At 35.3% G+C, this 144,179-nt stretch overlaps 2 protein-coding genes across 5 annotated transcripts; both read left to right on the top strand.

Annotated features, from left to right (window-relative positions):
* Nucleotides 1-37,515: 37,515 nt before the first annotated feature.
* TMEM196 (transmembrane protein 196) lies at nt 37,516-88,639 on the top strand. 4 transcript variants are annotated; one of them, XM_050785397.1, is made up of 5 exons: nt 37,516-38,460; nt 78,140-78,196; nt 82,153-82,407; nt 83,575-83,648; nt 85,824-88,639. In XM_050785397.1, exons 1-5 carry the CDS (start codon nt 38,314-38,316, stop codon nt 85,828-85,830), a joined length of 540 nt encoding a protein of 179 aa, XP_050641354.1. In that variant the 5' UTR covers nt 37,516-38,313; the 3' UTR covers nt 85,831-88,639. The 4 variants fall into 4 exon arrangements, with proteins under 4 accessions (XP_050641354.1, XP_050641353.1, XP_050641356.1 ...); XM_050785396.1 differs by having other exon boundaries at nt 37,516-38,478; XM_050785399.1 differs by lacking the exon at nt 83,575-83,648 and having other exon boundaries at nt 38,305-38,460.
* Nucleotides 88,640-98,684: 10,045 nt separating this feature from the next.
* On the top strand, nt 98,685-112,087 carry POLR1F (RNA polymerase I subunit F). Its single transcript, XM_050785395.1, has 4 exons — nt 98,685-99,003; nt 103,927-104,068; nt 106,979-107,187; nt 108,795-112,087. Exons 1-4 carry the CDS (start codon nt 98,750-98,752, stop codon nt 109,204-109,206), a joined length of 1,017 nt encoding a protein of 338 aa, XP_050641352.1. The 5' UTR covers nt 98,685-98,749; the 3' UTR covers nt 109,207-112,087.
* The last annotated feature ends 32,092 nt before the right edge of the window (nt 112,088-144,179 follow it).

Genomic DNA, 144,179 nt, shown 5'->3' with positions numbered 1-144,179 from the left:
AGAGGTAGTTTCTACCACTAAGATACTCTTCATTAAAATGAAAAGAAAATTAAATAACTACCTTATGAATTTGATCAGTGTAGGCATAGAATATTCTAACTGAATAACACCTTCAATGGCAGGGCAGAAACCTTGTCCTTAATGTGTGTTTATTACCAACATTTACCTGGAAAAAAATAGAATGTATATAAATGAGTATATTTTCCAGTTTTTCTCTCTCATTCTCTAAATGATGGTGTTCTCAATCAGGGGAAAAACTAGGTCTGGGGAAATATAAGAATCCTAAAAGTAAATATAGCCTGTTCTTTATGTTCAATAAAGTACATTCAAATTAAACAATTATAATTTTGGGAAAAAAAAACTGTCGCTTTTTTAAATGCAGTAATGCTCAATAAAACATACCCTATCCCCTTTACAGGAGGATACATCAAAATCTCCTGGGGGAGAAGCATAATATTTTTAGATTATAATAATATGCAGACAAGGGTTTAAAAACATCTAAAATGTTTTACTGTAAAATGGGGCTATTTCTAAATGGCACTTCTTTTTGTAATTAGATATATTACATTTTATGTGTTTTACAAGGACCTTCAAACTCTTCAAAGAACTATGGCCTAAATATTACCATAAACATTGCTCAAACCATTCAAAAATTTTCATCTTCAAAAATCTAATGAAACTGACAAGCAGGATAAGAATGTACACCACTTTCGTTTACATTCCTATACCTATAGCCTATATTTGTATAACTGTGCAAAGCCATTGGATCTAGCCGCACAGCCTACTATATATTAAGCCAATCGTGTTTTAAAGTAGTGGTTTATTAAGAAACTAAAAACCCCATAAAAATGCAAACTCCTGGGCCTCAACCCGAGAAATTCAGATTCATCTAGTTATTTTAGAAAATTCTGAGGTAATTTATGGGAAACCATGCATTTTGATAAACATTACATTAACGAATGGAAATCTGCTTCCATGAAGGAAAGCTAGAAGAGCATCCCAGAGGCTCTGAGGACATTTTTAAATAAAATCTAAAGTAGCTTTGGGCTATGACACCAACAGTTTAATAAGTGCATAGTCTTCCCAGTTAATAAACTTCAAGGTAAAGTTTTCTTGAATTCTTGAATTGTAAATTCATCTTTCTATGAAACCCACTGTGCCATCACTTATGGTATAGTCTAGGGCATACTATTTCTGGCCTCTTTCTTCACTGACAGAAACCTTCTGGACAGCGATATATTATCCCATGCATAGACTACTGTCTTCTGTGCATGGGATGATATTCCTGGTCTCCTGTGATTTTTGCTACCTGCCCTCTTCCTGCATTCTTGCATTCTTCCCCAGCTCCACATTATTTGGAGTTTCCCAGATAGCACATTTTGACTGCCTACCATCCATTGAATAACAAGCTGGGGAGCTGCTCAATAGCAGTCCCTAAGTGCCTGCCACCTTCCTGAGTAGAACACATTGCCTGGAGCAAAAGAAAAAAAAAAAGAATAGTTCCAGTAATTCTGTCAGTTAATCATTTGCATTAGGTGTAGACAAACTTTTGACACTTAAGATTGTAAAATATTAAACATGTTGTAGCTTTCTCTGGAAGCCTCTAGGATGATTAACATGAAATTCTACTGGAAGTCCAAGGGAGAAATTTTGAGTTTCTGAGAGTCGTGTTGTTTCTGCTTGTTTCCTTTTGCCAACTGGGAATGATTATCCCCATCTGGATTATTCTTGTTTCTCTCCAAAGGCCAAATGTCTTTGGGTTCCTTAGTTTGAGTGTAAAGGATGGGGGAGAAGGCAGGAGACAAAGGAATGCAGATTCTTCACTCCATACTGTTATCAGACATTCTCATTTATCTTTAAGATTAAAAACTGTGTAGTACTCAGTCTAAAATATAAACAGTCCTGCATTCAAATTGGAAAAAAAGTTTATAGTTATTAATATACATTTTTTGACAAGTGCAACTTATCACTTAAATTACATTATTACTGAATTCAACAAAGTTGTAATCTTAAATAGATTTTTAATACTTCTCCCAAGAATATTAAGTCTATGTCCATTAATAATATGTGTGTATTTTGTTTACAAAGAAAATGAACATGGATCTTTATTTCCAGATGTGTTTAGAATACCAACATTGGTATATTAACGAAAGGTTATATCAGCTTATCCCTTTCCTTAGTTTAAAAATAAAGCTTTTATTTTTAAAACATTTTATTTCACAGAGTTTTTCAGTTATCTACACATTTGAATTATTTCTAGCATTCTTTCTTCTAATTACCATACTCCTGAAAACAATTTTGATAATATTTATAGTTTTTATGCACTACTTCCAGAGCATTGATTCCTAACTAGGGTAATTCATATGCAAAAACCACTTGGGTTTAGATTAAAGTAAATCAGACACATACAGCACGCTGTTTGTTCTGAAACATTTTAAAATAAATTACTATGTGAACAACTTAACACATTCTAAGAATATCAGCTAAATTTAAATTCTAGAACAACAGTTATTTGAAATTTAAAAATTTATGTGTCACCACAGGCATCCCACAGCAACTCAAATGCAACATGTCCCAAACCAGTCATTCCTGTGATCCCATTTTCAGTGAAAAAACCATGGACTATAACCGTGCATTATATTTCATTCCTTTTGCTCCTTCACCCATCACAATATCAATTTCCAAAATCCATGAATTCTAACTACTAAACATCATGAGCATCCATTCCCCTTTTTCATTCTCAAAGACGCACTCCTATTCCAGGCAGTCATTTTTTTTCTCCACAGGGTTTCCACAGTATTTTCTTAGCCGAGCTCCCTCTATCTGGTTTTCTCCCTCAAAATTATCCTACAATTCCACCAATCTCTCTGAAGCCGTAGTACCATCCTGTCATTTCTGCTCCTCAGCCACTTTCACCACCTTAGCATAGGGTCTTAAGGAGTAAGGCTCTTCAGAATCTCATTTTGCTTATTTCCGTACCCTTGAGAGTCATCACTTCCTATTACCTTCTCTAGTACCCATCTACACAGCACTTCTTTTGCATCTTCAAAATATCCTATTCTACCTTGCCTCAGGGTTGTGCACATACTGTTTATGCTTCTGAAACAACTCCACCTACCCTCAAGCAACTTCATTCCTTTATTTGACTAGCTTTTCATTTAGGGGTTAGACATTATTTGTTCTAGAAGTTTCCTTTCTCTATGTTTTAACAGCATCTGTGTATCTACTGTTGTGACTCTTCTCATGCTCTATTTGTCATAGACTATAACCTATGGGCAAGGAACAATATTAATGTTGTTCATTATGGTATACCCAGGCACAGTGCCTCACATATAATATATATTTAAAATATACCTTTTGAGTTGACTAGTTCATTTTAAGTATCCATTTTCAGTGTATAAAAGCTGCATCTTCTCGATTGATAATGATGCTCAGGTTTATGCACAACATATAAATAGCAACATCAAGATAAATAGCTCTAGACTCAGTACCTTATGTGATGGTCATGATTCCCAGAAGAAATAGTCAAAATACTTAACAACTGGTATGACATGGCAGCAGCCAATCAGGACAGACCACCTAGCAGTCAGGCTCAGCCATAAACAAATAGAATTGCTGCACTGATGCATACCCACTAAAATATACCTCTTGTCAATATCTCACTGAAATTGATAAATGGCATTGCCATCTAAACAAATTCTCGATTGACTGCATCTCTCATCTTTTATGTACTGAATTGTCATAACAAATCCTGACTCTTGAAGGAGTCATTCAATGAGTGGTAGAAAGAACTGGGACTTTGGAGAGGTCTAGGCTTGACATTTCTTCCTTAGGGCTGTGGGTCCTCAGGCATCACTTACCCCTCAGAGTCTGGAAACAGGGATCATAACACCTACTTTTCAGAGGTTAATGAGGAGTATATCAGTGTGTGTCTAGGTCCTCACTGTGGTTGACACAAAGCAGGAGTGATCTTGGGTGCTATTCTTCACTCCTCATGGCACCTGCATAGATTATTTTCTTTGTTTCTCTAACCTCTACTTCTCCAATAGACTGTTCCAAAAAGGAAATAAAGAGATATGCAATATATTTTTCCTAGTAATTTTTTTATTCACCCTATTCTAATTCTGGTTTTCTTTTCTTCTATAAACTTTGCATTTGTTGCTGATTTTCATCATGCTACTATCTAAAGCCTCAAGAAACAGTCTGGCCAAAAAGTCTTTAGGGCCTTTTGTCTTATAAAATTCAACCTGCAGTGGAATTCCATTGAAAGATATTTTCTTGTTATAGTGCCCAGCCTGTAAGGGAATATTCCCAAAGGATCTATCTTTGTTTCATACTCTTACTCACACTCATGATTTCAAGTGATATCTCCGAGTCTACGTCTATACCACGTGCTCTTCATCTGACATCTATACTTGTTTTTCACTTGACTGATTATCACAGCCCTAATGTTTCAAAATAATTATTTCTCCTCCCATTCTACATTTCCAAAGCTCTATATCATCTCACTCCACCAAATCCTTTAACACCTACATAAGTCAATGAAATCAGAAATCTGGGACCCACCTGAGGTTGCTCTCTCATCACCTCTAACTCAGACAATACCTGTCCTTTTTGCCTTTAATTAATTTACTTACACACTCATCCATTCAGTTATTAAATGAAAATTCACTGAATGGCTATTATGTTTCAGGTACACTGAGGAAAATAGGAGACAAAGACAGACTTGGCTCCTGCTCTCAACGAGGAAAAGGGAGGAATCAAAACATGACTGGATTTTTGGATTTTCTTCTTACTTCAAATGATTCAAATGATTTTTGTGAAGCTCAAACTGAACAAATAGGTAAAAATACTTTGTAAATTGTGCAATACTCTATTCTGCCTTGTACTATAGTTAATTTTATGTACGCCTATCTTTTTTTCTCCAGATAAGTGAGGGGGCCACATGCCATTCATCTCGGCAGAGTGTCTTGCACCTAGACTATAATTAATGAATGTTCATTGAGTTAAAAGAGTGAGATGAAGCGAATGCTGAGATGACAAAAGACTGGATATGATAAATAATCTCCATTGAGAAATATATTCACAACTTTCCATTTCAGGCTTTTAAAAGTAAACTGTAAGTTATTAATCATTCTTCCAGCTACATTTTTAAGCATCCGTGAATGGAGTGAACCAAGGACTTAACGACACAGTACTTCACTGAGGAATAGTCAGGGTCACTGAATTGAGATATGCCTTGAATCACCACCTGGTTTGAGAGATTTGGGGAAAAAAATTAAATGCTTCCTCCCAAAATCTAAGTTCCCTAAGTGCTTCCCCTTTGATTAGATCCTCTCCCCTATGAATTGTCCTAGATTTATTCATAAAAGACACCTAATTATTAAGTGGCTGCGAGCAAGGCCATGGCTTCTGCAGACACCACAGTTTTGGCCTCCTAGAAACATGGCTTCCCAGACAGTGGAAAGAAGCTACTCTGTTAATGGTCTCAACACAGCAGGATAGTGATTTGTCTTAAACCAAGGATAAGTCTTAAACCTGCAAGGAAGAATATTTAATAGAATTTTTAAAAATCCCCTTCCCCATATTTGCACCTGATGCAATATGTTATTATCTTTATAAATATTAGAGTAGACAAAGTTAAAAGAAAGTCAAGGGAAAATATAATGTGTGTGCTCCATTTCAAATTCCTTTGATTTATAAGCTGTTTTGTAACCTGCTTATTTCTTTCTGGACTGGTATAAAAATAGCATGTTCAGTGTGTTCTCCCTCTTAAGAATACTAGAGGAGTTCAATGGGAGGCAAGGGAATAGAATAAGTAATGAAAAGTTTACCATGCAAATTTCAGCTCAACAAATAATGCAATACTTCTTCTTTAGACTAATACACATTTTATGAGAGCTATTTTTAAATGTATGCCTTCTCTGTTGACTTTGTGCTTAAGGGAGTCTACAGAAAACATTTGTATTGATATTTCTAAAATGAACTTACTCATTTGGTAGAGTATATGAAGTATCACTACTTTGATTAGATATTAGTTGACTACTCTTTCTTCTACTATACTTATGTGACTACTCTTTCTTCTACTAAGGATACTCTATTTATAATTGCTAATTAAGGAGAGGTTAAGGCACATCCACAATTCCTCCAAAGGAAGAACAGCTTATGTAAGACTCATTTAAAACAGCATGTGTATTTACACTGTGACTAGAAATCAAACTTCTCCACTGAGGCAGACTCTTGCCTGGCCAGCATCAGTAATCTCCTATCCCATTTCTAGTAAGAGAACTTCAGTTTTCCGGGTGGGCTAGGTGGCTCATGCCTGTAATCCCAGCACTTTGGGAGGCTGAGGTGGGCGGGTCACCCGAGGTCAGGAGTTCGAGACAAGCCTGGTCAACATGGCAAAATCCCATATCTATTAAAAAAAATACAAAAATGAGACGGGCGTGGTGATGCACCTTGGGAGGCTGAGGCAGGAGGTTCACTTGAACCCAGGAGGCAGAAGCTGCAATGAGCTGAGATCATGCCCCTGCACTCCAGCCTGGGTGACAGAGTGAGACTCTATCAAAAAAAAAAAAGAACTTCAGTTTTCCTTTAGAGAACTAACTTTCTACTCTCATTCAGTCAGAGCAACTGTGATGGGTTCCAAATGAGCACAGGATGCAACTTGAGCTCAAGAATCCCACTCTAGAATTTCACTGCTTGAATAAAGCATTTCTTTCTTCTGATGTTGCTAAACTTTTAGAAAATAATTCTGAATTTTTCAGGACCCTTGCATAGAATGAGCCAATCTGAGAAAACCAATGCAGAAGAATACGGAATCCAAATATAGAGAAACGTTTTCCTGAAGTCATTGCTGAGTTCTTAGATCTACCTTTGATTAGAGCTCGCAGCATACCTGCTTCCTTAGTTAAATAAAGCCAACATAGATGCTTTGTTTAAGCTAGCTTGACTTTTGAGTTGGCTTTTCATCACTTACAACTAAAAAAAAAAAAAAAAAAATTCTTACACATTTTCTTTCTGCAGAACTACTAGGTTTTAAGGGGTTTTCTGCTCAACCATCCTAAAATATAACAAGAACTTTTTCCATAACTGAGCTATAGTTGGTTGAGTCCTGACTATCACTTAATATGCAAGTGAAAACTGAACCACAGTATTAGATGGTTGATACAGCCTTAAATGCCTAGTACAGTTTTCATTAGAGCTTTCTGAGTAGCAGGTGTACAAATGCTTACCTTTCCCTTATAGCACACTTTTATAGGTTTTCTAGAAGTCTTGCTGGATATTCTCAACTATAATTCCCATACTGGGACACTGTTCTGGCTCTCCTCTGTCTACTGGTAGTACACTCCTCTACTGAACATCTCTCTGTGGTCACTTTAATATTCTAGAAGCTCTCTTGGGAAGAATCCTTTTTAATAATGCACCCTGAATTGACTTTTGTATATTTCTCAAGATGCATTTAGTTCTCTATGCATATCCAATAGACTAACCACCATTTATGTAAAATAACTTCCTTTACTCGTTGTACTTTGTCATAAATCAAATGATACGTGTTTTCTCTCTTCATGATGGTTTTCCCTCTTTTCTGTAAGGAAACAGAGGGACAAATCATTTCAGTCCTTAGGGATGAGCTGACTCAAAACTGATTTACAATCACTGTAAGTCTTAGTCACCCCTGATTTACTCCACTATTAGAGAGTAATACTTCAGGATTCTCAGCTGAGAGATAGGGGCATATCCTTAGCACCCTAAAATAAACAAAACTAGGCTGGGCTCAGTGGCTCAAGCCTGTAATCCCAGCACTTTGGGAGGCCGAGACAGGCGGATCACGAGGTCAGGAGATTGAGACCATCCTAGCTAACACGGTGAAACCCCGTCTCTACTAAAAAAATACAAAAAACTAGCCAGGTGAGGTGGCGGGCGCCTGTAGTCCCAGCTACTCGGGAGGCTGAGGCAGGAGAATGGCGTAAACCCAGGAGGCAGAGCTTGCAGTGAGCTGAGATCCGGCCACTGCACTCCAGCCTGGGTGACAGAGCGAGACTCCGTCTCAAAATAAATAAATAAATAAATAAATAATAAACAAAACTAGCTCTTCTTTCTAGTTTCCTTCTGGTAGGATTCTTAGCTGCTTACCCTGCAGAACTTAGTCAACAGAAGCACCCAGGGTAAAACTGATGTGGCATATGACTGTCATTTGCCTGTGCCTCTCTCTTCTCAGAAATCTTGCAACTTCAAGTTGTGAGTGCTGTTGCAGCCTTATATCCAACTTTTTGGCTCCTCGGTCATGTAAGATTTCTTAAAATGTGTTCGCTTCTCATAACAAGTCTCTTTTCAAGCCTTGAATTGCAAAATGCCCCAAGAAGAAAAGCAACATATAGAAAAAACTATTAGATCACATGTCAATGCAATTAAAAATAGGAAAACAATAGAGCTATGAATAAAATAAAAAACTGGTTCTTTGGGGAGATCAGTAAAATTGACAAATCTCTAGGCAAGCTAAACAAGAAATAAGAAGGGAGAAGTACAATGTACCAATATCAGAAATAAAGTGAGGCCATCACTGTTGATCCCATAATACAAACAACTCTATGCTCACAGATTTTAAAACTTAGATAAAACTAACACATTTCTTGAAAGACACAAACCACCAAAACCTCAAACAGGGAGTAATAAATCATCCGAATAGGCCTACATCTATTAAATGGATTGAATCAATAATTAATAATGCTCCAAAAAAGAAATAATTAGGCCCAGATGGCTTCTCTGAATTTTATCAAGCGTTTACAGAAAAATATGATACTTGTTCTTCACAATTTATGCCAGAAAATAGAAACAGAAGAATGCTTGCTAACTTAATGAGGTCAGCATTACCGTGATACCAAAACTGAAGAAAGACCAATATCTCTCATGAACATAGATACAAAAACCCTCCTCAAAACATTAGCAAATTAAATCTAAAAAGGTATAAAAATATTTTACACCATGACCAAGTAGGATTTATTATCAGCGTACAAAGCTGATTCAATGTTGGAAAATTAGTGATGCAGAAAAAGCATTTGACAATACCTGATGTCGATTTCATTCAAGAAAAAAACTGAGCAAACCAAGAATATAGTGGTGTTTCAACTTCACAAAGAACATATACAAAATGCTGACAGCTAATATAATACGTAATGGTGAGTGATTGAATGCTTTCACCCTAAGATTAGAACAAGGCAAGTTTGTCTTTACTCACCCCTCCTATTCAACATCATACCAGAAGTCCTAGCTAGTGTCATGAGACAAAAATAAATAAATACAAGGTATACAGATTGGGATGGAATAAATAAAACTCTTTCTGTTCACAGATCGTTTGGTTCTATAGGTAGAAAAATCTCAAGAATTAATAAAAATCTCTTGAATTAATACACTATAATAGCAACATCGCAAGATACAAGGTAATGTTTCAAGAGTATTTTGCTTTACTATAAGCCAACAACGAACAATTAGTATTGGAAGTTTTCAAAATATACATCAGTTAAAAGAGCATCCTCAGAAATGCAACAGTGAAGTATAAATCTAATAACATATATATGATGTCTAAAAGTAAAGAGATATTCCATGACCACGGAATGAAAGATCCAACTGATTTGAAATATTACATCCATACAAAAATCTGAACACAAATGTTTATAATAGCTGTTTATAATTAGCAAAAAATAGAAACAACCTTCAAGAGATGAATGAATAAACAAACTGCAGTATACTCATACAATAGAGTATTATTTAGGGATTATCTTAGTTTATTTGGATGCCATAACAAAATACCTTGAACAGGGTAATTTACAAATGGCAGAAATTTATTCTTCACAGCTCTGGAGGCTGGGAAATCTAAGACCAAGGCACTAGCTGATCCAGTGTCTGGTAAAATCTCACTGTCTGCTCCATAGAAAGCACTTTGCTGCCATGTCCTCACATGGCAGAAGGGACAAGGCATCTCTCTTCAACCTCTTTTATATGGGCACTTATCCCATTTATGAGGGTCACCTCCTTAAGACCCCACCTTTAATATTATTGCATTGGGTGTTAGGTTTTATTTGAATTTGGGGAGGACATCAACATTCAGACTAATAGCAGTTGTAAAAACAAAAGAGCTATCAAGCTACAAAAAGATATGGATAATTTTTACATGCATATTGCTGAGTGAAAGAACCAAGTCTGAAAGCCTACGTAGTATACGATTACAATTACATGACATTCTGGATAAAGTAAATAGTTCAGTGGAAGATATGGGTTCCAGGGAAAGGTTGGATAGGTGAATCATGAGGCTTTTTTGGAAGCAGTGAACCTCTTCTTTATGCTATCTGATCGTTCGTACATGGCATTATAAACATGTCAAAACCCATAGAACTTTCTATTTATTTATTTATTTATTTATTTATTTATTTATTTATTTATTTATTTTGAGACGGAGTCTCGTGCTGTTGCCCAGGCTGGAGTGCAGCGGCGCGATCTCGGCTCACTGCAAGCTCCGCCTCCCAGGTTCCCGCCATTCTCCTGCCTCAGCCTCCCAAGTAGCTGGGACGACAGGCCTCCGCCACCACGCCTGGCTAATTTTTTGTATTTTTAGTAGAGACGGGGTTTCACCATGTTAGCCAGGATAATCTCAATCTCCTGACCTTGTGATCTGCCTGCCTCAGCCTCCCAATGTGCTGGGATTACAGGCGTGAGCCACCACGCCCAGCCAGAACTCTCTAGGGTAGAGAGTTAACCTTAATGTTTGCAAATGTTATAAAAATAATTTAGGAGGCTGAGAATCCCAGGAAGTAATGTAGATTGTCACAAGACAATCTAACTGTATTACTAGTGTTGGAAACAATCTCACAGAACTGAATGGAGTAAAAGGTTAGTGCTAACCCAAATAATTTTAGAAGTGAGTGGAGTCTGTAAGACTAAAGGCAAAAGGAACTGCACTTAAGCCCTATACCTTAGGTGATAAAGTTCAGGGGTACTGGTTAGCAATTCCAATACTGCTATACCTGTATATACTGAAACTGAACAATTAAGTAAATGTATGGTGGATGGTGGGAGTCATGTCCTTTATTGTTATATGGGAATGTACTAGAAGTATAGGGAGGAGGCTAAGATGATCCATGTGGGAATGGATTAGAGTTACACACCAGTATGACTTTAGGTTTAGCTTAATATAGATACTGAAGGTTACATATAGATATATTTGTAGATATATGTTTATACACAGGTTGGTATACATGCATATGTTATCCTTTCTGTCAGCTGAGAGGGTCCACAAGTAATGATAACCCATAGCAACTAGCACACAACTCAAACAGAATTTGCTTTCTAATACCATACTCCAAAAAGAAAAAACAAAAAAACACAAGACTTCTTGGATAAATCACTGATTCTAAGACTAAAGACAGAGTTTAATGGCCAAAGCTAAAAGAGGCTAAGAAACAAAATATTTTAGGTAGTATTATACTATAACCCAAACTAAAAATAAATATCCATACATTTATACTGATATAAATGAATGATTAAATAAATATAAATAAGAACAAGTAAATCTCTGTGCAAAAGAATTTTCAAAAATTTATGTAGACACTCCACCCACAAAGAAGGAGAGTGTAACTATATTATAACTGAGATATCTGTGTATCTCTGGTGTATATATATACCCAGAGACACACAGTCCTTGGCTCAGTGCCTGGATCATAACAATTACCAAAAAAAAAAAGGAATACTTGTGATGATAAGTGACATATTTGAAATATAATCCTTAATATTAATTATTTAATAATAATAGATATAGAGGCACTTGTAGAACCACTTGGAAATGTGTTTGATTGTATCTACCAAAGCGAAATATTTGTATAATCTGTACCTCAGCAATCTTATTCCCAGGTATATATATTCCCAGGTAAATCTAAATATAGATGTAAAACCTTCCGAATGTGCATATTTTATCAAATGGCATGTATTAGAATGTTTATAATAATATTATTTACAATAGGCCAAAACTAATGCCCATCAACAATAGAATGTATGAATAAATTGTGGTATATTCACAATCTATGGAATAACATAAAACGATGAGGCTGACAATCTACAACTACATGGGTCAATACAAACAAATTTCACTAACATAAGTTAAAGAGGCCAAATGTAGGGGGAAATATACTATATAATTCCAATGATATAAAATGCAAAAACGGGCAGGAATGCATGTTGTTAGAACTCAGTATTCTAGTTATTATTGAAGGCTGATGGGATTGGTAGTGACTAGAAGTAGCCATAGGGGAGTTCTGGGTTTCTTGGTCTGGATGCCGATCACATAGATGTGTTCAATTTGTAAAACCCTATCAATATGCAAATTTAATAGCATTTTTATATATGGGTTTTTTTAAAGATAAAAACATAGAGAGGCACTATGTGGTAATATAAAGAACATTGCATGTATGGAAGATATCAGTAAGATATCTTACTGCAAGAGCCTAAGCAACTTCAATTCTGAAACTGAGTTTCTATATTTACAGTATGTCACAGGGTTATTGTAAGGATTAAATAAAACCATAGTATGAAAAATAAATCAGTATTAACCATGACTGTCTACATAATGGCTTTCAGACTGCTGAACTGTATCACTGATGTGGGGAAATGAGTGGTATATTATTCATTGTCAACTACATTCCAATTTTTTTAATCCAAAGAATGATTATGTCAAGCTAAGTCATCCATGCGGTCCTGTACTTATGAACTCATGCCACATGGTATGACTGCCAAGTGAATGTAAGGTGAAATAAGATAAAAATTGCTTCCTTATAGTGTCAAAGGATTCTGATGCTATTTGGGGCACTGTGTCATGGTGAGAGGATTATTATGACTTTCAGGATGACTGTGTTAAGATTGCACCTGGAGAACTTAAAAAAAAAAAAAATGGCAGCTCAGAAGCCTCCAGCAGTACATCAAGTGGTAGTAGGCTTAGGATGCAGTACAAAGAAAGATAACCTGTGAAGTTCCATACCTGTAAGAAATAAAGAAAATGATTGGTTAAAAATGCATATAGTTATGCTTTGTCAATGAGAATGAGTGTAATAGCCCATAAATATCAGAAAAGTGTAAATTCTAAAATAAGAGAATAAATAATTACAAATTGAATAAGATATACCTGAGTAGCAGAATGCATGTTTGAAAAGATCAATGTAGGTTAAATACCAGAAAGAAAAGCCTGAGACTAACAACTGTTCAATTATGGAATATTCATTTAAGGAAGACAGTGTGAGTTCTATTTCTCAAGACAATGCAAACAAAAGTAGGCTAAGCAGCTGGGGGTGAGTTACGGGTAGTAATACCTTGTAAATGAGATGTGGGTTTGGTTTATCAACTAAAATTCTGAAATTTGTCTCATTTAAACATATACTAAAAGATTCTTAATTTCAGATAATTTAAGGGTTGGTTTTGGTTTTTGTGTTTGGTTTTAGCCTGTCTTGTTAACAAATGTTGGTATCTGAGTAGGTGGATAAGAAAGATAAAAGATCTGTTTTATGGAAGATGTTAATGTATCCCTGTAGTGTTATTAAAACTAATGCTACTTTAAAGTGGTTTTTTTTTTTTTTTTTTTTTTGGTAAAAAGCAGGGGTTTTTTTTCCAACTTTTAAAACAGTACAGGACACTTCATATATAGACAATAAATATTTTTGGATAAATGATAAAAAGATTGAACTTAGAGAAAAACACACTTCTAAATTAGTCTCATTATTCAATATAAAGTGAACAAATTATTATGCCATGCCAAATCCAACTTTCAGCGTCATATTGAATCCTAGCTTTTGTTAAGGTATTTAAATGCTATGGAATAAGTTCAATGTTTATATATTTTGAAATCAGTTATTTTTGGTTTTTTGTTCCTTAAAACTCTTTGAAACTTTTTAAAAAATATTAGTACAGTATTAGGCTGAGGGAGGAGAATGGCGTGAACCCAGGAGGCGGAGCTTGCAGTGAGCCGAGATTGCGCCACTGAACTCCAGCCTGGGTGACAGAGCGAGACTCCGTCTCAAAAAAAAAAAAAAAAAAAAACTAGTACAGTATTAAATATTCTATGTGGAAATTAAATTACAATAATAATTTCAAATTCTACCAACCTTACCTACTTAATATTTTGTAAATGTAATTGACAATAAAGAATAGTAAAAAAAAAGATATTAGTTAAAATAGACAGGTTGCCATTTTGTTGGAATACCACTTTCCACACAGAGGAACTCTGTTTTGCCAGGTTCTTCTTCAATCTCCCTCTGTAAGTGAATGTTATACATGTAATGCAAAGCATGATGGTAAGGATGAAGCAGATTTCATCAAAAACATGTTAAACCCTAGGGGATAATTACATTCTCATGAAAGCAGCATTTGTTTACTATTTTGCTGTCTTCTGGTTTATAAATTATCTATTATATATTATTGGTATAAACATTCTCCCTAAAATTTATATGTTAAGAAGCAACACATTGTTTTTTAATTCAAATACTTCAACCTAAATCATTATTTCCAGGATTTACAAGCAAAATCATTATAGTGGGAGGCAGAGGGAGACATTTTTTTTCTTCCCAAAATTGTTATGGCTAAGACTCCACAAACACAAACACAGGCAACAAAAATAAAAAGAGGCAAATGGAACTATATTAAACTAAAAGATCTCTGCATAGCAAAAAAATAAAAATAAAAAGAAGGAAGAAAGAAAATCAATAGAGTGAAGAGACAACCTGTAGAATGGGAAGAGATATTTGGAAATTATTCAACCCAACAAGGGACTAATATCCAGAATACACAAATAATTCAAACAACTCAAGAACAACAACAAAACCCTCAGTAATCCAATTTAAAACTGGGCAAAAGAATTTTAAAGAAAAAATACAAATGGCCAACAATTACATGAAAAATATACTCAGTATTACTAGTCAACAGGAGATGACAATCAAAGCCAAAATGAGACATCATTTCATCCCAGCTAGAATGGCTATTAGCAAAAGGGAGAAAACATAAGAAATGCTGGTGGACATGCAGAGAAAAGGGAACTTTTATACACTGTTGGTGGGAATGTAAATTATTACGGCCACTACAGACAATAGTATGGAGGTTTCTTGAAAAACTGAACATAGAACTGCTATATGATTCAGCAATCCCACTACTGTATATTTATCCATAGGAAAGGAAATCAGTGTATTAAAGGGATGCCTGCACCCTCATGCTTATTGTACCACTATTCACAATAGCTGATATGTGGAATCAATGTAACTGTTCATCAACAGACAAATGGATAAGGAAATTGTGGCAGCTATATACAAGTGAATACTGTTAGCCACAAAAAGAATAAAATCATGTCACTTACAGCAACATGGATGAAACTGGAGGATGTTAAGTGAAATAAGTCAGGCACAGAAAGACAAATATTACAAGATTTTACTTATACTTGGGAGCTAAAAACAATTTTGAGCACAAGAAAGTAGACAGTAGAATTGTGGGTACTGGTCACTGGGAAAGATGTAAAGATAGGAGAATGGGGAGAGAATGGTTAGTCCATACAAAATTACAGCTAGAGATGAGGAACAACTTCTGGTGTTCTGCAACACTCTAGAGTGAATATAGTTAACTATAATTTATCATATATTTTCCAAAAGCTGGAAAAGAGGATTCCAGACAGTCACAATACAAAGAAATTATAAATGTATGAGGTGATGGATATGCTAATTTCTCGATTTGATCACTGCACATTGTATACACATATTGAAATATCACTATGTATCCCATAAATTTGTACAATTATTATGTGTCAACTAAAAATAAAAGAATTGTATAAGAGTTTAGGAGAGCATTCACAATGCAAAAAGTTAGAAAATGAGGTTTTTCTTGGCTCATCCTGTTCTCCTTTGAGAAGGTCATCGTCCTAATAAGCCCTCCTCAACCAGAGTTCCGTAAAAGTTAAGGCCTAAGGCCTAAGGAATTCATTGTATATAATGAGTTAACTTTTCTCCTATGTTTCTAAATGGTGTTTTCTATAAACCATCCCTGGGAGAACTGACAAAATACTCAATTCCTATGGGGCTTAATTCTGATGCCAAGCAATGGTAGAGAAAGGATCCTCTAAATCCATGTGGCTTATTTTAAGCCTATTCCCTGACTGCTCACAGCATCAATTCATCTCTCAGCCATTGAAACCTTTTGATACTTCCAAGGACCTGTACCAGCAATCGTATATAACAGTTCCATCAGGTGGAACTGAGGGTTTTGTTGTTGTTAAGTTGTTTGAATTCTTTGTATATTCTGGATATTAGTCCTTTGTTGGATTGAATAATTGCCACCTCCCTGGGCCCTGCCTAGTTTGTTCAGAGTTTTAATTATGAATGAATATTGAACTTTGTCAAAGGTTTTTTCTGCAAAGATAAAGATGATTGTGGGGTTTCTTTTTCCCCTTTCATTTTGTTAATGTGGTGTGTAAAACAAATTAAAATGGAAACCAGACCTTGAAAAATCGCTGATAAGACAAAGCCAGTTAAGCATTGAAATTAACCTTAACCTTGTTTAAATTGCAAACAAAAGTAGAACAACTTGGACCACTATATTAGTCAGGGTTCCCCGGAAGGACAGAACTAATAGGGTAGATGTATCTATGTAGGAGAGTTTATTAAGGAATATTGACTCACTGGATCACAAAGTGATGTCCCTTAAAAGGCCATCTGCAAGCTGAGGAGCAAGGAAGCCAGTCCAAATCCCAAAATTTCAAAAACAGGGAAGCGGACGATGCAGTGTTCAGTCTGTGGTTGAAGGCCTGAGAGCCCCTGGAAAACCACTGATGTAAGTCCAAGAGTCCAAAAGCTGAAGAATTGGAGTTCGAAGTTTGAGGGCAGGAAGCATATAGCATGGAAGAAAGATGGAGGCCAGAAGACTCAGCAAGTCTCCTCTTTATGCCTTCTTCTGCCTGGTTTATTCTAGCTATGCTGGCAGCTGATTAGATGGTGCCCACCCACACTGAGGGTGGGTCTGCCTCTCCCAGTCCACTAAATCAAATGTTAATCTCCTTTGGCAACACCCTCACAGATACATCTAGGAACATACTTTGCATCCTTCAGTCCAATAAAGTTGACAATATTAACCATAACAACCACTTTTCATAATTGTTTGTATCAGAGAAAAAGAAAACTCTTCCAGCTCAGCCAATCCGAAGCAGCCAACTAAATTTACAGTTATGTAACTAGGCACTTTCTAGTGGGAAAGACAAAATAGGGAAACTGCATAACTGTAACCAATCAAATATTATCTTTGTTTTACTTCCGCATTCATCCCATAAAAGCCTGACTTCCTTTAGTTTTGTGTTTTCTGATTCAGAAATCATTGTTTGCTCAAATAAACTCTTTAAAATGTTTATTGTGCCTCAATTTTTCTTTTAACAAATGTTTTCACATTGATTGATTTGTGTATGTTGAACCATTCTTGTATCCCAGAGATAAATCCAACTGGTCATGGTTTATAAATCTTCAAATGCGCTGTAAAGTTGGTTTGCTAGTATTTGATTTAGCATTTTTGCATCTATGTTCATCAAGGATATTGGCTTGCAGTTTTTCTTGTGGTATATTTATCTAGTTTTGATATCAGGGTAATAGTATCAAAACTAAGGAAATTCGTTTTGAAGTGTTCCCTTCTCTTCTACCTTTTGGAAGAGTTTAGGAAGTATTGGCATAAATTATTTGACTGTTTGGTAGAATTCACCTGTAGAGCTATCTCCTAGGCTTTTCTTTGTTGGCAGGTTTTGGATTACTGATTCAATCTCCTTTTTTCTTGTTGTACAATTCAGGCTATTTATCCTTCATTCCCCTTTTGTAGGTAATATGTTTATAAGTATTTATCTACTCCTTCTTGCTTTCCAATTTGTTGGCATATAATTGAGTATAATAGTCCCTTGCGGTCCTTTTTAGTTCTGAGACAGCCATTGTAATACCAACTCTCATTTCTGATTTTATTTTTAGTTTTCCCTCCCTTTTCCTTTGTCAAGATAACTAGTCTAGTTGATTTTGTTTATTTGTTTCCAAAACTGACTCTTAGTTTTATTTATGTTTTCTAATGTTTTCTAGTCTCTATGATTTATTACTGCTAAAGAATAAAGTCGGTATTATTTCCTCTCTTCTGCTACTTTTTGATTAGTTTGTTCATTTTTCTAGTTTTTTGAGGGGTAAAGTTAGGTTATTTGAGCTCTTTCTCCTTTTTTAATGTGGATATTTATTGCTCTAAGCTTCCATTTTAGTAGTACTTTTACTGCATCTCATAGGTTTTGGTATGGAGTGTTTTCATTTTTGTTGGTCTCAAGGTATTTTTTAAGTTCTCTTTTGATTTTCCATTTGACCCAGTGGTTCTTCAAGAGTGTGTTGTTTCGAGTCCATGTATTTGTGATTTTTCTCACTTTCTTACTGTTACTGATTTCTAATTTCATTCCGTTTTGGTCAGAAAAAAATATTTGAATATATAGTGTCATTGTGATACAGAAGTTAAGGAGAAATTACTTAGGCAGATAGTGAGGGTAAGAAGTCCTTGGTAAGGTTTTCCTTTTAGTAAAAAGCAGCCCCAAAGTATTTTCCTTTCTAACAAAGAGCAGCCTTTAAAATCGTGCTGCAGACATAGATGCTGGCAGTTGGGCCAATCACGTTCAAGATGGCAACTCTATCTTCCCTTCTCTTTGTCAGACACACGTGCAGTAAGGGGCAGACAAGATGGTACTAGCCAAGGGGAAAGTTCATTTGCATAATAAGATTAAGGTGATGTGGCCAGTCTTTCCCCTGTGCTATGTAAAGAAGCAATCTGTGAGCCCTATGTAAATCAGACATCACCTCCTCAAGTCTGACTCTAAAATCTGGCACATTCACCTCCAGCTGGTGTTTTCCTTTGTAAGTCCCCTCTCTCTCACTAGAGAGAGAGCTGTTTTCTTTCTCTTTCTTTTTCTTTCTTTTGCCTATTAAACCTCCACTCCTAAACTCCTCGTGTGTCTATGTCCTAAATTTCCCAGGTGAGAGACGCCAAAACCCGGGTATTTGTCCCAGATAATGTAGATGCTTCAGTTGGTTAAGACTTTTTTGGAACTAACATGTGACCTATCCTGGATAATGTCCCATGTGCACTTGAGAAAAATGTGTATTCTTTGTTATTGGGTGGAAAGTTCTGTATATGTCTGCTAGCTTCATTTGGTGTGTAGTGTTGTTCAGGCCTGCTATTTTCTTGCTGATTTTGTGTCTGGATTATCTGTTAATCATAGAAAGTGAGTTACTAAAGTCCCCTATCATTATTGTATTGTTATCTATTTCTTTCTTCAGTTCTGTCGATGTTTGCTTTAGGTGTTTAGGTGTTTTTATATTAGTGCAAATATAATTACAATCTTCTGCTTTCCTATTGAATTGGCTTTTGTATCATTATAGAGTAAAATACCTTGTTTCTTGTGACCAAAAAGAAAAAAAAAAAAAGAAGAAGCTTTCCTCAGGTTTTGGCTTCACAACCTCCTAGATTCTGCAGCCTGATACCTAGATCCCAAATCTTCCACAAAGGCACTTTTATCTTAGGATGGCCATCAGATCATACTTTAAAAGTACACATGTGAGATGAGGACCTCTTATTCCACCATCTTGTTGACATCACTCTTCCTACAAATGTAATTTTTAAATTTCTTATGATAATGTGAATGCTCTTCAAATTCAAGCTGATTTTTTGGTATCACATGTTTCCCAATAACGATCTCTAGTTGAAAAACTGCTTGCAACTGGCTTGCATAACACTAAAAGGGCACAAAAGTCACATAAAGAATGTTCCAGTAAATGGGAAGACAGAGGTTCAGCACTACCCCTAAGACACACCCTCCAGATAATTTTACCTGGCCACCTCCTCCTTTTGTACATTTGACTCTATCACCTATGGTGCTTCAGTGATTCTTAGGCCCCTCAGCATTCTTCCACAGGCCACTTTTCTCCGTGAAGTATGTTTGTAGCTGGTTACTTAAGTAGATTCCCAAAAGCAAAGCACTTTCTTGGCAATGCTCAGTACCACAGAGGATAGCAGTAAGTACTGGGTAATACTGAATACTCTGCTCCTGTGGTGACTGTAGATTGCAACCCACAGTGGGAAGTATCCATCAGTAGGTATGGGAAAGGTGATAAGGTGATGAAGGAGGGTACACTCCACCCCACAAACCACTCTAAAGACAGAAGATAAATATTTGCTGGCACACGTGTAACACATTTACCATGCTGCAAAGCAATTAATTACACATTAGTACAAACCTTTGCCTTAGGCTATAACAAGAGCCACTTTTCCTAATTATCTCCTGTTCAGTTCTTTAACATGGTTTCAGTTTTTTCAATCCAACACTATATAATAAGATTGCACTTGAATACTATATATCTTTTAAAAAATTCAGATTCTCCATTGTATAATATTGTCAAAATGCACTTCTCACCACTTCCAATACTATATTTGTAGTCCAAGACGTGCTTTATAATTGTAGTAGACTCCTATTGCATCTAAACTCACTCCATCTCGCTACAGTTATATCTAGAGCCAGCAGATTAGCAGAGTGATCTAATTAAAAATGTAAATCAGATAGTACTACTACTCTTCTCAAAAACCTCTAATCTACCTACTCAGAATTAACTAAAACATTATCATGGTCAAATGGCCTTAAATAATCTAATCTCTGGCTATTTATTCAATCTCATTTTCAACTACTTTCCCCCAAACTCATAAAGTTTTACCCATTATAGAAATACTCAATACTCCTTTCTGTCCTTTGCCTGCCATCTTTTTTCCTCAGTTCTTCCTATGGTTCACACACTCACTTCATTGAATTATCTCTGATCATGTGTCAACTATTTGATGTTCTATGTAAAATAATCACCCGTCACTTCTTTATTCTCATACTTTGACTTAATTTACTTTGCTATCTGAAATTATATCATAAATTATTTCTTTACTTGTTTCATGAACCACCCACAGAATGAAAACTGCCTCGGAAAGATATTCTATCTTATGTGTTATCCTCCATTGCTAGAATAGTATCTGCTACATAGTAAGCACTCCATAAATACTACATGTTGCTTATATGCAATATTATTTCATGAATAGGCCTTATCCAGCACTTCTCAGAATATGTTTTTAGGGTCTGAGCCCACTATATCACCCCATTAAGATCTGATGTGTAGGTGTGCCTTTACTAACTAGAATAACTGAAAAGAAAAAATATTTTAATCAAACTTATTTTTGCATTATATAGTAGCTATCTCCTAACCTAGGCTTCTCCAAATAAAGTCTGATCTGCTTATTTAAGTTTTCTACCATTATAGACAATAAACCATCAAGTCCATCAATAAAACTACAGCTTTTAATCACCATTAACTATGTAGAAAGCTCTTGACTAAAAAGCATTCCTAAGTTATCAAGGAAATGCAAAAGTTTTATTTTTTGGGATTTTGCTGATTGACTATTTAGAAAGTTAAATAAAATAATTACTTTTATCATGTATCAATTACCTGAAAAAAAGTCAAGAGTACTTCTGGGTTTTTAATTTACTCCCAGTAGTTGGCACATGTGCTAAGAGAATACAGTATTGGCTGAGGATAAAAAGCTTTCATTGAAATCTGCAGAAACTTCATGAGTATTTAACCCTATGGCATATGATCTAATACAGTTACAGCCTATCAGTGGAGGAATGAGCTTTAAACATTATTGGATTTTTCCATATTCTTTATCCTTCCTTAATGGCAAAAGAATACATATTTTTTAAAGCTTAAAGATTTCTAATAAAGAAAATTAAAAAAAAAACTTTTCATTTATTTCCCTGGTTTCTTAAACTAGGGAAATTAAACACAATATTACCTTAATTTCCATTCAGCTCTGAGTTATATTTCATGTCTTCTGCTAGCTTTGGGGTTGGTTTGTTCTTGTTTCTCTAGTTCCTTTACTTGCAACATTAGGTTTTTAATTTGAGATCTTTCGAACTTTTTGATGTGGGCATTTAGCACTGAAAATTTTCCTATTTACACTGCTTTAGCTGTGTCCCAAAGATTCTAGTATGTTATATCCTGTTCTCATTAGTTTCAAACAATTTCTTAATTTCTGTCTCAGTTTCAGTGCTTACTCAAAAATCATTTAGAAGCAGGTTGTTTAATTTTGATGTAATTATATAGTTTCGAGTAATTTTCTTAGTATTGATTTCTATTTCTACTGGACTGTGATCTGCGAGTGTGGTTGGTATGATTTTAGTGTTGTTTAATTTGCTGAGGGTGGTTTTATATTTTATGTGGTAGATCTTAGAGTATGTGTCATGTGCAGTTAAGAGGAATATGTATTCAAAATTTTGGGTAGAGTGTTCTGTAGATGTCTATTAGGTCCATTTAATCAAGTGTCAAGTTCAGGTCCTGAATATCTTTGTCAGTTTTCTGTCTCAGTGAAATCTGTACTATAGTCAGTAGGATGTTGAGTTCTCCCACTACAATTTTATGGTTATCTAAGTCTCTTCATAGGTTTCTAAGAACTTGCTTTATGAATCTGGGTTCTCCTATATTGGGTATATAGTATTTAGGATAGTTAGGTTTTCTTGTTGCATTGAACCATTTGCCATTATGTAATGCATTTCTTTTGTCTTTTTTGACCATTGCTGGTTTAAAGTCTATTTTGTCTAAAATTAGAAGAGCAACCCCTGAATTTTCTGTTTTTTTATTTACATGGTAGATTTTTCTCTATCCTTTCACTTTGAGCTTATGGTGTAATTGCATGTCAGATGAGTCTCTTGAAGACAGCAAACAGTTGGGTCTTTCTTCTTTTTTCAACTTGCCACTCTGTGCCTTTTCATTGGGGCATTTAGCTTATTTACATTTAAGGTTAATATTGATGTATGTAGATTTAACCTTGTCATCATGTTATTAGCTGGTTATTATGCAGACTTGTTTGTGTGATTGCTGTATAGTGTCAATGGTCTATGTACTTGTGTGTTTTTGTTTTTTTGTAGTGGCCAGTAACAATCTTTCCTTTCCTGGTGGTAAAGGATTCCCTTAGAATTTGCTTTTCTGGAAAGAACCTTATTTCTCCTTCGATTATGAAGCTTAGTTTAGATATGAAATTCTTGGTTGGGATTTATTTCTTTAAGAATGCCCAATATAAGCCTACAATCTCTTCTGGTTTGTATGGTTTCTACTGAGAGATCTACTGTCAGCTTGATGAGGTTCCCTTTGTAGGTAACCTGTCCCTCTTCTCTAGCTGCCTTTAACATTTTTCTTTCACTTTAAACTCGGAGAATCTGATGGCTATGTGTCTTGGGGATGATTGTCTTGTATAGTATCTCACAGAGGTTCTCTGCATTTCCTGAATCTGAATGTTGGCCTCTCTGTTGAGGCTAGGGAAATTTTCATGTACAATATCCTGAAATATGTTTTCCAAGTGACTTGCTTTCTCTCTTTCTCTTTCAGGGATGCCAATTTGTTGTAGATTTGATCTCTGTACATAATGCCATGGTTTTCAGAGGTTTTGTTCATTCTTATTTAGTATTTTTTTTGTTTTCTGACTGAGTTATTTCAGAGAACTGGTCTTTGAGCTCTGAGATTCTTTCCTCAACTTGGTTAGTTCTCCTGTTAATACTTACAGTTGTATCTGAAATTCTTAAAATGAGTTTTCCAGCTTCTTCAGATCAGTTTGGCTCTTTCTTAAAATGGCCATTTCATTTTTCACCTCCTGTATTATTTTATTCCTTAGAATGTTTGGATTGGGTTTATACTCTCTCCTGAATCTTTAAGATTTTCCTTCCTATCCATATTCTTAATCCTATATCATTTCAGCCATTGTAGCCTAGTTAGGAACCATTGCTGGGGAACTGGGGTAGTTGTTTGGAGGTAAGAAGGCACTCTAGCTTTTTGAGTTGCCAGGGCTCTTTTGCTGGTTCTTTCTCATCTGTGTGGGATGATATTCCTTCAATCTTTGAACTGAAGAAAATTCAGAATCAAAAGATCAATGAAGCTATGAGTTTGTTTTTTGAAAGAACAAGTAAGATAGATAGACTGTGAGTTAGATTAATGAAAAAAGAGGGAAAATCCAAATAAACACAATTAGAAATAACAAAGGGATGTTACCACTAACCTTACTGAAATATTTTAAAAAATCAGAGACTACTATAAACATGTATATGTACACAAGCTATAAAACCTAGAAGAAATTGATAAATTCCTGGAAACATGCAACTTCCCAAGATTGAGTCATGAAGAATTTGAATCCCTGAGCAGACTAATACGAGTTTTCAAACTGAATCAGCAATAAAAAGCTTACCAACAGAAAAGGCACTGAACCAGATGGAATGACAGCTGAATTTTACCAAATGCATAAAGAACTGGAAACTACTGAAACTATAACAAAAAATTGAGGAGGAGGGACTCCTCCCCAACTCATTCTACGAGGCCTAAATCATTCTGATATCAAAATCTGGCAGAAACACAACAAAAAAAGAAAATTTCAGACCAATATCCTTGATGAACATCAATGCAAAAATCCTTAACAATATACTAGAAAACCAAATCCAGCAGCACACTAAAAAACAAGTTCACCTTGATCAAGTGGACTTTATCCCTTAGATGTAAGGTTGGGTAAACATATGTAAATCAATAAGTGTGATTCACCAAATAGAAGTAAAAACAAAGAGCACACGATCATCTCAATAGAAGAAGAAAAGGCTTTTAATAATTAGGTCCCTTCATGTTAAAAATTCATAACAAACGAGGCATTCAGGGAATCTACCACAAAATAATAAGAGCCATCTATGAAATACCCATGGTCAACATCATCCTGAGTGGGCAAAAGCTAGAAGCATTCCCCTTGAAAACCAGAACAAGACAAAGATTTCCTCTCTTACCACTCCCATTCAACATACTGGAAGTCTTAGCCAGAGCAATCAGACCAGAGGAAGAAATAAAGGACATTCAGCTAGGAAGAGAGGATATCAAACTATCTTTTTGCAGATTATATGATTCCACACCTAGAAATCTCCATAGTCTCTGCCCAAAAGTTCCTTGATCTGATAAACAACTTCAGCAAAGCCTCAGGATACAAAATCAATGCACAAAAATCAGTAGCATTCCTATACAACAAGAATGTCCAAGCTGAGAGGCCAATCAAGAATGCAATCCCATTAAAACCAGAACTACAAAATTCTGCTCAAAGAAATCAGAGATGACAAACAAATAAACAAAAACATTCCATGTTCATAGAAATAATAAATATTGTTAAAATGGCCATACTACTCAAATCAATTTACAGATTTAATGCTATTTCTATTAAACTACCAATGGCATTCTTTATAGAATTAGAAAAAAATTATTTCATATGGAACCAAAAATGAGCCCAAATAGCTAAGACAATCCTAAGCAAAAATAACAAAGCTAAAAGCATCATGTAACTCAACTTCAAACTGTAAGTTTTCAATAACCAAAACAGCATGATATTAAACAGGACATAAACTAATGGAACAGAATAGAGAGTCCAGAAATAATGCCACATGCCTACAACCATCTAATGTTTGACAAAGTTAACAAAATCAAGCAATGGGGAAAGAACTCCCTATTCAATAAATGATGCTGTGATAACTGGCTAGACATATGCAGATTGAAACTGGACCGCTCCTTACCTCATAAAATTAACACAAGATGGTTAGAAACTTAAATATAAACTTCAAACTATTAAAATCCTGGAGATACTATTCTGGACATAGAACCTAGCAAAAATTTCATGATGAAGACATCAAAAGCAATTTCAACAAAAACAAAAATTGACAAGTGAGACCTAATTAACAAAAGAGCTTCTGCACACCTAAAGAAACTATAAACAGAGTAAACAGACAACCTGTAGAATGAGAGAAAATATTTGCAAAGCATGCATCTGACAAAGGTCTTATATCCAGAATCTATAAGGAACACATACAAATGAAGAAGCAAAAAACAAACAATCACATTAAAAGTTGAGCCGAGTATATGAACAGATACTTTTCAAAAGAAGAGACATAAGCAGCCAACAAGCATATGACAAAAATACTCAACATACAAATCATTAGATAAATGCATATCAAAACTACAATAAGATACTATCTCACACCAGTCAGAATGGCTATTACTAAAAAGTCAAAATATAACTGATGCTGATAAGGTTGTGAAGAAAAGAATGTTTATACACTGCTGGTGGAAATGAAAATAGTTCAGCCATTGTGGAATTCAGTTTGGAGATTTTTCAAAGAACTTAAAACAGACATACTGTTTGATCCAGCAATCCCATTATTGGGTATATGCCCAAAGGAATATAAATTATTCTACCATAAATACACCAGCATGCATATCTTTATCACAACACTATTAATAATCTTAAAAATATGGAACTACCTGTGTGCCTATCAGTGATGGACCAGATAAAGCAAATGTGGTACATACACACCATGGCACACTACACAGCCTTGAAAAACAGTGAGATCACATCCTTTACATCAACATAGATGGAGCTAGGAGCCATTATCCTAAGTGAACTAACACAGGAACACAAAACCAAATATTGTATGTTCTCACTTATAAATGGAAGACAAAAATTGAGTACACATGGAAACAAAGAAGGGAACAACAGACACCAGCACCTACTTGAGGGTGGATGGTGGGAGGAGGGAGAGAATAAAAAAACTACCTATTGGGCACTATGCTTATTACCTGGGTGATGAAATAATCTATACACCAAATTCTCATGACATGCAATTTGCCTGTATAACAAACCTGCACATGTACCCCTGAACCTATAATAAAAGTTAATAAATAAATAAATAAAAATAAAATAAAAAACTAATAAAAATTTTTAAAATAAAAATAAAAAACTTTAATTTTCAAGCATTATCATTAACTTAAATTTTAATTACATTTTAATATAATGAAGTTCTCATGAGATATTGAGATTCATAGACATTTTCCCACCAACATTAAATGACTCCAGATTGCTGTGCTTTTTAGTTTCTGTTTCAGTTATATGACATATTTTAATTAAAAATTACAAGTTTTTTGTTCACAAGTTGAAAAGTACAGAATGTATAAAAGAGAGAAGGAAATTAAAATCACCATCTAATGCAATAATGAGTGTGTAACTTCTTACAGTGTTCGTTATATTCATACTGTTAAAGAATATGAAGATTAATTTGTTTATATGCATAAATAAAATGTGTATGGCTTTAAAAATATTTTTGAATTGTTATAGCTAGATAATATGATTTTAAAATGTAAATTTTAATGACTCAATTATTGTATTTTATAGTTTTACCATTCTTTATCTCACCATTAGACTTTAATTGGAAAATTAAACTGATTTTTATTTTTTTAAATAACACTGTTACACACATTTGTATATTTAAACTCTGAATCATAAATGAAAAAGTATATTAGAGTAAAAATGAGAAAAAATACTGAGTCAAAGTGTATACACATTTTTAATACTCTTGATGAAGATTGCTAAATATATATTTTAAATATTGTTCTCATTTACATTTCCAATAGTATTTATGGGAACAACCATTTTACTTTGTCACAACACTGATTATTCTTTTAAAATACATATTTTGGTCCAATAAAAATTGTGACATTACACTTTTTGTTTACTACAGAGTCTTATCATTTTCTAACATGTTCATTGGCCATTTTTAATATTTTCTTTGAGTATGAAAATTTCCTGTTCATTACATTTTTCATCAGGTTGTTTTCTTTTGGGTTTGAAAGAGCTATTTGCAGGAGAAGAATAAGATTTTGTCATAAATGTTTCAAATTTTTCAGGTTATAATTTGCCTTTTCATTTTGTCTTTAAATGAATCAGTGAAAAAGACAAGGAGGGGAATCATGCTGATTTGAAGTTCTGTAGTTTATATAAGTAGTTTATAAAATTGGAATGGATAAAGTATTTTAAAAATAACACATCTCTCACTTATTTTTTGTCAATTTCCTTTTTCCTTTTATTTTTCCATATATTTATACAATAAATGTTTATTAAGTATTTGTTCAGTGAGTCCATAAGTTAGTGTCATCTTAAACTTCTAAACAACATGGGAAAGAAGCTTTCACATGATAGAGCAAGATATGTATCATCTAAATCTCTGCAATATGTGAGATGTATCCCTGGCCAGATATTTTAGTTGTAAGATAACCGATTGAACAGGAGGAGGATTGAAACCAAAATTCTGATAACTACAAATTCTCTGTGTACCAACGAAATGAATAAAATCTATTAAATCTTGTTCCTGCCCTAAGATAAGCATACAGTTTGAAGGAGATATGAAAAGATGAAAGGTCAGGAATATGACCTGCACTCAATGGTAAACCCTAGAGTGGCAGAAATCTAGAAATATGAAGACAGAAAGCAAGAGACATAAATAAGCAGTGCCTTGTTAAAAATACCAGAAACAATAAAAATGACATTTTTGGAAACCTTCAGAACAAGAGGAATGAATCCAGAATAGGCCCACTGCTTGGGGGCATATGACATAATTCTGGAAGGAATAGCTAATGCAGGGGATGACAGAAAGAGCACTCAAAAAGATCTCAACAGGAAAGAATGAAGGACCAAAGCTAATAAGAGCAAATTAGATAGTGATAAATGAATCAACCTGCCCTTAGGTAAAAAGAAGGTTAACTGTACAAGTATAAGATTGGGAAAACAGGGCAGTCTACAGAAAAAATACTCTAGGGTTTTTATTGATTGAAAACTCAGTATGGAGCACTGGTTCAGAGTGTGGCCAAAAATGACCACAATAGATAAATAGATATAGATAACCACAATCACTATAGAAAACATTTACAGAAATGTAGAATTACAAAGTTAATTATCCTCCATTACTTGGTCCTTATTAGACACACATCTTGTACTCTATACAGTTATTGGTGTTTTTACTTTAGAGACACAGGTGCAAGATTCACTAGTGTTAATAAGCTGAACTATTTGATGCTGTCTCTTGAAGGAATTTGGAAATTTCTCGTATAAATGTCAGACTCAATACAAGGCATAAAATGTTTAAATATTTGATCACTATCATAACGAAAACAGTTTTTAGTTATTCTGTGTTATAGCAGATGAAAGAACTGACAGCAATGGATAAAATTCACAAAAATATAGATGTTGATTTAATATTTAGCCTTTTTAAAATGTAATGTGTTTCTAGTCATTGGAACAGGTGAAGAGGTCAGAATCTGGTAGAAAGGATTTAAATACTATATAGGATATAATCTAACAAGAAAGATTTTTTTTTTTTTTTTTTGAGATGGAGTCTCACTCTGTCGCCCAGGCTGGAGTGCAGTGGCTGGATCTCAGCTCACTGCAAGCTCCGCCTCCCGGGTTTACGCCATTCTCCTGCCTCAGCCTCCCGAGTAGCTGGGACTACAGGCGCCCGCCACCACGCCCTGCTAGTTTTTTTGTATTTTTTTTAGTAGAGATGGGGTTTCACCATGTTAGCCAGGATGGTCTCAATCTCCTGACCTTGTGATCTGCGCGTTTCAGCCTCCCAAAGTTCTGGGATTACAGGCTTGAGCCACCGAGCCTGGCCAAAGATTTTCTTACTTTTCAACTCTACCAGTCTATGTTAACCTATCTTTCATTTTTGTTTATATAATCTAATAGCTTGGACTCAACAATTTCTTATTCTTTGAAATAAATATGTAAATGTTGCTCAGTTAATAAATACATAATAAGCTGATTGTTAAATATCTTAACACTTATTTTTAAAGTGATTAAGGAAGCATCAGAAGGCATAAATAAGTCTGAAACCTGTCTTTTTCTGGTGGCAAGAATTTGGACAGAACACTTCATTTCACTGAATCTCAACAGTCAGGCATTTCATTCTCACTAAGGTAAAAAGGGCAGGTATTAGTATAGCTGTTAAACAGATTAGGACAGTTGATTGATAGTGTTTGTTCATATCTTCTATTTCTTCGCTGATTTTTTCCTACTTGTTCTATCAATTGAGTGTTAAAATCTCCAAATATGACTATGAGATTTTCCATTTCTTTTTGTAATTCCATCCATTTTTGCCTCATATGCTTGAAATTCTGTATGGTAAGTTTCCATATTTATGGTTGCTCATGTATTTGTATCAATTTATCTATTCTACAGAAAATTACACAAAAGTAAGTGGCTTGGAATAACAACATTTACAGTTGTGCCGTCTCTGAAGATCAGGAATCTAGGTGTAGCTTAGGTAGGTCCTTTATTGCAATCAAAGTGTTGGCTAGGTCTGTAGTCATTTCAAGGCTTGACTGCTTAAGGATCTGCTTCAAGGATCACTCATATGACTAATAGCAGGATTCATTCTCTCATTGGTTGTTGGATTGAGGGCATTAATTTCTCACTGCCTGTGGGTCTGAGGTTGCCTCAACCTCTTGTTTTGTAGGTCTTTACAATGTAACAGCATGCTGTCTTAAAACATACAAGCAGAGAAGGAAATAGATATAGATGGATATATAGAAAATAGATATATAGATAGATAAATGATAGAGAAGTAGATAGATAGATAGATATAGATATAGATTGATAGGTGATAGAATGCATATCTATATACCTTGCAAACCCCACAAGAAAATGTCATAACTTTTGCTTTAAACAGTTTCATGGTTTATAAATAAATAAAGAGGAAAGACAAAAAGAAGAAATAATATATTGAATTAACCCAGATATTAACCATTTCTAGTGTTCTCTATTCCTTTCTTAAAATACATGTATTTTTTTTCTCATTTTCTTGTAGTTCAGGTCGGATATACATTAATTCTTAGTCTTGTCTGTCTTAACATGTCTTTGTTTTGCCTTTATTTTTGAAGGATATTTTAGCATTATGTAGAATTTTAGGATTTTTGTTTCTTTAAGCACTTAAAATACAGCATTCCACTGTTTTCTTTTTTCCATAGATCCTGGTAAAAAGTCATTGATTTCTATACATAACATGACATTTTTCTTTGTTTTCAAGAGATGTTCTTTATCTTTGGGTTTTAATAACTCAACTTTGCTTTGTTGTACTTCATTGTTTGTTTATGTTAACTCTGCTTTGTGTTCATTTAGCATCCCAAATTTTCTCAAATTTTATTTTTCTGTTCAATTTTTTATCCCCTTCTTCTTTTACCCCAATTATACTTATATTTGACCATCTGATGTTATTTAACAGGTCTGTAAGGCTTCATTTTCTTTTTAAAGTTTTATTTTATTCATAAATGATATATAATAATTGTTCATATTTATGAAATACAGTGTGATGTTTTAATACATGTATTTATTATATAATGATCAAGTCAGCTAACTAGGACATTCATCACTATAAACATTTATCATTTCTTTCTGCTGATAACATTCAAAATCCTCTCTTCTAGCGATCTGGAAATGTAAAATTCATTATAATTAGCTACAGTCACTCTATTCGTTTTTAAAATGTCTTGTTTATTATAGATGTTAATTTTTACTGATGTTTTATTTTCAAATTAACTTACTCTTTCTTTTAAACTTACTTTTTCTTTGCCATGTCCATTTAGGTATGAAACCCTTCCAGTATTTTTTGTTCTTTGATTTTTTTTTTTAATATCCAAACATATTTTTAACCTCTGGAATTTCCATTTGGCTATTTTTATTGCTTTTATTACCTGCTAACATTTCCCAGTTCCCTACTGAAATATTAACTGGTTGAAAAGTATTCTGTTTTAATTCATTAAGGATAGTTATAATTACTCTCTTAAAATCTTTGTTAGTTCCAACATGTGGTTTATTTTGTGGTCAGAATCAATATTTTCTCTCAAGAATACTGTCTATTTTCTTGGTTCATCATTGAACAATGTTTTATTATGCCTAGAATATTATAAATGTTAAGTTGTGAAGATTATTGATTCTCTCATTTTTCTCTAGTAAACATAATTTATTTTGTTTTAGCTACTAATTTTCTTGGTTGTGCTGGAACTGCAAATTCTGTTTCTTACATAGAAATTCTGGTCTGTTTACATCTTTGAGCCAGTTACATACATGTGTAGTGCAGGGGTCTACCAAAGATTGGAGATCTATTCTGTGGTTTCTTCCTTTACAAGTGTTACCTATTCTCAGAGGCATTGACAGTTTTCCAGATTCAATGTCCTGGTTATCTCAGCCAGAAAGACTCTGTGCCATGGCCCTGCCATGGCTGGATGCATTATACAGCCTGCATCTAGGCCTAGACTGAAGACCACAGAGTTGGGGAGTTACTTGTATAGCTCCCCCTTTACTATCACTGCCTTCTAATTAGAATGATAAAACTACTTGTTTCATTGTAACTATTTATATGGTCGGTGTTGATCCTATCATCTTGATATTTGTTTTTTATTTGTCTCAACTATTCTTTGTTCTTTTTTCATCCCTTCTTTAAACCAATGTAGTAATGTCTAGTATTCATCTCCATTGTTAGCTAATTTTCTGTTTCTTTTTATCATCATTGCTTAGTAGTTGCTCTAGCTTAAGACTGATAATTGCATCTTTAACTTACCATAACTAATTTGAAATAAAGTCATAATATAATGTAAGAATCTTATAACAGTCTAACTCTTTCTTGTTCTTTCTATTGACTGTGCTATTGCTGTCATAAATTATAAATGTGTTATAAACTCCAAAATATGTTATTATATTCTCTTTTTGTAGTCAATTATTTATTAAATAATGAAGATGAAAACATTGTTTACAATTACCCATATATGTACCTTTATGATATTCAGCATTCTTTTGTCTAAGTTTTCTTCTGGTATATTTTTAATTCTGCTTGAAGAATATTTACTTTAACACTCTTTTTTAAATTATTTATTTATTTTTTATTTTTAGAGGGAGTCTCGCTCTGTCACCCAGGCTGGAGTACAGTGGCATGATCTCAGCTAACTACAACCTCTGCCTCCCTGCCTCAGCCTGCCAAGTAGCTGGGATTACAGGTGCCCACCACTACGCCCAGCTAATTTTTGTACTTTTTGTAGAGAAAGGATTTCACCATGTTGGCCAGGCTGGTTTCGAACTCCTGACCTCAGGTGATGCACTCACCTTGGCCTCTCAAAGTGCTGGAATTACAGGAATGAGGCACCACACCCAGCCTACTTCAACAACTTTTATGGTGAATATCTTGTGTTAGAAAATTCTCTCAGCTTTTTTTAGTCTGAAGAAGTCTGTTTCCCTTTTATTTTTAAGTTATTTTTGCTAGGTGTATAATTCTAGCTTAATAGATTTTTGGGTTTTTTTGGTTTTACAAAATATTTCATTACTTTAAAATGTTATTCACTTGTTCTCTGGCTTGAATAATTTTAGATTAGAAGTCTAGAATTGTTGTCTTTGTTCCTATCCACCTAGTGTTTCCTTTTTCTTTTGGCTGCTTTTAAGTTTTAATCCTTATCATTAATTTCCAGCTATTTAATTGTGATATGCCTTGGTGGGGTTATCCTATCTGAAATAATTTGTGTATATCCTACTTGTAGTGTATTGAGCTTATTGGGTTTGTAGTTTTCACCAAATTTGGAAAATAATTGACCATTATTATCACTTCAAATACTTTCATATAGCCCTGTAGAATTGCACCCTACAATTGTGTGGCTTGGAATTTAGCAACAGGCTCGAGGAATCCTTATGGAGATTTATGGATCTCTCTATGAAATACCCTCATCTCCCTGAAAATATTGGCTACCTCAATGTCTTAGTCAGTTGGAGCTGCTATAACAACATGCCATTGACTGGGTGACTTAACAACAAAAACCTACTTTTCACAGTCCTGGAAACTGAGAAATTCAAGATCAAGGTGCCAGCAGATTTGGTATCTGGTGAGGGCCCACTTGCTGGTCTGCTGTCTTCTCATTGTATCCTCACATGGTAGAGAGTGAAAACTAGACTCTTTCTCCTCTTCTAAGAAAACTAATTCTGTCGTGGAAGCTCCACCCTCATGAGCTCATCAAACCTAACTACCTCCCAAAGGCCCCACCTCCTAACACCATCACATTGGGGTTTAGGGTTTCAACATCTGAGTGTGAGGAAGGAAGGGAAACAAACATGCAATCCACAACACTCAGCCCCTGATAACTCTGCCATTTGTCTCTGAAATTCTGTAAGACCACCATTCTCTGCCTGGTACCCTTCTTCTTGGATCATTATATGTTAAGGGCCTGTAATAAGAAAACAAGCACAGCAAACTTTGCTACTCTCTTACCAAGGATCACAGTTCTGTGCTGCCTACTGTGCACTATCTGAACACTATTATATTTTGTATGCAGTTGAAGAGTAAGTCCAGTCCAGCTTTCTTTATAATGGCCAGGAGTGGAAATACCCATACATTTCATTAAACATTAGAATTTACTATAAACTATCTGTTTGTTTACATGTTTACAGGTTATTAACAATCAGAAACTATTTTGAACATAAATGAGAAAATGTGCTAAATATAGTATTAAATATGATACTTTCTTTGATTAATTTCCACAAGCACTGAAATTACTATTGGATACTGACTTCTGAGCTGCATTATTACTAAAAGCTAAGAAAAGGCAGAAGATAAATTCAGGTTTTATTATATCTGTTTCTTGACTGTTAAATTAAAAAAAATACTCCAAATGTGGGCTATTTTTCTTTTCTGGCAAAACTACTTCATCAAATCCTAGGTAGATCCAATATTTTTTAACTACACTGACAAGAGATTAAATATTAGATGAACTTCTAGCTAAATGATTGAAATCATTTTATGATTTTTTTCTAATTTTTTGTACTGCATTGGCAATTCAGCCCAGTGCCCACGATCATCATATAAATTTTGCTTATAATAGCTTAGATACATTAAATCAGACCTTAAAATTAATCATTTCACATTTTTAGCTTTTTCAGTAACTCTATATTAATGTGGCAGTATTGATAATTTTGTCAACTTACTTTATTATATTAACACAGGAGGCATCAGTGTACTGTCTACCCATTCCTGGATTTTCCTTCATCCAGATATTAAAATTTCCATAATCTAATTTAGGTAAATGGGTGAATGAGAGAACCTCAGAATCTTTGAATATTTATTGGAAGTGCTTCTTAGGTCCTTAAAGATAGCCACTATAAAGATGTTTTCTTTTATTAAGGCATTTAATAAGAATTATTTTGAGGCTACTCACATTCACTTGTATCATGCATAAGCCAGCAGATGGCAAACTTGAGATTTTTTGTGCTATTGCTCTTGTCAAAGTTGTGGAAATATTGAATTATCTATCAATGGATCTCATGAATAGCTCTTTTGGTGTACTACGGTGTTAGAAAAATCAAATTCAGAAATTGTGGAGCTACTGGTGTTTGGATAGTGCTGTGCTTTATATGATTTTTTCTTGATTTATAGTTTTATCCTACAATTATTTGTCTAGCAAATAATTTGGAGAGATAATTATGATAAGAATCATAAATAGTTTGTCAGTTTGAACTCTTTTTTCTTGATTTCTATATATAGGAGGAAATTTTAGGTGTATTTGGGTTTATCTTAGGAGGATCATTATGTCATTTTTAAAAGGCACAAAAAATATCCTTTGTGTCCCAATAAAGATAACATAGTTTTTTTGAAAATTTTAACGTTGATGCTCATGTTTTAAAACACAAAACAGCAGTTTCCTCTCTAGAAAATAATTGTTTTTATTTTTAAAAATATTTGTTTTATTGTGAATTATTGGTAGTTACTTATGTGAAGATGAGCTGCATTTCTTCCACATACAATTTAATTTTCAAAAGTTTTGGATTTCTAACCAATGACCCAGAATCAATCAAGATTGGTTTTAATCAGGCATATCATAACCAATCTTATATTCCAAGCCATCATATTCAGAGATAAAATGTTAACCATAATATATGTTTTGTTTGTTTCTTTTTCTCTGTGAAATTCAACTATTGCTAATGCCATCCCTATGTTCTCTACAAAAGTTTATTTCCCTTCCTAAATGTCTCCACTAATCAATTCATTTTAATATTACGATTTGTTGTTCTCTTCCTAACAGAGAAGTGTTTTTTTTCCTAAAGAAGTGACTAAAGACAAAGCAAAAATTCAACAACGTATATGCTGTATTATTTGTGCATATCAATTGGATAATTTAGATGACTTCTGTAATATTTAAATAAACTTTACATCATTACAACCATACACTAATGAGGTACTTTAGCATGTCTTTCAGGATTTAAAAGTATAGAAATGAATCCACTAATTATCATTCAGTACCAATGTTTATTTGTACTCCAAATATCACAGTAACTGAAGCTCTTTAAGGCTTAATAAATTGTAACTCATCTTCCTTGCATTTGTTTTTATTTTTAAGAGAAGAGGACCCAATTTTTAAATTATAGAATATAAACATATGAAAAAAAATTATAGTGTAGAATTGAGTTTAAACTCTAAAAGAAGCCCTTAATCAAATTTAAGAAAACTAAAACTGGCATTTATGTTACAGAACTTATGCTATAAGTCGCTGAACTTTTATGTTACCATCATGGGAGCTTTAAGAAGCCTCAAACCACAGAGGCGCCTGCACTGCACTGATCTGCATGTGTATAGAAGTCAAGATGTCCTAGTCTCCTGTTAATGTACCCTAACCTCATCTTCCTTTGTTCTATTTTCCTTCAGTCCATCTGCAACTAGAGAACCCAGTTTTTGAGAAAGATGACCCACACCCAGAACCCTCTCTTTATCCCACTTCCTAGATTTCCTTGAGATTTTTCATAAAACTAGAGTAATGAAAATGGGGTCTAAATACAGCGATCCCTAGACATCTAGACTCTCACAGGCATCAAAAGACAATGCAAAAATACCCCAGGCCAAGCTGGACTGGCCCCTGCCCTAAAGATTTTGATGAAAACAGACCGTCAAAAATAGTTGTGCATTAAGCCAGACGTGTTTTGTTTTGTTTTTGTTTTTGTTTTAATAATGCCTGTTCTAATGCATACACGTCTCTTGAATTTGGATGAGAATATATGATCCCAGCTCAGTTGGATCTAGCTATGCATCCTAGAACGTGTGGTCACGCTCCTAGAGGAAAGCAAGGGTCTGCGGCTGGAAAGGAACAAAATCACCCTGGAGATGCGGCCCCAGTCAACTGCTTCTTCGCCCTCCGACACGGAAGGCGACAGGCTATAATAGCCAGGAGTGGACATTCCTTGTAAGCAGGCTTGAATCTAGCTCTCCTAGACAGGGGAGTTCCTTGATGAAGGGCCTTGAGAGTCCCAGTGACATTAGGAATCTGGCTTTTTCCACCCCTCTCCGTCTTTCTTTGCTCACTGCTCCCCCTACCCCGCGTACAAGCCAAAGAAAGTTTTTCTCAGAATGAGCCTGCGTTGACGTAGGCATCGCCTCCCCTCTCCGCTGGATAGAAGCCCAGAAAGGAGCCACGGAGAGAAGCGGAGGTAGGGGTCGCCTGGATTCCTGTTGCTGCGGTCCGGGGGCGGGGCGGATCAAAGGCCAGCCAAGAGTATTGGTCCTGGATCTACAAATACATCAGGCTTTTTCCTCCTCCGTCAACCTCCTAAATCCCAATGAGGTCATAGCAATGAGAGAGAATCAGCTGGAGAGAGAGGGGGAGGAAGAGGACGACGACGAGGGAGAAGAAACCCAGACGGAAAGAGGCCATCAGACAAGGTCGCTTTTTCTGGTGACATAGCAACTGCAAGGAGTGTGGTGCTGAATATCATCCGCCCGCTCTGCCTGGGGATCCAGAGACTTGCAGAAGCACTTTGCATTGCCACGAAAACAAAGGCGAGACGAAAGGGAGAGGGAGAGAGAAGCTCGGAGCAGTTCTCTTTGGGTCTCCGGGAAGCAAAGCTCCTCTCCTCGGCAATGAAACAGAAGGGACCGTGTGAAAGGGTCTGGTAGGCTGAGGAGGGGGCGGGTTTCCCTGCGGAGATTTGGGACGCGACAGAACTCTGGACAGCGCCTGGGGAGCAGGGCTCGGAGCTCCCTGGGTTACTCCAGGTTTCCGGCTCCTTAAAAGCCCTGGTACTGGTGTGCAATCTTCGCACCACCGAACCGAACCCAGGAAGATCCTTCTACGATCCCTATCTGAACGTGCCAGGGGGTGGAGCAGCTCCTTTGCCTCTGGTTCAGCCAGGGAAGGTCTTCGTTTCTGGAAATCCAGCCCTTGTGGATAATGCCTCGCTCTTGAAGAAAAGTTTTGGGATCTGGTAGGGGGTGGAGGGGTAAGGAGGATAGTGGAAGAAAAAAAGATAGATGGTTGGTTTCTCTCCCTGATCTGGAAGGAAGATGACCGAGGAAGGATGTGCACCAGCGGTCAGATTATCGGGAGCCTCTTGGTGCTTTCCGTGCTGGAGATAGGGCTGGGGGTGTCCAGTGTGGCCGTGGGGGCAGTCAGCTTCAGCCTGGCCCTCCGAGAGCACAAGCCGCAGCTCGGAGACTCGTCCCCGGTATGGAGCGGGGTGTGTGTACGTTGAGCCATTTCACTCTCTCTTTACCTCCTTACGGTGATGGTCAGGGTGCGCGCATTAGTCACTCCCTCCCTGGGAAACAAAATCGTAAATCTCTGGCTTGCATGTAGGTTCATGCTGACAGGCTATGCTTCTTTACATTGTCCTTTATTCATTTTTATTTATTTTTTTCCTTACTTGGGCTAAAGACTAAATTAAATGGCTTTGTTTAAAGGTGGGGGTGGGGGATTAGTTTCCACTGGCTGATTCTGCAAAGGGCTGCTCTGCCCAGTGGTGCTGTTCGGGAGGCGGGGGGAAGGGGGGTGTCACACCTGTCAAGGGCAGGCTCACTTAATCTTTTCTTCCTTCTACAAGGAAAATCAAAATAAGAGTGTTCCATCATTTTTCTGTATCAGGGAACAAGCAGAAATAGTTATGCATTTATCACTGGGCAATAATGCCCAAGGTACACCAAAGGCAATACCAATAACAAAAAGAGAAATGTGGTGTGAGTGTGAAAGGAAGTTTGTGGGTGCATTTCATTCCAGAAAACATTGCTCTTAATTTTCCTGTGCTACATTTCTGATATTTCACCTCTGAAAACTCTTTTGTAAGTTCTAGACAGTAAGTTAGAAAAACAACTGGTAAGATGTGTAACAACATTCTAATTGGAGAATAATTCTGCTTACAGAGTACCAAACTGCTCAAAGAAACTGTCATAGTTATCTCTAGGTCAGATGTTGGATTCAACAAGCTTCTTTTTTATTAGGGTGAATCTTCAAGAAAGCCTTAGAAACCTATTTCTTCCACCAATAATCAATAAAATAACTCAGCACCATTCCTAATGTGAATCTAATTGTGAAAACCAGTTTTTTCCTTCCTTCAAGCTACATGGCTTTCATATTTACTACCAAGACTATAAAGATGAATCAGAGCACTGTCTTAAAATACTACTCCATAGTGGAGGAAACAAAATGGTACATCAGTAACTTTGCCAGCAATGAGAAATTAGAGTGTGATTTCAGAGAGATACAGAGGCAAAAAAGGGGGAGAAAGATTGGGGTGGTCAATGAAATATCCACAAAAGAAGTATTATTTTATTCTTGATCTTGGAAGTTTATCAGGACTTAGAATTGATGTACTGCAGTGTTAACTAATGCTTCACAGTGTAAGATCTGAGGCCATACTACCTGGTTGCAAATCCCAGATCTACCACTTACTTAGCTGGGTGACTAGCCAAAGTTTCCTTATCTATAAAATGGGGTCGTTAAAAGGAACACATTAAATACAGTTGGCCCTCCCTATTCATAGGGGATTGGTTCCAGAGCCCTGTTGGTTACCAAAATCTGAGGATGCTGATGTCCCTTATGTAAAATAGTGCAGTATTTGCATATAACCTAGGCACATCTTCCGATACACCTTACATCATCTCTAGATTACTTACAATACCTAAAACAATGTAAATGCTATGTAAATAGTTGTTATACTATATTTCCTTTGTATTATTGTTATTGTTGTATTTTTTTTTCCAAATATTTTCTATCAGAGGTTGGTTTGTATTCATGGATGCAGGACCTGGGAATACAAAGGGCTGACTGTAATGTTCTTAGTAAAGTGAATGGAATGTAGTAAGCACTGAGTAAATATGAGCAGCTAATACTGAATGCACAGACTGGCAGTGGAGGGCGTGAGAAAAGACAGTCTTTCAGGAAGCATAGATGAAGGCAAAAAACTGGGACAGGTTGGGTTGTGGTCCAGGAAGAGTAGGCTCTTCTATTTTTCTGGGGCTTAGGTGTGTAAGAAGAAGATAAGAATAGAAAAAATGATTGGGGCCAGACCATAGGAGACTGTGTACCAGTTGGAGGCAACAGATTCACTTCCTCATATTTCGAGTAATAATAACACCCATTCTTACTTCCCCTTCCCAAAGCGATACTGAGGAAATGCAGAAGAAAGCTAGACAGAAAATTATTCATCTCTTTGCTAAATTATGAATTAAAAATCTGGATTATTTATGAATGCCAAATAAGATTTTGCAATAATTAACCTGTCACAATACACATAGTCTACAATCAAACTACATTTTAATTACTGTTGTAAAACTCCTTTCAACACATTAATATCATTACTATAAGGTTTCTGAATTAAATTTAAAAGGCAGTGGAAATAAAAGCTGCACTATAAAAGGATTATTTTTATACAGAGAGACCCTAAAATTGTAAGCTTTTTATCTAGGACAAGTGCACTAAGGCTTTAAGCCACTGCTGCATTTTGATTATTTGGCCCCGAACACAGAAATCAAAAAAAAAAAAAAAAAAAAAAAAGAGGTAGCTTAAAAGTAAAGATAAGGGCTTAAAATGTATGAGATGGATGCTTACACAGATTATTTCAAGGCACTATTTCATCTGATTAATCAGGCAGGGATGCTTCCTGTGATAAATTTTTAAAATATGGGCAATTAGAAGGAAAAATCAGTTGACTATAATTTCATAAAGAACGAAAGCTATAGGTGTCATTATAGCATTTTTGTTTCTTCTTGATTCTTTGTTATAGCTGATATGGTCATCTACAATGAAAGCATAAAATCAGAGGCATAAGTGTTAGATAACAATTACTAAACATTGAGTAATATGCTTTGGAAAAGATATAGTCATGTGAATTACAACTGATGTAAAAGATTTATAGACAGGAAGTTAAATGCACAGAGTTCTGTTTCCAAGTTGCTGTGTGAAAGTCACTCTTCTCAGCCTCCAGTGCATCATCTATAATGGGAATGGACTGGGTTTAGCAGCACACAGATTTATAAATCCCTGAGAATTGTATTGCTGTAGGTTGAGATTTGGAAATCTAGAGATTTAAATGGTGGTATCCAGAACAAAATATGATGCTAAGTTGCATTTTATATATATTATGCTAAAATTCCATCTGTCTATTAACATATCTGATATCTTATAAAACTTAATTTATTAAACAAACTTTTCTAAGCCTAGTTCTCCCATGTGTAAACCACAAGGTAGTATTTTTAAATATTTAAAAGTTTTCTTATCTAAATCATTTAATATTTATAGGTTTTATTGCTTATTTTACTGGAGCATATTTGATTTATACATTATATCTTTATCTGCTTAAAAAATCTGATGTTTTGCTTCAGCAAAATTTACAGCATAAACAATGCACATACCTTTTCTGTAGACTCTTGGTTTACCATGGCAACAACTCAGCCAATTGTAGGATTTTGTTGAAATTCACCTCTGTACATTCTGATCTATATTATAGTAATCCAAATGAGGTGCTGTATATAAATTATAGCTGCTCCAAAGTATTATTTTTAATATTTAAGCTTTTAAAATTTATTTAATAAAAAAGAAATAAAGTGAAAGAAACCTCTCAGTTACTGCAAATGTACACAATTTGAAGCTAGTGTGTCTCTAACCAGGTAACATATCATTTTTTCTTCCAGATCAAGTACTTAACAAAAGAGATTCATATCCTTTGGCATAAGATGAAAATGCTGCTCCTATGGCCCACCAAAAATTACAAACATATTTTTATGCCCCATTTTAACATTAACTTAAATTATACAAGTAATTTATAAATACATTCAAAATGTTTTTCAAAGTTATAACTAAAGTCCTCTTCCCTACTCCCTTATCAAAATTAGACACCATTATATTCTTATAGTTTCACAGACATTTCTCCATGAAGAAAAAATAGTTTTGATCTGGGCATATAAACCAATTTTCATCAAATTTTTGCATATAATAAAGCCCATTAACAGATTCTGTAGAGGCCAGGTAAAGAATCTCTTTCTTATATGATTCATACTCTCATTCTCAAATGCTGCTGATTGTCCACTGGGCATAAGCAGTTGGATGATTGACAATCAGATAAGTTAGGCAAGCCAAACTACTGGGAAATATGGTTATTATTTAGGGGGCCATACCGTGCATCAAAAGAGATGTAAATATGTGTTCACTTCTGGTGTTGATAATGGTATAATAGAAAATATGGTGAGTTTTGTCACATTTTTATTTATTTGACGAATTTCTCATAGTCTAGATTCTGTTCACATGTAAATGGCACATACTGGAATTTCTATCCAAAGTCCATGACAAAATCTACTTTGAGATTTTTGTTCTTATTCAAGGGTATAACTGGTCTTGAAGTCTTTGTCCTAGAAACATTAAGAGATAACTAATAATATTTGCATCAGTCACCTACTAATTGACAGTTTGCTTGATAGAAACATCTGAACAAAGTCAAACCTTTTAATTTGGACATTTTTGCCTAAAATATCTTAGTTGGGTCTCTGTGTTGACTTAATTATGAGCCGGATTATCCAATGTGTACTTTGAATAGAACCAAACTATCTAACTTTTTTGTATATTCATTTGGTCTTCACGCAACAATTAATCATACTGGTAGATTAATACAATCTGAAATGTCTCTCTTTGGCTTCAATAAAAGCTATAATAGATTTTCGTGTGTGTGTGTGTGTGTGTGTGTGTGTGCAAGTGCAAATTTAAACAGAGTTCAAAATAAAAATATATATAATATATGAGATACATATATGATACATATGTATAATCCTATATATGATATATATATAATCCTATGTATATCTCATATATATATATATATGATCCTGTTCACGTAAATGGAATTTCTGTACCTAAATAACTAGGTCCAGCATTGGTCTAAATATTTAAATTTGTCTTAGTAATCTAGAGAAATTTTCTTGTGGCCACTCTACAGATAGATGTTTCAACATGCAAAATGGACAGTGGCTTGATAATTAGACTCTCATTGAGCATATTTCTAGAAAAGAGAAAGAGAGAAGAAGCTGTGTGACAACTTTCCTCTGTAATGTACAAAGCCATGCAGTCCTTTAACTGCAGATCTAATCTATACATACTTCATTAAAATTAGATGACAATCAGATTAGATTCATACATCTCAGTATAACTGTGTCAGTGGAAACGTTTTATTTCTTCACCAAATCAGTCTCGTTATTCCTAAAAGGAGGAAAATATTAGCTCCTATTTCATGGAGTTCTTGTGAATCTCAAAAAACAATGTTTCTAAAGCTGCTAGTTCTGGGCCTGGCATAGAGTTAGGAATCAGTGAGAATCAGCTGCTGCTTTCTCTCCGCTGGCTGGTGCTGCTCCTTGCCTGCCTGGGACCTAGAGTCCACTAATGGTGCTCTGGCTCTCAATATTTCTCCCACACCTTTCATCAACCCTAGTTCGACCCATTCTTTTTGTTTTCGTTGTTCCTGTACAGTATGTATCTAGTTAGGTTTTGATTTAATTAGGATAATTACATTAGCAACTATGAAAATGTACCAAAATATCTATATTAGAAAACTCTTGTAATATTTAGTTTAAAACCAAATGAGAAAACATAAAACCCTTCTTTCTTTGTTTTTCTTTTGGAGTGAGAGAGGGTGGTAGAAACTCTATCATAAAGATATTTGGTAATCAGATTAATAAGACAATTATATAAATTAGACAAATTGAATAGTGTGAATATGGTGACCATTATTTATGCCATAAAACAAAGTATTCAAAAAGCAGTTAGAACTATGTAAATACTTTTTGAAAAGTCAAAGTACAAATTAACACATCTAATAGATACTTAATATCTTAGATATTTAGTAAATAAAGATACTTAACATCTTAGAAACTTGAACTGCCTGAAGAGTAGCTCTACAAGCCATGTTTATTACATGATGTATTATTCACAGACACCTCAATTAAATACCTAGATTTCAACAATGACTATTATAACCTTAACTGGTGCCCATGATTTATTAGTACCAATAGTAAAACTCCCAAGAAGCAATTCTAAGTTCCATTAGTTTGCAATCTATTGTTAAATATTGAATAAAACTATGTGGTCAAGGCAAAAAGAAAATATTAATGGTTAAATAAATAGATCAGCTTGGGAGATAGAGTGCCCTGATCTATTTATCCTGTAGAAATAATGCTAGACATGATTTATTAATAGTTAACTAATGTCCAGATGCTTCCATATGTACTATTATTTCTAATTTTAACAACTTTGTGAAAATGTGGTATTTTATAAAGTTTAAGTAGAAAAAGGAACTTACCTAGGGTCCATTGTTATTTAGTCAGCTGAGTCAGTACTTTAAGTCAGAGCAATATTGTTTCAAAGTCTGTACTTTTTCTATTGTGTTGTGTGGAACTTTGGAAATTTTCATGAAAAAGTCTTTCACTGAGGCCCGACCTCATTATTTGCTCCCCATCCTTGAATATATGTACCAGGCAGGATACCTTAAAGGCTAAGTCCCAATCATTCCTTTTATCTATTTTCCAGAAGAGACTAGCAAGTCAATCAATCAACAAGTACAACCCCCACGTTACCAGAATTTTGCATCTAAGATATTGGACCTAAATTGTTCCTGCCATCAAGGCTTAAGACTTAGTGTTAAATTATGAATTTCAAACTATCCTTAAATATTATAAGGGCTAGTCAGTATAGCACATGACAACAAATTTAAACAGAGTTCAAAATAAAAGGTATAAGCAAGAGATCACTTACTCTTCATCTAAGCCTTGGAGACAGAATAGGTTTCCAGTGGGCAGAGGAGGAAAGGTGTGCAAAGCAAAACTATTAACATTCGTACAGTCATGGAGAAGAGGTAAAGGCAATAAAATGGAGTTTTTGTGGGGCACTGAGGATATCAGCCTTGTTAGGGCAAGATATGTTCATGTAAAAACTGTGAAATGAAGATCTGCCTCTTCTAAATAAGATGGTACCAGTCTTGAAAAGGTACTGAAAGAATGGCAAGACTAGTCTGCTCTTGATACCCTACTAGGCTTGGAGAGCTCTATTGGGTAGAACTTGACAATCATGAGGTCAAGGCAGTTAAGCCCAGGCAATGCTGCTCAATTTCCAGGCAAAATGCCAGCTGGGTTCTGAGATGTACATCCTGGATCAAAAGAAAGACTTGAGGAAATCCTTGAAATTGAGAAAATGTAAATTTACCATCGCAAATCTAACCACATTTTCAAATGTCATTCCTGTTGATGGTAGATTTTTAAACTTGTAAATTTCTTATGTTCAGTGAATCTCACAGCCGGCTGGCATATAAAAACAGAAATTTGTGCATTTAAGTGGAGATATCAGCATAATACAAAGAAATAAGAATAGGTTTGGGAGCTATTAAGATCTGGGTTCATATTCTACCTCTAGCACTTTTTTATTGTTTAGGCTTGAGTGAGTTACATTATCTCACAGAACAATCAGTTAATTCATCTGCAAAATAGAAATACCACCACTTATCTCATGGAGTTGTTCTAAAAATTAAATGTGATAGTTATATTAAAGTATTCAATATACGCATTAGATATTTACTAACCATGTCTGATCCACAACAATGGGATGCATGTTTTGGTCTCTTTTCTGGAAAATCTATAATCTGCGTGTGGTTTCTATTTGTCATTTATAGACATATTTTATTTTTATACATTTATGAAGAGGATCTTCTTGTAAGACCATTGATTAAATTGACCTTGGACTCTAGGCTTGCTAACATTTAGGTCATATACCCTGTCTTAGAAACTGTTTACTCTACATAACTGATTTTGTTCCCTAGTAATAGTTGTGATTTGGTGTGCATGTTCCAGAGTTCCAGGAATAATTGTTTTAGGTCAATGTTGGAATAACAAAGTATGATTTTTGTTTATTCTACTAAACAGAGACGTATGTTTGATTTTCTTGTTATATTTGGCAGGGTTTTTTGAATTCTTAGTTGCCTTCTTTTTTAATTTGTACCCTGCCAATTATTTTTCCATATGGATCATTATGTTAATAACAGCAATGGCAGCTTATATTTATAATAAACCATATTGCCTAAGAAATCCAACTGCTCTCATTACACCATTTATCCCAGCAGATAAATTTATTCACTTAAGGGATGAGAGACTAAAGGATTTAGGATTTAGTGATTTAAGATCCGAAAGTGAAACCAGTAACAGAACTAGGATAAAAATCAAAATCACCTAAAGAGAGAAATATGTGTAGGAGTCTGTGTGTGCACACCCAGGCACAGAGAAGGTAAAAAGATAAGCAATTCCTAAGAAAAAGTTGGTAATTGTCATTAATATACAATTTAAGCTGCATTTTTAGGCTGCTATTACCCTGACGTGGGGCCAAGTTCCCAATGCCATGACCTTCTGTGCAGCTATGTTTGTTTCCATAACTGGCTAGCTTTCAGAAACCACCACGCATGTTGGATGAACATTCATCTGTTGTGTTGGCAATTCTTGGGAAGAGCATAACTTCCATTATTTAATCCCCTAGGGTCATTGGCTATTTTCAAATATGTAAGAACAGGTCACAAATCAGACTCAAAGCTAGCACAACTCCAGGGAGTAATTTTTTTTCTTTCTCCTTCACTAAATTCATCATCTACATTTTAAATCCTATTACAGTTTCCACATGTTTCAAGTTGTGAGCTTTTTACTTGAATGTTGTCCTAGGCTATACCCAAGTACATTTTAGTCATATTTGATATAAAAGAATCTTAAACATAAAATATAAGCAAAATCATGTAAATTGGAGTAACCTACATTAATATAAAACTACTTTAAGTGACATAAATACACTTATTAAATTATTATGAACTATATAATACAGAGGTTCTGCACAAATATATAAAAAGTTTAAGTTACTGCAGTAACTAGAAAATTATTGATAACATTATCCATACATTGATGCTTAATATTAATCACATTCCTTTTTACTACCCTCTAGAAGTAATCACTATTATAAAGGTTTATATGAATTTAATTTTAAAATTTATTTATTATATTTGACTAAGATAATAAAAAGTTTAACTCCAAAGAGAAACTCTTCTGAATTTTTTTTACTACTATCTATGAGATGGGTTTTCTTTTGTTTTAAGAGCCTATGTGAATAATGACTATAACTAAGATTTATTTAGAAAAAATGACATTTAAATATACTGCAAATTCAAAGTTCCCCTTATATAAAATTCACAAGTTTGGTTATGATTTTTCTGTCACTTTTGAAGCAGAAACAGCTCTAACACCTAAAAGCCTTATTTATTTAGCATGCTCAAAATATTCAAGAGATCATTTTTTAAAAAAGAAAAAACTATCACAAAACAGAATTGGAACAGAACACAATGCATAATGCATTAAAAACAAGAAAGATTCATTACATGAACACTGAGGGGGAGATGTGAAGAAATTGCATTCTGAGAATTAAGGCTGATTTGTTCGGTGCACTGAAAGATTTGGGTCCTGGGCCAGTTTGAAGTTTCTGAGATTTTTTTGGACTTGGATTTATTTAGAAGTGTGTGCATGCTTGTTAGCTACATGCTATGTCTGGTGATTTCTTCTGAAATTTATTCTTAAGTTCATCTTTCCTTCAGTTACTTCAGTCTCTGAAAAGGTTTCTGTCACTATCTGATGTGCATCTTCATTTAACACCATGAAACTATTCTTTCCATCTCTCTCTTGAGTGCTTCTGGTTTAATTTCTGTTTGCTGTGGTTGTATCTTATCTCACCTGGTCCGCTAAGCCACCAAGATGGCTGGTGTTAATGGAGGAACGCCTTATCACATAAACTTGTCTGTTGTACATTTTATCATCTTGGGATTTTATTTTTCTATGAAGTTGATCATATGTGTGAGAGGTTATGTCTCTTTTGATAAAAGATGTACATTACCCTTTTCCAGTTAAACTGATGGTGAAATTTTCTGTAGTGGAAGAAACATGGTATATGGAACTATATTCCTTACATTATTTCAGTCCTTCATTATAGTTTAAAAAATAAGAAATTAGTTTGAGTTTAAGGAAAAAAGAACATTGCATAATTAGCAGGGTTTTCCATGGACTAAGAAAAGAAAGAAATATAAATAGGAAGATGGAAAGTGGCTTGAAGATGTACACTACGCTAAAATTGCAGAAGAACTGGGAGAGGGGAAAGCTGAAAGCCAAGACCACCGAGAAGATCTGTAAATCTAATAAAGGCAAGGAAGGTCCAGGGACCTGGATTGTGAGCCCAGGGAGTGGGACCCGCAGGGATTAGGCTTATGAAGATGGGGCCAAGTCAGCGTTGAGGTCAATGGCAATAACACTTGATAGGCCTTAATTCTGTAGTCCACACTGGGTTGGGATGAGACAAAAAGGGAAAAGACAGCGTGGTGTGGAAGAAAGCTCTGCGGGACTCCAGGAGCGCAAGCTTCTGTTGTCACTCTCATGAGCCACCTGCTTACTTTCCTTGGTTCTCTTTCTTGTTAGATTTAGTGAACAAATATTGATTCCATGGCTACTGTGTTCTATATTGTGATTTTGGTCCTGAGAGTCTAGCAGTAAATAAAATAACCACAATCTCTGATCTTCTGATGCTTAATTCAAAAAGAAATATAGACAATGACTAAATAATACACTAATTAAAATTAAAGACTGTGCTATGTTAAACAGGAAAATAGGCTGGGTGCCGTGGCTCACGCCTATAATCCCAGCATTTTGGGAGGCCGAGGCAGGCAGATCGCTTGAGGTTGGGGGTTTGAGACCAGCCTGGCCAACATGATGAAACCTCATCTCTACTAAAAATACAAAAATTAGCTGGGCATGATGGCACATGTCTGTAATCCCAGCTACTTGGGAGACTGAGGCAGGAGAATCACTTGAACCCAGGAGGCAGAGGTTGCAGTGAGCCGAGAACATGCCACTGCCCTCCAGCCTGGGCAATAGAGCGAGACTCCATCTCAAAAAAAAAAAAAAAAAAAGGAAAATATATAGGCTTATGAAGAATATAAAATAACTTTATTAACATTGGGGAAATCAGGAAAGCATCTCTAAGAAAGCAATATTTTCTCAAGAATGATGAGGCATTAACCAGACATACAGAGGGAAGAGCATTGTTTCATGCAGAGGAATAGCATGAGTAAAGATGCTGAGATAGGAAAGCTTTGGTGTGTTCAAGAAACTGAATGAAGTCCAGGGTGACTGAAGTATGACCTGAGGAGGAGGAGGTAGAAGGCATTGGGTGAGATAACGAGGTAAACAGGGGTAAAAATTAGAACTTTATATACATGCTACAACATTTAGATTTTTCTCTAATTATAAAAGGATCTATTGAAAGCATTTGAGCAGGAAATGGACAAGATTATAAACGTCATTCTGGTTTTCAGTTTAGAAAATGTATTGATGTCACACAGGAAGTCACAGGTGTAGTTAGGAGGCTATTAAGATGTATGATACAATGGTTACTGCAGTGAAAGTGGAGGTGGTAAAACACAAAACACAGATATTTACTTGATAAGACTTTGTGTTTTGTGTTCAATTTTATGCCATTATAGAAGGGATGTATTAAGAACAACTACCAGATTTTGAGATCAAGCAAATGATAGAATCGAGTTTCTGTTTACTTTTTTGAGAAGTAGATTATTAGAAAAGAGAAAAACTCTGTGTGCATGTGTGTGTGTGCGTGCATGTGTGTGCGTGCATGTGTGTGTGTCCGGTGTAGGATGGGAGATCAAGAATCTGTTTGTGACCTGTGAAAGTAGAGATGCTTGTGAGATATCAAAATGGAGAGATGCTGTGGACTGTTAGATAAATAGGTCTAGAGTTCAGAAGAAAAGGCTGTGCTAGAAATATCAGTGTGGGAGTAATTAGTAAATACAAAATATTTTTAAGGTCATATGTTTGGTTGAAACCACCCAAATAAAGCTTTTAGTTACTACAATATTTAGAGGCTGGATAGAAATGAGGAACCAGAAAAAAGGTACTGAGAAGTTTGGCCAGAGAGATATGCTGAGGACCAGAAGAGTGGTGTAAGCAAAGACCAAAGGAGAGATTTCCTTGTAAGATGAAGGCTGAAAGGTGGTGGTTACTGTTTGCTTTTGCAAGAGTAGCTGAAGTATGGTAACAGGAATATAAGTCAGGCTAAAGTGTGCTGAAAATATAATGGGAAATAAGAATCTAGAAATTGTAAACAAGAGGCTTAGTGGCGAAGGGAGATGGGTTCTGTATAGAGATAGAGCAATAGACTTTGGAGTCAAGGAAATTTTCTATTTTTAGGGGAGATTTTGGAACATGTTTACGTGCCAATGTGAATAACGGGGTACAAAGAGATAAATATGTAAAGAGAAAATGTCTTTAAGAGCTAAAGGGGGAGTTTTTTTGTTAAGTGTCGTCTTTGTCTATTGTATAAACAGAGAGAGCAAGTCAAGTATGAGTGAAGATGCACATTAAATGGCCAATGCAGAGAGGAATCTTGGACAGCTTCTGCCTTTTTGTGTAGGCTGAGACTCTAGGAGTCAATAGCTGAGGGTAAACAAGACATAGAATTCTGGGTATGTGGGCACTGAAAGCATCATTAAAATGTTTTCTCTTCCTATTGGTTGAGAATTATAATTGAGTCATGCAATGAACTAGAGATTTAGAAATAACTTATTCTAAATTCATCATTTCACAAATAAGTAAACTTAAGTCCAGAGAATCAGGCTAGCTGTAGAACTAGGACCAGAGTCCAAATCACCTATTTTTTTATTCAAACATTATTTCTACAGATGACTCAAAATATTAACTATCCTTGAAATAATCTTTCAACCAAAAGGAAAATGCAGTTATCTGGCCACTACCCAAAACTGAACAGAAATGATCCCAAATTATTGGCAGTGCTAAATCATAATGGAAATATAATTATCATGTTAACAGATTTCAGGGGTTTCTACCTGTTCAGAAGTTTCAAAGAAATGGCTTTCTATACCAATTTTGGCATGTTTTCCATGGTGCTTTTCCAGACCAACTGAGAAATGGAAGCTAATTTTTAGAAGTTAATATTTTCCAAACCCACAAGAGTTATTGATCAATTTGGATAAGTAAGTGAATTGCCTTCAAGAAGGTATTTTAAAAACAGAGTCCAAAGCTCATTTATCAAGCAGTGAACATTCAAAACTTTGGACTGGAAATGTCAAAGTCATTTGGCTATTAATGTTTGCTATCTGAGCATTTTCTTTTTAATTCAAACAAATAGGAATCAAAATTTATAAATTTACTACACCATTTGCCTGGAGTTCTTAGTAAAACAACATGCATATATATAAAAAGAGCTTCATCCAACACTATATTAAAAGATAAATGCCTTTTAATCATGGTATATGTTTAAAAAGGTAACCTTTTTAATGCTTTTATTTTTAACCGTGGATACAGTGAAGCATATTTATTAGTGATAGGGTGGGCTGTTTTCTAATGCAAAAGTAAGAAACTAAAATATCGTTATAAAAGACAAGCAATATTAATTAATTTTATATGCCAATCACTTATAATTAAAGTAAAATATTTTCTCAAAGGATCAGTTATTTTGGAGAAAAAAAAGGAGTAACTTTAACTCATAATTTTGCTAATGTCTTTTCAACTCCAGCCAAGCTATCTCACTAAACCTCTTAGACCCTCAGACCTTCAGACTAGTCTTTTAGAGAAAGACATGAGGGTTTATAAAATACTAAGACGAAGGCATTGGCCAGACGTTGTGGTTCATACTTGTAATTCCAGCACTTTGGGAGGCCAAGGCGGGTGGATCAATTGAGGTCAGGAGTTCAAGACTAGCCTGGCCAAAATGGTGAAACCCCATCTCAACTAAAAATACAAAAAGAAAAAAAAAATAGCTGGGCATGGTGACGCGCACCTATAGTCCCAGCTGCCTGGGTGGCTGAGGTGAGAGAATTGCTTGAACCTCGGAGGTGGAGGTTGCAGTGAGCCAAGATTGTGTCACTGTACTCCAGCCTGGGTGACAAAGTGAGACTTCATCTCAAAAAAAAAAAAAAGAATAAAAGTATTCACTGCAATATAAGATGCAAGTTTTGGAGGTATTACGCTATAGGTTATCAGAAAACTTATGCAGGTAAAAAGTAAACTGCCTTAGAGCTAATTTAGGAAAACATTGTATTTTCTGAGTGACAAGATATTTGGGAAGAAACTTGTCTTTTCTTGACTTGTAGCCATAGTGCATCATCTAGACTTGCACGGTCAAATGTAGTAGCCACTAGCCACATGTGGCTATTGAGCACCTGAAATGTGGCTAGTCTGAATTAAGATGTGCTGCACACTATTCACAATAGCAAAGCCCTGGAATTAACCTAATTGCCCATCAATGATGGACTGGATAAAGAAAATGTGATACATATATACCTGGGATACTATGCAGATGTAAAAAGGAACAAGATCATGTCTTTTGCAGGACATGGATGGAGCTGGAGGCCATTATCCTCAGCAAACTAACACAGGAAGAGAAAACCAAATACCACATGTTCTCACTTAAAAGTGAGCTCATGTCTTTTAATAAGAGCTCGCTTTTAAAGTGAACTACTAAGACATTAGCTCGCTTGGAAAAGAGCTAAATGATAAGAACATATGGACTCATAGAGGGAAACAACACACACTGGGGCCTTTCAGAGGGTGGAAGGTGGGAGGAGGGAGAGGATCAGGAAAAATAACTCACCAGTCTAGGCTTAAGACTTGGTTGAGGAAAATAATTTGAACCACAAGCAACCATGACACAAGTTTACTCATATAACGAACCTGCAGATGTACCCCTGCACATGTAACTTTTAAAATAAAAGTTTAGAAAACAAAGATGGGCTGCAGGTAAAAAATACACACTAGATTTCAAAGACTGAGTATGGAAAAGAGAATGTAAAATGTCTCAAGTCGTTTTATGTTGATTTCATGGAAAAATGATACTTTTTATAGCTTAAATAAACTATATTATTGAAATTAATTCCCCCTTTTGATCTTTTAATGTAACTACTAAAAAGTATAGTTATATATGTCATTTGCATTGTGGCTTACATTAGATCGCTATTGCATAGCTTTTGTATGAATACATTTTTTTGATCAAAAGAAATGAGTCAAGAAACTTCATTTTTTAAAATATATATAGAGAGGCTCACTCTGTCTTCCAGGCTGGAGTCTGGAGTGCAGTGGCACAATCTTGGCTCACTGCAACCTCTGCCCACCAGGTTCAAGCGATTCTTGTACCTCAGCCTCCTGAGTAGCTGGGATTACAGGCATATGTCAGCATGCCTGGTTAATTTTTATATTTTTAGTGGAGACAGGGTTTTGCCATGTTGGCCAGGCTGGTCTCAAACTACTGGCCACAAGTGATCTGCCTGCCTCAGCTTCCCAAAGTGCTGGAATATAGGCATGAGCCACCACGCCTGACCTTATGTTTTGTTTTGCTAAGACATTAACTAGAGATGAGGAAAGTCTTTAAGACAATTTGTGTTATTTTTTTGGCATAGTCATAAACTGGAAGGCAGAGTTGGCTTATTTGCCTTGTAGAGACACCAGAAACAGGTGTTACAGTACAGCATTTCCCAAAATAAACCGCTAAATTACTTGTACCCATGACACAGAACTTTCAATTTTATTTTTTTACGAGTAAAACCGAAATCTCTCTGTTACTTTTTATTCGTGGGATTTCAAGTATAGTATAATCTGGCAAGTACCAAAAGTGTTCCAGGCAAGGGAAGACTATTTCCCACTTCTCCCACTGAACTGAAATTCATTCACTCATCGATTTATTCATCATCGAATATTCACTGAAATTTTTGTATGCGCAGGTCTCATGTTAGTGATAAAGGTTGAATATATATTTTAATAGCATTCGACCAGAAGGAGTTTAAAACCTTTTGCAATGACAGATATATAATTAATAATTACCAGAAAGTATGATCAGTGCATCAGTGTTAAAATATGCTTTAAAACAATATTTTGTTAGATTTTAACTAAGAATAAGTAGAAAGGTTAAAGAAAGCATCACAAATAAAGTTAATAATTGTACTGAACCTTGATGTTCAAAAAGAAATTTTTCCCATGGAAGGAGGAAAATAAATATTTATTAACACCTGCCATGTACTATAACCCAAGATTGAGCACTTTCACATGAATTGTCCCTTTAAGACCATAATTACATGATATTAACATTAGTCTCCTTATTCTTATAAAAAGAATGGAGAGAATCATTTCATTATAAATAATATGTGCTGTATCAGCTGTGATTTTCATCACGGTAGACACCGAAGAAATGCCTGCTAAAAATGAGTGGGAAAAAAATAGGGTTACATAGATTAGTGATCAGAAAATGTCAGAGCTGGAGGAGATTCACAATTCTATCTGATCCAAGTCCCTCTTTTTAAAGATGAAGCCCAGAGAATTAATTGACTTGCTTAAGGTAAATAAATAACAAAGGAGGACAGAATTGCCACCTAGAGGTTCTGTTCTGAATTGCAGAACTTTCTTTTTTTCTTTTTTCTTTTTTTTTTAATCGTTCGTGGCCACAAGTAGTTAGTTGACAAGCTTTTAGCCCATAACGACAGAGGACAATTTCATCAAAACCTGCACTCTGATAACAACACACTTCAAACCATGCTCATGATTTATTGCAAGCTTTCAGCTTACTTGTAAGATTCCTGTCTGTATTCTACTGATTAGAGCTGTAATTATATTAACATTTAATCATATTCTCTCTTTGGAAATTCTGATGATTTTTTTCACCTGCTGTCCTTAATATTTTTTTTAACAGGACTGATATTATCACGGTACTTTTGGTAATACAAAGCTTCAATATATACTGGACCCTAGAGCTCTCTAGTGAATCAATTTGACACATAATTATGGGGCTAACATTAAATTAAGCACTTGGCTGAGAATTTGAAGATAAATAATACAATGGACTCTGGATCCAAGGGCTTTAGAGTTGTTAGCAGAAATATACTTGCAAACAATAATAGATAGCGAGCATTTGAATTCTTCCAAGTGACTTTTACCTACAATTTCATTTAACATTTACAGCTATTCTATGAGGCGTACACTGTTATGCATCTCAGTAAAGAGGAAACTGTGGAAAAATAAGTAACTTTCTGAAAGCCACACAGCCAGAAAATGGTAGAGCCATGATGCAAACTCAGTCACTATGACTTCAGAGTAGTCATTCTTTATCACTAGGCTACACTACCTCCTACTCAATCCACATAAATATAGTTCAATACACAATTAAGTGTATGCAAATCCTGTGGATGCACAAGGAAGGTGAAGAGGGTCACAGATGACTTCAAGAAAGATGTGCCTTCGGTGGCAAACCTGGAAAAACGAAGTAGGGAGAGCTTGAAAAGAGAGGAGGAGAGATATTCCAAACTCGTGGAGGCAAGGCCTATGAGAGCTTAAGAACGGCAAAGAGACTGTTGGTTTCCAAGCACAGAAAGAAGGGAGATTGAAGAGGTAGGCTTGGTCCAACTATGAGGAACCTGAGTATTAGACTATAGGATTTGAAGCCTGCTTCTTTAGAAATGGACAGGTACAAAAAGTGTTTTAAAAGGTTTTGAGGATAAGGGTGACTAGAATCAATTTATTTTAAGAATAATCACCTAGGGAGTAGTGTGAAGAATTAGAGGCAGGGGGATTACGTATGCTTTTAATATTAAAATTAAGACTCTGAATGAAGGGAACACCAGGAGCAATGGAATTATGTGGAAAACTATGGAGGCAGATTCGGCAAGACTTCATGGGAGTCAGGCTTTTAAAAACATGGGTTGAAAAGATTGGCAATTAAGTCTGACTTTCTGCCTGGGTTAAAGAGAATGAATGTGTACTGAGATCAGAAAAACAAAAATGAAGGCAGGTTTGGGAAGGGGTAAGAAAATGAGTTTAGATAAGTTGTACCCCTTTGATTTATTCTGAGTGGGAGTAGGGTGCTGGTGGTCGTTATAACATAGAATAAAAAATAGACTTCTCTTTAATGTGCTTAAAGTGTAGTAACAGAGATAATAAACGTATAACTATCTATAATACGAGTCAAAATATAATAAGCCGCATAAAAAAGGTATTATGAGAATTAAGGAAAAAAGATGGAATTATATCTGAACAGAGAATTTCAGATGGACCCTGAAGAATAGTAAGAATAACACTGTCCAAGAAGAGAAGTGGAATATGCAAAAAGAGATAAACTGAGAGTGTACAGAATAATTTAAGTGCACTTTGGCTGTAGAAGATTCACAGTAGACCAGTCGGTAAATTGGGTTGGAACCATCCATTTGGGCCCTGATGCCAGCACAAGAAATTTGAAGAGACATTGATTTTAAAAATTGAATGAAAAGGCTGGACAGGCGGCTCATGCTTGTAATCTCAGCACTTTGGGAGGCTGAGGCGGGTGGATCACCAGGTCAGGAGTTCGAGACCAGCCTGACCAACATATTGAAACCCCGTCTCTACTAAAAATACAAAAATTAGCCAGGCATAGTGGTGTGCGCCTGGAGTCCCAGGTACTCAGGAGGCTGAGGCAGGAGAATTGCTTGAATCTGGGAGGTGGAGGTTGCAGTGAGCCAAGATCGGGCCACTGCACTTCAGCCTGGGTGACAGAGTGAGACTCTGTCTCAATAATAATAAAAATAATAATTACAAATACTTAAAATTAAATTTTAAAAAAATTGAATGAAAAAATAAGGCACTAATAAGGCGCTAAAAATTATGCTAGGAATGAACTTAGAGTGAGTGATATTAGAGAAACTAAAGGCAGGGGGACTTGCTCAAAAGCCCTTAAATAATCCAGTTAAGGGCTGGTGAGGCCTTGAATAAAAGAACAAGTTCACTATGGATATAAAAGTAATGGCACACAGTAATTTAATCCGATGAAAATGACATAGGAAGCGAGGGGAATCAATAGGGTCTTTGGGTTTTGAGAGAACAGTAATAAGAGTAATAGACATAGGAAAAGTGGTGAGTGGAAACAGAATTGAGATTCATGTTTTGAGTCTGAAGCTGACAATGTAAGTCTAGATCTCTTTCATTAACTGCTGTGCATCTGGCTATGTGCACACTGAATTGCAAAATGATTGTAGGCTGAGCTAAAACTAGACATAAGCTTTTATGATGACCAACATTTTGTGTTATTCTTTAGTTTCTTGGAGCATCAGCCCAATCTGAACATAACATTTTGCTTTACAACATGACATTCAGAGACAATTATGATTGGCAGCATTTCAAAGACTTCCCTTGGATTAAATAGAAATTAATACACAATTATTTTCCAGAAGACAGTCCACTTACAATCCTTGAAATCTTGTTAATCGTAGCTTAGTGTACTGGGCCAGAGGTTGCAGAGAATAATGGTACTCAAATCCCTGAGTATATATATTGGTGTGATGTAGGAAAATCTGCCTCCATGGATGAGGAAACATGAGTATTCTGAAGCAAACATACATACAGTTTTGGTACAAGGGAAGATTCTGTAAATAAGAAAAATAAAAGTATAAAATATTCTTCATAGTTCTGTTAGGAATTCTGACACTGGTCTGTACCCATCAGATGCTTAAAAATTATAAAATTTTAATAATTATTATTAACAGCTCCATTTATTTATAGTTTATTGGACATTAGAAATATACCAAAAATATAAGCATTATCACATTAATATTTTTAACAGCACTTTTAGATAAGTATCAGCATACTTGCAGGAGTACATCCATTTTACCAATGGGAAAATTGAGAGTCAGAGACTTTAATTAGCTGCTATAAGTCCCACTTGTGTGTGACACAGCCAAATTTACAGCATATGTCTGTCTGACACCAGAGTCTGTACTCTTAACCATTGTGTCATACTTCGCTGGTTTCTTTTAAGCCTTGGTTCTAAACAGCAGTGCTGGTTTTATATTCCAGACCTTCGCGGACAGCACCTGTCAATTAACCTTTCCCAGAGTGAAAAATGTCCTGGAGCATAAATACGGTTCCACTAGTGCTTCAAAAACTAGCAGCTCAACATGAAAAGCCATTGCAGATACCTTTCTCCCCTGTATAGTCGCATTCTGTTAGCAGATGCAGAATCATCATGCTATCTATCTTGTCAAGGGGAATGAATCATTTTCTCTTCCAATATTTGTATTTCTTCTTCATATGGTTTAGCAGAAAAACAATGCCACTCTGCATCTTCCTATTTCTGCTCTAACAAGAAATATGTAAAATAAAAATAATCATGACATCCTTTTTTTCCTAATCAGAGAGTCTTTCTATTCTTTCCTCAGAAATGAGGGAAAAACGTTGAATGCATTACATTTTTAACCATTCCTCTTAACTTGGTCCACATATTACAGTTACTCCTTTACAGATACCTTTGGAAACAAAACACTTTTCAAGGAAATAGCACTGGGGAATTACAACCTTTAAAACAAATATTTTAAAAGACATAATATATGATCGTTCTTTTTCAGATATTCTAAAATTATATTTTTGGTGTAGATTGTGCAAGATTCACTCTATTTCTGAAGGAATGATGTTATTTTTATTGAGTTCTGTAAAAGGATAGAACTGCCTGCAAAGGAAATAAATTGCATAATGAATGGTACTTGTTTATAGACTGCTAAGCATTGTAGACCCCATATATTTTAATCTCTGTTGTCCTATTTGGGAGCAGATAATGGCCTGGTCTCGGTAAAGAGCAGCAGAGGACCACTGCTTAAAAGTATTTACAACCCCAGAGCAACTTTTCACCAGCTTAAGGCTGACATGTGTTAAGAAGTTCTTGTGAGATACAAATATCTGTAAGGACATAATGATGATTAAAGACTTCAACTACTTGGAAATTTGCTAAAAAGAATCCTCTTCTGGCTAACAGAAAAAGGTCTTCCAATTTATTTATTTGCACTGTAGTTGCATTTTTAACTGCCAAATAATAATTGCATATATTTATGGCTACAATGTGATGTTTTGGTAGTTTTGATATATGCTTACATTGTGGTGTGATTAAATCAAACTAATTAAGATATCCATCACTTTGCATACTTATCTTTTACGAGAACATTTAACATCTACTCTTTTAGAGCAATGGGAAGGTTTGCTGACTCTTAAAGAGAGAGAAAGACAACAGAACGTTTAGGAGAGAGTGATCATGAAAATGGCTGAGAAGCCAGGGCATGTTTTTCCTAGGGGAAGATCCAGGGCTAATGGTGCTCTTGTCTTAATGTATAGACAATGGGTAGACATGGTGGGGATAAAATCTTCAGGTGTAATGAAAGAAAGAACTTTCTAACAATCAAAGTCATTTAGGATGAAAAAAGCTGCCTTTGTTGATGGAAGAGATTGATCCTAAACTGTGAAAACTTGTCAAGCAAGGAATGTGAGTAGTATAGTTATGCCAGGCAAGTTATGATGTATAACTCACTGACACTCTAATTTCCACTACAGCAGGCTGAGCTTAGCCTCAATATGTAGGAGAATTGTTTGTGAGTGTTTTGTATTTGGAGGTAGGAATTGTGAGTAAGGGAAATAAAGGAGAGAACAAAAATAGATGAGAAAAATCTGGATGAGTTGTTGATTAAAACAAGGCCAACTTACAAAAAGCCTTGTTCTTTTCTAGCATTGAAAGAGATGATGGATAGGTTCATTTGTTTCACTATGGTAACCATTTTATTATCTATATGTAACCCATAATATCATGTTGTATACATTTAAATTAAAAAACAGAACTTTCCAGGACATTTAGCATTGCTCTGGGTTATTACCAAGGGTTTCTGACATGCACACAAAGCAAGATGAAGGTGTTTTCTCACTTGGATACTAATTTTGTGAATGCAAATCCCAACCACTTTATAGATTGTGTATTAAATGGATGCCTTTTGGGGAATCTGTGACATAATTCAAATGAATAATTCACATAGTAAGATTTTAAGCCAAGTGAGGGAAATATTTTCATTGGCTCTTCCCATATCACACGTTATAAGTAGGTCTTCCTCCACTTCTAAGAAGGGTGGCATCTCTTGGTTTATTTTTATCTTGTTCATATATTAACTCCTATAAATGTAAAAGCCATAGCCCAATGGCCTAAATAAAGTTATCAGGACAAATTTCTGGAAATATTATACTTAATATCCTATTTTTTTTTCTACAAGTTTACCGTAGAGAATTGGAAAAATATAAAATAGCAAAATGGCATTAAAATTGCCAATAATCCTACCAGTAAGAGATAATCACTGTATACATTGATTCATAATAATTTTCTAGTTTAGGAACAAAATGTGCATAAAATTTTATATTCCGATATTTTATTAAATTGAAAATAGTCATATAAACATTTTATTGTGACCTAACATATTCTAAGAAGACATGATTTTAAGGAATAAATTTTAGTAAATTTTTAGTCTAGCCTTCTGCTTTCAATTTCATATAATTGTTTAAGGCAAATATTATGTCTACCTCCTAAAAAATACTTTCTGCCTTATCTCATTCTAGTAGACCACTTCAAATTTCTACTTGCCTTTTAGCTAAGCAAAATGTATCTTGATCACTATGAACTCATTTCTTTTACTTGTCTTCACATTGAAGAGTTGAACAGTCTTAGAATTTTGATATTCCCTTCTGAGGTCTTTCTGTACACGTCTTCCCTTAAGTGTAGTACTACCGTCATCAGAGAGAGCATGACATAGAGGAGGGTGCATATGTTTATGTCAGACGACTCTGGATTTGTGTCCTGCTTCTGCCATTCATGAGCTGTATACACTGCATTTAAGTGGACAAAATCACTTAAATTTCTCTGAGCCTGTTTCTTGTTCTATAAAATGGGCTGCTTGTGTGTATGGAGACAACATAAGTATGTTCCTTGATTATTGTAAATGCATAGTAATAAGTTAATGCTCAATTATTATAAGGCCTCTTCTAATTCTGGTTTCATAAGCTCTCATTCTTTCTAAGTTCTGTCATTACCCTTTTTTTTTGGACAGTCACAGTGAACACCTCTAAATTTATAAGGTTGAATGAAGGAAACCTTTATATTGTCATTATGTATAAACTCTGTTATAAAGGAAAATGCAAGAATTTTAACCTGGGAGATGCAGGAGAGCATTGTAAGCAATGCCCCCAGAAAATCATAATCATAATAAATAAATATGCATGGGAGAAACCAGTGGAAATACATGTATTACATGGAAAAAACAATTAATTGAAAGAAGTAATCCGTTTTACAAATCACTCCCCAGTTAGAGGTAAAGATCAATAGTTTAGTTGTTAATTATTTGGGAGCTACTGCCACCAAGTGGTAAGAAAATATTCTTCAGAGACTAGAATACCATAACCTTTAGGGAGAAAAGTTCCCTCATCACACTGTGGATCCAAATGTATTCCATCCTATCCCATTGCATCACAATCACCCAAGATCTGATCTTCATTAAATAACCAGCTGTCTTTGGTTTCTATTACCACACTAACAAAATGTTTTTCTGTCAAGAGACAAAACCGAAGTTTAGTTCTAATAGAGGAAAAGAAAAGAAAACATAACAAATACTGAGAGAGTTCAGGTAAAATCATAATTGAAAAATTCCAAATTAGGTTAGCCTCTAGAGTTAAAAGGACTGATGTTCAAACACCAACTCTGCCACTTGCCTGCTTTATGATATGAAAAAAATGTATCTGAGGATCAGTTTTCTCAGCTGAAATATAGAGGTTAATTTAGATGATGTGTGCAAAATGTTTAGCCTACAGGCTGTTATATAGCAAGTGCTTGATAAATATTATTCCATTCCTTTTTATTATGATAACTATAAATTGTATTCCTCTTCCCTAAACCTAAATACATATTCAGTTCATTAAAATTATGATATACAATCAACTCAACTGTAAAGAGGTTTAACCTAAGAGAGTAAAAATCGCCACAACCATAATAGGGATTTTCTATGATTTCCCTAATTCCAAAGAAAGAACTACAGTGAGAAGACAGAAATGAAGAAATATCATACATTCTATATCTAGATCAGGCAGTAATAATAATTCCTTCCTGCTGAGGTTCTGAGCAAGGCAATTAAGCCCCCTGAACCTTGTTTAACTCATTCAGTGCTATAAAAAATACAAATCATTAATTATTTTGGAAGGTGGCCCAAAATATAAAATTTGTATGTGGATGCCAATTATAATTTTATACAATAGAAACCAAAAGTCATCTACTATTATCTTTAAATCAAAAGAAAAGTAAAAATAGTGTGGTCGTTTCTTTGGTTATAGTAACCTGTTATCTGGAATTCTGGATTCAGTAGCCTTAATTAACCAATTCATGCATATATTTATGACTTGAGTAATTTATATTCACAACTATAGATATCCCAGGACACTGAAACAGCCTAAAATGGCTTGTTTTATGGGAGATGAATTACACAGTGTCACATATATGTCATTGAACTCCAATTCTTCGAAAATTGAGCATCTACATTTCTTTGAAAGTTGAGCATCTAGCCGCGTGGTAAATTACGGTTTAAAAAAGAGTCAGTATATTTCATAGGATTCTACTTCAACTTTTTGCCACATTTGCACCAACCTTATCCTCTGTACTCCCACGTGGTACTCATTTACCTACTCCCTAAACATTTCCCATTAAAAGGACCTCATTTATGTTATCAGGAAGCTTAAGCTACTTTGTGGACAGATCTATTGATTAGAAATTATTTACTGATAATCGGTTAAAATCTTCCTCTATGTAACTCCTCTCCGTTGTTCTTGGAGCTAGCATTTAGATTCAGAAATAATAGGTAACATTTTAGACTACCCCAATTTCCCAGGTAGGTCAAAGAACAGAACTTTTAGTAGTATTAGCTTCAACCTATGAATGTACATATCCTGCAGCACAAAATGTAGTCCTTCTGTGTATCACACCTTTCAGCAATCATGTATTTTTATGACCTTAGCACTTTAAAATAAATAAAATATAGGTCCTCTGAGTTATTTGATTTTTTTCAAATCTGGATATAAATCAGAACAAAATGTAAAAATACCATCATTTTTATTAAAATAACTCATAGAATATGCCAATGGATACTTTCAATTGGGAGCAGATGACCACGGAAGTGGCCTCTGGCCCTTTGCCTCCTAAGGTTTGATGTCCTCTCAGCATCCCCAGTACTGGGTCACTGGGTCCTTCCAACAGGATGTGGGATGGAACAGGGCCGGCATGTTCAATGAGTTATGCACCAGGAAGAAGACACATCCTTTCATTTTCCTTTAGTACTTCTTTATTTTCTAGCCATGTCTCTTTGAAAATATCAACTTATTTTAGCGGCATTAATAGATAAATGGAAATAAATGTATTCTAGTTGTGTTAGACTTTATCCTCAGCTGGGCAAGAGATACAGTGGGAAGCCTAAGTGTGATAGTGATGGGGAAAAAAGAATCTTAAGGGATTCTTTAAGGGAAAGGTGAAAATTAAGGTGATAGGTATACTCATTAGCAACCCTTCCCTCCAGACAGATTTTCCTCAAAACCTTTTCACTGGGAACAATTTATAATTGATCTTTTAGAGAGTATTTTGTGACAAGGTGTTTCCAACATACTTAGTGCTAATGTGAAACCAAGAATAGTTGGCCCTCCCTATGCGCAGGTTCTGCATCCGCCAATTCAACCAACTGAAGATTTTTTTTAAATCTGGGAAAAATGATAAAAATATGAGTACAACAATAAAAATAATACACATAGAAAAACAATATAGTATACAACTATTTACATAGTAGCATTTATATTGTCTTTGCATTAAAAGTAATTTAGAGAAATTTAAAGTATATAGAAGCATGTGGGACGATTATATGCAAATAGTGTGCCCTGTTACATAAGCGACTTGTGCATCATCAGGTTTCAGGATCTATGGTGGTCCCAAAACCAATCTCCTGCATATATGGAGATGACTGTATAGGGCGCAATAAGGAATAATTAGGAAATCCCAAGCTTCAATTCTCATTAAAATTCTGCCACTGATTTGCTATGTTTTGTTGTTGTTAGTTTTTTCGGTTTGTTTGTTTTGCATCTTTATTTCTCTACACACATAATAAAAACACTTAAAGAATGCTCTTTTCAGTATTCCCAGAAATATTGGGAGAACTCAGATAGTAAGTGTTACAAACTTTTGAAAAAAGTAAACTATTGAAATTTGAGAATTTATTCCAAAAGAATATCTCAGAAATGTTTCTGTTTGGGGTCATTCTTGATTTAACAGCAAAGTAAAGGAACTGGATGATGAGGGTAAAGTTTCATCTGCTAAGATATCTTATAAAATTTTTTTAGTAAGGCTAAGAATTGTACCTCTAAGGGATATTGATAGAGAGTACAGTGTTTAATATTTTCTCCAAAGCCCAAAATCCACATGTTTTTTTATGCTCCCAAATTATTTCTTTTTGCTACACTATTATTTCTTGCTGCAACCTTTGTGGGTATTTCAGTAAAAGCACACTGTTACTCCAGGAAATAGAAAATCCATCAGGCTTAATCTTTTTGCTTCTTTAAGAGCCAGCACCTATTGTCTGGCTCTGTTGAGAGAATAAGTTATTTTTGATTCTCTGTAGCATTGTCTTATAATACTACAAAGACATACAAGTGTTAAATCTTCTATGCAACTGCACAGGCCTAAGAAAATTGCTGAGTAATGAATAAATGAATCAGTGAAAGGCTAGAAAAAGAGCTAAAATTATTTTATGATGGTCCTGTTTACCCAGAGAAAGCTGAAAGCTGTTACATTAATAACACAAATCAACGAGACTTAGAAACCACCATTCATAACTATTCTTAAATAATTCAGAAACTCAGCATCTTCCCTGGGTCTTTTATTAGCTTAAGTTTATAAATCACCTAGACCATTATTGTACTTCTATTACAATGATTTCTTCCACAATCTAGTCCTTAAAAACCTCACCCTCTGGATTCACTTACCAGAATCTTCTATCTGATTTGGATCAGACAAGATTCTGATTCATGTTCTTGTAAGATCTTATTTTAGATTTTTTGAGACAATGAGAAATGTATAATTACTTTTCATTTATATAATTCTCTAATATTTCCTTTTGAGATTTGATTTAAAAGTCTCCCTATTTGCCTTATCAAGATTTTAGGGCTCTGTGGCAAATCAAATCGAACCAGGTACTGGAAAGATGTAATTCATGTTTGCTGTCCTTTAAAACCAGTTTGAAGTTAACAAACTAGGTATGTGGAGAGATGAGATACTTCTGCCTCAGGAAATTTCAAGTGAGTTATAAATAGTGCTCTTTAACTCATGGATTTCCCATAGAGTTTGGAAACAGTTCATTCTAGTTTACTATTTCCAACCCCTCGTTTTCAGAGTCCAATTATATATACTGACCTCTTGCATAAATGTATTCAGGAAGAAAAATGATACTTTTATACCTGATCCAAAATATTTATTATAAAATTGATACAAACAGAGAGAGCATGGCTAAGTCATATAAACTATAATACTGACTCACAGAGTGAGAGTAAAATTCTTCCCTGTGTTTATTTCAAAGGCCTCAAATCAACTGCTCTAGATGCTCTGAAAAGAGAGAGTGAAACAGATAGAGAAAGAGAGACAGAAAAAGTTGGGTGAGACAACTACTTTTGTTAGTACCTCTTGAAGAGGCCACTCTCTCATTCCTTAGGGGCTCTATCTGGGATGATAGCTCCACCTTCCCTTCAATCCAGGTAGTCTGATCCCCAGAAATGATCCCTCATCATGAGAAACAGAAAAACAAACAAAGCTTAAAAGAACTTAAAAGCCCAAACATACCACCAGTTCTTTGAGGGGGAAATGAGCCTCTCAAAGACAAACTACACAAAACTTCCCATGCAAAGGTATAAAAGGTTTCCAACAGGATCTAGAGAAAGCAACAGTAACCTCCACGCCCCATAGCTAATGCAGATAAGTATGAACAAGACACTGACTCCTCACAAAGTGCTTCTGACAACTGTCTTAACACTTGGGAATGGAGAGAGAAGTGTTATGTATAAGAGTCCATACCTTTTAGGAAAGAGAAGAACCTTGTCCATCATAAAAGCTTAGGGAGTCCTTAGAGTATATGAGACATCAATTGCTGCTCCCGTCAGGACTCTTACATGAGTCTGCATTTCTAGTAAGTATCCCCATGTCATTCCAATATAATGGTTTATGGAAGTCATTATTTGAAAAATTCTTGCGGATGTTTTGTAACTCAGATTATTCAGACTAAAGTGGGTCCAGTTGTTAAGACAGCCAAAACCCGGTCCTCACAAACTACCTGTGGAAAAGAAATAGGCAAATAGCATGGGCAGCTTTTATACATTGCCTCATTCCCCAGAGTGTTGAAACTGGATAGATGCACATTCAGATAGGATTATTGAATAAAGCATATGTCGTCAAATGGAGCGATGCCTCTTTGCTTTCAGTGATATCTTACAAAGGATTTCAAGCAGAGTCATAAAGTCAGGATTATTATTAATGTGACGTAAGCCCTGAGGTTTAAGGAAGTTCCTCTTAGGGCACCCTACTCTCCCTGAGAGAGCATACTCTTTTTCCTCAGAAAGGACAAACAAAAAAGATGGCAACAGCTTTGGTTATAGTCCTTCAAAGACCAGTCATTGTTTTCAATCAAAAAGTAAGATGCCTGTCTCCTTTAGGAACTGTGCTTTAGATAGGCATGACATGAAAAGTATAGTACCTGATGGGTTAAAATAACGATAAAATAACAAAGAAATTGACCCTATTTAAAAATGTATTCTGATATTTTAATGTCCTGAAACATTTTCTAATATGTTTTGACTGTTCATATGTTATCTGATCTTGACTGAATGAAATGTATCTGGATTTCTTCCGGTTGCAAGTTTCTAGATGATATTAGGATAGTGTGTGCGTCAAGGCTAAAGAGGGGTCTAAAGAGGAGAATGAACTACAGTCACTCAGAACAGTGAACCAGTCAATAGCAGGTAATAGCATCTCAGCATTCAGATGAAAGTGCTAAGACGTTGTCCAACTTCTAGTTTCACCAAAAGGGAAAAGCCATTCTGTGTATATTCTGAAGGCAAACCTGATGTTTGAGAGAAAGTGAATCAACTACTGGAATATATTCTCATAGGTAAATTTCACAAATCATTTTCTGTCAATTAAGAACAGAGTCTTTTCTAGTTTGGGAAATTACTTCTCATCTCTAAAAAATATTTTTGCAATTATCACTCAGTGCAAAACTGTCTTTTTCAGTGACTTTTATGTAGAAAAGTCTATTTGTATTGACATCTCAACAGCATTTGAGGACTGAGAAAGAACTTTCTGAAATACACAGTGTTATGACTGTGACATGTGAAAGGTCAACACCATCCAAGTTATTTTCAAATGCTACCATTTAGAAAAGAATTAATCTATCATGACGAACCATAACTGTTTTCAATGTTTAACTGGATTTGATTCAGTGACGATTAATTGCACCCAGTTATGTGCCTTAAAATTGGCTGAAATTGACTAATTTTTGTACCTCCCCACGGATACTGTAAATATACAGTATCATCAATGCATTTACTAATTCATTCATTTCATCTGAAGTTCAATTATGTCATCTAGAAATATTATTTCAACAGCACAGCTTTGTCAGAGAGGCTATGGCAAAGCTGGATATAACAAGTAGATGATCTATCACTCTAACAATGCCAGTAATGGCAAATGAAATAACACATTTATGTTGATATGGAGATTCATATGAGGTTTGAAAGGTTTCTTAGATCCATAATTTCTTTTCTTCATAAACTTGCCGCACATCACAGAGCAAAATTCCTTTTTCAATTAATTTCTTTTTCTAGAGGGTCAAGAGATGATCAAAATGCATTACAAAATAAAGATTTTATTTCAGCAACTATTATGAATGTGTGGAACTACAAGATCCTTTCTAACTAAAGATGAAATATGTTAGTTATTGAAGGTGGAGACTGCATCTACTTCAACATGTAGTGGTTTATGCTTCATTATATTTAAGAAGAAAACTATGCTCAGCCTTCAACCTCAATCTTCCATGATAGGCTTAATTTATTTCAAGGAGTGTACTCAATTCTTATAAACTACTCTATGGAACTTTTGGGTTTGTTTCTGAAATGCCTGACCCTCCAGATTCTGAATTCATTTCAATTGCACATGCAAAGCCAGCCTTGGATATAGGCAGGCAAAACAATGACCTCAGTGGTTGTGGTTGAAAAAATGCTAGCAGAGTTCCTTGGCCCACCCCAAAAAGGGGTGCCACCCTCTCATTCCAAATACACTTTCTGAGTATGTACAGATTGGGGAGTTTTTGTTAGTATTTTTTAAATACCTATGGAGAACACAAAACTGAATAACAATGAACCTTGATGGACTACTTTTTCTTAATATTTACATCATAATTTTGCCTTGAGCAAATAGGAGTCAACTTATTTAACTTTTTGAAAAGTAACTCCTGAAAATGGTTCAAATGTAAATGAAACCAAAAGTATTCAATGAAAAGTTCAGTCCCTTTGATCAGGTTGCCATCACTCCTCTAACTCAAATAATCATTTGTTTCTTATTTGTTTTTCCAGAGTTACTTTAAACATGTATGAGCAAACTTGTATATAGATAATTATATATTTCTTGCCTTTCTACACAAAAGGTAGTATATTATATACACAACTTTACACCTTGCTTTTATCCCTTAACTATATGTGTTGGAGAACTTCCCATATCAGTGAATAGTAATCTTTCTCATATATTTTTAATAGATGCAGAGAACTCCTTTAAGTTTAACCAGTTCTCTACTGACTGACATTTGGGACTGCTCTTCTTGTGCTATTACTAATAGTGCTAAATTAAATAATATGGCACATGGATCAGTTTGTACACTTGCAGCTAAATCTGTTGGATAACTTCTCACTTGTGGGACTGCTGAGGCAAAGGAGATATACGTATGCACGCACAGGCACACACACAACACACCTGTATAATTTTAATAATTGTTGCTGAATTCCTTTCAGTAATCAATGTATCTTTAAGCAATGTATGACTGGTTCTCTACATCTTTGCCAAGATTATCAAACAGTACAGAACAGAATCAAAGGATTTCTGCCAATCTGATAAATGAAAAAACATATTTGAGTTAGTTTGAAGTTGCATTTCTCTTATTACTGATGAGGTTGGGCATATTTATATTTAGAAGTCATTTGTATTTCAGGGAAGTATCTGTTCATATCCTTTGTGTATGTTTCCATTGAATCGTTTGTCTTTTCCTTATTAGTTTTTAGGAGTTCATTTACATTAGGGAAATTAGTCTTTTGCTTATTGTTGCAAATATTTTCCCCAGGCTGCCAGAAGATTCAGTGTCTGTTGAGGGTTCACTCTTTGCTTCAAAGATGGCACCTTTTAGCTGTGTCTTCAAGTAACTGAAAAGATAGACAAGCTCTCTGAGGCCTCCTTTATAAGGTCACTAATTCCATTAGCAAATATTCAGACTATAGCAAGTATGTTTTATGTATTTTCATTTGTATAAATCTACTATAGTGTTCTTCATTAATGTTTTTTTCTCCTTATTTATACTTATATTACACAATTTATTTTTAGGAATTTTATCACTTGCATATATGAATATTACTAATTTCTAATACTAATTTGTGCCTTGCTACCTTTCTATATTACCATGTAGAGTTGATTCTCTTGGGAATTTCATATATCAATTATATTGTCTGCAAATAATGATAGTTTCACTTCCACGTTTGCAATTTTAATACTTTTAATTTATTGCTATTGCCTGTTTGGACTGTCTAGTAGCTCTGCTCCAATGTATAACACAAGTGGTAATAGTGGGCATCCTTGCCATTTTCATCACATTGAATGCAGGATGTATGCTATCAACACGATTTATCACTGTTGGCATTGACCTTGGTCACCTGATTGAGGTGGTGTTCTCCTTGGAAAAAAGAGTACTCTATTCCATGGAACTTTTGGGTTTGCTTCTGAAATGCCTGACCCTCCAGATTCTGAGTTCATTTCAATTCCACATGCAAAACCAGCCTTGGATATAGGCAGGCAAAACAATGACCTCAGTGGTTGTGGTTGAAAAAATGCTAGCAGAGTTCCTTGGCCCACCCCAAAAAAGGGTGCCACCCTCTCATTCCAAATACACTTTTTGTATTCCCATATGGTACTTTTTGGAAGAAAATCATTAAGTGTGGCTCACACTTACATAGTGGGAAGTTATGCTCCACTTCTTTGAGAGCAAACTATCTACATAAGTTATTTGAAATTTTTCTGTACAGTAGATTTTCCTCTTCTCTCCATTTACTGATTTAGTCTATCATTCATTTTCATGGCCTTAAGGATATTTATGGTACACATTGTGTCATAATCCCATGCTATTTTATTTTATAGCTTGAATTGCTCCAGCTTTAGTCATTGGAAGCTATTTCAGTTGGCTCCTTTGTCCCTTTGACAAATCTCAATGTGGGTTTTGTTTGTTTGTACGCTCTACATTCATCTTATATATTTCCTACCCCAGTCCAAAAATCAGTCATTCTCCAAGGATGCATGGTTCCTTTTACAGGAAAAGGCATTCGAAACTAAGATCTGGGTGATAGGTGTGCTCATTGATACTGGGATGTTGCTCCTTCTAGAACTTGTCAGTTATCAGAGCAAAGAAATATATATATGAGAATATGCCAGTGTGTGTATAGACATCCATATAAATAGTTCTATATGTAACCGTCTGTATCTACATTAAACTAAAAATTGCTTAATACTGATACCTACAACTCCAGTCCCTTCCCACTGGATCATTCTAGACTCTTCCCCTGACTTATCTCTGAACTCTCAGTCTAACAGTAAGAAATCTGGCTTTTACCATTTATGCATTTATTTAATTGTTTGATTTCAGTATACATGTATAGTGGTGTCAAAATTGTTAACCAGTAACCCTGTAGGAAACAACTTTGTGAAATAGAGTATAATGCTTATATACCATCGCCTTTTTGTCTTTTTTTCAGTTTTACATATTCCACTTATTTCTAAAGTTATATCTCAGGTCAGCATTTCTCCCTGACCCCTTTCATTGAAATTGTCTTACACATTTTATTATAGTTATATTGTTTGGTTACATTCTACATTCTATTCTGGGATTCCCTAACCCCCTAATTTTTTAATTTTTAACAAAATTAATTTAAAAATTTTTTTAGACATTAAGGTTTTTTGTGCTATACAGTTCTATGTGTTATCACAAAAGGATAGTATCATGTGTCCACAATTGCAATATCATACAGAATAGTTTTATTTCCTTAAATATACACCCCATATGTCACCTTTTCAACCCCCTTTACCTCCCTCAAACCCTAGCAATTGCTTGTTTTTTACTGTCTCTATTATTTCCTTTTTCCAAAAGTTTACAGAATTGGACAGTGAACAGCCTTCTCAGACAGGCTTTTTTATTTAGCAGTATGCATTTACATTCTGTCCATGCCTTTGAGTGTCTTGGTATCTCGCTTTTTTTTCTATCAGTGAATAGTATTGCTTTGTATGAATATATCACAGTTTATCCATCCATCTATGAAAAAAAAAATCTTTATTGTTCCTAGTTTTACAAATCATTTCAAATTAGTTAGGTAAATACCTAAAAGCAAAATTGTTGGGCCATATGGGAAGACTATGTTTATCTTTGTAAGAAACTGCCATCTTGTTTTACATAGTGGCTACACCATTTTCCATTCCTATACGTAGCAAATGAAAATTCCTGCTGCTTCACATCACAAGCAATTGATATCATCAGTTATTTGTTTGTTTAATTTTAGCCATTCTAGCAGATTTGTCTTGATATTTCACTGTTGTTTAAATTTATAATTTTTAATGACAAACAATGTTGACTATCTTTTTACATGTTTATTTGCCATCCGTGTATCTTCTCTGTCGGTTGTCTGCTCAGATCTTTCACCCATATTTTAATTCAGTTGTTTGTTTTCTTATTCTTGATCTTGTTTAATTTCAGTTTATTTCCCTTCAATATTTTTCTGCAGGGGTGTTTGTTTGTATAGGTGTCTTTCTTTTGCCTATTTCTCAATTCTCAATAAAAAACTGACCTGATTTACCCAGATAATAGTGTACCATGCCAAATTCTAGGTCTAGTTAACTAAAAAGAAAAGTTTGAAAAAAGTTTAGAAAAGATTAGAGATTTAGGGAAAAAAAAAATACGTATTAGCAACGATGAAGGGCTCTGAGTGAAATAAATTAAAGGATGATAAAATAATGATCTCTATGTCTAAGACCTATTACAAACCAAACAATTCTCACTCTTTGACCTTATGTTTTGAACGCTGACTCCATGTTTCTCCCTTGAAGAGCAGTTTATTTGGTCTTCATGTTTGTCGATATCTCACTGAGAGTAGTTAAGGAGAATTTCAGGGCTGAAATGGAGAGCCCTAAAATGAATAGGTCTATTGGTAAAGCACTGCTGAAAACACTGCATGTGATTCCCAGGGGAATGGACTCTGTACTTTGACTGTATACTAGAATCACCTGGGAAGATTTAAAAATAATGATGCATGAGTCCTACCCTGGAGATTCTAATTTTTGATTGGTTAAAATGTCAGGAATTTTAAAAGCTAATATGCAGCCAAATTTGAAAACCACTGCTTTCAGGCAGGCTTTCCAACTTGATAAGCTTTCTCCATTTTACAGAGATAATTTACTCTATATATTATATATATACACTATATATACATATATAACATATATTATATACTCTGTGTGTGTGTGTATATATATAATAGAAACCACTAGAAAAGTGGGATCTCAAATGAAAAGAGGCCCATAACAGAGGAGGCATCCTTATGAGCTGAGCCAGGATATGATGTAAGAAAAACACAATCACTAGCACAATATCAAGAAAACTATGAAATGCTTTCTATGTGCATTTTGTGTTTTGAACCACAAAATAACCTTTCTAAGAGCTTCCAGAGTTATTACTTAATTAAAAGGTGAGTGAAGTAGAGTAAGAATATTCAAGAACTAGTGGTCTCAAAATAAGTCTTTCAACTTTTAATCCAGGTACAGGATAAATACATCTTTTAGCCAGAACTAGATTCTTTCTAAACAATTTTTAAACATTTAATATCTGTCTGTGTGTTTTCCTAATGATTTTTCTATGCATGTTAAAGAAATGAACTAATGTTTATGAAATTGTATAAGTCATTAAAGGTTTTCAAAGTATTAAATTCAATTTGTGGTTCAGTGGGTAAAAAAAAAAGTAGTGTTGTTTCTATTTTCTAATGAGTATATCTCCTCTAATAACTAGAGAATTTCAGTGAAAATTATTTCATCTGAAGTAGTTAAATATTATGTGGGAAAAATTTTTAATAAGCTGTGTTAAAATAGGATTGGCCCATCACCGTTTATAATCTTATCAGTTCAGCCTTGCCTGCTCTCCTTCAACCTTGCCTGCTCTCCCTGCCAGCTAATACTTATATCTGCTTCCACAGCAATCAAGGTTCCGAAATTTTCCATTACATAATTCAAACTGGGAAATTCTACCATTGCCTTTTTTACTTTTAGTTGCTCTTCCCCAAAATAAACTTTCTTATACAGAAAAGAATACTAATACGGAACTCATTAACTAGTACCTAGGCCAGTGTAAGAGAAAGAGAGAGAGAGACAAGGAAAGAGGGAGACAGAGAAGAGAGACAAACTAGCAGGGAAAGAAAAGGGTGTTACTCATTTTAGAGAAATTCTAACAAAGTACTTTTCTGTTCTCTATTTTTTCTCTTGCTAAGAAAATTGAAAACATTCACATTTAGTCTTATTGCTTACTTTATTAGAATTATTTACATCAATTTATTGCATAGTGTCACTTTTTAAATTTTTTTCTAACTTTCCTAATACCTGTTGGTTTAATCTTTGTTGTCATTTTATCTTGTTTTTAAAACAAATTCTCTTTATTTTTAGTTTTCTGATCTATAATTTAATGCACAAATTTAAAGTTCAACTTTTTAATTGTTATCTAAATCTAGTTAGGATCTCTTTATTCAGTTAAGTAATATAAGAATGTTAGAACATTTTACTTACATCTTCTTTACTCCTGCTCAACACATCATAGCTTATGCCAAAATCGCCTGGGGTATTAGCAGATATTAATTTTTTTCAATAATGTATTTTCCATTTAAAACATTTACTGTTTTATTTTGTATTTTTGTTATTTCTTTCCTTTCCTGTCTCATATCTTTCTCTATTTATTGTCCTGAATACAACTTCCGGTAATTCTTTTAGAGTTTTATGTGGAATAATGTTTTTGAGCCTGTATCAGTTTCCTGTTGCTTCTCTAACAACTTTCTGCAAATTTCGTGGCTTAAAACAATGGAAGTTCGTTTTCTCACAGTTCTGAGGGGCAGAAGTATAAAATTAGTCTTTAGGGCTGCATTCTTTCTGGAGGCTCCAGGGAGAATCAGCTTCCTTGTCCTCTCCAGTACCCAGAGGTCACCTACATCCTTTGCCTCATAGCCCCCTTGCCCCTCTTCAAAGCCAACAGTGTAGCATCTTCAAATTTCTTCTCCCTGCCTCTTTGTTTCTGTCAACACATAGCCTTCTGCTTCTTTTGACCTTGCTTCCCTCTTAAATGACCCTTGTGATTACGTTTAAGGAATCCCTGGATAATCTGTAATAATCTCCCCATCTCAAGAAACTTAATTTAATCACATTGGCAAAGCCTTTTTTACCCTATAATATTCATGCATTATGGGCGTTAGAAGATGGATATATTTGGAGGGCCATAATTCAGTCTACCACCATGCCCTTGGCCAAGTGAACATGTCGTTCTTATAATCTGTTGCTTAAATAAGAGTTTGGCTGGATATACAGTGCAAAGTTTGAAAGTCATTTTTTTTCCAGAATTTTGTATTTTATCTTAATATCTACTTTTAGGCTGTTAGTGTGAGAAGTGGAGTCAGTCTGGTGTACGGAACTAAATGTTGTTGTGGCTGTGATTATCTTTGGTGCAAAATAGTCTTCATACTCCTCTAGTAGTGGGCTATAGTTGCCTTGTGCTTATGTGCTGGACTTTTTTTTTTTTTTTTTTTTTTGGTGTGAGTGCTCCACCTTCAGCTGGAGTACCTGTTCATCTTCATCACAGGGTGGGGGTGCAGGGTCTCCTCCCACACTGTTGTCTCTCCCTCATTGGTGGTAGACAGAGTAGCTGGGATGACAGGCGCCCGCAACCACGCCTGGCTAATTTTTGTATTTTTAGTAGAGATAGGGTTTCACCATATTGGCCAGGCTGGTCTCAGATTCCTGACCTTGTGATCCACCTGTCTTGTCCTCCCAACATGCTGGGATTACAGGCATGAGCCACCACGTCTGGTCCATTACATTATTAAAAACAAATTAATTAGACACTTAATAAAGTCTTAAATTGTATGTGTGATTTCTGACCTTTATGTGTTACCTTGAGCAAGTCACTAACCTCTCTGGACCTCTAGTTCCCCACATCCCCACATGTAAGCTTTGAGGGATAAATTAAATCAACTTTTAAGATCTCTTCCATTATTATGACTTGGGGTAAATAAAGATAGCCAATGAAATAAAATATCAATTTACTACTTTGGGGGCCTCTTTTTCTCTTTTCTATAAACTGTGCTGGCTAAATTTCAACCAAGATCTTTTAGATCCTCCTCATAAATCCCATAATTTCATATGCTTCCTGTTACATGTGTCCACTTTTTCTTAGGTTACAGCTTTTCTCTAGGAAATGTGATTTTTGGATACTCTAACAGAAGTGACAGTCGGAGAGTATTTACATTCTTCTGCTGCAAGTAGAAAAAATTTTGATTGATTCCTTCACTACTCTCCCTTCCCTCTCCCAATCCTTGAATTCCCATTTCTTAGCTCCATCCAACTGGAGTGAGACAATACAAAATAGCAAATTTATTGGCACCTAGATGTTCCAACCAAATGGTTGAATGGAGAACTCTGCTTATGCTCCTGACCACCCCTTGGGCTTTACTGTAAATGAATAATGGCAGTGTTTATAGATTTCAAAACAGATGCAAGGAACATAAAGCTACACTGCTTTCTAATTCTTTTCGATTGAGTTCTGGATAAATGAACTTTCAGGATGAAAACAGGGTAGTCAGGGAAACTTAAGGAGAAGAGTATGCTTGAGCTTTGATCTGAAGCTTGAAGCACTGAGAGGTACAGAATTGGTCCAAACTGGAATTTCTTGAGCACAGCCTTGAAAAATGTGAGATGAAATTAGTAACAAAAAGAGTCCATAAGAGGACATGATCATCTACACTTAGGACACAGTGGGTGGTGAGAAATGGTCACTCTGAAATAGCTTTTTAAGGCTACTGAAAATTATGCAAGTATTCAGGTTTTATAAAGTTCTGAGTTTCTATCTTCTCATGGTTTTATAATACTAAAAATATTTTGTTAGCTCTATTTCTAAAGTATGTTAACTATTTAGCTATCATATACTTTCTGAATATAATCCCAACATGTTTTTGCCTTTGAGTGTTACGTTTTTGACTATCAGAATTAATTTTTTTTCTATTAATAAGTACTTTCTACTTTAGTTAAAACTTTGGTGCTACATTTAGAAAATCCTTCCCGGTCCTCTAAAATTATATCAATATTTAACTTAGTTGTTTCCCAAGGCATTTAAACATTTTTGTATAAATATTCAATTTTATATTAATTTTGGTGTATGTTAGGGAATGTTAACACATTATTCTAGTTCTATTTATTGGGAAAATAATCATTTCCATTAATATGAAAGGTCATCTAAATTATATACCAAATTCTTATATATTCTGTGTTCCCTATTCCTTCTTGCTGCACCACTGCCTGCATAATCATTTTGCTCCCTTATAGGAAAAGGTTCCTTGCAACAACTTCCCTTACTTATTGCTTTTTAACAAATTTTCTTGGTACTTCTCACATGCATATTATCTCAGATAATCTTTAGCATATTTTGATATGTATTTGGAAATAAATCTATCCAGGTGTCAAATATTTAGTGAAATAAGTTATATTGTTAGTTCTGACTTCAGATAATTAAACAACAACAACAATGAAAACTAGTTCTCTTTGCAAATCAAAATTTTCTTTACAAATCTGAAGTCCTTTAGTGGACTTCTTACTTATTAATGAATATTTTACATAGTTTAGTTCAAGTCAGAAGTATGTGAAAACTTGCATTCAAATGGAACTGTTTCTATTCAAATTAAACTATTTATCATTTTATGATCACCAAAATATCTAATAGTCTCTCCTTGGTAGATAATCTGATGTGACTGCCTTTGCAAAGCAATTATGTCAACAATGTTTTATCTACAAGAAATTACATGCTGTCAATTGCTTTATCCCTTTGTGTTCTTCTGACATATCCACAAGAACAGTCTTTCGGGTAGAATAAGGAAATAGTCACTGTACCAACTGGAGAGGTACAAAGAGTATCTCTATAGAGAATCATCCTTGTCTGATGCATTATCTTTTGATTTGTGCAGATTCTTTCCTGTTGTGTAACTTACTGATTTCTCGTTGTTAAGTATGAATGAATATATCACACCACTTTTCTCCCTAAGAAAGTGGAAAGGAATCAGACAGTGAAAGGAAATGAGAAAAACAAAGCTCTAAATTTATTTACTTAATAATTTTACCTGGTGGTAAAATGGATTCAATTACCTCTAACAATCTTGCAAAAAATAAATTTTTATTAGGGTTTATACCTTTATCCTTTACTATTCTAGAATGAGATCTTATCCTTTCCAGATTTTGAAGGAAATTGAAAATGTTCTATCTTCCCTGGAGAAAGTATCATGAGTGAACTAAAAGCTAAAATCTAGGGGTCCTCGTGTCTTTGGATAAGGCATAATTGTTCTTCTTTTCCTTTTCAGTTTCTTCTTTGTGGCATTTGTGGAATATTGTGCGCCAAAAAAAAATCAGGACTTGTCGTAAGTTTTTGATTTGTTTGTATTATGTATTGAGGTGTTTGAAATGTAAAATTCTAAAATAGAAATGATGACTAGCCAGTTTTCATATACTGAATATTGCTAGTTTGAGACCAAAAAAAAAAAAAAAAAAAAACTGGCAAAAAATCCTGCCTTTTCTGTTTTCAAAGAAAACCATCAAAATTATTAGAAACCATGACAAAAGCCCACCAATATAAAAACACTTTAATAAACTCTTTAAATACCGGAATATGTAACCTTTAATGACTGCTGCAGATGGCAGTCTCTAGTTTTCCAATTTGAAGACTGCCAGACAATCGCCTGAATCCTTCAGTGAGCTCAAGAAGATAAAGCTTCAGCCCATGAGAAATGTAACCGTTTAAATATGGAACTGGGCCTAAGGATTATTGGCTTTCTTTGACTGTGAAGCAAGTTTTGCGAAGCAGCAAGACAGCTGTGTTGCTATGGTTACAGTTAATTCTCAGAGATTTATTTTATTTTCTTTTATTACTGTGAATGCACATATAAGTGTTTTCAGATGTTTTCTGGTACTATAGTGGGTTTCTGGGGTATGGAACACACTCCCAGTTAACTCTGATATTGGCTGGATGAGACACACTGCATGCTGAAGTGTGGATTCCACATTGCCTTTCATGATTTTTTATGAGAGTTTGGAAATAAGGAAAAAGTGTGGTTTATTTTACCAAATATTATGGGAAAGAACATAGACACTTACAAATTAGCAAAATTAATACTACACAGGGACCCTAGGAAGTGGCCTTTGAGCCTAACAAGAGTTTTCCAAGGGGAGGCCAGTTATGTGAGCAATCAGGCAATTGGAAGCATTGCAGTTATTTTTATTTGACCCCTTTTTCTAATCACACCTTTCTTTGTGAGAACATCTATTATGACAAAAAGGCTAAAGCCCTCATTGCTTTAGATAGCAATTTTATATTTGATTTTAAAAAATTACATAAAGGGAAAAATGAAACCTTTGGAAAAAATGTATTTTTTCAGACTTGTAATTTGCATTTATGATTCTCCCATCATTCTTTAGACATGGCCTTCATTCTTCTTATGCTCTTCCTCTACCAAGACTCTTTATGACTATGTAGGAACAACTCCTTGGGAGAAAGCAAGTAAACAAACAAGGAAACAAGACAAAAAAGGAAAAGAAAGAGAAAAGAGAGAGAGAGAAAGAAAGAGGAGGGAGGGAAGGGAAAAATAAAAAAGGAGGGAAGAGGCTTTTTGTTGTTGTTGTTGTTGTTTTATACAAAGGCAATAGTGTCACTTTTCTGTCTTTCTCTTATAAGTTACAAAGAAAAAAAAATAATGAAATCTGATTTTTTTAAGAAACTACCATTCAGGTGGTAGCTGTATATACTATTAAAAGGTACATTATCCTCTGTACTTTCTGAGGTCCCCATTGATGGCATTTAACTATCAAGATTTTCTACATTTTAATGAAATTTTAAAAAAAATTTTCACTCCAAATATATCTGCAGTCTAGAGTCTCCAACCTGGTGAAATTTGAAAATAGTATATGGTTACAGATTTTAACATTTTAATTCCTGGATAAGATTGCTTTGTTAATACATGTTAATGAGGTGTCATGCCTTTAAAGAATTAATCAGAATGACATCAGGAAAGATATGGGCTTTCATGTGATAGAAAACTAAAGGTATTGTCTACTTTCTCTGTAACAATAATTATTTGAAGCTTGATTATAATATCTTTCCATATTTTCAGAGAATGAGTAAACACCAAAATATATCCCCAAAGAACAGCATGACATCCAAACCTACTTTAAAATAAAATATAATTGGTTAATTCTAGTAGGCATCATGAGCTACAAGTTTATACTTAGTAGGATGATTTTATTATTGGTAATGGATCTTCAGTATTATATTTAATCAAGTATAAAAAGATTTTATTCATTATTGGATTTTTAGCTCTGATGATACAGATGCAATAAGGAATGCTGAATTAAGTTGAAGAAATGAAATTAACTACTGTAGTTACTGACATGACATATTCTCAAGAAAGCCTTCTCCAAAAATCTTGGCTGGGCTAAATTCTTCTCCTCCCTACTCCTAGGGCAATCCATATATCCCTTTCTTAATATTTATCATGCCATGTTAAAATTCTGGATCTTCTCTTTCACAAGATTTAACTATTCTCAAGAGGAAGAATTATGAATGATTGATTGTAATGCCAGCAGCTGCTGACTCAGGGGCTAACAGATGCTAGGTGCTTAATAAGTGCAGAGTAAACTCAACTGTCAATGAAAAATAATACCTGATAAGGCCGGGTGCAGTGGCTCACGCCTGTAATCCCAGCACTTTGGGAGGCCAAGGCGGGCGGATCACGAGGTCAGGAGACTGAGACCATCCTGGCTAACACGGTGAAATCTCGTCTCTACTAAAATTACAAAACATTAGCCGGGCATGGTGGCGGGCGCTTGTGGTCCCAGCTACTACTCGGGAGGCTGAGGCTGGAGAATGGCTAGAACCCGGGAGGCGGAGCTTGCAGTGAGCCGAGATTGCGCCACTGCACTCCAGCCTGGGCGACAGAGCAAGAATCCATCTCAAAAAAAAAAAAAAAAAAAAAGAAAAGAAAAGAAAGAAAAATAATACCTGATAAAGTAAAATTAAATGTTAAAGCGAGTTACAAAGCTGTTTGACTTGGGGAATTATAGCAAAGGAGAAGATCAATAAAGTCCAAGTTAGGACTTAATTTGTGCCTTTCATCCAGGAGTCTAAGGAAGAAGCAAAATTATTTCCAGGAAATGAAAAATATCACTGATGTGGGAATAAGTAATTCATATTGAAGGACAAGAGAGGTGACTGGAATAAGACTGTGTTCCAGAGAAGAATGGAAATTAGATTGCATAATTCAATTAGTATCATACTATAAAGTATCATGAAAGCCCATAGAAGAATTTAGACCAGATGCAAAAAGAAAATATAATTATTAAAGTTATTTGACTAGTTAATTTAAGTTTATTAAATATTCACAAAATATGTACGTCTCAGAAAGCATTATTCTTGGTTCTGCTAGGGATCCTATGATAGTTGTTGATTAACCCTCCTAGCTCTATTAATAGACACTGAGATCCAACCAATAGTAGGACCAAAAGCAAAGCTACATCATCTGTTTCTCTAAAACAAACAAACAAACAGTATTTTTGGAACACCGATTGTATATTCTTCAACAATAGTGCCACAAAGTAATAAAATATTTGTAATATATAGGGGCCAGTTCATAGGAGTCCCTAAAGTACTTGTTTAGGAAATACATGCACAATGAAATATGAGTGAACTTTTTTAAAAAAAAAAGAGATTTAACTAAGTTTCCTAAGCTCACATAGGTAGGAAGGTATAAAGATTTGAAGTTAGGTGGAACTAATGACAATCCAAAGAGAAGCTATTGAGATATTTTTGAAGGATTGACACAGTGAAATTAGATTTGGAATCAGAAAAATCTCGGCTTGGTGCCTAAACTTAGCGTTAGCTATTTACCATTCATTTTTCTAAAACACATGTTACTGTCTCAGAGGCTTGCTGGGAGTGTTAATTGAGATGATATCTGTTAAAGTTTCTAGCATAGTAGCACACAGTAGATGTTAAATAAATATTTAAATCTGAATCTACCTAGAAGATAAATTTTGTTTGCTTCAGGGTTTTCATAAGCTATATTCTTGGCTTTAATATCGTCAGCTATCAATTTCTGAAACACTGTGGTATACTCTCTCTGTCTACAGTGAGTCAGAGTGAATAGAAACTTGGCTTAAAAAAAAAAAAATCTCCTGTCCTCTGTGAAGCACCAAAACCACTTTTTCTTCTTTATTGTAGGTTAGTCATCCTTGACATGCAGCCCGACAGGGCAACTGTGTTCTGGTCAGGTTTGACTTTTCAACTTTAACGCTCCCTTTCTTTTTTTTTTTTTTTTTTTATCAGATGATCCTCTTTTCAGCCTGCTGTATCTGTGGACTCATTGGGGGCATCCTGAATTTTCAGTTCCTCCGGGCAGTCACAAAGAAAACTTCCTCCCTATACCCTCTGCACGTTGCCTCCATGTCTCTCGCGTGCATTGGGATCGGGGGCTGCACGCTCTCTTCCTGGCTCACTTGTCGACTAGCCAGTTATGAACAGAGGAGGATGTTCTCAGAAAGGGAGCATTCCCTGCATCACTCTCATGAAATGGCTGAGAAAGTGAGTTTCGTACCTTTTCCTCTCACTGCTAGCACATGATGAAGACTGAAGTCCACTCTGGGTGAATCAACTTGAAACTTTAGATCACAATTTGAGGAATCAGATTTTACACATTTGGCTCTATTGGGTTAAGAATAGAAATTTTATATTTATTTTTTTTTCTCTGCAATTCATGGATACACCTATTTTCGACAAAAGTTTGTAGTCTATCTGTCTATTCAAAAACATAGTGCCTAAAATAGTATTTCATAAAATATTGAATGCTTTATAAATATGGATTTTTATGTATTATACTGAGGAAAAGCACAGATACTAAATACACTCTCCACTCAATAATGCCAGTTTTAGAAATTGCATGAATTCCCTTTTCTAGCTCTTCCCTTGTTCTTGTAAGGAGATGCATTTGATTATGTAAATTTGATCTTCAAGTATAAAGGGGCTTTTTAATAAGGTGACAAAACGCCTGGCCTATCAGTGCAGATATTACAGTCCATATAAAGCTTCATTTAATTCTCATCTAAACTTATGCATATGTGGATAGCTTTGCCTGTATTTTAAGCAGTTGTCCTTGCATAATTGTTTCATGAAACCCATATAAATAGGAAGTTAAATTAATTGTATAAAAGGACAAATGGTATAGTATGATGTCTGTGTTTCTATTACATTTTGCACATATTCCTTAATTCAGTTCCTGCTACTGGATCTAGTAGAGAAAAGAGGAAACATTTGTAAAATAAACTCACTAAGGTAATGGCCACATTATATTTTGCTTCATGTCATGGAAATAAAATTGCATAAGCACAGAGCAGAAGTAATAACAGCAAGGCTTACTGCACATTTCTTTATAATGTTTTGAAGGAAAAATATTTATTCTGTAGTGTTTCCATTTTGTGTACAATCTATACATTCAAATAAGGGGAGCAAGTGTTCTCAAATTGACTCAAGAAAGCAGTTTTAAGCAGAGCTACGCATGTCCTTCATTAAAGAATTAATAATATACATAGGAAGACTCCAGTAATTTAAAGAAATGATTGTTAAAAATAGATGGTCATTTTATATGTATATATGAATAGTGGCTCTTTTGTGCTTTATTTTTATACTAGTCTGATTTAGTTTTCTGTATATATTTGTGCAATATTTATTGTATGATTGTTATATTTACATTAGAGATTGAGGGCTATTGAAATAACCGACTTGCCCAGCTGCCCGGTGGTGCCCCCGACACCAGAGTTACCTACAAGGTACGCTGACTTCTAGGGAGTTACCATGTTGTAATGTCACTGCAGAAAGCATTACCCCCTTCCAGAAAGTCATGATGTCAACAGATCAGTCTGAACTGATGTTGTTTAATGTTGTTTCTCAAAGTATCGCTTTCATAAGCGCTTACTTTGCAGAGCTGACATAAACCTACATGGCCGAGTCTTGCAGCTTGAAAGTTGGTTGAGTATTTAAAACACTCAGCCCGCCTATAAGCATCCAAACACATTTCTGCTTGGATGATTCACGACTCCTTTTATTGTCTGCTACTTCATGATACTGACTCAGTATAATCATTCATGGGCCAGAGTTTTGTTTTTAATAATAGATATGTCTGGATAAAGACAAACTGTGTATTTCCCTCATGCTAAAATTGCATGAGAAGATGGCCAAAGTTGGACGCTAATACAGTAAAATTTCAGTATGAAAAGACTCTTCTAGTAAAATTATCTTATGTGATAAATTTTAAATTTAGTTCCCATATTTCAAATTGTTAAAAATAAATAGTAATGTTTCTTGGTTTGCTCAAACAAAGTAATTGGACATACAGAAAGTCACATGGATACTATGGCCCATTTGCAGAAAGCCCATTTGCAAATAGTCACATTGGTTCAGCCCAAATTTAAACTACAATCTTCCTATTAAATTAAGCATGCCTATTTGCAAATTTGTTTGCAAACTGGAGACTCACTCATTTTAAAAATAATTTTCACTCTTCTTTCCGATCAGTGATTTTGCTGTGTTCACGGCAGAGTGAATTCAGTTAAGAAAATTCTTTTTTTGTAAAATTTTTAAAAATTGTTTTACTAAATTCTGCAATTGAAGGTTAATATAATGGATTAACTTTTTATCATTTCTAAGCAGTTTTTGAGTGCAAAGTCCTTGTAGAAGGAGAAAAGGCACCGAATGGGTTTATGTAAATCTACTAGAAATTTGATTTTTCTCTTAGTAGGTAAAAGGGGAAAAGTAAATTTTGTTGAAGATCATTGGGGGTGGGGGGTGATTCTACTTATTTTGCCATCAGTGGTGAGTTCCTCAATGAAGCCTCAAATCAGATTTCTGAGCTATGAACTTAGCTCCAGCACAATAACCCTAATATATTTTCAGATTTTTCATCACATGCATCTCTAGGAGAGTTTCACCATGTACATATCTAGCAGATTCTCCAAACAGAGCTAGATAGAAATAGATAGAAATAAACTGAGAAAAAAAATATATATATATGTGTGTGTGTGTGTGTGTGTGTATATATATATATATATATATATTTTTTTTTTTTTTTTTTTACTGCTCTCTTGCAAATAGGCTTGTTCAAGCATGGAAAGATGCTGCCAATCTATTTTTAGATAATTTTATCAACATATTTTTAGTATGGTGCTCTAACCATTAAAATATGAATGGGCTTCACATCCCATCACTTTTTATTGTATTGGGAAGGGTTTAATATTTAATAAAACATATGAATTAAAAGCATCACAATTTTTCATAATGTTATTTCATATCATTGAAACTTTTAACGCTAGTTTGTCCTTTGCATCTGTATTTTCAGTGCTTTTCTATATAGTTTTACTTATTAACTTTTTAGTAACTGATCCATTAAAAACATGTTAAGAGACTTCGCTGTTATTACTTCTTACTGGAAGAGGGATGGTGTCATGAAAAACAATCTTTCCTACTATGATTTTTTCGTGATCCATAGTTACAAATGAGCAATGATTCCCTTGTAGGCCTTTTCCTGTTCTTAGCAAAAGGCCACGCATTTTCCTATAGAATAAAGTCACCTCTAGAATGCATTGGCACTTTGTTGACAGGCTCAGCAGAGTCTATGCGTTAGAAAAACTTGCTCATTTAACCATCTTCTTCTTTCTAGGCAGGGTCTTTCCAAAATTTAGTTGAAGAAAGAAAGAGGAAACTCAGGAAAGTGGGGAGAGAATGGACCGTTGTTGTGGATAGAATATTTTGGTCTAACCGACTCTTACTTCAGCATTTTCATGTGCTCCAAGATGCCATGAAATTTTATTTCCTCAAATATCCTTGTCTTTCCCCAAAACTTAGCAAGTTTTTCAATGGATTGAAATTTCTGTTTTGCAAACTCATTAACCAAAACAATGTCTTATTCCAAAAGCCAATTTTAATTAATCATGTCATTTTTCTAACAGGAAATGACAGACAACATGAGCAATGGAGGACCACAGCTGATATTTAATGGAAGAATATAATCAATGTTTTAAAGAATTGAACACTTTTTAGGATTTTCATGAAGCAATGAGACACCAAAGGACTAGAAAATAAAACAGTTTTTGCATTTGCGTTTATTTCTCCTGAGCATCCACTAAAATTATTCTTCCTAAAAAATATATTGCCTCACTGGTTTCTCCACCCTTTTTCATGGGGTAAAAAACTTTCCAGAAACATTCTAATACAATAATTTCAAGAGGCTTTCCAGATTGTTTCCTTTTCAGGAAAAAGAAATAATAAAACAAATAAAATGCATATTCTATACAAACACTATTTGACTAGCATGATTATTAGATTTGTAATGACATATTTCATATGAGTAATTGAAAAGTGCAAATATCAAGAAATAAAAATAACTTACTGATGTCTTTGTTTTGAAAGACAGATGGCTTCAAGGATGCCACAATTCAAAACCTCAGTAATGCCTTGTTATAAAAACATTGTAATTATTTTCAACTTGTTAATGAAATATATTTCATAATTTATTTGTAAAGGACGAAAAACCTCAAGCATAAAAAAGAGACTTTTTAGAGAGAGAGAATACTAATCTATATGGTATTTTTGCACAAAGAGTGAAAAGTTATATGTGAATATCATTTAAGAAAATAAACATGTTTTGATCATACTGTGCAGATTGATCTGCATGTTCATGAATGAGCCTAAGAATAAAGGATGTGTGTGAATGTGTGTATATATACTGTAAATATACAACATGTATACAGCATATATTATAGCATACATGAATTTAAATAGGTATTAGGAAAGCAATTGTGATGCTGTGGGGGTATTATTAAGATTCTACTCCAATAGAAATGGGAAGGCAATTGCTCAAGGCTCTTCTATGCCCACAAAATCACATGTTTAATTTCTACTAAACTTGCCCATTTTTCTTCTTTTTATTAGGTTTGTTTTGTGTAAATATCATTGTGGCTGATACTTATGAAGATGAGTGATCTGAATAGTGTAGTATATAGATAGATTACTTATTTTACTGTTTCACTATGATTATAGTACTTATGTATAGCAATTAAAATTAATTTATAAATGAACATGATTTTAATGACATACTTCCATATTTATAAAGACATCATGACTTAAAATTGTTGATGGTATTGATATTTCAAACACCTTGCAGTCCAATTAAATGATACAAAAGGGCAGATGATGTAACCCCCCAACAATAAAGTTATAATTACCTTTGCTATAATTTAATTTAGGCGTTTTGTTTTACAATTTTCATGAAATAATATAGGCAGTCCATATATAAGAAAGCATATATCCAAAGATCCTGAAATAATTCTTTGTGGAAAAAGTAAAAAGATAGGCTAACATTTATATAGCTATGTTCATTCCTTTCCTGTAATAATGAAATGTTAAAATAGCAAACAAGAACAACACATATACGTGAAAAAACAACATATATCTGAATATATTTATGAGAATATAACCTGTGGCAACAGGCAAAGAAATCTATTATTTTTAAGTACATAACTCTCACTATATTGTATACTTTTCTTTCTCCCCAAATCTAGTCAATTTTCAAGTCATTTTTTATGAGTTACTTATTGAACCATAGGTAAATTAAAATATTTAGTACCCAGTATGAGAATATGATTTATAAACAAAACATGAGTTTTAATTGTGCTAACACAGCAATAATGATACAAGTTAATGAAAATGTGAAGGTCTTTTATTTTATAGCAACATGATCATCATGTAACCTATGTAAATGAGCTCACTAAAAATTCTGGCTGTCATCTATTCAACAGAAATAACGGGACTCTGCTTTTTTGGTGTAGTTTTTGAAGTCTCCCAATGCCTTTGGATAACTTCATTGCCTAGTATATTACAGAAGCTGTCCATAAATGCAACCTCACATAGTGAATCAACATCATAACTATTCATTCAGTGCCACAAACAGGCATGATCTTTGCCAATAAAAATCTAAATTACATCATGAACATGTTTGTGTGTGTATGGTCCTACTGAATTCACGCAAGAATGTAGTTTTGTACTGCAAGAATAAACACTGACTCTAATTTTCTGTAGCATTTCTCTATAAACATGTTTGTACAATACAAAATTATAATACATCAGAAAAATGTTGTAATGTCTTTTGAACTGATTTATAACATAACACATTAAAGGGCAAAAGAAGGCATATCACTGCTTTGATGTATAGTTAAAAAGAGATGCAATCATCACAATTATTCAAATAGTTTACAGTGTATGTTTAACCAAGTATAGATATATTTTTAAATATGATCATTTCTACCTAGTGTTTTCAGAGTTGAGTTTAGAATAATTTACTTGGGATGTGCAGTGATTCTTTTTTAGATAAGTGGGGGATGTTAGAAAGATATTGTTTAAGTACTTGAAAATTTAATTTGGACAATACATTGAACCACATGCTGGAATGTTTTAAGTGACTACCTTATAGTTTTAGTATGAGCCTACACTTGGAAGAAAGCAAGGTGATACTAAATTAGAAAAAATATGTAAAACTGGTGTGGTGGTATGCTTTGGACCATATCAAATAGGGAGAGGTATCATAAGCATAAAAGAACACAATTGGGCTCTCTTTGGAAATTTTAAACATATATGTGTATGTGTGTATATATATTTACATATGTGCATATGTATATGTATATATACATACACACGATGGTTTGGAAATGGAACATGATATGACAACTCTACTGACATGTCTATAATAAAATGATGTGCTTTGAAACTACATATGGTGTTGGCTTTCTTTTCATTATAATACAGAAATGCTTCCCCAATAGCTACATGAATAAATGTGCTATTGTGAGAGTGGCAAGGGATAGCCTGCTGTGAATGAGGGGAAAGAGATAGTCACAGATGAAGGATATAGAATTAAATAAGAATATTAGTTGAGATACAAAAGTTAGAATATGTTCAAGTATAGAGAGAGACTGGTTGAAGACATCAAACAAAATGATTATAATAAGAATGTGAAGTCCCTAAGGGCATGAGAAAATAAGACACAGATCATATGAGACAGAATTTACTATGGTAGGACAGAGATTGCATGTGATGTCACAAATTAAACCACAATATTTAGAGAACTCTGATGGCCTACTTGAGTTTGTCAAATTGGTTGCTACTGGCATTTGGGCTGGATAATAACTTATTATGCAGACTGTCCCACACATTTCAGGCCATTGAGCATCTTTTGTCACTTCCCACTAAATCCCAGGAGGACACTCTAATCATTTTAATAACCAAAAATGTCCTAACAAATGCTTACCTGTTTCTTTGGTAGGGAGATATTACCCAGTTAAGAACCACTGAGGAAATCCTTTGAACATAATCCAGAGCAGCCAATTTTAATGCCACCCATAAGGGAAGCCTTGAATTGCTCAAGGTCATAAACTCACTGTTCTAAGGTCTACCTACACTGTCTAATATGGTAGCCACTCTCCACATGTGACTATTTAAATCTAAATATCAATTAATTAAAACAAAAAGAATATTTTTGTTTTTCAGTTTCTCCATCAAACTAGCCATATTCCAAGTGTCAAATAGATATATATGGGCAACAGTTACAGAAGATCCCCATCATTTCAGAAAGATCCATTGGATAATGCTAGTCAAAAGCATATAGAAACTTCCCATTTCCTTCAGTCCTTGTACAAGTTCTTGCACAATTAACCAACTGTCATTACAATTGAAAATATGAAAAGAGTCAGTAAATACTCCATGGAATTTGAAAGGTGATGCACCAATTATAAATCCATGAACTGGGCCGGGTGCGGTGATTCACGCCTGTAATCTCAGCACTTTGGGAGGCCGAGGCGAGCGGATCACGAGGTCAAGAAATTGAGACCATCCTGGCCAACATGGTGAAACCCCGTCTCTACTAAAAATACAAAAATTAGCTGGGCATGGTGGCACGCGCCTGCAGCCCCCCCTACTTGGGAGGCTGAGGCAGGAGAATCACTTGAACCCGGGAGGCGGAGGTTGCAGTGAGCCAAGATCGCACCACTGCACTCCAGCCTGGTGACAGAGTGAGTTTCTGTCTTAAAAAAAAAAAAAAAAAAGAAAAGAAAGAAATCCATAAACTGAGCACAACTTGTAAAAATTAGCAAATGTGCACAACCCATAATCAAGTGTAAAATTGTTTTAGATATTTCACATTTAAAAAGTTCTGCTTAGAACAATTCCACTAAATTGCTAAATATTGTATGTTTGACAAGCAAAATGAGATGTTGCGTAACCCCTATTTTTGAAGAATTTTACTCTACCTATTACATGTGTCAAAGGATATCCTGCATTTCTTGTGCTTGGGGATGTGAGAATAATAAATATATGGTCTTCCACTTTATTATTTGACTTAGTTCAAAAATGGTGTATTTTAAAACCTTATGTCCCAAACTACATTTTCAAAGATTAGTTAGCGAACATATTTCAGAAACTTAGAGGAGCATCTTAAGTATTATTCAGTTAGAGCACTGTTTCCAAATAAAATGTCAGAAGTTGGCATCACTTCACTCTTTTCTTCTTTTAGTCATTTTTTCTGGAAACATATGTAATATTTCTTACTCAAAGTGTATGACAGCCAAGAAATTCAATTATTCCAAATCCATAAATCACAGGTTGTCAGTTACTCATAGCAGGGGAAACCAATTCAGAAATTGCTGGAAATGTGGATGCCCAGCAAAATTAAACGGAGGAATTTCTGTTTTACTCCCTTTGCTAGGAAAACAATTTATTGAATACAAGAGTCCTTTACTAGGAATACAAATGCATTTCACAAGTAATATATTGCTTAAAAACCAAGCTATAGCCTTAATGAAATTATTTTAATATTTTAACACTTCAATATTATCTACATCAACAAATTATAGTGAAAAGAGACTCCTTCATTTTAGGCAGAAGGCCTTCATTTAGTTGGAAACCTTGCCATCTTTACCTTCCTCCACATCAACTAGGGACTATTGTTTTCACAAGATTTTCTTCACTGAAAGGCTCCACCTTCTTCAGCCACAGAATACATTGCAAGCCTTCCCCCAAAGCCAAAAGTTATTATGCCACAGAAAATTGTCAAGAAGGCTCTAGAATTTGCCTGAAACTTCACAGAAAAATCTAAAATGTTGTCAAAATTTCACCAAGTGTTGTATTAGCTGCAAGTAATCGGGACTCATGACTGTTCCTTAGTATCCAACAGGGTATTGATCTCCAGTTGATCATTCTATAACATCCAACCCGGGAGTTGGGGGGGGGGGGGGGGTGTCGTGCACTAAAAGAAATCCCTTGAAATAATAGGGTCATTGCCCAGGAAAGAAAAGCTACTGATACCTTTGGAGGTGGCTCTATTAGCCAACACTACCCCTCATTCTGAACTGTAAGTCAGCCCAAGGATGACATAACACTCAACTTTGTAATATAAAAGTAATCTAAGGGCTTGTTTAGATAGTGGTCTAAATGTCCACTCCTTTCATTACTATCCAAAAAGGCTTTTGAAAGCCAGACTTCTCTTTCTATCTTCAGAGTATATTAGTATTCTTCTACCAACCTCTGAGGAAACAAAATAAAAGCCTCAATGTTCTCTGTAATGAAATGAATTGCTGGAGAGAAGGTCAAGTTTCCAAGTCTCAATATACTTAGTAGTGGTAATATTAGCCTATTGCCATTTACCAGCAAAGAGGATGGTGGCACAGCAGGTGAAAATAAGCATTTGTCAAGCTCTATTTAGCAAATGCTATTATAATATACATTATCTATAAAGGTGAATATCCCTTTATTATATTAACATCACTTATTTAACAAGAAATAAGAAATAGAATAAACAAGAAAAAGGTGGGTAGACATCATTTTACCTGAAAAGTGAGGTCATTTCTCCTGAATCTTAAAGCCATTCAGCCAAATCATATAACATGTATGTGCATATATACACACACACACACGCGCACACACACACACACACACTCATACTTAGGTTCATAAAACAAACCAATTCTATCCCATATGAACCGTTCTCCTTTATTTAATCTACTACTTCTGATTTTAAATTCAAATTTCTGGTTCTTGATGCTGCCTTGATTTCAGTTTCCGGTCTCTGCACTTGAACCTGAGACTCCATCTCTCCAGTTGTCAAGCCTTGACAGCTACCTTCAGTCATTTCACTCTAGACACTTGGGTTCCTTTAACAAAACTCCCTACTCTTGAATCAGCCAATTTAAAATCCAGCTTTAGTCACTGAGGCAGCAGCAGCTAGTGAGAGAAGTGACCGTTTTAGTCACCTGGCCAACAAGTATGTGCTCAGACTGAAAACAGGATTTCAAAGAAAGCCAACTGAAAGAAAACTTGAGCTCCGTAACCCTTGAATATAAAGAGGCTGGAAAATCTAGCAGGTCATTGGAGACAGGTAGAAAGCTGTAACTGAGAAATGGAAACAAGATCACTTTTCCCCTAGGCTTTATTGATAAGGTTCTTGGACCTGTAGAGTATAGAAAAAACTAATTTAGTCATGAACAATATTATTCCCTTATATTAAAGACATGTTCATTTCTGGTACGCTCTTCCCCCCCCCCCCCATTTTAAACATCCAGTTTAGTCGATTCGACTGTGCCAAAGATTTCAGGAGAAAAGGTTTTATTCAAGCTGGAGTTAATACTGTCAGTATCACCCTAAAGCCAATATGGTACAAGACAACAGGAATCACAACAAAAAATGTCAAGGCAAAGTGAGACACAAAGAAATCGAGTAGCTTTCTTTCATTCATTAGTCTTTCATTTTATTCATTAGTCTATCCTACTCAGTGCAAATTTTGGACTTTCAGATATTTTACTAACAAATGTGGCCTTAAAGTAATGACTTACTTTGTAAATTCCTGCAGGGCATTTTTTCACAACTGGGCAAGTTCACTTTGCCATTGGACAATGATAAATTCATAACTATAATAATTTCCAAAGCATAGATGTATTACTCACCCTGTAGCTGTACGGGGAAGTCTAGAATATGATACATTAACATAAATTGTGCTTGGTCACTTCAGAGTAAATTGCATATCAAAAGGCACTGCATCTAAATTTCATTTTTTAAATTATCACACTCAAACTTTCGATACCACATTCTTTGGAATTATTTAACGTCAAGAATCTTGGAGTTCACACCTACACAGATTCTGCAGTCATCAAGTGGTTTATTAAACTACAGCATTAAAGTAATATTCAAAATATAAAAGAGAAAACTGTTTTCTATTTTTGTTCTGTACTGAGCAAAAGACAGGTGGAAGTAAATGAGAATTTCCACAGGCACCTTTGCAAGCATCACAGCCAATTGTATTAGCCTAATTCATTGGATTTGAAAACCTTGAAAGAAGGATGTTAAAATTCGATTGCAGAAAGGTCTGATTAGATAGGCAAAAGGGCTTAGAAGAAATACTGACACTAGTTTTTGTAAGAGGACAATAAATACAGATGGCATCTTGTCCTCCTAAAGTAGACTCACCCCCTTGAGATACCTTGTTTACCTCTTCCCAACCTCTAAAAGCAGTCATTAGTGCTCACATCTACATGGATGCACCCTCATGCACACCCACACACCTCAAATTCATTTTGTTATTTAAGGCAGTCCTTTTTAGCTGACATCTTTCATCCAAAGTGTTAGGCAGTTCCTTCTTGGCTTTTACCTAGATAAATAATTGTAACATCAGGAGCTAAAACATTGGCATGACTTTATTTAGTTCCATATTTTAAAGCTCAGGTTTAAACCATATATGTGTGTGTGTGTCTGTGTGTGTGTGTATGTGTGTGTATGTGAGTGTATGTAATATAATGTGCTCTGTTAATGTATTTCCTCATTCTCTGCAGGCACATGTGTATCCTTTAGTATCAACAATCTAACAAGCAAGTAGAAGGAGCCTTCAGAGTCAAAAATTTATCGTAAGTTCTTTTTTGAAGAAGGATTGTAGATAAAAACAAGCCATCGATAAATAGTTTCCCTTCATTTTTGTCATTTCTATAGCCCTTAGGCTAAAGCAAAACTTTACAAATTTAAGCTCATTTTTGCCATCTGCTGGCAAATTTGTGAAATACAAGTGGTCTGCATCAACCAACATTTGGTTGATATATCCTGTATTTTATATATTTGGCTAAAACTGGTGCTTGTTTGACAGCTTTCCAATCCTACTAAAATGTTAATATTTTCCAATTTGTTCAAATATCTTACCTTAGCATTTTTAGGCAGAGACTAAATAAAATAAACCATCCATTTTTACAATTCCCTTCTTCATCAGTTTTTGTTATAGACATAGAAAAAGTGAAGATCTTTAGTAATTGAAAGCATAAGTTATGGGATAAGTCATGCCTGGGTTAGATTCCTTTATTGATAAATAGCTGGATATTCTTGGGAAGACCCAAGGAGTATGCGTTAGGACCTGGGTATGTGACTGTTAGCAATACAGATAGGATAGCTACCATCATGAGGCCGACAGTTTTTTTAGAATTCAGGCTCCTCACTTGCACATATATGTAATTATTGTAATAAATTCATAAAGATTATCTGTCAGTGATTTGCCTAGGGCACTGGGCATAGCATCTGGCAGGTTTGCAATAAAGTTTACCCATGATAATGTTGGTCATTGTGATGTTGACACTCATCACTCATTCTACCAATTTGATAAAAACAGTCATATAAGCGTGATTAAATCCTTCCTGTCAGTACTAGTATTGCTCTTTATCCAGGGTGGGCATTCCTAAGGACTTCTATACCCCTGATATATGACAGAAGAAGCTTCTGAGCCTCTCTGAGGCAAAGAACAAAGCACATGAGATCAGATGTACCCCATACATTGGATTGACATTGTGGAAGTTCCAGGGTTTAGACAGGAGGTCTTGTGCGCTTCCTGCTTTATCTTGGAAACCTGCATAGCTGCCAGGAAAGCAAGCTCACTCTAGCCTGCTGGAACACCAGACACGTGGGGCCACATACAAGGACAGATGCACAAGTGAACCCAACTGAGTCTTGCCCAAATTTGTCCCCATAGAATTATGAGTTAAATTAATAGTTTTATTTAAAGCCACTAAATTTGAGGATAGTTTGCTAACTGATACAATGACATTTTTCATGGAATGCTCTTTATAGGAATTTTTTTATGCAAACTATTACGTATAGTCAAAAATTCCTGTCTGATTCCATCTTCATATAATCCTACTGTAATAATATAGCTTTTTGAAAAATGAAAGAAATTTGCCTAACATCACACATCTAGTAAGTGACAGAGCCAGGATCTGAACTCCAGCAATTGACTTTAGCATCTAGGAAGACTCTTCACTTTGTACTAGGCTGGTGCAAAAGTAAGTGTCATTTTTCCCACTAAGAGTAATGGCAAAACCCACAATTACTTTTGCACCAACCAATACTATTAAACCATCTAAAACTAGAGGATTTTCTGTAACAACTTCAATCTTCTGATTAAGTTTCTGATTTTTTTCTGTATAAAACATTAAAATAATATATAAAATTCACAAAAGTAAAAGAAAACCATAAACTCACACTCAAGAAATAACTAACATTAACATATGGTATAGACATGTGTCACTTAATGACAAGGATCCATTCTGAGAAATGCCTCATGAGGCAATTTCATCATTGTGTAAACGTCATAGAGCATACTTAGATACATCCAGATGGCATACCTTACTACACACTTATGCTATATGTTGTGCTATGCTAATCTCCTTCTTTATCAGCTTTGGTCATGTACATAGAAAAAGTGAAGATCTTTAGTAATTGAAAGGATAGGTTATGACATAAGTCATGCCTGGATTAGATTCCTTGATTGATAAATAGCCTATTGCTATTTAGCTGGTTGGTAAATAGTCTGTAGCCCATTGCTCCCGGTCTACAAACCTGAACAGCGTGTTACTGTACTGAATACTGTAGGAAACTGTAACACAGTGGCAAGTATTTGTGCAACTAAGTATATCTAAACATAGAAAAGATACAGTAAAAAGATATGTCATTATAAACTTACAGGGCCACCATCACATAGGTCAGCTGTTGTTGACCAAAACAGAGTTATGGGGCACATGATTGTATTTGTGCATCTAGATTTTTTTCTAAGTGTATAAGTGTGCATGTATTCTATAAAAAGCAGAGCATATGGCACATATTACTTTGTAACCACCATTATTTCAGCAAACCACCAATTTTTGCACATTTATGTTGCTCCAGGGATTATCTGATTGGGAGGAATAGAAACACACTAATATAATAAGGTGTATGTGTATGCATGCCGGAGGTGGCAAGGTCAATGATAAAATAATACAGACAGTTGCACAGGATATTTTCTCTCTCTCTTCCTCTGAAGCCATTGGTCATGGGGTCAAAATTATTTCTAACCTTCTTTCTCCTCCTTATAGAATGAAGCTCTTCTCAGCACACTGCCTTTGACTTGACAGAGCTTTTCATGAGACAGGGACCACCATTGCCTTACCTTCTGTGGAACTGGGACACATTTTAGAGAAAAAGAAAATGGTTCAGTTCAACTATAGGTCCTTGAACAAATAAACTTTGTACATGTCTGTGGGGTAGGGTAGGTAGGAGGAACTGATGGTATTTCTGTTTTCTTCCCTGTGTCGAAGGTGAAACAGGTTAATTTGTAGAGTAACCCCATAATGGTGAACACAGGCATGCAGGCAGAATCACCTGCAAATCACGCAGAGCATGGACAGAAGCTAACGATCAAGCCAGAATTTTTAAAACTGAAAATGGCAAAATCAGTTTCAAAATTAAACAAGTAAACTTCTAACTGCAACTGGACACACCTAGGGTTACAAAACTACTCCATGGTGCACTACATTTAGTTGTTGTGAAAGGTTATTACTGGAATATTTGATTTCAGGTAACATTTTGTTTTGGGCAAACTGCCACGATGTCCAGCTTGTTTTTTACTAAATTCTTTTTTGGCCAAATAGTTTTCATTCAAATCACTTACATCCAGTCTAGATCCACCTTGACTGTAAGGTGTAGTCACCTGGAGAGATTTTGATTGAACTGGTCTGGGATGTCATCTGGGCATCAGGAGTTTCTTAAAGCTCCTCACCTTAGGTGACTTCCTTGTTTAGCTGAGTTTGAGCACATTGAACAGAAGGGTCCTGCACAGGGGTTTTACAGGACTTTGCAACAAAATCAAGGTAAGGGCCATTAAGTTTCCCATTTATGGACTTAAAATGTCTACTATTAGGTTTTGGGGGCAGTTTCATCCCGCTATCCTCTCATGCTGAGTTTGCAGTCATTTCAGGAATATTAAAGAAAATACTTTTTATTTATCTTGTTTGACCCTCCTACCATCTCTCTAAGGTAGCAGGGCAAGCATTATTTTTCCTATTTTACAAGTCAGAAATCAGGTTTAGAGAGGTTAAGAAGCTTTTTGCAGTGTCTAGGAGATGAGGGAGTATGTTAATACTCACATCACTGCTATACATTTCTCTTGGCACTTACCCAGCATAACCTATTACATGTGTACATTTACATCCCACTTCCACTTAGGCTGCAAGCTCTTTATCACTTATTATTTATTAACTCGCTATCAGGTTATTCATTCAGAGTGCACTGTTTGCGTTTTTCTTGGTTTTCTTTGGAGGAGGGATGAGATGTGGGGGGCTACTGTAGTGAATAATACAGATATTATGGTCCCCACTTTAGTGAGTGTAGGAATCTATTGACGGAACAGGCAAGCAAATGGCAGTTAATATAAAATTAACATTAAAAAAACATGCATGGGTAACTACCTAATCCTTATAGAGAAAGAGGTGTGGGGTGGTTGAAAACTCTTTGCAAAGGGACAGAATGTAAAATCTAAGCTAAAAATTGATACGTGAGGAGAATTTACCCTTGTGAAAATATTATATTTCCCGGTAGAAGGAACAGCATAAGACTGCAGAAAGAGTGACCTGAAAGTGGATCAAGGGGCATAATATTAGGGTGGGGAGTGTGACAAATGAAGCTGAAGAGAGAGGCTGCGCGCCCACACAGATCACAAAATGGCCTTGTATAAGCATTTTTCAGGAGTTTGTGTTGTCCTAGAGAAAGTGGGGTGCCTATGTAGGGCTTAAACAGGGCACAACACAATCATATGTGTTTCAGGGAAGATCTGGCTGCCCCAGGGCGTCCTCCTGACCATTGAGCTAGGCTTCCACAGGCAGGGAGTCCTGCGGTTTTGTCGGCAGGGAAAGAGAATAGTGTCCAAACAGAATGATATTTCCACTTTGGGCAATACAGGCCTTCAGGCTGATTTGATATTTGGGAAAACAAAAGAGGATCCGAGGCTGACAGGTTGGCTGTGGTATAATTCCCTGATTTAGCATGTGCATAATGAGGAGAGAAGTGGGACAGGAGAGAACTAGTAGGTTCGTTTTAAGATATGTTGCATTAGAGTTATCAGGCCTGCTTCTTAGGATTTCGTGTCCTGCATAAAATACACTCCATAAATATTTTGATTTTTTATTGTACAGTCCAAGCTTGTAAAATTCTACCAAACCACCTTACTACTGGAAATGATCAAAGTGAAAACCCCCCTTTTTAAGCTGCCTACTTAATCCAATAAGCTTCTGTACGAAAACACATATTTGCCTGCCCTTAAAAGAGCAGACAGTCGACTTTCCTGCATGCTCAATGCATATCCCAGGCTCTAAGCTCCCGTCCTCGAAGCGCGAAAATACGGTTCCCCCTGCTGGCCAGAGCGGCGTAATACAGCGTAAGGAGGAGAAATTCCTAGGGGCGTGGTAGTTGGTGGATGACGTAAAAAGAGCGTCGGGGACAGGCGATTGTGCTTGCGTCAACGGCGCGCGCCGTGGGAACCTTGACAAGCGGCATGGCTGCGGGTTGTTCAGAGGTGCCGCGGCCAACGGCGGCTTCTGATGGGTCTCTGGTAGGGCAGGCTGGCGTCCTGCCTTGCCTAGAGTTGCCGACTTATGCCGCTGCTTGTGCGCTGGTGAACAGTCGCTACTCATGCCTGGTGGCTGGGCCGCACCAAAGGCACATCGCGCTGTCTCCCCGCTACCTGAACAGGAAACGCACTGGCATTCGAGAACAGCTTGATGCGGAGCTCCTTCGCTATTCTGAGAGGTACCGATCTCTTTGCCTGTTCCTTCTTTTGTGCACGGGAAGTAGCAGCAGGTAGATATGCTGACAACGCAGCAGAAAGGGGGCAAATAGTAAAGGTCGCATTGCCCCCCCAGAGCTTAGCCCCGTGGAATTCTAGAGTCGCGATCCGCCCCTCAAGGCCAGTACCACTGTGGTGAAGATCTTTATAGGGTCCCTTTCATAGATAGAGAAGAAAACTTAAAGATGAAGTTCAGGTGTCGGCGGAGGGAGTGGAGATTCTCGCTCCAGAATCCTGGTGTAGGGGTAGGAACAGACCAGGGGTCTGGGGACCTAGTAGGCCCAGTTCTGTTTGGCATTCAACGTTTCATTTATCCCGTTCCGGATGATGTTTTCTCATTTGACGATAAAAATTTGGTTTGCAGTGCTTAAGTAGATTCTCATTCCATCGAAGATTGCACATGAAGCATTAGTACAACCGTTCTACCTGTAAAACGTGAAGCACGTTTTTTTCTTACTGTATTTCAATCTGGTAATTTCCCCATTTTCTCTTCTTTTGGACCTGAGTTGTTTTTAAGACGATTTATTCAATCGAACTAATGAGCCTGTTGCTTTTGGGAGAGAAAAAAACAAAAGGTATGCATTTATATTACGGTATTCAAAAGTGCCTTGAAAACAGAATTACAGAGGTGTGTGGCGGGGGGCGCGGGCATGTGCTTCAGTATTCCTCTGGACTATACTTTGGTTCAAAAGCGAGGTTCTAATACTAGAGTGAATGGATTCTTTAGGGATTCATGACTGTCCTTCAGGAATTCTTATGTGAAGTTCCTTGGGCACTGTATCGGAAGCTTTTATCACTTTCTTAAGGGATCCTTGACCTCCACACACAGGTTAATAATCAAGCATCTCCAGAATATACAGCTTCTTCCAAGCACCAATATACACTTCTCGTATGTTTATATTATATACCGAACACTTGAGATACAAAAACAAACAAAAAATGAAATCCCTCTTTCAAGGAGCTTTAAGCTGTAGTAGAGATACAAATACAAGCCAATAAATAGTAAGGTGTTAAAATTTGACAGAAATCTAACAAGATAAGGAGTGTTGAATTGGGATCTTGGGACCTCTGAGAACAACTTGAGTGAAGACGGTACTTTCCCATGGTAGCATTCCAGGCAAAGAGTGGCATAAACAAACGGATACTGGATGTGAACCGGTATGCTTTGCCCAGAGAACCGTATCTATTATATAAGTAGAATAAGGTTTATGTCAGGGGAAAGGCATTGGATGCCATTGGAGACGAGGGCAGGGGTGACTCAGAGAGGATGGCCATTTTGCTTTTCCCTTCCTGTCATTGCCAGTTTTTGTTCTTTTGGGGGTAAGGTGGGGTGGTTGTTGTTTTTCCTTTTGTGTTTCTGTTTTCTTAGGCAGGGTTAGTGCTTCATCCTCTCAGTACCCTTTAACTCTGAGACTTGGTACACTTTTGAGAAAGCAGTACTTATCTGCAGTTCCTGGCATATCAGATTTGCAGTTTAAGAAACAGTACTTGTTAGCCTTACTTAATGGTTAGCTACCTAATAGGATGAGAAAGTGGACAAGGAGAGGAATTAAGATCATGTTATAATTGTTCAAGAGAAAATGATTAGAGAGGATGGATTTGAGAGATTAAAGGATATACAAAGTAGTCATAACATCTGGAAACACAAGCAACCATCCTGTTTTCTGTAACCGTTTTGTATTGCCTGCATTTGACAGGCTAGGGCGGGAAATAACGAAATCACGCGGAGTGACTCTGAACAGATCTGGCCACCACTCCTTCATATTACTTGGATATGCTGAAGACCCCTGGTGAAATTATGCACCAGGTGAAAATCAGGCACCACACTTTGAACTATGCATTACTAATGAGGGACAAAACATTGAACATACAGTATTAAAGAACTAAAGTGAGGCTACCATCTTGCCCTGATACCTATTTAGGATGGTATCTGAAAAACAAAAGTGAAGAAGGAAAAAGTATATAGTGTTGGGTGCCTGTGTTCACATATCTGATGACTCTTAACAAAATCCCCCTTGAATTTATATATTGCTAAATTCCTGAACAATTTAATATAGATTAAAAATATGCAAAGATGGCTGTGTGTTGATGTTAAGAGTTAAATTAGGTTCCTAGCTATTTGTAAACAGATTTGTCCTTTTATTCAAAAGTCAGAGCTAAGGATATTTCCTCATTGTACCGACTGTCCTGTACATGACAGACTCTTTTCTGCCCTGGCTTGTGCAAAGTTTGTGATAACCATGATTAGTATCACAAATTTCCAAATGTCCCCCCTCCCACCAGGGGACCACAGACCTCCTTCCAGACACGGCTTTGATTAGGAGAAATAAAGTCTTAATATTTGTTTTTCCGTCTAGTATGGCAGTTAATTTTTCTTCCTATTCTCTGACTCTGTTTTCTGTGTCCCTAACATTGTCTTAGTGGTAGGATGATTCCAGCTTAGGAATGCCACATGCAGAAATGAAAACCTCAGAAGATTGCTTTCCCGAGTAAGTCTCTGAGTTAGGATTTTCCTAATTTGGTAGTTCTTAAAGTTTATTTTCTGTGGCTTCTAGCTGTTTTAGTAAACAACAACTATTAGGGATAAATGCTTTCCCTTATTTTATGTGAATTGTGTTAGAAGTTTAATTGAGTTCAAGAAAAAATATTCTTTGCTATCAAAGGCCTTAGAGTCATGTGTGAAATTCAAACATATATACAGATAGGTTCAATACAGTTAGATTAAGAACAGTGAGAAAGCTGGCCTATAGGAGTAGAGGAATGATTTCAGGTTTGCCTAGGGGAGTCAGGGAAGTGTTTTCCAACAAGTAATGAGGCCACCAGGTTGTGTTTGTTTTGTTGTTTCTTGTTCCTTTGTTTGAGATGGAGTCTCCCTCTGTCGCTCAGGTTGGAGTGCAGTGGTGAGATCTGAGCTCACTGCACCCTCCGCCTCCCACCACTAGGTCTTTCTCCTTAATAGCTATAATTCCTTAAGAAATAAGAAATGACAGTTTGAAAAATAGTTGTCCCTTAATCCTGACTCTTACATTTGTAGACTAAAGTGTCAAGAGTCAGTTCCTAAATGTAGTTGTATTAACATTTGCATTTACTAGCAACAGTTTAAGTTTGGGATTTTCTCCATTAAGTCATTGACTTTAAAATTCAGGGGCGTTGCTTTGCCGGGGGAGATGCACTCTTAGAATGGCGATCATTAAAAAGTCAGGAAACAACAGGTGCTGGAGAGGATGTGGAGAAATAGGAACATGTTTACACTGTTGGTGGGATTGTAAACTAGTTCAACCATTATGGAAAACAGTATGGTGATTCCTCAAGGATCTAGAACTAGATGTACCATATGACCCAGCCATCCCATTACTGGGTATATACCCAAAGGATTATAAATTATGCTGCTATAAAGACACATGCACGCGTATGTTTATTGCGGCACTATTCACAATAGCAAAGACTTGGAATCAACCCAAATGTCCATCAGTGACAGATTGGATTAAGAAAATGTGGCACATATACACCATGGAATACTATGCAGCCATCAAAAAGGATGAGTTTGTGTCCTTTGTAGGGACACGGATGCAGCTGGAAACCATCATTCTTAGCAAACTATGACAAGAACAGAAAACCAAACACCGCATGTTCTCACTCATAGGTGGGAACTGAACAATGAGATCACTTGGACTCAGGAAGGGGAACATCACACACCGGGGCCTATCATGGGGAGGGGGGAGGGCGGAGGGATTGCATTGGGAGTTATACCTGATGTAAATGACGAGTTGATGGGTGCAGCACACCAACATGGCACAAGTATACATATGTGACAAACCTGCACGTTATGCACATGTACCCTACAACTTAAAGTATAATAATAATAAATAAATTAAAAAAAAAAAAATAAAATAAAATAAAATAAAATTCAGGGGCGGCCGGGCACGGTGGCTCAAGCCTGTAATCCCAGCACTTTGGGAGGCCGAGGCGGGTGGATCACGAGGTCAGGAGATCGAGACTATCCTGGCTAACACGGTGAAACCCCGTCTCTACTAAAAATACAAAAAATTAGCCGGGCGTGGTAGCGGGCGCCTGTAGTCCCAGCTACTTGGGAGGCTGAGTCGGGAGAATGGCGTGAACCCAGGGGGCGGAGCTTGCAGTGAGCCGAGATCGCGCCACTGCACTCCAGCCTGGGAGACATAGCGAGACTCCGTCTCAAAAAATAAAATAAAATAAAATAAAATAAAATAAAATAAAATTCAGGGGCTTCAGCTTTAACTGTAATGCTTCCCTTGCTATATGCCGTCAAGTACTGAAATTCAGTAATGGTGAATAATACCAAAATTGCCTCTTGTTCAGTCATGCTCACAGAGATACACGTTTTCTTTGCTAAGTCCTTTCTTTCTATCCTAGTATAACTTGAAGAATTCAAATAGTCATGCTAGAACAGAAAGAATGGGAGTTGGCAAGGGAAGAAGAGTTGATTTACTGCTCATGCATTAATGCATATTTTGTTTCTGTGTATCTTGAATCATCATTTTAACTTAGCCAACACATCAGAATCCATTGGTGAAACAGGACTACTAAAGTTGTTACAGACTAATCATATACTATTGTTTTTGACATGCGTGGTGTATTTAGGAGATGTGTAGGCTTTGGACTCTTAGAATATCTAATCAGTATGAAAATGGCCTGGTTTAAAAGAGTGCAGTGGTGCACACCTATAATCTCAGCACTTTGGGAGGCTGAGGCAGTAGGATCACTTGAGCCCAGGAGGTCCAGGCTGCAGTGAGCCCTGTTCATGCCACTGCACCCTATCCTGGGTGACAGAGTAAGACCCTGTCTCCAAAAAAATAAATAAGTAAAAGAGGATAAAATATATCATTTTCAACTTTTTCTTTTTACAGCCTTTTAGGTGTCCCTATTGCATATGATAACATCAAAGTTGTGGGAGAACTTGGAGATATTTATGATGATCAAGGACACATTCATCTTAACATTGAAGCTGATTTTGTTATTTTCTGCCCTGAACCGGGGCAAAAGCTTATGGTATGTGTATCCCTTTTTTCTAGCTCCCTTTGTACAATTCTATAATTATGTAACTTGGAACATTTTAAAAGGTAATATATACCTTGGGACTCAAATAAATTGCTATTGTGAGTAAATAAATATTTTTATGGAAAAAATAATTTGTATCATCCAAACCTAGGTAAGTTTTTTAATATCCTCCTAAAACACATGCATGCACAGAATATATGTCCCATCCACTTTATTATTTTCATAGTCACAGAATGATTTTAAGGGGAAAAAATCAATTATCATTATTTCAAAAGTTCTCAATTCTACACAAATACCATTTCTTTACAAAGGTTTCAAAGAATATATGGCAGTATATAAAACAAGAATTCAAATGGGCCAGGCAGTAATGAAAATGTGTGAATGACAGATGACAGGGCAGCCAGTCTGTGCCTTGGAAATGGAATCTCTGTGGGAAAGGTCTTCCAGTTTTTCATAAGCTGGAAATGCAGATATTGATATGAAATCTACTGAAATAGATCCTTTTTTACTCTTTACTTTCTCCTGTCTTCCTCCAGCAGTTCTCTGTGTATACACATGTTCATATGTATACTTATATGTGGGTGTATATGCTCTTTTCTTTAGCTGATAAATATTTTAATCTAATAGATCAGAACTGTTAACTAACCCTTGATATTGTTCATAAAAATATAGATCAATTGAACCATGACAAAACCCAGAAGGCACTTCCAATTTTTTTCATTTATCAATATCGAATTAATACAAATAGTATCCTTTGCCTGTTAAACTGGAATCTTATAACTGGACTACTGAAGTTGGCAGTAGATGTGTATTTGGAAATTAAGAAACTTAACTTTCATCTACTTTGTGTAAATTATTATTTTAAATATAAACATGTAGGCCAGGTACAGTGGCTCACCTACCATCACAGCATTTGGGGAAGCTAAAGCAGGAGGATCACATGAGGCCAGGAGTTCAAGACCAACCTGGGCAATATAGTGAGACCTCATCTCTACACAAAATAAAACATTAGCCAGGCATGGTGGCATGCATCTGTAGTCCCAGTTACTTAGGAGGCTGGGGTAGGAGGATCACTTGAGCCCAGGGGTTCAAGGCTGCAGTGAGCTATGATTGTGCCAGTGCATTCCAGCCTAGGCCACAGTGAGACCCTGTCTCCAAAAATACAGGGTCTGCCCGCAGACCCTGACCTAAAAGACGGATGAATAAAACCTTCACTGACACACAGATATTCTGTTTTGCCAGTACTGCTGAGTGTCCGACCGCCTACACACCGAGAGAGGTTTGTCCCTGCCACTGGCCCTGAGCAGTTCACACTCCAGGCATTTATTTAGTATACAGTTAACAATAGAAGTTCTGAGTCCACACAGTTATGGATAATTAACATGGTCAAGAGAGTAGTTCTACAAATAATTAAAGCTCAGGTACTGAGGTTTAAAGTAAATGTCATTAGGGGGCAATATCTCTGGGCGACCTCCCCCCGCCCCACCCCCAGAGGGCCATCTGACTTAAAGGTTAGTTAATGGAGGTAGGGTAAACAGACTTAACTGGGGAAGCCTCTATTGTCCCTAGTATTTACCCTATAACTTAATGCTCTAAGGTAAGAACCGGCTGTCTTCAGCCTGTTCAATTATTACAAGCTATATAACCTTTTGGCCTTCCAAAAAGGTTTGTGACTATTCCCTATAACTTTCCCTAATATTTCCCTTTAATATTTCTGCCACTTTCATGAGTGAATCCCAACAATTTATCTTCCATTATAGTATGATACAGAATAGTTTTCCTCTCCTAAAAACTCCTGTGCTCCATCTATTCATGTCTTCCTTCTTCCCTCTGTTCCCTCTAATCCCTGGCAACCACTGATCTTTTTACTGTTTCCATAGTTTTGCCTTTTTAAAGAAGAATAGAGTATGTATCCTTTTCAAATTGACTTCTTTCACTTAGCAATATGCATTTAAGGTTTCGCTATGTCTTTTTATGGTGAGAACTTATTTATCTTTGTTACTGAATAATCTTTTATTTTATGGATGTACCAGTTTGTTTATCTAGACCATCTGGAAACTACCAGTGGGAACACTAGACTTCTGACCATACCAGATAGGGAAGTTTTATTATGTCACATGTGTAAAGGGTTGCTGATGTTAAACAGCATTATATAGATGTCAGTATTATTTGCAGTTTTGTAATTCAGAAAATGTGAATTTTTAATATTTCTGGGTCTCATTCATATGCTTTGTATATATTGACCCTGAGAAGAAAAATAAGTTTTATGTAGAGTCTCATCTTAAAATCATATAGCACATATTTTTGTTTTAGTTTTAAAGCTTCTAATAATACTTTTGTGATTTAGCCAAAAATAGTCATGGTCAATATTTACATATAAAGGGTAAGCTGTCTTCTAATGGAATGCTTGCATCATGCTAAATTAAATAAAGAATGCATTTTTAAGCTTTGAAATTTGGTCTATTTACAGAAACATAACATAGATCCCAGTTATAAAACACATATGAGGTCTTTTTATAGGTTATATGGGAGTATTTTCTGCATGGTTTCAATGTAGCTAAAGAGTAATAATCTCCTCCCCAAGGAATCCTGCAGTGGGGGGTTTAGGTGGTTTTTTTCTTGGACAGGGTGGCGGGGGCAGGTTAGTTTATCCAGTTAGACAGTTAATGTGCAATTACTTATATAATAAAGTTTGAGCTTTCTCAAAACCCAAAGGTATTCTAAAGTGATGTTTTGGCATGACATGGGGTAAGTTTTAATTGAGGTAAACTTTTTCCATATTAAATTAGACCATTAACTTGATGTTTGCTCTTTGAAGATTATTTGAAGCTTGTAAAGTTTGGTTCACCTTTAACTTTGTGGATCTGTTCTTTATGTTACGCTCTTCCTTCTTCTTCCCAGGGTATAGTTAATAAAGTGTCTTCTAGCCACATTGGCTGTTTAGTACACGGGTGTTTCAATGCCTCCATTCCTAAACCTGAGCAGTTGTCAGCTGAGCAGTGGCTAACCATGGAGATAAACATGGGTGATGAACTAGAATTTGAAGTATTTCGTTTAGACTCAGATGCTGCTGGAGTATTCTGCATTCGGGGAAAACTAAATATCACAAGGTTAGTTTATCATTACATAATTATCATTAGGTACTTAATTTCTATTTAATTCTGAATTTAGAGAACATAAGCCTCTCTTTAAAAATATCTGTTTATAGGAATATTCATGCTTTCAAACCATAAAGTCAATATAAACAATACTCTTTTTTTTTTTTTTTTTTTGAGACAGAGTCTTGCTCTGTCCCCCTGGCTGGCGTGCAGTGGCGCGATCTCGGCTCACTGCAAGCTCCGCCTCCTGGGATCACACCATTCTCCCGCCTCAGCCTCCTGAGTAGCTGGGACTACAGGCGCCCGCCACCGCGCCCGGCTAATGTTTTGTATTTTTAGTAGAGATGGGGTTTCACTGTGGTCTCGATCTCCTGACCTTGTGATCCACCCGCCTCGGCCTTCCAAAGTGCTGGGATTACAGGCGTGAGCCACCGCGCCCGGCAACAATAGTCTTAAGTAATCTGTAACGGTGCATCAAATATTCTAAAACACTGACTAGCTAACTGGTCTGTATTTTAATATCCAGTAGCTCAATTTTGCTGAGTATTTTCTATTTTGTTGTTAACTTTTTTTTTTAAATTGACCTCTAAACTTGAAACTACTGAAAGCACAATTACCTTCCTATTGGCCTGCTTTGTTTTTACACACAAAAAATTGTGTTGATCATTGTCATCTGTGCCAGATATTTTAATTTCTGTATTAGTCTGTATTGAAATTATTGTAAGAATTACTCTGATCTTGAGCTTGATTCCATGGGAGCCAAGTTTAAAGGAAGGAGGAGAGAGACAACTCTTAGAATGCTGCTCTTGCTAATAATTTTTTCTATATTTTGCCTTAAAGTTACAAGAGTATGGGTTGAAGTCTGGAACAGTTGTTCAGTTTCTGTGATGACAGAAATATAGTATGTATACATAATACAGCAGCCTCACTATTGAGCATTGAAATGGGACTAAGTCTGACTGAGGAACTGAATTTCTAGTTATGTTGTTGGTATTGATTAGGTACATGTGCCTAGTGCTACTGAGTAAAACTGAAGTTCTGGAGACAGAGCTACTTCATTGATCCATGTTTTATTTTAGTGGTATAAAATAATTCACAATGTTAAAGTAACACTGTCTTAGTATCAGCTAAGTAGAACAATGGACTATTATTTGAAACAGGATTAAAACAGTAGACTGGAAACTCCATTACTTTGATACATACCAGATCGTATTTTCTATTAGATGTCAGTGGTTTGGTTAATAAGCCTAGGTATTGTGGTGGTTAATGTTCAGTGACCAAATTTTTCTGAAACAACCCAAAACTTGGAAGACATGTTTTGACAAGATTCTTATGTCATTTTTATGTGTGGAAACAGTCTGGGAGAAGTTCTTCATAAAGAAAGAATTTAACATTTAATATTAAATTTAACATTTTTCAATTTAACATTCAGCAGCCCATGCATATTTTAGTGGATTGAGGGATAATGGGATAGAATATTTGGAATTTATGCCATGGTTATGTGTCTTGTACTGCTGTAATTATTTAGAAAACCTTAGCCTGTTAGGGTATCTTGATCTCAATTTGTTCTTTGTTTTTTGCTTATTGCTCTGTTCATTTTTTTAACTGTTAATTTATAGTTTACGATTCAAGCGCTCTGAAGTTTCTGAAGAAGTTACAGAAAATGGCACTGAGGAAGCTGCTAAAAAACCTAAGAAGAAGAAAAAGAAGAAAGACCCAGAGACATATGAAGTGGACAGTGGTACTACAAAGCTAGCAGATGATGCAGATGACACTCCAATGGAAGAGTCAGCCCTGCAGAATACTAATAATGTGAATGGCCTCTGGGAAGAGGAGCCAAAGAAAAAGAAAAGGAAGAAAAAGCACCAGGAAGTTCAGGACCAGGACCCTGTTTTCCAAGGCAGTGACTCCAGTGGTTACCAAAGTGACCATAAAAAGAAAAAAAAGAAAAGAAAACACAGTGAAGAGGCTGAATTTACCCCACCTTTGAAATGCTCACCAAAAAGAAAAGGGAAAAGTAATTTTCTTTAGTGTATTTTAAATATGATTCAGTTTTTAAAAGACTGATCGACATACAATTGATGAATAAATGTTTTCAGTGATATGAAATGGTTAAGCATACCAGTAGTTTCCAATACAGAAAATACTGAACTAGGAGTAGGAGGCTCTATGTGCTAAAAATGATAAAACTGACCATAAGTTAAACTGGGGAGAATCAGTATTATTAAAGTACCATTTTATACAAAATAAAAAGATAGCTCCTCTCACTGTCGGCTCTCACTGTCGGCTCTCATATTCTTCCAGGTTTTGCACTCTACATAAAATTATTTCTACAATGTCAAGACTAGCCGAAGGACTTTATAATACAATATTATATGACTGAAGAATGAGTTAAGTTTGAGATTTTGATGATTCGATTTTGTGTGTGTTTAATAGGCTTCACCTTATTACATGCTATTTTATTTTGCTTTTTTAAAAACTCAGGACATTAACTAGTTTTAGGTTTTCCTTTATCATGGCTTCTACAGTATTTCTATTGTTTAACATAAAATGGTTTTCCAAAGAAGTTTCTGAAGTCTTCACAGCTCTTAAAAGCCAGGCCTGGACTGACTGTGTGGTGGTAAATGCTATTCATTACTTTTTTTCTTCCAGGTGCATGTGTGTCCTTGTCTTCTTAAGTCTGAGAGGTTGATGGAAAGGACTGTTTTCTTGTACTTGTTCATTTGTTCCTCAGCCATTCTAATTTTGTTGTATGTTGGAGGAGAGTCTAATGAAGACAGGATAAATGTGATTCTGACTTGTGGGAAATTTCAGATTACTTTTTAATGATTGGAATGGGCTATAAGATATTGTGCTGAAGAGAAAACAGTTGTTCTGTTCACTGCTTTCATTGAGAAAATGTGGAATCTCTCTTGACTAATTGACAAAGTGTAATGAAATGACAAGCTGGTTGAAGCTGATAATCAATGCATGGCCAAATTTATTCATTTTCCACATACTTGACCATCTACTTTGTATAACACATTCTGCTAAGGCCCAGGGATGTAACGGCAAACAAGATAGATGTAGTTCCTTCCCTTGTGGCATGTCATAAGAGAAACCGATGTGCATATACACACAATAAATAAGAAAATTAATAATTGTGTTAAGTGGAATGAATAAAACCAGGGAGGATTGTTCACTCACTGTTACCTGTGTTAGTATCTGCAAATAGATGAATGGTTGAACTCCCATGTCAGCATTTTTGTTGCCATTTATTTAGTACCAGACATAGTGCTGATCTTACAGCTAAATATTTGGTAATGAACAAATTCTGCTAGTGATATATGTTGATCTGAACTTATATTGATGGGATACAGAATTGGCAGAGTGGCAGATGTTGGCAATTGTCTACAAGTAGATGTGCTAGACAATGGAAGGGTGCAGGCCAGCCTCTTTGATTACAATTGAGATTCACGTGAGTATTGAGCCCTGGAAATATAGCTCAACCAAATTGAGATGTGCTGTCAGTATAAAGTACATACCAGATTTTGAAGATGTACCAAAAAATGTAAACTATCTCAGTTTTTGTACTAGTGAAATCAGTATGTTTTGGTATAGTGGGTTAAATAAAACAATTTTTGCCTTTCTCAGTTTATTTTTCTACAAAAAGATTAAAAATTGTACATGAAGCTCACATTAACTTTCTTTTGGTCAGTGCTATTTTAAAGGAAGTGTGAGTTGAAAAAACTTTGAAATAAACTGTATCATATTACCAGGACTTAATATAGTGGCATACCCAGGAAATGTTTAATAAATATTCCCTTCACATTTTAAAATTTGAGTATACAATCATGTTTGACAATAGAGAAATTTAATTTTTAGTGAAACAATTCTAAACCCCTTTTCCATAGACACAAAGAAAGATGTCAAATTTATGCTATTGCTGGAAAAATACATTGTGGCTTAGCAAAATAAGCAAGTTCCCACATTACTTTTGTTTTGCTTCAAGTAATACTTCTGCCAGTTGTGTTTTATGAATTAAACAGGGAGCGGCATGCTGAACTTGAAACTAGATTTGTTCCTGCTTTTTTCATAATGTGAGTAGTTTTGAAAAGTCAGATCTGGCCATTTGTCTTTCCTAGAATATAATAACTTTGTTCATTGTTTTTTTGTTCATCTTTCTGACACAAAAAGACTGATGATGGTGTCTACCATATATTCTTCAAAACATTTGTCACATGCTGCACTAACCTCGTGTATCTTTTCTGTCTTGGAATTTGTTCATATAAACCCTCTAGCCTAGACTAGATCCCTTACCCTCTCTCCAGTTCCTATCATTCACCCATTTCACTGTGCAAGACACCTCACTAGTCACCAGTGATACAGAAATGACTTAACCAGTTTTTGCTCTTAAGGGCTTACCGTTTTGTCTATAAGATACACAACTAAGTATACATGATAAGTACAAATGAAAATGAATGTTTAATGCTTTATGCCTAGTGTTTAAGCTGGTTGTTGGATGAGCAGCATTTTGACCCTTGGAGAAGAAAAACTAACTGTGGCAATTCCAGGTGGAGAACCTGACAGAGGACTAAGAAGTTATCTAATGTAAAAGACCTCAGGCACTACCTTCTGCATAAACTTTTTCCAGACAAGGCTAAATGTGCATGCTTCATAACCATAATTCTTATTTTTCTTTAATAAATATTTTTCTACTTGTAACACTCTGCATTATTTCAAACTGTTTACCTGTTTGAAAAGCTTGTCTCTTAATCAAATTTGTCTCGACCAAATGTTTCCTGAGGACTGGAATTATGCCTTAACTATATCTATAGTATATCTATAGTATTTAACAGTGAATCCTTTGTATAATGAAAGCATCAACAGATAGTTTTAAATGGATAAATAAAAAGCACAGTTTCAAATGGTATCACTTTGCCTCTGATGTGATATTATTAACCTCTTCACTTGTTTCAATAAATGCATCCTTTTTTTTTTGCCTATATGTAATATGGTTTTTAAGGACTTTTATCACTTCAGTGTGTCAGGGATAGAATACTTACAAATGACATGACAGAAATTTGATCTCTTTAACTTGTTTTATACATTTACCACATGGGTCATCTTTGCCTTTTTTTTGCCAAAGAGTAGATATTTTATGTTACAAAATCAATACATATTTAAAAATTCAAATAGTAAAAGTATATACATCCTCCCACTCTACCAGTCATTGATCTCCCTCCCTGTTCCTCACCACACACACCCACTTCGCAATTCTACTTCCAGAAATAACCACTATTGTCAATTGCATGTGTAATTTTAAGAGATTTTTAAGTAGTGAATTTTAAAATATTTTAAGACATATATGGAATCAAACTACCTGTACTTGTTGGGCCCACCTTCTTTTATAGTAAATATCTTCCCATATGAATATATAGAGGTCTTCCTATTTTTAATGTTTGCAGAATTTCAGTGTATAATTTATTTCATTTCCTAAGGATGGATATTTAGGTTGTTTATATTTTCCCTCTTAAAAGGGTATTGTTAACATTTCTAAAAGCTTTCATTGCTATTTTAATTGCTGTCTTAATTGCTCATTTCCAGCTGTATTGTACATTATGACCTCCACAGGTAAGCTCTGATTCCTACCTTTAGAAATGGAGATATTTTAGGAGGCCAGTACATAGTTCAGTTTTTAAAAATATTCTTTAGGCACTTGAATGGTTACTTTTTAGGTAGAAAAAGCACTCTTTTAAAAGAGATTTTATATATCATAAAGTGAGAATAAAACTGAAAAATAATGGATAATTCTGCACATGTGACTTTTTGTGGTATTTCTCTTGGACAATTCATGGGAAAGTTCAATATGTCTTCAACTCAGAATATCACTGGCTCTCCTTACTAAACATAAAGATGTTCAGATGTTTGGTCTAAACTATTTTCTTATCCAAATCTCCACTTTGGCAGTAGGAAATAACTTCATGGCATCATGTTGTCTTCTATTTTCAAATAAATATTTGGTACACTGAATCATCCCAGTTGTTTTATCTCAGACATTTGAATGCTAGACTTGTTCCTACTTATTCACTTTGATTTGATAACCTGTCCTGAACATGTTGGAAAATTTTTAGTAAGGCAAAAATTTAGTAAGTTATAAAATTGGAGTAATTAAGGGGGAAAAAAGGTAGAATCAACAAATCTAAGTCTACAACCACGATTTCAATAGCAAATAAGCTGCAGTCTTTATAGTTGTAGATAATTAGTTCCACATTCATTGGCTACAATTAGAAAATTCTCTGGCACTCACCGACTCACAGAAAAACAAGGACACATGAAATCCCTTGTCCATTCTTGTCTTAGTAAACAGCTGGAAATAGAAGCTAAAAGAGCCGTCAAAGAGGACCATAATTTTAGCATTTAAAATTAGAATGCATTAGTAAATAAAATGACCTACAAATTTATGAGATTATAGACAAGAAAGAGCTAAATACAATGTTTCTAATACTGGAGAGAAGTTCCTGCTAATTCTGCATCCCCCGTAACTTGTTACAGTCTAATGTCTTTCAAATTTGGTTGTCTATAGACAAGATCACCAGTTACAGAAGATTCTTATAGGCATCAAATATGCCATATTTTGTAATTATGCCTGTGTGCAAGGGAGCCTGAAAGAATACTAACTCTCTGAAATGAACGATTAAACAAAATATTTCAGTGCTTAGTGTTCTAGATATTCACACCCAATTTTTATTTATTACTTTTAAATTCTACAAGGTGACAATGATTTAACCCCATTGGGTGGAGTTTTTTTAAACAATTTTAGTGACCTCTCTAAGCTGTGTTTCTTTACCTATAAAATGAGACCACTGAATTGGAAACCAGATTATCTGAAAGTTCCTTTCACTTAGAGAATCCTGAGTATCACTGATACTGCTGTCTATTGAAGGAAAGAACTGTGAAGAGTCTAAGCTTTTATTCCAACTTGCAAACTAATAAGTTACTCTGCCACAACTTCATGGATGCTAGCTTAAGACAAAAGACTCCTAAATCAGGGACAAAAGGACTTTAATTATTACTCACTGCACCTCAATAAGCTCCATGTTTTTACCAGCCAGTTCCCATTGCACCCCAAGTCCTATAGGAACAATGCAGAGCCCCAGGGAGCTACTGTGCATGAAGGGCGTTTGTGTCACAGCTGAGAAACTCCATGCTTAGGGAACCCCAGTGATTTACAGAAAATGGACTGCAGTCATTTTACATACATATAAAATGCCCAATCTTTGCCCCAGAGGAAGACATCTTTATTACACTGGAAAGTAAACAAATCTTTTTGTTTACTTCTGTTTGTTGTCTTCTGCTCTAGAGGGGCCACTGTTTTTATTTCCCAAGGCTTTAACTATCTAAACATTCTTGAAAAGTTAGTCTGGAACAAAATCCGTGAGTACCTCTGTTCACAAGATTTGCAGAAATTCAAGAGACTTGTGGAATATTGTCTCAGCATCACCTCACCCAAAGGATAAAGTCAGTTAACATCCTTTAAGTAATCCATATGTATACTAAATATAACTACAGATTGTTATAATCTATGCAAATGTACATAATGATGTTCATATATAATTATGAAATCCGTTATTTCAACTTTAATATCAAACTATTGTTTTAGTTTATGAGTTTATTAGAAAACGATCTTCAAGTTACTTATTGTTTATGTGTTTTTTCTTTAAAACATGTTCATTGTAAAATACACTATTAACATGTTGTTATACCACACACACATACACACATATACATACAATTTGTATGTATATACACTCACACATACTAGTGGATATCTGCTAATTTTCCTGTCTAAAAAAATTGGGTATGAATATCTTAGAACACTAGGTACTGAAATATTTTTGTTTAATCATTCATTTCAGAGAGGTAGTGTTCTTTCAGGATCCCTCGCACATATGCATAAATACACACAAAATATGGTGTATTTGATGCCTATAAGAATCTTAGAATCCACCTCTCCTCTACTACATGGATTCACATGCGACAGTACAATTATGGGATCCAGTCTTGGGTCCCCTTGTGACCTCAATTCATGAATCATGTGTCCTAAAATAACCAAGTGAATAAATAAATATCAGGGTGAGTTTTTAGAATAATGTTGATCCTGCAGGAAAGAAGGTTTTATTGTCTCTTGGACCATGTGGCAACCATGAGAATGCACCTCACAGACCTTCAAAACAGGGAGCTTAATTGTCTATGAGCTCTAGCTGCTGTACTCTGAAATCCATCACCACATGCGCATCAAAGCCAGGCTTCCTACTGCCGCTCCCAGCCAATGCTGGCATGCAGCACACATATAAAGGCAGACCCATTCCTGGGAGACACATGACTCTTACAGTAACCAACTTTGACTTGACTCCCTGATGGTCGGGCCTGGAATCTTCTGTAGATTACATAGCAGCCTATAATGCTTCCACCTTTCTTTTCCTTACTATTTCCTTCTGGGTCAAACTTACACTGTGTTCTGACAGCTTACCCTGTCTATCCCAGTGCCTTTCCCATTTTCTCCCACAAGCATTTTCTCTAATAAAATCCTTGCATGTTTAATCACATTTAGGTGTCTGCTTTTCAGAGGACCTAACATAGATCACTGGCTCTTCGTAGGATCTAGAGGTTCCGGTGACTATTTTGGCTGTCATGTTTTCCCAACATGGAAACACAGAGGACAACAGAGGCAGAGAGATGAAGTCAATGGATAATATTTGTTGAATTCCTACAGTCAGAGAACCTGAAGCCAGAACCATCTTCTTGAACTTCTATAGTCCAAAAACCATGAAATCCCCTTCCTCTTCTTTTTCCTCTCTCTTCTCCTCCATGAGAGCAGGAACTCTGCCCATCTCCCTTCATGACAGTAGGATCAGAATTGATGCAGACTGCCTCTGAATAATACCAGTGCTGGTACAGTGCTGGTAACATAGTAGATACTTACTTGTTGAATATTTGTTGAATAAATAAAATTTAAAAACATTCTAATTCTCCCTGTAACTTCTAATCACTTTAAGGCTGAATTATTACAGAAGTACAAATGATGTCCATGGAACAGGTATACTTCCTTAGTCCAGGGAATCCAGTGGGCAGAACCTCTGTTACGTTCCCTTTCAAATGCAGGCAAAGGGTCTGCACAATCCACCCTTGGAAGAGAGGAGAACTCAAATCTATTTTAAATAAGCTCTAATTTTGCTCACTCTCAAGCTACATGTCAATTATATACAACTCTATTTTTTGTTCTGTTTTGTTTTGCTTTTTTTTCTTTTTTAGAGCCACATTCTCTTCTTGTTCCATTCAATTAACATTTTCAACTGGATAGGCACTGTTGGAGCAAACGAGAATTTCCCACAAAAAAAAATTAGCTATCTTCCTATAATACCACATTTTAATTTAGAATTATTTGTTCTCAAACAAATAAAACCTACAGAATTTACTAAAGCTGAAACCAAACTAATGAACTAACAAAAAACAGCATGAGAGATGCTATGAAAATTCATGGTGCCAAAGGAATTCTGGGACCAGCATGCAGCTAGACCTCAAGAAAAGATTAAAAGTTATTGGAATGCATCAATAGTTTCTCTCAGTTTTTCATATGTATTCCAAACAGTCACTTTGCAGTTCCCATCACATGGAGATTAATTCTTTGGCTCTCAGTACCAATTGCAAATTCCCAGCAAGGAGAATTCAGGCCAACTTGGGGATGGATTCACTCCTGGTATTACTAACGTCACTGCCTGATATCCAGATTTATGAAAGAGGAGTTAAAAGGTGAGAAAAATTCCCCCCCAAAAGAGGAATTGCTATTACCTGGAACACATTCCAAAACATAACTTCTAACCCAGGTAACAAATATACATATTTTTTTCATCCTAATAAGCATTTTGAAACGATGAAATTTTCTTTTTGTGTGTTTTCTTTCTTCATAGGGTTCTTGACTGAGTTACATCTTCTATTGAGTGAGAAAAGGCACAAGATAGTAGTAGGAACATTACAGAGTAATGGAGAGTCATCCTACTCCATGTAGAGCATGTGACTCTACCAGCAACTTGCAAGCTGACACTGTTGCTCAATGTATCAGCCAAGTTGGAAACATCAACTTTTAGATGTATGTTCTGTTTTAATAACCTAAAGGTAATATGTACAAGGGGTACAACTGGTGGGAGGACTGGGAGAGGCATTTATAAACTTATTTAGCTATAATGACAGAAGTTTGTATTTTATAATATGAAATACGTGGTCATCCATTTCCTCCTTTTAAAAATCATAAATTTAAAAAATGGGAAGGAAGCTGTATTAGTTTGTTTTCATGATGCAGATAAAGACAAACCGAGACCATGCAATTACAAAAGAAAGCTGTTTATTGGACTTACAGTTCCACATAGATGGGGAGGCCTCACATTCATGGTGGAAGGCAAGGAGGAGCAAGTGACATCTTACATAGATGGCAGCAGGCAAAGAGAGAGCTTGTGCAGGGAAACTCCCATTTTTATATAACCTTCAGATTTCATGAGACTTATTCACTATCATGAGAACAGTATGGGAAAGACCTGCCCCTATGATTCAGTTACCTCCTACTGGGTCCCTCCCACAACAAGTGGGAATTCAAGATGAGATTTGAGTGGGGATACAGCCAAACCACATCAGAAGCCATTTATTTATTTATTTGTTTATTTATTTATTTAGAGACAGAGTCTCACACTGTTGCCCAGGCTGGAGCGCAGTGATGCCATCTCAACTCACTGCAATCTCTCTGCTTCCCGAGTTCAAGTGATTCTCCTGCCTCAGCCTCCTGAGTAGCTGGGACTACAGGCGTCTGCCACCATGCCCAGCTAATTTTTATATTTTTAGTACAGATGGGGTTTCACCATGTTGGCCAGGCTGATCTTGAACTCCTGACCTCACGATGCGCCCACCTCAGCCTCCCAAAATGCTGGGATTACAGGTGTAGGCCCCCACGCCCAGCCAGAAGCCATTTATTTTTTAAATCACTGATTAATTATTGCCAGCCCTGAGGCAGCAAAGTTTATTCCAGTCTCTGATCCAATTGTTTAAATCACCATAGATGCTATAGCTTGGGGTACTGGCACGCCGTTCATTGCTCCATACAATACAAGCAAATGAAAACAAAGGGTGCTGCCAAAGTGCCTGAGTTGTGGGTGCAGTCAGATCTTTTAAAAAGCTACGGTGTTTTTTCCTCTAGCCAAGCATTAGAGATTGTGTACATTTTACCAATCCACGTGACAGCAAAAAAGAAATAATATATGCTCATAGCCTAAATTTGGGTTTCTTTGTTAACTGTCTCTACATTTGAGTTTGATTTATTTCAAAATTAAAAAAACCTGTACTGCCAACACATTTAAGAAAACAAATGGTGAAAACTTCTCCTTAGTTTCCAAAATGTCCAAAATTATTAACACTTCAAAGGCAGGCAGACTGGAACTAGAGGGTACCTAAGTACAAATGTATAAAAAGAAGAAGAAAAAGAAAAGACTAACACCAACTTTGCTTTTGACATTTTTTTAAATGTCTTGAAGGTGATCATGTAGTAAGACTTTTTTTCTACGTGTTTTTTCTACGTGTTTTTTCTTCAATCTATTAGTTGTAAGAACACCTATGACTTGAGAAGAGAGAAGATTGGAGCAGTAAGTAAAATCTCTTCACGTGCATTCCAAAGTGAGCTTTGGATTTTTCTCAAATAGTTTATAGACAGAAACAACTAAAGTCATAAAACTGACTGCTCTAACCTCAAACAGAGAACATTATGGTTCTACAAATCATAACTGAAGAGTTTCTATCCATTTTTCTTTGAGACATCTTTATAATTCTGATAAAATGAAAGAGCTTTGCTTGTAATTTGTCATGTTCATATGTATAGCTTTTAAAACTTAAAAATTTATTTTCTGTTAATTTTGGTTTCAGGCTACACAGCCTATTTGATGTCACATGATAATGTACATTAAGGCCTAGACTTAGTAGTCTCTGGTGGCCCCAAGTTATTTTGTGAAGTAAATGTGAATGTACCCTCACATTAAAGAGCCATTTGCTTTGTGATTGTTGGAGATTTTTGTTTTTTTGTTTGTTTTTTCCTTTTCTTCTTAGCCATTCAGTCATGCAATCAATATTTATTGGATGCCAACTATGTGATAAACTCTGATTTGAGCACTTATTAGGGAAACAAAACAGACAACGTTGCCTGTCGATGCAGCATGTATTTTAGAAGCAGGAGGAGAACAAAAAAGAACTAAATAGGTAGTATGCCAGACGATGATAAATGTTGCAGAGGCAAAAAAAAAAAAAAAAAAAAAAGCGAAAGATATGTCAGTGTAGTGAGGGTAAAGATTGCAATTGTAAAAAGGTAGTGAGTAAAGGCCTCACTAGAAGGTGAAACAAGAGCAAATACTTGAAAGAAATAGATTCTAGAGGAAGATAATTTCAAAGTGAGGACATAGTCAATGAAGAGGCTCAAAGACATGAGGAGTGACCTGGGTTTCATATTTCTGAAAGATAACCAGAGCAACGATAATTTTTGTGTGACTAGAGCAGAGAGAGCAAGATGGAGAATGAGATGTGATGAGTTCAGAGCAAGTTGATTTCATTTTGTGGCTTTGTAACTTTCACATTATTTAACCATGTCCAATAATCTAAAGAAACTACTTTGAAAGAGTTATTGGTGTTTGCTTAATAACTATTTGATGATCAATTATATCAAGGACAACTAGAGACTTAATTAGAAAACAGTATTTTTAATGTTTGTGTATTAAGTGGCACATGAAATATGCCTTATCTATTTTGGTTTCAAATTACACAAAAGAATATATTCATAGGTTTTCAACTCATATGCCATAATGAGATCAAATAACATTATTCCTGTTTGACAGATGATGTAGTAGTTTCCAGATGTTAATTTTTGGTTATTTTATCTTCCACTAAGTTTAAATTATTGATTCCAGGTGTGCTTTCTTTTTATTCTTAGACATATATAATACTAAAAAATCTCTAAAAATACCTAACCTGGAAGTCCAGTATTGCAATAAAAGCACATGAGTTAGTAGCATAAGGTAATGAGTGTGTAATTTAAAATCCTCATAACCGGTAAGTGGCAAGAGAAATGCACTTTAGATGTAACTAGAAATGAAATTCCTCTCTTAGCTTTTACGTCATCTTTAACCCAATTCTGGCCCATAGTCCTAAGAAGGGCAACCTTTGTATCATACAACTACAGTTTTCTAGTCATATTGATTTGATCTTGGATGAACAATGACCCAAGCTGGAACAACCATGTTCTCTTTCAAAAAATGTTGGGATATAAAAACTTAGACTGAAACACCATGTTATATTGCTGTTTGAAATTGGAACTTTAAGTTTATGGAGAGAAGAGAGAATGTCAGAAAAAGAGCCAACCAGATTTTTCTGGTGCAAGCTAAATTTACTAAAAAGTAAAATCTAGAACTTTGCAAGACAGTATCTTCTATGAGAAAGTGATGCATTGTATCTCTTCACAAGGATAGAGTGTGAGAGGCTAACTGCCAGGCAAACATCTGCTTCATCGAAGGCCTAGCAATATTGCTTGCTGTTGTGTTCCAAGAGCTCATTTTTCTCTTTGTGATAAATATCCTATTAGTTAACTTGGGCCTTTCTGAAGGGGTTCCATTTCTTTCAACCAAAGAGCTCTTTACTATTGTTAAAGACTGGATATAGTAAAGACTTGACATGTTGATGAAGTAAGCTTGTTGAATTGTTTAAGCAGGCTTTCAAAACATTGTTTTAAGTATGATAGAAAGTTGCTCAGATTTCTGATAGAATAAGTAAGATACCACTTTTCTTCCTCATTTAAACAAGGTTGAATTTAGTGATTACCCAGCTGCATATGGGCACTGTGAAGATACACTTGTGAGTATGTAGTATATTCACTATTTGAGGAGAATATTTAGACTTATACCTAACTTGTTCTAGATGTGAATGGATCTTATTTCTTCAGTAATTTGAAAATATAACATTTTTCCTACCTCGTTTCTTCTTTTCCCTATTTTATAACACAGTGGCCAAGGTAAATGGATGACTTTGATGAGAGAAGAAGCTTTATGCTACGTTTTATTTTTAAACTTTAAAAACTGTGCATTGGCCAGGTGCGGTGGCTCACACCTGTAATCCCAGCACTTTGGGAGGCTGAGGCAGGTGAATCACCTGAGGTCAGGTGTTCGAGACCAGCCTGGCCAACATGGTGAAACCCCGTCTCCACTAAAAATACAAAAATTAGCCAGGCATGGTGGCAGGCACCTCTATCCCCAGCTACGTGGGAGGCTGAGGCAGGAGAATCACTTGAACCTGGGAGGCAGAGGTTGCAGTGAGCCGAGATCATGCCATTGCACTCCAGCCTGGGCAACAAGAGTGAAATCCCATCTCAAACAAAAACACTAACTAAAAACAAAAAAACCGTGCATTAAATGCTTACTATTTGCAGGTGTTCTGTTGAGTGCCAAGAAGGCTGTAAGTATGATTAACGGATGGTCGTTACATTGTCCCCTCCTCTATAAAGAAATTCTTGAACTAAAGAAAATCTTTTGAGCAATGGTCCATTGTGCTCACCACAAAGGCCAAATTAGGCAGATTGGTTTGCTTTCCCTTATGATAGAGACCCATCTTTGGACAGCTGATTATGTCGCCTTTGTCACAAAATGGGCAAGATTTTTTAGAGTAAACCTGGAAGCCACTATGACATCACTTTCATAAAATATTTAACACATTTCTCAAAGAACCTAAGGAACTCTACCTTAGTAAGATTTAGGTTAGTCTTTTAAATAGCAAAACCAAAAAACACATAAAACAGGTATGTATGTGGGACAGGGAGCAGATGAACAATGGTTTTTATTATGAATTAGTCAGCAATTGAGTTAGTAAATATTATAAAAATACAGTAGTCCCCAGCTTTTCCATGAGGGATATATTCCAAAGTTCCCAGTGAATGCCTAAAATTGTGGATAGTACCAAATCCTATAGATATACTATGTATTTTCTTATACATACATGCCTATGATAAAGTTCAATTTGTAATAAGAGTACTGTAATAAGAGTTATGTAAATATGGTGTCTCCCTCAAAATATCTTATTTTACTGTACTTCCTTCTAGTTTTTTGGTTTGTTTTTGTTTGTTTCCTTGTTTGTTGAAGAGAGAGAGTCTTGCTCTGTTACCTAGGCTGGAGTGCAGAGATGTGATCATAGCTTACTGCAGCCTTGAACTCCTGGGCTCAAGTGATCCTGCAGCGTTGCCTTCCCAAAGTGCTGCAATCAGAAGCATGAGCCACTGCACATGGCCTACGCTTCTTGGGATTAAGAAAAGAGCAGAACAGTGTGAGATTTCATCAAGCTACTCAAAAGGGTGCACAACTTAAAACTTATGAAGTATTTATTACTAAAATTTTCCATACAATGTTTTCAGACTGGTTGACCACAAGTAACTGAAATCAGATAAAGCAAAACCGCAGATAAAAGGGGACTACTATATTTTATGCTTTCTAAAGTGAAGGATAAATGAGTTATTTTGAAAGAGGAAACAGTGTTTATAGTTGTATTCTTCCTCACTCTTTAACACTGTAGGACAGCTGGTCTGTAACATTATTATATTTCAGTCCTAATTATTTGTCGTTCAAATTCTAAATGTATGATATAATGAATGTGGAAGAGAGAGGTATTATGGCCAATGTTTTCTGGCAATTGTATCTCTGTTCATGGTTTTTCTAATGCAAGCTATGTCCAATCCTAAAAGTCAATAAGAAAAATACCTTTGAAACTTTCAAGTACTTATTACAGTTAAAAGTAAAAGCCATGCTATTATGGTAAAAAGTATAATAGTATATATAAAAATGTGGGCCCAGCTGACAAACTGCAGATTATTTTGAGAAGAGAAATAATTAAGGACCACAGAGATTTAAGCAAGATTAAAGTAATGTTATAACTCAATAATAGGACTTCATCACTGTTAACTGGATGGCAAAGTAACCTCAGAATAACTTGAAAATGTAACAATTAAGGCAGGGTAAAATAGATTATAATAGTATAAAATTGAGCAACAAATTTACATGGATCATTACATAAAAACACAAGAACAAATGTAATTGGATTAAAGTTATCTCACAGAAGAGGTGATTTTATTTGTAATAAGTCATCTGTATTTTTATCCTTTTTAAAATCTGAAATAAATTTAATAAGACATCATATAATTTTTTTCTAGAGGTAACCAGGTAACAAGTTCTAATAGCTCAGGTTTTCTATGAATAGAATGAAACTAAAGAAAGGAAAGTATCCAAGGCCCGGCCCTCTTAATGTTACTAATGAGTGGAAATAAGAGAACATTAATGAGGAACTTTAATTTCTCATATCCCCATTTAGAAAAATGCATTCCATTATTTTTTATTTTATTTTTTTGCTCCTGCAGAGAATTGAAATAAACATTCCAATATTATAATCCACACAAGGAGTAGCAATAACATCTTTCTCACGGTTCTTGTCTCCTAACTCCTCTTACTTTTCCATATCTTCTTTTTTAAGTTCAGGGGTACGAGTGTAGGGTACAGGCCCCTGTCAGTGCTGTTCCCCTCTATGTGTCTATGTGTTGTCATCATTTAGCCCACACTTATAAGTGAGAGCATGTGGTGTTTGGTTTTCTGTTCCTGCATTAGTTTGCTAAGGATAATGGTCTGTAGCTCCATCCATGTAGCTGCAAAGGCCATGATGTCATTCTTTTTATGGCTGCATAGCAGTCCATGGTGTATATGTATCACATTTTCTTTATCTGTTCTATCATTGATGGGCATTTAAGTTGATTCCATATCTTTGCTATTATGAATAGTGCTGCAATGAACGTACATGTCCGTGTGTCTTTATAATAGAATGATTTATATTCCTTTGGGTATATATCCATTAATGGGATTGCTGGGTCAAATGGTGTTTCTGTAGGTCTTTAAGGAATAGCCATACTGTCTTCCACAATGGCTGAAATAATTTATGATACTGTCTTTTTAAAATCAAATTAACTTTTCCACATCATTCCCATGTACATGCACCATTTTACCTTCTCTTCTTCTTGCTTGCCTCTTTTGTATATTATGTAATATAAACAATCATTCTTATAGCAGAATAATCAAAAGAACTTTAAAAATCAACAAATATAAATGCTAATATGTTTGATGAGAGCTCCCTACCCTTTCTTATTTTTATTTGGAAACTCAGTTCTTCATTTGTTTGATGCTATTTTGTTTCAATTAGTGTTTCTACCTATAAATCATAGATCAATTGATTTATTTTGTTGATCAATATTTCATTGCTAAGTTCTTAATATATTTGGAAATTCACTGCAATTTTTTTGAGAAAATAATTATCCCTTCCACCTTATGTCTATCTAGTTCCCTTTTAGCCCTAGAATTATCACACAGATAAAGGAGCTCTTGAAGTACACTCCAAAGTCTTTTGCAATATATATTAACTAAAATGCTATCACATGAAAAATAATTACATTTAATAATTTTTAGAGGTGCTTCTGGTTATTGTGAACCAGTGTATTGGGGAAGGAAACTAGAAAGTAATATACCATACAACCAATAGTGAGTTTCTCATTTATTTCCCTAGTATCTTCTGACCTAAACTTAAAAACAGTCAAGAAATGTACACTGGGTGCAGGCATAAAGAGTTCCAAAGGAACCTACTTCTAAGCCATCTGATGAGCAGGAAAGGAGGCCCCTGTGAGTCAATGAGAGTGGGAAATTTTTGTTTTGTTTTGTTACTTTTGGCACCACGTTCCAAGTAATCCTGTAGTAGCAATGGCAGCAACAGTATCAGTGAGTATTCAACAGCCTAAAACTTAAGAGAGTGGAGTTTTATCATTGACCAGAGAATCTGATCTCAAGAGGGGAGAATGTCCAACAATTTATTTTTCTCTCTACCCTCTCACCACTTGGCTCTGGATGCAGACACATTTTCAGGAATGCATGACACAGTAGGAAACTAAAGCCACAGCTTTTTATGAAGAGGATCAGTGAGAGGGGCCTCTGGGAGTTAGAAACCACTGGGAGAGTATAGAGAGGACAGAGCTCAAGAAAGCAATATTCTAAAGTTTTGTATTTGCTTTTGTGCTTGCCCTGTAACTATTTTCAAATTTGACTCTAATCAGTGTGTAAAAGGATTCAAGAACTGAACTATGAGTTTAAACTGCCATCCAGGTCTCAGAGTAGCTATTGGGTTGCATTTGAAATTGAACTAACATTGAAACTACAGTCCACAGAAAGCAGGTATAAACTTGCTGCTTTAATCTCACAAGCCAATTTCATGTCCAAACAAACAAGCAAGTAAATAAATAAATGAGTATTTTTCCATAGGATTAAAATAAAACCCAGAGTCATATAATATTCAAAAGACCCAAGGTATAATCTAAAATTGTTCAATATATAAGAACCAGGAAAATCTCTGCATGTTGCTAGGTAAAATACAATAAACACTAACACACAGCAATTGAAATTATTAGACTAGGATTGTAAAATAGCTATTATAGCCATGCTCCAAAAAGTAAGTACATTGAACACAACTGAAATGAATGGACAGCTCAAAAGTCTCAGCAGAGAAAGAGAAGATATAAAAAGAAACCAAATGGACATTTTTTAATTGGAAATTACAAGTGAAAACAATTTCACTGTACGCTTGATAGCAGAATGAAAATGACACAAGAAATCGGTATACTTAAAGATGGATTAATATAAATGATCTAATCTGAACAAGAGGAAAAAGATTTTAAAATATTGAAAGATAAGTAAATACCTTCTCAGATTGAGAAAAGCTGAGGGTATTTGTTTTTTTGTATTTTTTTTATTATTATTATACTTTAAGTTCTAGGGCACATGTGCATAACGTGCAGGTTTGTTACATATGTATACTTGTGCCATGTTGCTATGCTGCACCCATCAACTCGTCAGCACCCATCAACTCGTCAGCACCCATCAACTCGTCATTTACATCAGGTATAACTCCCAGTGCAATCCCTCCCCCCTCCCCCCGCCCCCCTCCCCATGATAGGCCCCTGTGTGTGATGTTCCCCTTCCCGAGTCCAAGTGATCTCATTGTTCAGTTCCCACCTATGAGTGAGAACATGCGGTGTTTGGTTTTCTGTTCTTGTGATAGTTTGCTAAGAATGATGGTTTCCAGCTGCATCCATGTCCCTACAAAGGACACAAACTCATCCTTTTTGATGGCTGCATAGTATTCCATGGTGTATATGTGCCACATTTTCTTAATCCAGTCTTTCACTGATGTACATTTGGGTTGATTCCAAGTCTTTGCTATTGTGAATAGTGCCGCAATAAACATACGTATGCATGTGTCTTTATAGCAGCATGATTTATAATCCTTTGGGTATATACCCAGTAATGGGATGGCTGGGTCATATGGTACATCTAGTTCTAGATCCTTGAGGAATCGCCATACTGTTTTCCATAATGGTTGAACTAGTTTACAATCTCACCAACAGTGTAAAAGTGTTCCTATTTCTCCACATCCTCTCCAGCACCTGTTGTTTCCTGACTTTTTTTTTTTTTGAGACGGAGTCTCGCTCTGTTGCCGGGGCTGGAGCGCAGTGGCCGGATCTCAGCTCACTGCAAGCTCCGCCTCCTGAGTTCACGCCATTCTCCTGCCTCAGCCTCCTGTGTAGCTGGGACTACAGGCGCCCGCCACCTCGCCTGGCTAGTTTTTTGTATTTTTTTAGTAGAGACGGGGTTTCACCGTGTTCGCCAGGATGGTCTCGATATCCTGACCTCGTGATCCGCCCGTCTCAGCCTCCCAAAGTGCTGGGATTACAGGCTTGAGCCACCGCGCCCGGCCCGTTTCCTGACTTTTTAATGATCGCCATTCTAACTGGAAAATTGGCTAGCCCTAAGTAGAAAGCTGAAACTGGATCCTTTCCTTACTCCTTATACGAAAATTAATTCAAGATGGATTAGAGACTTAAATGTTAGACCTAATACCATAAAAACCCTAGAGGAAAACCAAATAGTGCCATTCAGGACATAGGCATTGGCAAAGACTTCATGTCTAAAACACCAAAAGCAACGGCAGCAAAAGCCAAAATTGACAAATGGGGTCTCATTAAACTAAAGAGCTTCTGCACAGCAGAAGAAACTACCATCAGAGTGAACAGGCAACCTACAGAATGGGAGAAAATTTTTGCAATCTACTCATCTGACAAAGGGCTAATATCTAGAACCTACAAAGAACTCAAACAAATTTACAAGAGAAAAACAAACAACCCCATCAAAAAGTGGGCAAAGGATATGAACAGACATTTCTCAAAAGAAGACATTCATACAGCCAACAGACACATGAAAAAATGCTCATCATCACTGGCCATCAGAGAAATGCAAATCAAAACCACAATGAGGTACCATCTCACACCAGTTAGAATGGCGATCATTAAAAAGTGAGGGTATTTGTTAAGAGCAGACTTAATCTTAAAGAAATACTAAAAAGTCTTTAGATGAAAGAGAATTGCTACTAGAGAGAAATTTTAACAATAAAGGAAAAGCAATGTAAATGGCAAACATCTGAGTAAATATGATAGATAATATTTCTCCTCTAAAGTTCCATAAAATATATATGATGGTGTTTCAGTGTATATATGTGCAACACTTATGATACTTGCAAGACAAATGAGGCAGACTAAAGGGACCTATCTATATGATAAGGTTTCTACATTCCCTTTAAATTAAAATATTAATTCAGAGTAGATGATGAAAAGTTAACCATGTCTATTTTAATTCCTAGAGAACCACTATGAAAAACTATTCAAAGAGATATAGCTTAAGTGGAATATTAAAAATTATTCAAATAATCCAAAATAAGGCAGAAGCTAGGAAACAGAGAAACAAAGAATAAAGAGAACAAATAGTAAAATAATAAAATGACAGAGCTACTGTTACATTCTAAATTTCATCCTAGGAGTCCTATGACCTCTTAAATAATTTTTAAAGAAATTTGCATATTTAAGCTTCTCTTTTTGCTGTAAAGTTCTATGAGTTTTGACAAATACATAGTATCTTGTGTACATCATTATGGTGTCATAAAAATAGTGACTACTCAAAAAAATGCATGGTACTTCACTTATTTAACTCTTCCTCTTGTTCTAAGCCTGTTTTAGCTGCTAATATTTTTGTCATCTCTACAGTTTTAAGAGTCCATGAATAGCAAATAACTAAGTCATACAATATGTAGACTTTCAGAATGCTTTCTTTTATTTAGCAATATGCATTTAACATGCATACATGTATTTTCATGGCTTGATAGCTCATTCCTTTTTATTGCTGAGTACTATTCCACTGAACGGATACATCACAGTTTATTTCACCTTTTTGAAGGAGATTTGGCTCCTTTCAGTTTTGGCAATTATGAATAAGGCTCCTAACAACATTTCAAATCAGTTGACTAAATACCTAGGAGAAAACTGCTTAATTGCATAGTAAGACTACATTTTACTTTGTAAGAAACTGTCAAGCTGTCTTCCAGATTTGTTGTACCATTTTACATTCACATCAGCAATGGACTTTCTGTTGCTCTGTAACCTTATCAGCAATTAGTATTGTCAGGGTTTTCATTTTACTTTATTTTAGACATTCCAATGTATGTAGTCATATCTCATGGTTGTTTTAATTTGTATATCCCTAATGCATATTGAGTATCTTTTCATAAGCTTATTTGCCATCTGTCTATCTCTTTGGATAGGTGTCCGCTTAGATATTTTTCCCAATTTGTTCATTGAGAGGCTTTTAAAAAAATCTTAACTTGCTGAGAATTTTATTAGAATTCCATTAAATGAAGATTTAACATCTTAGTAATATTACACCTTCAAATTCATTAACATAGAATATCTCTCAATTTACTTATATCGTTGATTTCTTCATTCAATGTTTTGCAGTTTCTGCATTCAGATGGTATTCATACTTAGAATTATATCTACAAGAATTTCATTTTTGGCACTATTGTAAATGTATTGTTTAACTTTAAGTTCCAATGTTCATTGATGGTGTACAGATAAGACAGTAGCTTATATATATTCAATTTATAATCTGTAAGCTTTCTGTATTAACCTATTGGTTGCAGAAATTATTGTGTAGATTATTTGAAATTTCTGCATAGGCAATCATGTCATTTTAAAATAAAAACAGCTTTTTTTCAAAATGCATACCTTTTTTTTCTTATTTTAGTGCACTAAATAGAGCTTCCATTATGACGCTGAATATGACTACTGTGAAAGGACATCCTTAGCTTTTCCCAAGTTTAGGGAAAAAGCATTCAGTCTTTCAACATTAAGTATCAATTGTTTCAAACAGAGGCTTGTTTCAGAATGGTAGTATGCAGATTTTTGCATAACAATTCTTACTTTTTCTAGCAAAATTTTTTAGAAAATTTTCTCTATTCTGTTTGCTTAAAAATTTTATTATGAATTGGATTTTTTTCAAATGATTTTCCTGCATCAATGTATGATTATATCCTTTTTCTTTTATATCCTCTGATATGTCAGATTATGTTGAATGGTTTTGAATGTTGACCAAGCCTTGTCTACAATGACTAAATCCCACTTCATCCAGGTGTATCTTTTTATATTATTAGATTCAACTTGCTATATTTAGTTGAAGATTTTTGAGTATATGTTCATTAGAGATATTGGTCTCTAGTTTTTCTATTATGTTAGGTCTTTTTCTGGATTTGAAATTATGGTAACTCTGGCCTCACAGAATAAGAGTATTCTTTATGCTTATTTTTTTATGGAAGACATTGTGGAGAATTAGTATTATTTTTTACTTAAATGTTTGTTAAGATTCACCAGTGAAACCAACTGGGCCTGGTGTTTTATTTTGGAAAGTTATTAATTATTGGTTAAATTTCCTTAATATATTTAGGGCCACTGAGGTTATTGCTTTCTCTTCGAGTATGGTTTTCAAGAAATTTATTCATTTCATTTAAGCTATCAAATATATGGGCATAGAGTGTTCATAGTATAACTTTGTTATAATTTTAATGTCAGTGAAATCTGTAGTGGTGACCCTTCTTTCATTTCTGAGACTAATTGCAGCATTCCCAAAAAATTTTCTTGAAGCCTTGACCCCTAGTGACTATGTCCTCTCCCCTCTCTTTGGTGAGACAGGAAGCCTGGAAGGAGGGCGGAAGTGGGAAGAATACCCTGGGGTAAAGCTCCAGGCCAGTCTTTTCTCCTACAGATTAGGCCTTTATTATGGAGAAGGTTCTGGGAATACTTCAGAATGATCAATCCTTCCTTTCTCTGCTAGAGCCACAACGAATCTTTCTTGGATCTTCATCACATAAACATGCTGTGATTCCTGGAGGCTGCCCTATGACTATGGCCTCCAGTAGTTTCCCTTGTCACACAAGTCCACACTCCAGCTCCAGCAGTTCATCAAAATCACCATAAAATATTTTATCAGATTATGACTCCAAGATCTTGGCTTTGGTCTCTCTGGATGTGTCTGTCTCTCCAGATTTTGGGGTAGAGGTTTTGTCCTACAACCTCAGTTCTCTGATGGGTCCAAGGCAAGTCTTGATTTTCAGTTTATCCTTCTTTTTCATGATGTAAAGATAAGAGTGACACCTTTCAAACTCTATATATGTCAGGGTTGAAACTGGAAGTCTACTAGTTGATTTCTTTAAATTGCAAAGACATCTCAATAAAGTAAGGACTGTCCTTTGAACACATGGTATTGGAACAATTTTATATTAATCAATCAAAACACCTCAACCTAAACCTCACACCCTATACAAAATATTAACTCAAAATAGATACATCTAAACAAAAATTTCAAACTATAAATTTTTTGAATAAAACATAAGTGAAAATTTTCCCGAGATTGATTTAGGCTAAGTTTTTTATATACAGCACTAAAAGTTTGATCCATAGAGAAAATAAAACCTAAGCCGGATTTTATGAGAATTTAAACTTTCTTGTAAATTTTAAAATTTGCTTTCTGAAAGACATTGTTGAGAGAATAAGACAAGTTACAGACTGGGAGAAAGCACAGTTGCTTCTTGTTTTTCGCAGTGGTTATGTTCTACAAAGTACCATGAACAATGAATTGGTGAGTACTGAATAATTGCTTCTAGAGGAAATACATGGTTAATTCTCTGGTCACAATATTTTCATTAACTGATCAATACACATCGTTGTTCTATGTGTGGTTCTGTTTAAATATGCCTTATTTAATAAATATTGTTTGCTCATTAACATTGAATTCATGGCCAACAGCTCTAAAGTCATGCCTGAATGAACCTCGTCTAACTCATACATTTTTTTCTGTAAGGCACATCACAGCCTTCTTGTGCTTGGGATCACTAGATGGAACTTCAGCACTATGTTCGGGGCCATTCTAAATGACTGAATTCCAAAAAAAAAAAAAAAGAGTGAAAAATATGTAATTAAGTAGGCTGCAAAAACGATGCTTTACCATGAGAGCTGAAACAAGAAAGCAGAGTGTCACCTTATTCAACCTTGGTGAGGAATGCTAGGCAACACAAATGTTTTACCACTCTCTGCATGCCTGTGAATTGCTGCAAAAAGATGGTGGGAGTATTAACTTGGGGTGACAATTAAGTTTTAGTGAGCAGACAAATGTGCATTATGGAATCTGCAAATAATGTTCAGGTATATTTTAAAATCATATATCCACCAAAGTACTTACATTTAGAATATGTAAGTAACAGTCAAACTCCAGAGTAAAAATAAAATGCAATAAAAAATGGGGAGCAGGCAAACATATTCAACAATTTACCAAAAGAGATATAGGGATGGCAAATACGGACATGAAAAGATGCTCAATATTATATTAGCATTAGAGTAATGCCAGTTAAAAGCACAATGACAGACCAAGTCCTATGACATACCTAGTAGCACTGCTAAAACAAACAAACAAAATGAACGGACAAAACCAAGTGCTAGCAAGGATTCAGAACAGATAGATATTTCATACATTGCTAGTGCAAATGGAAAATATACAGCCATTCAGGAAAACTGATTGGTGGCTTTAGATAAACTTAAAATTATACTTACCATTTGAGTCAACAGTTCCATTCCTTATTATTTACCCTGGAGATACAAAAACTTAGGTTTGGAAACCTGTACATGAATGTTTATAGCAACTCTATTAATAATCACTAAAAATTAAAAACAGTCCAAATGTATCTCAATGGATAAGTGCATCATACCAACTCTGATCCATAGATATATCCATACAATAGAATACTGCTTAGCTACAAAAAAAATCATTAACACATGCAACAATATGGATGAATCTCAAAGGCAGTTTGTGTTGAATGAAGGAAGCCAGTCTCAAACAGTTACATACTATATGATTTTACTTAATAACATTCTGGGAAAGAGAAATCTATAAAGACAGGGACAAGATCAGTAGTTACTGGGTTGAGTAATGGAGAGACGGTTTAACTAGTTACTGGGTTGACTAATGGAGAGACGGTTTAATTACAAAAAAAAAAGCAAAAGAAAAAGTTTTGTGGTATAATGGAACTAGTCTGTATTTTGATTGTGGTGTTATATCAATATAAATGCATTAAAATACAATTGTGCACCCAAAAAAATCCTTTTCACAGTATTTAATTTAAAAATATGGAGGCCATAAACATTCAATTGTTAGAAAAATTAAATTCAATATATTCTTCTGATAAGTTTTATTCTTTCTCTTTTCTCATGCACTACTTTAAAAAAGAAATATAATACACAGTGTTTTAACACATCCAAATTTTTCATCAGTGAGAAAATGAATGAATGTATGTTGTGCATATATATGTACAATAAAGAAAATTTTGGTAACTTCTCCCCAGTTCTCGTGACCATTTTCTGCACCATTAGGTACTCAAAGAAGTGTAGCTAAGTCTAGTGCCTAATTTTACAGGTTCAAGCACACTTCCTTCAAGCTCTGAAATCACTTTTTAAATAGTACAATATTATATTAGTTCTTTCTTGCACTGTTGTAAAGAAATACCTTAGACTGGGTAATTTATAAAGAAAAGAGGTTTAATTGGCTCACATTTCTGCAGGCTGTACAGGAAGCATTGTGGCTTCTGCTTCTGCGGAGGCTGGAGGAAGCTTCCAATCATGGTGAAAGGCAAAGCGGGGAGCAAGGCACTTCAGAAGGAAGAGGCTGGAGCAGAAGGAAGAGAGAGATGGGAGAAGATGCTACACACTTTTAAACAACCAGATCTCACGAGAACTCACTCACTATCAGGAGAACAGCACTGAGCAGGATGGTATTAAATCATTCGTGAGAAACCGCCCCCATGAACCAATCACCTCCCACCAGGTCTCACCGCCAACATTGAAGATTATAATTCTACATGAGATTTGGGCGAGGACCCAGATCAAAACCATATCAAAGGGTCTTAAATTCATCTAGATTAGGAAAATCTTCACTCTTCCTGAATTTCAAAAAGTTTTTCAAAATAATTCAGTCATTATTTCTTTCCTTATGTTTAGTTTGAACTCTTACAAAATGCCATTTAATTTTTCCTTCAGTTTGAATTTTATTTTTTTACTTTTTTTGAGATGGAGTCTCACCCTCTTGCCCAGGCTGGAGTACAGTGGTGCGATCTCGGCTCACTGCAACCTCTGCCTCCCGGGTTCAGGTGATTCTCCTGCCTCAGCCTCCCAAGTAGTTGGGATTACGTGCCCGTGCCACCAGTCCTGGCTAATTTTTGTATTTTTATTAGAGACAGGGTTGGCCAGGCTGGTCTCATCTTCTGACCTCAGATCATCTACCTGCCTCGGCCTTCCAAAGTGCTGGCATTACAGGCGTGAGCCACCATGCCTGGCCTAGTTTGAATTTTAAATGTAAGGATGTTTTCCTAACAAAATGTCTTATGTACCATACTCCGTATGAATGCATTGTTAATTAAAAGAGGACTTGATACCAGCTCTTTGAGATGGGACCCAGAGGACCCCAAGGTTGCTGGTTGTAGCTTTCCTCATTTATAGCAAGATGCTTTCTACTTGGACAAGCTACTTTAAAGTAGAGGTGGCAATTTTGATGTTTTTTTTGTTTGCTTTTACAAACTGTTTAGATCATCTCCAAAGCAATTTTCAGTTTTCCTAAAAATAACAACTTTAGGGAAATTGTGAAATTATGATGCTTTCCTGAAAGGAGATATTCTACATTCCATATCACATCTTTCAGACATGTTTGAAAATTTTGATAAATATGTCATTAACTGATCTGTTAAGTAAAGTTATTTTCCACCCTTCAGGTTTTCCTCTAAGGGGTTTTCAAGATAGTCCATTTAGAGTAAGCAAGTACTTGGCAGGTAAGTCAGGGTGTAATAACGAAGTATTTTTAGCCCAGGAGACTCCCATTGGATCTTACTCAATTTGTTCATCTTGGTTTTCATTGTGACATTTAAAATCAGATCTAATATTTTTTACAAGGCTAATTTATACTGACCTAAGATACAGCTTACCTTTTAATTCTTGCATTGTTAGACTCATTGTTAGACTCAGACATTACATATACACATATATAGTCCAAGTGTTTTTAAAACTTCAGTAACAGCAATATCAGCTTAATCATTCATTTTAAGTAATGTCATTTCTCATTTGTTAAAAAAATTAGTCCTTCTCAGATAATTTTTAAAATATGCTTAGTTTTGTAAATAAGACACTCTGTCCTTGCCATGCAAATGGAAAGATTGTATGAAGGAGTGCATGGGTGTGAACCTTGGCAGAATTAGGTTCAAACCTTTGGGTGGATTACTTAATTCTGAACCTCTGTTTTCTCATCTCTCAAGTGGAGACAATAATATTTGTCTTGTAGGGATGTTAAAGTTCTAGAAATAGTATAAGAAAATGAATCAGTCAGTGGCTGGCAGTAGTTACTGGCCCACAATTAATGGCAATAATTTGAAATCAGTAACTTCTACAACCCACAGATTTAATTTTTTTTTCCCCTGAAAGATAACTCAGCTCTCTTAACAGGTATTCTTTCTTTGGTCTAGCCTCCAAGAAAAATTTGTTTATGCAATATATGTTTACTTCAGAGATTATATTCCTTAAAAAAATAATAATTGATATTTATAAAAACATCCTTAAAACTTCTAGATATTTTTACTATTAAATTAAAAATGATTAATATCAGATTTTAAAATTGTAATTGTAATGGCTATCAACATTTCAAGGAAAACTTTTTCTTCCACTTTTCTTTTAAACATTGGATTTCTTTTCATTGTAAACATGATACTTTTGTTATCAAGTATGTTTTTCCTTATGGTATATAAAATTATGTATATTATATGGTATATATGTATAGATTAATTTTAGTTTTTAATTTGAAATTTTCTAAGATTTCTGCTAGTCTATGCCTTGGTTTTCCTTAGAGAAAACTAAGCCAGCACTTGTGTTTTTAATTTAAAATTTGCACTCATTCTTCACATTCAAAAATAACTGGCATTTGTGCTTCTGTTATAATTAATTATACACATTAATTGTCATAATGTAGTATTTGTAATCAAAATGTGCATATTAAATTTAGTCAATGATATTACCTAGTATGAGTGTTTTATTCTTCTCAAAAAGTTTTTTTTCTTCAAATTAGGTGAAATTTTGCTCTTGAGTGATCAATAGTTGAGAAGTCATTATTTAAAAATCTATACATTTTCTGGTATTTCTTTAAAGAAAGTAAGTCAAGGAAAAGCTTCTATTTCAGAGTCAAAGGATTTGTAATCATTTATTTGTTGTTGAAGGAATTTATTTGCATCTTTCACACTCTACCACAAGGTGGAGTATTGCTTTAAATATGTTCCTAACTAGACTAATTCTATTATGTAGGTAAACAGTGAAATAAAATTTTCGTGAATGTTAACAAAACTTTGAGCAGTAAAATTTTGATCACTAAAGGATTCACCTGATTACTACTAAGGTATTTTATGACATAAGTCTTGAAATGATATTTAATTTTCATATATCTTTTTTCTCAAAGGCAGGAGTGCCATAGCCTACTGTTTAGATAATTTACTTCTATTTTGTATATATGCATTAATTGTGATAATGTAGTCTGTGTTGAAGAATATTCATTGAATTCCATTACATCATTTTGAAATGACGGCTGTGCTACTGAATTGCATTAGAATCCTCAGCTGAAAACTTACTAGACCAAATTTTTTACTGACACTACATAATTTCTAGCTGAGGTACAGTCAAAGGAAATCCTTCAATTACTTGATGCTGCTTTTAATTCAGAGCCAGCACAGATGATCTCCCCAGAAGCTAAGGCTACTTGCAGGAATTTTTTTGGATTTAACAGTCATGAGATTACATCTTTCTGACATCTCTCTGCCTTACCACTCGTTTGTAACTCTACAGGCTAATGGCAGGGGCTAGGATAGGTAGCAACATACATATAACAGAAGCACAAATGCCAGTTATTTCTGAATGTAAAGAATGCATGCTTAAATAGTATCCAGTGGCTCACCTCTCAGACCTCTATGAGAAGACAAATGAAATGTTTGAAGTGCTGCACATGACTTAGGCCAAAATGTCTCATATTCTCATTCAGACATATCTATTTTTTAAAAAAATTTCAACTTTTGAACATTGGATGAAGCAAGTAAAAAAGAAAAAGAGGACTTTTTCTAGCTCCTCAGCCCACCCCCAGCATATATATAAAGCTAAGATTAAGACAGTAAAAAGACAGATTCTAATTTGGAAAGGTAAGGATGACATTTAAAGCCACTATTTCAAAATCAAAGAGATGTTTAATTTTTCTTTTTATAATTGCTGAATAGTAAGACACCAAACATTTTATGTTTAGACCAAATTATATTTTTTCATTGACGTGCAGTTCATATGACATACAGTTAACCATTTTAAGGTGTACAATGCAGTGGCATTCAGTGCATTCAAAATGTTTTGCAACTACTTCCTCCTTCATTTTCAAAAATTACCACCTCAAAAAACACGTTGTAGCCATTACATGATCACTCAATTTTCTCTGCTTTCTCTGTCTCCTGGCAACCAGTAATCTGCTTTCTGTCTGCATGAATTTGCCTCTTCTGTATATTTCATTAAAAAGACATAATATATAACCTTTCGTATCTGGCTTCTTTCATTTAGCATAATGTTTTCAAGGTTCACGCATGTTGTGGCATGTGCCAGAATTTCATTCCTTTTTTAAGGCTGAATAATATTCCATTGTATGTATATTACCACATTGTGTTTATATTCATCTGCTAATGGACATTTGGCTTGCTTCCACCTTTTCTGTATTGTAAATAATGCTGCAATGAACATTGGCAAAGAAGAACCTGTGTCCTAGAAGTGAATTTGCTAGATCATATAGCAATGTTATATTTAGATTTTTGAGGAACAGCCAAACTATTTTGTAAAATGGTTGCTTCATTTTACATTTCTACCAACAATATATGAGGATCCCAATATCTCTGTATCCTTGTCAATGCTTATCTTCTGTTAGAAAAAATTATATCATTCCTAATAGTTGTGAAGTGGTATCTCATTATGGTTTTGATTTATGTTTTCTTAATAACTAATTATGTAGAACATTGTTTCATGTGCTATTGGTCATTTGTATTCTTCCTTGAAGAAATGTCTGTTCGAGATATTTGTTCTGTTTTTAATTAGATTGTCTTTTTGTCGTTGAGCGTTAGAAATTCTTTGCATATACTGGATATTAAACCCTAATTAGGTATATGATTTGCAAATATTTTCTGCAATTCTGGAGGTTGTCTTTTCACTTTCTTGGAAATGTCCTTTGATGCACACAATTTTTTATTTTTATGAAATCCAACTTACCTTTTCTTGTTGTTGCTTGTGCTCTTGGTGTTAAATCTGTGAATTCATTGACAATTCAAGGTCATCAGTAATTACTCCCAACGTTTTCTTCTAATAGTTTTAGAGTTTTGGCTCTTACATTTTGGTTGTTTTTCCGTTTTGAGTTAATATTTGCACATGAAGTAAGGCAGGAATCTAACTTAATTCTTTAACACGTAGTTGCCCTGTTGTCTCATCACCTTATGGCAAGGAACTATCCTTTCCTCAATAAATGACGTTGGGACCTTTGTTGAAAATCAATTATCCAGGAGATGTTCAGGTTTTCTTTGGGACTTTCAATTCTATTCCATTGATCTAGATTTGTATCCTTATGCCAATATCACATTGTTTTGAATACTGTAACTTTGTAGTAAGTTTTAAATCGGGAAGTGTGAATTCTTCAAGTCTGTTTTTCCCTTTGTATAACTTTTGGCTATTTGGGAATCCCTTGAAATTTCATGTGATTTTTGGAATTGACTTTTCCATTTCTGCACAAAAAACACAATAGCAATTTTGATAGAGATTGCATTGAATCTCTGTATCACTTTGTGGATATCTGTTGCCATCTTAACAATATTAAGTCTTTGAGTCCATGAACACAGGGTATCTTTCCATTTATTTAGGTCTTTCACTTCTTTCAGGAATATTTTGTCATTTTCAGTATATAAATCTTGTACCCCATTGTTTATTTTTTTATTTTTTTTTATTTTAATGCAATTTATTAAGGGCAATGGGGTGTTTTAAGCAAATGAGACAGCATGACCAGATTTTCATCTTAGATTAATATTTTTAATCAACAAGCAGAGGTAGAGTGGTCTGAAGAGCTTAGAAAAGAGTCAGGTAACCCACTGCAGAAGAATTTACATCGACAAGGATGTGCTGATGAGTACGCTCCATGGATAGGAATTAAGAGTCAAACCATAACTGTGGTACACCTGGCGTAATGTGTCTGCATGCGTTCACATTCATTTCATGTATACATATACATATTGCGTATATTATGATGTCATAATACATATAACATACAAATAGATAATTTACATATATATGTACAGGCATAGAGTATAGATCAATTACAATTCTTCCAGTAACGCATAGTCACTCTTCTTACAACAAAAATGAAAAAGGATACTTTCTAAACACTTTAATTAAACTTACAAAGCTTTTTGTGTCTGTTCGTGTTCACCAATCTGGCCTCATTCTTCACCAATGTACCCCCAGTCTACCCTCTAGGCACACTGTGCTTCGTTTTTTACCCCTTCTAACAAGCTATGCTCTCTTTTATTTCTCCTCCCCTGATTATTTCCCACTTGACATTCAGCTCTCAATGTAGATGTCACTTTCTCTAGGAGGTAAGTCTGCCCTAACTGTCCATATTAACTTAGGGGGCCCTGCTATGTGATTTCAAAGTACACTCTGCATTTATCCATCATAGCACCTATTGTACTCTACGAAAAAGCCTGTTCTCAGCATTGTCCATGTCTTATTTTTAGCTCCATGATTATTGCTCTCTTGTGTCTTCTTTACATCTTAATTCTTATTGCCTATGCCTAAACAGAGGGTAAGAAATGAGGTTTATATGGCCAATAGTAGGCAACCAGAAAATATTTGTTTATATTTATTTTAAATAAAGAAGCAAACTAATGAATAAGTAAATAAGGAAATGAATGGAGTACAGATATACCAGCCAATAAAACTAAAATATTAGACTCTTCAGAGACTCCGTTACATCTCACTATTTGGTGGTATTTGAAGTAACTCTGAAATTTCTACCTTCTTCCCTATGATGCTAACCTGTCACTGGGTTTCTAAGGATCCATTCTTTTTTTTTTTTTTTTTTTTTAATTTATTTATTATTATTATACTTTAAGTTGTAGGGTACATGTGCATAACGTGCAGGTTTGTTACATATGTATACTTGTGCCATGTTGGTGTGCTGCACCCATCAACTCGTCATTTACATCAGGTATAACTCCCAATGCAATCCCTCCCCCCTCCCCCCTCCCCATGATAGGCCCCGGTGTGTGATGTTCCCCTTCCTGAGTCCAAGTGATCTCATTGTTCAGTTCCCACCTATGAGTGAGAACATGCGGTGTTTGGTTTTCTGTTCTTGTGATAGTTTGCTAAGAATGATGGTTTCCAGCTGCATCCATGTCCCTACAAAGGACACAAACTCATCCTTTTTGATGGCTGCATAGTATTCCATGGTGTATATGTGCCACATTTTCTTAATCCAGTCTGTCACTGATGGACATTTGGGTTGATTCCAAGTCTTTGCTATTGTGAATAGTGCTGCAATAAACATACGTGTGCATGTGTCTTTATAGCAGCATAATTTATAATCCTTTGGGTATATACCCAGTAATGGGATGGCTGGGTCATATGGTACATCTAGTTCTAGATCCTTGAGGAATCGCCATACTGTTTTCCATAATGGTTGAACTAGTTTACAATCCTACCAACAGTGTAAAAGTGTTCCTATTTCTCCACATCCTCTCCAGCACCTGTTGTTTCCTGACTTTTTAATGATCGTCATTCTAACTGGTGTGAGATGGTATTTCATTGTGGTTTTGATTTGCATTTCTCTGATGGCCAATGATGATGAGCATTTTTTCATGTGTCTGTTGGCTGTATGAATGTCTTCTTTTGAGAAATGTCTGTTCATATCCTTTGCCCACTTTTTGATGGGGTTGTTTGTTTTTTTCTTGTAAATTTGTTTGAGTTCTTTGTAGGTTCTGGATATTAGCCCTTTGTCAGACGAGTAGATTGCAAAAATTTTCTCCCATTCTGTAGGTTGCCTGTTCACTCTGATGGTAGTTTCTTTTGCTGTGCAGAAGCTCTTTAGTTTAATGAGATCCCATTTGTCAATTTTGGCTTTTGCTGCCATTGCTTTTGGTGTTTTAGACATGAAGTCTTTGCCCATGCCTATGTCCTGAATGGTACTACCTAGGTTTTCCTCTAGGATTTTTATGGTATTAGGTCTAACATTTAAGTCTCTAATCCATCTTGAATTAATTTTCGTATAAGGAGTAAGGAAAGGATCCAGTTTCAGCTTTCTACTTATGGCTAGCCAATTTTCCCAGCACCATTTATAAAATAGGGAATCCTTTCCCCATTTCTTGTTTCTCTCAGGTTTGTCAAAGATCAGATGGCTGTAGATGTGTGGTATTATTTCTGAGGACTCTGTTCTGTTCCATTGGTCTATATCTCTGTTTTGGTACCAGTACCATGCTGTTTTGGTTACTGTAGCCTTGTAGTATAGTTTGAAGTCAGGTAGCGTGATGCCTCCAGCTTTGTTCTTTTGACTTAGGATTGTCTTGGAGATGCGGGCTCTTTTTTGGTTCCATATGAACTTTAAAGCAGTTTTTTCCAATTCTGTGAAGAAACTCATTGGTAGCTTGATGGGGATGGCATTGAATCTATAAATTACCTTGGGCAGTATGGCCATTTTCACGATATTGATTCTTCCTATCCATGAGCATGGAATGTTCTTCCATTTGTTTGTGTCCTCTTTTATTTTACTGAGCAGTGGTTTGTAGTTCTCCTTGAAGAGGTCCTTTACATCCCTTGTACGTTGGATTCCTAGGTATTTTATTCTCTTTGAAGCAATTGTGAATGGAAGTTCATTCCTGATTTGGCTCTCTGTTTGTCTGTTACTGGTGTATAAGAATGCTTGTGATTTTTGCACATTAATTTTGTATCCTGAGACTTTGCTGAAGTTGCTTATCAGCTTAAGGAGATTTTGGGCTGAGACAATGGGGTTTTCTAAATATACAATCATGTCATCTGCAAACAGGGACAGTTTGACTTCTTCTTTTCCTAACTGAATACCCTTGATTTCTTTCTCTTGCCTGATTGCCCTAGCCAGAACTTCCAACACTATGTTGAATAGGAGTGGTGAGAGAGGGCATCCCTGTCTTGTGCCAGTTTTCAAAGGGAATTTTTCCAGTTTTTGCCCATTCAGTATGATATTGGCTGTGGGTTTGTCATAAATAGCTCTTATTATTTTGAGGTACGTTCCATCAATACCGAATTTATTGAGCGTTTTTAGCATGAAGGGCTGTTGAATTTTGTCAAAAGCCTTTTCTGCATCTATTGAGATAATCATGTGGTTCTTGTCTTTGGTTCTGTTTATATGCTGGATTATGTTTATTGATTTGCGAATGTTGAACCAGCCTTGCATCCCAGGGATGAAGCCCACTTGATCATGGTGGATAAGCTTTTTGGTGTGTTGCTGAATCCGGTTTGCCAGTATTTTATTGAGAATTTTTGCATCGATGTTCATCAGGGATATTGGTCTAAAATTCTCTTTTTTTGTTGTGTCTCTGCCAGGCTTTGGTATCAGGATGATGTTGGCCTCATAAAATGAGTTAGGGAGGATTCCCTCTTTTTCTATTGATTGGAATAGTTTCAGAAGGAATGGTACCAACTCCTCCTTGTACCTCTGGTAGAATTCAGCTGTGAATCCATCTGTACCCCATTGTTTAAATTTCTCCTTTGGTATTCTTTTGGATCCTAATGTAAATAATATTATTTTCTTTATTTGACCTCAGATTGTTTATTGCAGGTGTAAAGAAACACCCTGTTTTTTGCACATTGATCTTATAACACAACTTTGCTGAATTTGTTTATTAGCTCTAATAGGTTTTTTAATGGGTTATTTGGGATTTTCTATTTATTTCATCATCAAATAGTTTTATTTATTCTTTTTTACTTAGATATCTTTTATATCTTTTTCTTGCCTAACTGGCAAATTGGCCAGGACTTCCAGTATAATGTTGAAGGGCAGTGGTAACAGTGGACATCCTGATGTTATTTCTAATCTTAAAGAAAAGCTTTCCATCATTCACCATTGAATATGATGTTAGCTGTGGGTTTTTTATAAACACCTTTAGCATGTTGAGGAAGTTCCTTTCTGTCCTAGTTTGCTGAGTGTTGATATCATTAAGGAGTGTCAGATTTTGTCAAATGCTGTTTTGTGTCTATTGAAATGACCACAGGTTTTGGAGTTTTTTCCACCTTGATTTTATAAATGTGCTGCTTTTTGTTGGCTGATTTTCATATGTCTGACCACTCTTTTATTTCTTGGAAAAATCAAACTTGGTGATGGTATATAAATATTTTAATGTACTGTTAAGTTCAGCTTGCTAGTATTTTGTTGAAGATTTTTGGCTTTATTTTACTAATGGGTATTGTTCTATTTTTTTTATTTTCTTGTGATGTCTTTGTCTCATTTTTGAATCAGAGTAATCTGGAATCATAGGATGTGTTAGAAAGTTGTTTCTTCCTCTTCTATTTAGGAAGAGTTTGAGTAGGATGGGTGTTACTTCTCTGTATATTTGGCAGAATATATCAGTAGAAGTTATCTGACTATGCACTTTCTTTGTTGTGAGGTTTTTGGTTACTTACTGATTCAATCTTTTACTTGTTGGAGCAGTGTTAAGATTTTCTGTTCTTTCTGAAGTCAATTTTGGTAATTTGTGTGTTTCTAGAAATGTGTCCAGTTCACCTATTTATAAAATTGTTTAGCCTACAATTGTTCATAGTATCCTCTTATTTTTAATTTCTTAAGGTCAATAGTAATATCCCTACTTTTATTTCTAATTTGAGTTATTTATGTAATCTGTTTATTTTTCTTAGTTTGACTAAGAAATGCCAATTTCATTGATCTTTTTTAAAAAACAACTTTTGGGTTTGTTGATTCTTTCTGTTGTTTTTCTGTTATTTCATTTATCTCCACTCAAATATTTATTGTGCTTGTTTGGGATTTAGTTTTCCTTATTTTTTTTAAAGCTCCTTAAGGTGTAAAGTTGGGTAGTTGATTTGAGTTCTTTCTTCCTTGTTAATGTGGATATTCATAGCTATATACTCCTCTCTAAGCGTTGCTTTTGCTACATCCTCTGTTTTGATTTTTGTCTTTTCATTTTTATTTATTTCAAAGTATTTTCTAGTTTTCCTAATGACTTTTTTGACCTGTTGGTAGTTTAAGAGCATGTTGTTTAATTTTCATTTATTTGAGAATTTTCATTTTCCTTCTGTTATTTATTTCCACCTTCACTCCACTGTACTTGTATATGATACTTAACATAAATTCAATCTTTTAAAATTTACT

The sequence above is a fragment of the Macaca thibetana genome, chromosome 3, assembly GCF_024542745.1.
Source record: "Macaca thibetana thibetana isolate TM-01 chromosome 3, ASM2454274v1, whole genome shotgun sequence".
Taxonomy (NCBI): Eukaryota; Metazoa; Chordata; class Mammalia; order Primates; family Cercopithecidae; genus Macaca; species Macaca thibetana.
Note: the sequence above shows the minus strand (reverse complement) of the source record. Positions and strands in the feature narration are given on the sequence as shown.

Excerpts from the sequence above, each read along its gene's own strand:
- TMEM196 (XM_050785396.1), top strand. The coding sequence starts at position 38,314 with ATGTGCACCAGCGGTCAGATTATCGGGAGCCTCTTGGTGCTTTCCGTG. Across the intron at positions 78,197-82,152 it reads AAAAAAAATCAGGACTTGTC|ATGATCCTCTTTTCAGCCTG; the intron begins GTAAGTTTTTGA and ends TTTTTTTATCAG. Across the intron at positions 82,408-83,574 it reads CTCATGAAATGGCTGAGAAA|AGATTGAGGGCTATTGAAAT; the intron begins GTGAGTTTCGTA and ends TATTTACATTAG.
- POLR1F (XM_050785395.1), top strand. The coding sequence starts at position 98,750 with ATGGCTGCGGGTTGTTCAGAGGTGCCGCGGCCAACGGCGGCTTCTGAT. Across the intron at positions 99,004-103,926 it reads CTCCTTCGCTATTCTGAGAG|CCTTTTAGGTGTCCCTATTG; the intron begins GTACCGATCTCT and ends TTCTTTTTACAG. Across the intron at positions 104,069-106,978 it reads AACCGGGGCAAAAGCTTATG|GGTATAGTTAATAAAGTGTC; the intron begins GTATGTGTATCC and ends TCTTCTTCCCAG.